This window comes from Candoia aspera, chromosome 3 (genome assembly GCF_035149785.1).
Source record: "Candoia aspera isolate rCanAsp1 chromosome 3, rCanAsp1.hap2, whole genome shotgun sequence".
In the NCBI taxonomy this organism is placed as follows: Eukaryota; Metazoa; Chordata; class Lepidosauria; order Squamata; family Boidae; genus Candoia; species Candoia aspera.
In genome coordinates, this window is record NC_086155.1 from 38,812,278 (window position 1) to 38,956,456 (window position 144,179).

Below are 144,179 nucleotides of genomic sequence, written 5' to 3' on the forward strand. Positions count from 1 at the left end.
CACCTACCAGATCTGCTAATTCTTTTTCTCTCACATATGAGTTCTCCCAAATAAATTATATACACTTACAAAAACTAATCAATGTAAAATCCAGAAAGAGAGGTCATTCTTCAGGCAGGGCTACATTTGTGTAGACAGTCTGGCACACACACACACACTCAAGCAGATACATAATCCAAATTTCTTTCACTATGGCACTCATCCAACAAGACATTTAGGGGCACCTATCTTAAGAATATAAGGCATTTCACTAATACTTGAAAAAAGACTTTCACATTGTGAACTTTTCTGTCCTTAATCAACAGTAAATACAAATTCCACATCAACAAATAATGGCATACAGGTTTTGTCAAAAAAAGATAGCCCTGTATGTTAAATGTTTCCAGTTAGCATTTATAGATCTGTAGTCATAGGTTAGGTCTAAAAAAGGTTCTCTATAGAACAGTGGTCCCTTAATTTGCAGAGTTTTGGTCTACAGCTCCTATGGTCCCTGGCCACTGATCATGGTGACTGGTGCTGAAAGAAGCTGTAGTCCAACAATCTGGGGGCACACATTAAGGAAGACTGCCCTAGAGTCCTGTGTATCTTGAAGTTGTGGATACTGCTCTATAGTTGACTGGATTTTTTGTTTCTCATAACATGGCTGACTGGAGGAGGCTAATATGACTCATAACTGTCCCATTTCTATCTCAGTACTAGTTGGTTAGTAGCTGCATGTAACACTGTATTGCTGTTGATCCAACAGGTATGTTTTGTGATCCCAGCCTGAATATTTTAATGTCACTTAATCAAACCCCAGAACTCCCTGTTAAATCTACCCGAAGTAAATTTACAGATTCCAGACAGCATGAGGTGTCAGAGTTCTGTGGGAACTTATAGCACAACTGCAAAGGGGCAAAGCAATAACCAGCTCCATCTTTGGAGACTGATGGTCAGCAAAATCACACCAATACAGTACTCCAATCTTCCATTCTTTAGATAAGAAGAACGTGATGGTCAGTGATACTGAAAGACACTGAGAGGACAAAGAAAATCAACAGGATTATATGCCTTTTTTGTTTGTTAGTACTTATTCAACATGGAGATATTCCGCAGTGGGATTATGCAAAGGAAAGGAAGTATTTTCATAATTTTTTCTTGGATGTTACCATTTGAATATTAACTCTTTGTCATCTCTAGGTATTCCTACCCAACTTGAATTTGATTAATACCTGACTAACACCTTAAAACAGGGTTTCTCAACCAGAGTTCCATTGAACCCTAGGGTTCCACAAGAGGTGACCGGGGGTTCCCTGGGAGATCACAATTTATTTAAATTTTATTTCAAATTTGTGCAACTTCACATTAAAGAGGTAAGTTTTATTCTTTATTTTTAGTTCAAGAACACTGTTAATGCATATATACAGGTCTACTCATGAAACTTCTGGCCTATATTTGAGCCTGAATGTGCAGGGGTTCCCTAAGGCCTGAAAAATATTTCAAGGGTTCCTCTAGGTCAAAAAGTTGAGAAAGGCTGCCTTAAAGTATCTCCACCTTTGTTAATCTAGAGATTTCCTTATTCTGTACTTGCAAACAGAGGACAAAGATGATATGCTTTTTAGCTGCTGGAATTGGTAGGTACAGAAACAGGGATCTTAAAAAGTCAAATGGTTGTTTATCTTCCTCCTGAAATATTTAGAGGGACCTCCTGCTGTAATTCAAAACCACTGTGTACTATTCTGTGTCAGCTAATATCCAAACTGCATTCCTTGAGGCTTTCACTCACTCCATTTAAAAATGCAACTAGTTTAGAAATTGCTGTTAATATCAGCCACAATCTGACTCCCCCCCCACACACTTTTTTTTATGATTTATTTTGCCCAAGGAAGAGTTAAGAAACTTCAAAGCTAACATGTTTTATTTTAAAAATTATTTAGCCTAATCAAAGTATTAGCTGTGTGGAATTTTAATATCTATTTAGGCTAAATAATTTTTTAAAATAAAAGTTGTAAACTTCAAAGCTTACAAGTTTTATTTTAAAAATTATTTAGCCTAATCAAAGTATTAGCTGCGTGGAATTTTAATATCTATTTTTTTGTGACTAGTGCAGCTATTATATATATATATATTTGACAGACATCACCCCATGGAATGAGTAAGACAATTTCAATTTCAAAATTAGGCCTTAACCCTTGTAAAAATGGATCTTAAAAATAGGAGTATAGACCAGATTGGATGAATCTCAAGCTAAGTGGATGAGAAAGATTTGGGATTCATCCAAGGCAAAGCAAATTTCCCTGGGTTCATTCAAAGTAAATCTGGATTCTCCCCAAAGTCCACAAGTGATTTGAGAATTCAAAAGCAATAGGAGAGGCAACATCTCTCTAAAAATTGATAGGTGGGCCCAAATTTTTTCCAGACTGAACAAGGGAGGAAGAAGAAGAGGTAACATAGCTTTGTGACCAATAAGTTGAGTTCCAATCATAAGGAAAGATTTTACTAGGCCTTTCCAAACATATTACTTTAGGGGAGTACTGTGTATACTCTAATATATTAACTTGCTTTCAATTTCTTCTGTGCTCCTTTTTAATTCTCTTCTGGGCTGTGTGGAATACCTTTGGTGGTTGGGCTTATATTTCTTATTATTAGTGGTAACTCAGTCCTTTCTTATTCCAGATATTATTTACTTAAAATCCCTTGTTTAACAATCTGGTCCTTGTTTTTCTAAGGATTTTTTAAAAGTTAGTTCTGAGGTTTAGTTATATATTGAAACAGTGCCATTTTTCTTATTACCTACATACAGTATATACCCCAAAGTTAGCTCTAGTCTTGTAACTTTGGTTTGAATTTACATCTAGCTTTCTCTGTTCAGTATCTGTATGTGTCCTTTCTCTGTCATTGTCACTGCTGGCAGTACAATGCTTCAGCTCTGAATTTTCCCTGAAGAGATTTGTGCCAACAGAAGCTACACTATTTGCCTCAAGAAAGTGCTTTGAATCACCCTGAGGCTTTCTAGGCAAGTCCTACAGAAATGGGTTCCTCTCAACCTTCTGCCAGAGCAAGACTGAGAGGGGCTGCAGAGCAGAACAACAGAAAGCCATCTGGCCACTTGACTTCACTCTGAGAACTGGGGAGGGCAATGCTTTGCTTGAAGATTTGGTGAAGATTTGCACAGCCCTAACAGATGGATTGTTAAGATTATCAGATCACTGCAAAATAAGACTTCCTGAACTGGAGCACAGCCTCAAACAGCACCCCTTTACCTCTTTTTTCTTTCTACTAACTTGATTCTCTGAACTATGCTATTTTCTAACAAATTATATCCCAGAAAACCAGGGGGGTGGGGAGAGAAATATATTTCTTCTGCTCCACACATAATACTAAGTACTACACTTGTTCTTCTGAAATCCTATTTTTTTTAATCTATGATGTCTATCATTTTCATAGCAATTGCTCCTTTCCACCTCAAAAAGGAAAAGAATAAGAATAAATGCTATTCCTAACAAACAGCAACAACCCTGCATCCACTCATCTGAAATTTGGCAGACTTCACACAACTCAAAAGGAGCTATATGTGTGAGAATCAGTTACAGGGGTCACCAGGAGGCACTTTTTACTGGCTTCATCCTTACTGAGAATTTTCAGATTTGAGCGGCCAGATGTTATTTTCTGGGGTTCAAACCCTCTACTGGAAATTGAACTCATGGACCTTCACACTTTAGATGACAGATGTCAAAATGTACAGTGCTTTGGCTTTAGGAGTTATTTAGGTCCTGACACTCAGCAGTTCCAGGAAGGGATATCTTATAAGTGCTATAAGAATGGCTTATACAGTCTACCTCTCCTTAAGCTCTCAGAGCAGGGAGATACAGATGTTATGTCATGCCCTCATGTACAGGCTTTTACATGACCCCATACATGAGGACATGACATAACATAACACCTGTATCTCTGTTCTGAGAGCTTAAGGAAAGGTGGACTGTATATACCAATGTTTCTCATGGCTGGCTGGAGAATTCTGAGAGCTGAAGTCCACACAACTTCAAGTTGCCAAGGTTGAGAAACACTGGTGGATACCATTCCAACAGAGCATGTATGAGAATCTAATCCACTTTTATTATTACTTTAAAAAATGCTTTTAAAGGTATAGCCATTTGCTGACATTTCAATGATAGCATTATGTGTAATAAGGGAGTGGGAAAAGCTTTGTTTCAATCTGGATTATAACAAGTCGTGTCCAAACAGTTTAAAACAAATCAGCTTGTTTCTAGTCTGCCAAAGCAGAGTTCAGCCCAAATATAGTCACTTCATTTCTCTATTAAGGGAAGAAAATATGTCCCTTGAAATGAAAATAAAACCAAAATACATTTTAAGAAACAATTCTTATACATGCTGGTAAAAAGCCAGACCAGAGACCTTGTGGATTTTGTGTGTGTGTGTTAAGGAAGGGATTTTTAATGTGTGTTAAGGAAAGGATTTGCATACTGTATATTTAAAAATATAGAGGCCTCAGCTCATTCTCAATCAGAATAATTTGAAAGTTTGGGGCTCTGGATGGTATAGTATCCTGAGTAATTGTCAAGACATCATTTTCTTTTGATTTTTTTTCAGCCAGTTTCAAGGAGATTGTCATCATCAACATCATCATTATCATCATCAATTCCATTATGTAATTGTCACTCTTGAATCCTGAATTCTAGATGCAGAAGGAGACATTTGGAGTATCTTATCCAGTGGAAGGGCTACCTTGACTTTGAAAGGTCATGGGAGATGTCCACGCCTCACATGCTGTACTCCAGTTCCATGAGAAATTCTTGCACAAGCCCCATTCCCATGATCTGCCACTGCTCTCAATAGACAATATGCCCCAGGATGAAGATATATTTAATTTCATTAGAAAAAAAATGTCCCCAATGAATGGGATGAAAAGCAGGTGTTACTGCATAACTCAACTGTGAAACAACAAGGCTTTTGGATTACAAATTAATCCAGACTTTCTTAACATAATCCATATGTTCCATATGTTCTTAACATAAATACCTAAAAATAGCCTTGCTGGATCAGACTAAAGATCTATTTCGACATTTCTTTCCTGTCCTTCAAAAGTCTCTTCCCATGGTAGCCATCCAGTTGTTTCTAGGAAGCCCATCAATGCTGATGTTCTCCCACAATATAGTAGTCAAAACCATACTGGCTTTGACACCTGAGGTAAAACTTAGTCATTATAACCAGAAGGCATTGATAGCTTTATTCCCTTTTTAAGCCTTCAGATTGGTGGCCTGTACTGCATTTGAATTCTGTAATTTGATTATGCACCATGTTAAGAAGTGTTATCTTTTATCTGGCCTAAATCTATCATTCACCTCCAATGATGGAGAAGATGCAAGACATTACAGAAAATCAGTGGTCTGTTATGTGCAGATGCTATGGAGGAGTAAGATTTCAAATCATTCTGAAAGTTGGACCCATTCCATGAACTGTCTGATTTGTACTGAGAATTCCTCTAGCTCTGCTGTAGCATCCTGCCTATCCCTCTCATTGTTCTCAGTCCCTGGTAAATCAAGATGCTGAATGAGCTCTGCTAGAGGGAAGGGGAAGAGGATGTTTGGGAGTAGTAGTGTTAACTGCCTGGGCCATATCTGTATTCCACAGATCAACCAGCAGGTTGACAGAATGTGCTTGAGACATTCCTCAAGCACATTCAGAAAACCATTCAAATCCATTAGGAGCCCCACTACCTCCCTCCCTCCCTCATATAAACTTCAGCGACAAATGACTCTAAGTGGCATACCTGATTAATCCTTCACCCCCGAAGAGGTTTATAACACTGCCCATAGAGCAATCTGCCTGTGACAATGGGGTGACAGAAAACCCTTTCAGATCTTCAACACCAGCTAAACAGAATATCATATCATGTATGTGCCCAAGGATATGTGGCCAGATACTAATTGGGACAGATCCAAGGTTGTGACGGTGGACATAAAATCATCAGCCACCCCTGACTGGGTAAACTTATCATGGATGCTGAAATCCCAAAGAGAAAAAGTCTGGGGTAGTCCACTGCCATGCCAGGGATCACCTTAGCTACCTCAGGAAGAATCACTGTTGTATAGCAGAGTGGGCAGTACACTGACTTTATAGCTGAACTAGTATTTTGAAGTTCCTCATAAGAAGACTAAGGATGCAGTGGCACTGCAGGTTAAACCACTGAGCTGCTGAGCTTGCCGATCGGAAGGTCGGTGGTTCGAATCTGCATGATAGGGTGAGCTCCCGTTGCTAGTCCCAGCTCCTGCCAACCTAGCAGTTCGAAAACATGCAAATGTGAGTAGATTAATAGGTACCACTTCGGCGGGCAGGTAATGGCGTTCCATTTAGTCATGCCGGCCACATGACCATGAAAGTGTCTATGGACAAACACCGGCTCTTTGGCTTTGAATCGGAGATGAGCGCTGCCCCCTACTGGACTTAATGTCAAGGGAAACCTTTACCATAAGAGGACTGCATATGTGAAAAATAGCTTGGGAAAACATTTCATCATTAAGATGTCAAAGAGAGAGATTTGAAACATATGCAGTATCTGGTGAAATCTCCAAAGACTGAGAAAGGATCAGTGGGGTAGGTTTTCTTGCTATGCTCTTTGCTCTTGGCCATGACTTCTGATCACACGAAATATGCAGATATATAAATATTACCATTCTGCCTATTTTATAAGTAATTGCATGTATCACTCTTCTTAGAAGTATTTTTTGAAATACATCTTTCCCTTAAGATTCCAATCCTGTACATACTTCACTTTATCACTTCATCAACATATTCATCCAGATAATGTTGGTGTCTGAAGCAACAATTTCAACAGATACTTACAGTTCATTTGGCCTTTCACTATGATTCATAGTAACTTTTTGTGTCCACCTATTGTCAGGTAAACATACAATGTTCCCCGCCCATTTATATTTCAGCTGTAATGACATGTTTATGACATCTTTGAAGTTAGTCCACTGTCAAATTTCCTCATTTCTGATCTGAGTGAGATACACACCTACTTAGGACTAAATTTCATTGAGCTCAAGCTGATTTCCAAAACTGGAAATGAATTACAAAAATCTTGCTGAATTCCAGACAGCAAGCACTTTTGCCTGCCCAGAAGTATAATTAACTTATTTTTGCATTCTGACTTGGACTGAATAATCAGGGAAGGCTGAGATGGCAGTGAAATGAAATACTTTGAAGATCACAAAATATGGCCGATGGTGGGCTGCATTGCCATTCACCGTCCCAAAGGAGGACATTCAGGTTCAAATCAGGATCACATCTGCATCCTTTTCAAATCTTTGCTGCTGCAGCAGATAAAGCAGCTGTAGTTTTTCTTGGTCTTTCCTCATTCTTGGCATCAGGTTCCAGCAACTGAGAGCTGATACTTGAGCACCCCACAGCCATGAAGGAACTCAGCACTGACATCTGCCTTGATCTCCCTTTGAAAAAGTTGTGGAGGCTCTCAGGTGGCTATTTTCTCATACAGCTGTGACAGCATCAAACTCAGAGGATTACAGGCAATTAGATGGCACTCTCCAGCCACCCTACCCTGTTGCAGAACATTGCTAAGGACCAGTAAGCCTAAGTGTGCCAAGATAAGACACCTTCCAGAGGATTCTTTCAAACCTGTTGCTAGTTCTGCAAGCCTGGAAAGCACCCTTGTCTCCACCCTAGCTACTAATCATTTATTGCACTGGTTATACCATCCAACAAATCTGCTGCGTTTATACCAACCAATAAGAACTTGCTGCTTAAAGTAACTAAAACTTGTTTGTTTGTTTGTCAGATTTATCACCGCCCATCTACCCCTCAAGGGGGAGCATATGAATGAATATGCTTTGGTTTTGAATCTGATGACTTGCTTATAGAAGTGGATGATATCTAATCTTCTCTTTAAAAAAAAAAAACACTGATAGCCAGAAAAGATCTCCAAATCTGGGTGATGCATGCTGCTGCTTTTTCCAGGTCAGTCTACCTGCTCTATTTTGCAGTTGACTTTTTGAGCAATCTTTAGAGGTAGCCCCACATACAAGCTGTCTGTAGTCAAGCCTTGACATTAGCTGGACATGATAATGCTAATATTATGCATTTCTAGATAAGGTAATCACTGACACACCAACTGAAGTTGATGGTGCTAAAGGCTACAATCATTACTTAGTGACCATTTGCAAGAATACAGTAGTTCTAAATACACACCATTAACCTGTTCCTGCTGACCGATAGACCTCATCTGGTTAGCAAGTTATCCTGATCTTTACCCCTTGAGCTTTCTTTATTCTTTTGTGCCAATGCAAAGACAGTGGGAGGCAGCAGACTCTGTGTGTTATTCAGAAGCAGCATCATGCCTATTCGACACAGAGTTATGAAGCCACATCATCCATTCCCAGCCTACACTCAAGAGATCAGTATTTATCAATTTTAAATCTCTACGTTTGTTTTTAAATGTTCAGATTCTTATTAAAATAAAAGTAATATTGCTGTTCTAGAATGTTTGAGAATTCAAAAGGATTTTAAAAAGGAAGACTAGAACACAACATACCAGGAAACTAGTATGAAAAATCCATAATTTTCAAGAAAAATGTTATTTAACATTTTTATTAACAAATTTTAAAGATGTTTGGTACAAGAAGATGTTTCATGTCTATTTAAAAATAACAATATTGCACATCCACAGGCAGGTGAGGGTACTTTAGCAAGCAAAGAAGTGATTCAGGGCATACTGTAAGTTGGAAAGAAAAAGCTTTAGCTATTTTTCATGCAGTGAAGCAAACCTGTAATCTGACTACAGAGATTTCCATAATTTATAATAAGAATGTGCTGTTCTTTTTTCTTCAGGGACCCTGGAAACTATCATTTGTTATGTATTTATTTAAAAGATTTTTACATTATCTATAAATAAGAATTTCAAAGCAACTTACAGGTATTACAAAACAGTGCAGAAACAAGTAAAATCCAAATCTGATACACAAAGGAAAATTTAAAAAAATGGTTCTCAGAGCTTCTACAGCAAACTACATTAAGGTAAACAAAGGTCTTACCTTACCCACCCTGAAACATTGGTTTTCATCTCTAATGGGAGGGGACTGCTAAAAGAATTCTCAGCAACACAACAAATGACAACTTCCAAGATTATACTGGGGAAAGCCAGGACAATCAAACAAGTACAGTATAAAGCTTTCTGGTAGCACACTGGATTGGATCCTAGCAACACATGCTTGGTAGAGCTCCAGTTATGTGATATTCCACTGGAGGAACTAAGGAGGCAAAGGCAGTTTCTTCTTCACTTTAAAGCCCCCAACCACTCTGAAAAGGCTGTAGCCTTCAAAAGAGCATGGGACCTAATATCGAAGCTGCCTCCAGGGAAAAGGGGGCAATGGCAGACCTTCAAGAAATCAGTAGAAATCAATAGAAGCATATCTTTTACTTACTTACTTACTTACTTGCTTATTTTCTGTCCTGCCTTTTTATTATTTTTATAAATAACTCAAGGCGGCAAACATACCTAATACTCCTTCCTCCTCCTATTTTCCCCACAACAGCAACCCCGTGACATGAGTTGGGCTGAGAGAGTGACCGGCCCAAGGTCACCCAGCCGGCCTTCAGGCCTAAGGCAGGACTAGAACTCTCAATCTCCTGGTTTCTAGCCTGGTGCCTTAACCACTAGACCAAACTGGTTCTTGTGCAGAACAGTAACTTTGGACCCAGCCAGGTTTATAGCACATTAACCTAGGAACTAAGGAAACTAAGGCAAACAGCAATATATATACCACCTTAATTCCATGGTGGAATATGAACAAAGGCAGAGAAGAATAAAAAGGGGTTAACATTGCATCTAAATATTAATAATAAAAGAGACTGACAGATGGTTTCACTAGGTGACAGCACCTAGCTCACTTTGACTGATCCAGAAAAGGTAAGCAGGTTTGGAGCTGGTTAGTACTTGATGGTAGACCATCTGGAAATACTAGGGCTGTAAGACAGACTTGGCACTAGAAAAAGCCTCCTGGAAGAAGGCAATGGCAACCCACTTTTGGACTGTTGCCAGGAAAAGCACACGGTTGTGTGCATGAAGTCACAGAGTGGCTGAATTTTACTTGAAGGACATTTTACCTTTGGCCCATCAGATTTTACCCTGAGACCAATTCCAAAGCAGTATCACTCCAAAAAGATGATATACCTTTGATGTCACTAGGCTGTAAATCACACAGAGAAGCAACCCAGCCAGAATAGTATTTCGAGAAAAATCATTAAAAAAAACAGGGAGTTTCATATGGTGAAAGATGATCCTATACAGGAGCATCTGCAACAAGTCACTGGCTTCAAAATGATCAGCATGGTGGTGTAACTAAAGCCCCGGCCCCTTGTTTGTTTATTTATTAGTCAAATTTATATAGCCGCCCATCTCACAGGAATCACACGTATTTTCTGCTAACAAGTATATGAAACGCATAATCAGTACACACAAGTTTCAGAAATATTCCGTGTTAGTTTCCTTTTTATAGTCCTGCAGCATTGTGATACAGTGATTAAGAATATACATTACCACACAGTTGAGCTTCATTAGATCTATTTCAGCTGACAGTTCAGGACAGTTTGTGTCTATGCACTGTGCATGCATGTGGATTGTATGTGCATGCCAGAGTGCTGTACCTCTTTTTGAATGGATTTGTTTATATTCTTCAGTTATTTTAGTACTGGCTTCAGTAGGAATTGGCAAGCTATATACAAAAGAATACATTCTCTTCTTTCTTCAAAATACTTGAACCTTGCAGGCTAATAGGTTTTTATTATAACATAAAATTACTTCCTTCATCTAATATCAGCCTTTTTCAGAACTCTCATTGCCTGAATTGTTTTTTTACATTACTTTCAAATGAAACTGATCAGTACTAAAGTACTACATTTTTGTAATACAGAAATAAAACATTATTTTAACCAGGTTTTGTGTGTATGTGCCAGCTCACTTACTAGAAGCGGCAATCCCACAATTAACTCAGTTGACAACAATGAAGAAGCCATTAAGTGCTATTGTTACCTTTGGCCTTGCAGCAGAGCAAATAAGAATAATTCTTAGGGTAATGAAGATGTACATCCAATACAGAGCTGCTACAGATACGCAGCATATCCACTGCTACCCAATCTAATTATGGATCTCTTTAAAGTGGTGCATAGTTTTAATCTGAGAATGTCTGTCTCCTGAATCTCCCCCACCCCTCACCCCATCTTGCTTCAGGAGCAATCTGATCCATTTTGAGCTATTTCACAAAAGCCTTAATTCACCTTGGAAAACTTTAAACTGCTCTGCAATAGACTACTCCTTTGGTTCTGCAGGCACAGTTTGTCTGAAGCCCCCACAATTTGATGAATACTTTCTGCACAGCCACCCACAACCTTGTGCCATCCAAATATATTGAAGTCCAATTTGCATCATCACTGTCAGCATGGCCACTGGCAATTTGGCGGAAGGCTGCTTCCTACATCAATACTTTTGCCTGCTGGTCTTAAGTGCATTCCCTCCCAATTAATCAGAATTCCCACGGCAACAATTTATTCAGCCACCAGTGACATATCTGCCCTTCACAAGAATGTAATTGATTACTTACACATGAGAAAATACAGTTGAAGGCAAATAAAAAGCAGGTTCTTACCAATTGTCCCCGCTGCTTAAACATGTATCTCCTCTAGCTATATTTCAGACTTAACAAAAATATATAATTTTATACATTTTAAATTTAACATACTTTCAGTGTAAAACTACACAAAAATCGGTACATGCATATCTTCAGGCTTAGCACAGCCCCGAACGTTCACTGCTCCATTAACTTACGTTAAACACTACCTTAAAGAGTAATGAAATTAACAGAAGCTTTAACACTTTAGCCAAATTCCCCAGTGGCATTATCATCTTTTTAAAGTGTTTCAGTGAGATGTTGGATTCCCAGCACAGGGAAATTGCCTCAATTTTCCACACATTGAACACAGCCTAAAATCTAGGAATCAGAAGAACCTAGGGGTGAAGAGCTAAATTAATGGGCCTCACTGCAGCTATCAGTCAGAAATGTAATCACTGTTTACATCTTCTTAAGCTTTGGGGGAAAACTCTTGGCAATTTTGGACCAAACAAGATTTGATGGGGTAGCAGCCACTTGTATTTAGAGCTGGGTTGAAATTTTATAAAAAGGGGATTTGGATAAATTCTCAAAGAATATTAATTTTCAGACATTCCTGAATTTTTGCTAACAAGAGCCAAAGCAGTTCCCTAATTTTTCTACCCCCAAATAGGATGCAGAATTCCAGACAAAGCTGAATTCTACTTCATTATACTTTCCAGTCATTTTTTAGTCCACTCCTTTTGTCATCCTGCATTAAATAATTCACTACCAATGGTAAAAGAAAAATCCCTTTTTAAGGGCCTCCCCTGCAACTGTTGGGGAGAACTTGCCTCTCGCAGCATAAAATTCAGCCAAACCTCTTCTCTTATTTTGCTACCGACAAATAGGATGGAAAGCCATTTTTGCTCAGCTCAAGCGTTTTTTCACACAAAGCTGGATTCAGATATTTATAGTCACCCTTTACTTCAGATGGAAGCAGTAAGACCATAGGATAACTAATCTGGTCAGGACCCAATCCACTGGAAACAAAAGGGCTTTATTCCTATATAACTGAGGTGCAAAGAAATGCTAAAACATTAGAGAACAGGAGTGGGAAAGGGTGTAATGCTTTGTCCAACTGCATGCTCGGGTTACATCTTGCCAAAAAGTAGAAATTGGTGTCATATATAGGAAAGATTTTCTTTGTTATATTTTGGAAAACTAAAAGCATAGAATTGTGTCATAATTTGGAACTAGTTATCTTTGTTTTAAACTAAGGCTTTACAGATAACTATACTGATTTTCAGTGTATAAGAAAGGATGTCTCAATAATAAATTATATGCGCTTAGTCATCTATGATGAAATTCATTCTTTATTATTTTATCATAGCTTTAATAATTTAGTTTCTATTCCTTTGCTAGCAATAGAACTAAATTTAAAAACAGAGATGCACACATGCACAAACACATGGTGCTGGAAGATCTGTTGTGCTATATAACATCTTTCTATCCTTGCAAACTATGCTTGCAGTCAATTAGATTGAGTCTTGTAACAGAGAAGTGGGATACAATTATTCAAAATAAATAAAGGAATGTTGGCTGGCAGGGACCGGGAGATGTGCCTTCTTTGCCATGGTACCTGCCCTCTGGAACATCCTCCCTCCTGAGATTAGGATGGCCCCAACGCTTTCGGCTTTTCGAAAGGCCTTGAAGACCTGGCTTTGTGCCTAGGCCTGGGGCCGCAAGTGTGCGAAGGGCCCCATTTCATGGTTGTGCTGACACCGACAGATTTTAATATCTCCTCACTGTATTTATATTTAATTTTCTGTATTGTTTTTAACTGGTTGACTGTTTTTTTATTATTGATAGCTGCCCAGAGTCACTAGTTTGAGATGGGCAGCTACATAAATTAAATATGTAAGTAAGTAAGTGCAGTCTGAAGCCTGGGGAAACGGTCACAATCCTTAGGCTTTTTACATTTTTACAAACCATTGTATGAAGAGGAAAACCAACAGACATGTTACATGACAGCATACCGTTTATTCATTTGGTTTCTACAAACCCCTTTTGTTCAGGGGTTCAAGGTGGCCTCCCATTTTCCCCACCATGTGAAGCAGGACAGATTGAGACTGACTGGCCCAAAGTCAGCCATTCAGTTTCAGTGGCTAAGTGTGGTCGTCACCCTGGGTCTTCCCTGTGCCAGGTCACTTCTTTTTTCTCCTTTCCATATGCATAATGCTCACTTTTTTCACTTCACTATATGTCTACCTTTTCCTCCCACTTTGCCCAAAGGAATCTCATAATGAAAACAAGATAAAGAAAGAATGCAGACCATAACTTTTGAATTCTTTACAACCCCTTTATCAGCAGTAGCCATATGAGGTATCTGTATTTTCTTTCTGTAACTAAGTATTGTGTGTTTGTGTGTGTGTGTGTGTGTGTGTGCACACGCATGCACGCACATACCTGTAAGGCTTAATCAGGATTGATGCATATGTGTTGCCTGTGTAGGTGTGTTTGTGTCTAATCAAGGTAGTGCATGCTAGAGATGGGAAGGGTCTAATCAAGGCAGATGTGTACGTGTTGCCTCTGTGGGTCTTGTGTGTATGTATGCACTGGGAAACATGAGGATGACTGCATATATTCTCCTCTAGGTGATATGATGGGGAAGAGGGAGGGGTGCTTACAATGGAGCAGTTGATAATACTCCAATCCAATGCCCAGCTCTCTATTCCATAGGGATGTGTTGGGAGATATTTTTCTGGGATTTTTTTCCTTCTCAGCCCCCTGCCTGATGAAGCCCATTTTTTAACTTGATCTTTTTCTTGCCAGCTTCTCTCGTGCATCAGATTTGGTCCCATTCTTTTTAGTTTCCTGATGATGGACAGACAGACAGACAGGAAGAATGAATCCAGACCTGCCTTACACAAGTTCTGTCTAATTTTCCATTGGCTTGGAAAGAATAAAAACAAACAACTCGCCTTGCAGAGATTAAAACGAACTTTAATATTTCACAGTCTGATATTTACATAGCATCTGAAGCAAGTAAAACATAGTCTGTTACAAAAACGTTGAGATAACAAAGTCAGCGGGTCATACAGTCACAGCATGGAGGCCAGGCCACTCCAAAACAGGACAGGGCAAGGCAAAGTTTGGAAGGTGCATCTGCTTGCCCATTACATTTTTCCTGGATACTCCAATCCATCTAAATTAGTTGGAATTAGATATTGACTTTGGATATTACTTTGCAATTTATATACTCTCAGCCTCATTCCTAGATTATATCAACAGAACTTAGGAATCAAAGTCATAATAGGATACAGATATGGAATATTTTTACAGATGCTCATAAACTGGGAATGGATTTCAATAGATAACTAGAAAAGATTAACAATGACTTATGTTAAAGGAAACCTGTCTCCATCCTCGTAACTAATGTTTCCGTTCGCACTGAAATGTTATGTAGGCCCTATAGTTTTCCACTGGGACGCCGGATTATCAAAATATGGCATTAATTTTGCCAGAGATAATGTTGTTCTATGTCTGTTGATTTCCTCTAGCAGCCTTAAAAAAAATTTCTCCAAAACTTTGTCTTAACTAACCAAAGTCAAGTGGATGCTCCTTCATCCTACAATACAAATAGGAGTGAAATAATAAACTAGGGAGTTTAGCATTATTTTCATAAAGAATAGATTATTAAAAACAATAATTTGCCCCTGAGAGGGATTTGTACTCATTACAGTTGTCAGTTACAAGTATTTATTTAATACTAAATGGGTAATTAAACTAACTCAAGTCTCCAAATAAAATTTAAACTCAACCAAGCACAACACAGCAAAGCGAAAGACAACACTTTCCTTGTTCTCAGACTTTTAATAGAACTGCCTCAACAAATTATCCTTATAACTTTAAAGGTATCAAAGACTTAAAACTATAATAAGCCTGATTAAAGTAATTGCTGAACTGGATGAGGGAATGACCAGGAAGAATATCTTTTGTGGAAATCAAATAGAAAATACTTTCATCAAGTTTTTGAAACTGCTGTCTCTACTGTAGGTTTTCCCATAACCTAGGCAAAGAATCTGATCTGCTATCTGGATAAATATTGGAACAACTGCACGATCATTTTTGAAAGATCAGAGTTTGGTTTCTTAGACCCAGATTCTCAAAGTCTGTTATCCATGTAACCAACAAAACTGTAAATCATTTGGAAATATCCTAATTTTATGTTGAATCATTATTACATCATCCATTCAACTCCCCAATTCTTTTAGCAATCAACGCAGCCAGCTTAGAGACACAGGCCAGCTAAAAGGCAGGAAAGCTGTTCCCCCCCACCCCCTTTGGGGCCATCAACAGACTCTATGCAGTTAACTATGAGAGAATAATTAAAGAGCAGAAAGGGAAGATTTTTCTTTTTTTGGCCTCACAGGTACATCTCCATGATATGGAATAAAAATTATGGAATAGAAGGGAGTTGTTGTAACTGCATTCAAGACCCAGAATTGTAGAATTGGTAGCAACTGATGGTTAAATATCTTTGAGGCTGCACTTACTTAATCAGTAGCTGATGCAATATTTTATTTTCAAAAACAGGAAAAATTTCTAAGATATCTGTCAAGACAGGGATACCAACCCTGTTGTTTAATCCTTGGTATTGTTCTTGCAAAAGGAAGCAGACTGCAGCACCATTCCTTAGGCAGATGTACTTGAGGAAGATTAATAAAGTGCCCATAAAAAGTAGCCATCAAATGTGTTATATCCTGTACCAAGGAAGTCCATGTATTTCCAACTCTGCAGAGCATACGAGAAGTATCTTGCACCTGAACAAAAGCCATACTGTGCCATTTTTGGAATGCTGGCCACGTCAATGAAGATGATACCTGATAAGAGTGGAGCTTCCAAGATCTATCGTGTGACCTGTGAACAGAACAGAATGTATCAAAGAGACCTCTGCCACCCTAAAATCTTTGTGTGGATTTGTATATCCATATATCTATATTCTTTGGCCATTAAAAGTTACATAATGCTAAGGTTCAGTCTGTTAATGAATTAGGGCTGTGAAGCACTTTGGATTCAAAGGGGAAAGGGTGCTTTGGAACATACATGGGAACACACATAGTATCTGTCAGCAGTTTCTTAAACCAAATACCTCTCTGCCTAAGATTGTGTTGTACCTATACAGTGCAGCTGCACCATCCTGGAGAAAGAGCTACTTCCCATATGGGTGCCCCAGAGTGGTCAGAAGCACGTTTTCTCTGTCCAACTTGAAGAGCCACATCGCTCTATTATGAATCAGTGCTCTGGAAACAAAACTGAAAAAAAGACGACACAATATTCCAGGGCAAGATTAAGATGGAAAAATAGTTTTAAGTCAATAATTACTACAAGTCTGAGACCGAAGGTTGATGTGAATCAGATGAGTAGCCATGTTAATCTGTTCCCTTACTGTGTTTACATAATATACTAAGTGATAATGTAGTTTGTTGCTGATTCAAGGCATTTTTAACTCCAGCCCATTGTAGCTTACTACATGAATAGTGAGTTGTATGAGCCAGCCAATTATGGTTTATTTCTATGTGACTGTTAAGCAAATCCTGGGTTAGCATGTTGTGTGAACCCATCCCTATCATCTCCACTGCAGTTTGCACAAACAGCCTAGTTTAATGGTGGCTGCTGCCTTATGCACACGAGGAATGTCTTTAATTACATGCACAGTCGCAAAGAGAAGCCATGAAAGACAATTCAGCCGGTTTTAAAACTATCCATCACAGTCCCGTGAATCAAGAGCCTCAACCAAAAGAAAAAAAAAAGGAAAGATATATTGCAAAAGAGCACATATGAGATTTATATGGGGGCAGGGGAATCTATTCCAAAATGCTGAAATATTAACATTTCTCATAATTTAATGCCCTCAAGCATTTCCAGGCTTCCAATTTTAAGATTATGTTAAGTGACCTTTTTTAGCAGTTAAAGTGGAAGGCATTTTTTAAAAATTTAAAATTCCTCTAGCATAGGTACATTAACATTTTTCAGTTGGAAAAGAAAACCAGGGGTATGCAAACCTTCAAAGTATTTTAACAGAAATGCATATGCATTTTACAGGAGAAATGAGAAGGAAAAGTTCTGGGAAGAGAAGGTCTGCTTGATATGATGCTAATGAATTAGGGAAATCCAGTGTTTTCATCTCTCTGATTCCACGTGTCCAATCATTACAATAATTAGTCCATATCAATGTGCCTTAATGATAAGCCTGACATGGGTGGAAGCTTCAGAGAGGCCACAGGGCATATGCCCCCCCCCCCAGGCCAAACCCTGCTTCTGGATTGGCAACCAAGCCAGTTGTTATCAGACTTCTGCAACTGAGGAAGCAGTGACTCCAAGAACAGAAAACCTCTCCTAAAACTCAGACTCCTGAGGCTCCAGCAACTCCTGCTTCTTCCCATCTCCCAATACAAAGAAACTGTAGTCAAAACCAGCTATGTTGCCATGGGAAATTAAGGAAGAGAGGGAAGAAGGGAAGTGCTGTCTACTGTTATCCTGTTCTGTCTGCCTCTCTTACTCAGGTGGTTGCCTGATCTAGCTTGGCCAGCCTGGTCAACTTGTATTCAGGAAAAAACTTTTCTATCACTAAGGCAAGGAGTCTGATAAGAAAGCAGAAGAGTAATCCTGGACTGAGTCAACTCCATGAGCTATGACCTCTACTGTTACTGAGAAACAAATGGCTGCCGGTACTTTTAGTGTAGGGGACAACACAGGTTGCTCAACTGGAAATGTGATTAAGGAAGAAGAGTCCTCACCAGTTAGAGCTTTGGATGAGACAGCAAGATAGAAACCAGAAATATGCAGGTATCTTGCTGCCTTGGAGCAAATATATCAGTGACTCCATTATGATTTTAAAATAGGCCAAATTTATTTTAGCATTTGCTGCTCATCCAATCAGATGAGTGCTCCTCTTCCAAATACTTCATGGAATGAGGATGCCATGAAACGGTGCTTCCACTTTCAACTAGACATTAATGCTGGAGAAGTTAAACAGCTACCATATTTTAAGAAGCTATCTACTCTGTACCAGGTAGTAAAGCTGAGGTAAACATTTGTTCCAGTTTTCCAGAAAGCACAGAAGCCAATGCCAAGATGCTAGAATAGCACTGCTGGCCATCTTAGCATCAGGTGTTGGTATCTGTGGACAGCACAGAGACGAGCCAACATATGCATCTAGAAAGCACCAATTCAACAAAGCATATTCAGCGTGGTTGAGCCACCCTAAGTTTCATTCAGCTGCTATGTCCCTAATCTTTCCATACAGCACTAAAAATGACTACAGGTAGTCCTCACTTAACAACACTTTTTGGGACTGGAATTTCCATTGCTATGCAATGTGGTTGTAAAGCATGATGTCATGTGACCATACCACTTAGCAATGGCAATTCCAGCAGTTCCTGGTTACCATCATAAAGCGAGGACCATGTGGGTCCTTAAGCAAGGACCACACATGATCGCGACTTCCCACTTCCTGCTGGCTTCCCCACTGATTTTGCTTATGGGAAGCTGGTAGGAAATGTCACAAGTTGTGATCATGTGACTGCAGGGACGCTGTGACGGTTGGAATGGTTGTACACTCATTCAGTGCTATTGCTGAATGGTTGTTAAACAAGGACCATCAGTAAAGCTCAATTATTTCAGATTTTAACCTACTACACAAAACATTTTTTGGATACCTGTTACTTGACTCCAGTCTCACCCATCCCCTCTGCAGCAATTAACAAGTTTACATCCATGAAGCCTGAGAACTATGTCAGATTATAATATCTGTGGATTGCTGTAGAATCTTCAGATTTTCCATACCCCATTTACTCATTACAAAGTCCTTTCTTACTGATTTCACTGGAGGCCTGGATATTTCTGTCAAGTCAGCCATGAGAACTGTGGTTGCATTTGAAATATTTCTATTTAGATTCTGTCCCCAGCCATAAGTGCATGCCAAACAAGAGATATATTCAGCAGGAATAATTTAGTAAATCTACTGCAAAATGGCAGAGATCAAACTAAGAGCATCAGAGGAAAAAAAAAAATCTGTCCATGTGTACATAGCAGAGACCCATAGTTAACTAGGGATTATATGAATATTATTTAAATATCCAGCTAGTAACAGTGTAGCAGTTTTATCTCACACTTCAAAGACAGAACGAACAGGAGACAACTTGCTTTAATGCAAAAACTGGATGATCAGATAGAGAAAGACAAATTATAAAATCAATATAGCTCTCTGAAAGCTATGAAGGCACATACTGGTGATGTGAGCAAAGGAGAAGGAATGTGTTTTCTAGATGGAAGTGGTGCTCTTGAATATTCTGAGAATTCACCTATGCTCAGCAAAGAAGGGGATGCTTATTTTCCATACTGGTTATACTTCCTAGCTTAAATGTAGTGAACCTGTGGCTGTTTTAAAAATGGGAAACATTTTTACAAGCTCTCCATGAACAGGTGAGGATGCTCAGAGTATCAATTAGTCCAATGAGCAGAGGCGCCCTTGTTTTTTGCATCCAAGCCTAGGCGCATTTTTATCTGTCTTCCTTGAGTTGCTCATTACTTGGCACTTCCTTATCTCCCTAGGGAAGTATCAGGCTCTCTATTATTCCTTCACTTCAGCAATTTCTTTGAAAGCACATGCTCCAAAGCCCAATCATCTCTTCCGGCTATGAATGGGATGCCCCAATTAATAAAGACTGGGCTATGTTCCATTGTTCCAGTGGCTGTAACTAACCCTATGGTCTAGAGGTAGAGTGAATCCTTTGGTGGATAGGATTACACACGTGTAATTTTTTTAGAGAAGATGCAGCCACGCTGGATAAGCTGATGATTTCAGTGTGTACTGTACATGTTATTGGCAGAGCAAAAGATAAGGAAGAAAAAACCCTGCCATTTCACAGAATAATTCTTTAGGGATGTTTGTGTGGAAAAGAGATGGAAGCACGAAGCAGGCAAAGCTTGGAGAATAATTACACTCCACAGTATGAACAATGATTACAAAGTTATGCAACTGATTAACCATGACATACATGTAATTACTAATGAGTTTGATAAAATTTTAATTATACCTTGTTCTTCAGAGTATTCAGCAAGCCATGAAAATAATAATCATGCAGTTCTCTGTCACAGATGATTGCTCCAACAGGAGGAGCTGTGACAGGATGGAAACTGGCTGGATTGAGAGGAAAAGAATAGGAAACCTGCTGCTGGGCAGAAATCTTAAAGATGCAGCATCGATCTAGGAATTTCATTGGAATACTGAGTGAACTTAATATGCTCTAGTCAGAGACGCTCCTCCTAAATAACCATTAGTAACCATTAGAACTGCAAATCAATTTCTATCAACTGGATGATGCTTCTTTTAACTAGACAACTGATATTTTATTATCAGTACTACACTTGTCACTTCTGATTTTGTCACTCTGCTCTTGAATAATAGGAGGATAGATGGGAAATATGTCTGGACCAAATAATTTTCAACAGATAAAAATATTTTCCATGATTAAGGAAAACATATTTAAGATCTCTTGAACTGACCAAACTTGGGAAATGTTTGTTAAGATTTGTTGCTGTTGTTGTTTAAGTGTGCCTTTCTTCCAATTTTGCCAACAACTTTGTTTCCCCCTAATTTTATTGTTGTGCACCTTTTGATGGACGCAGAAACTTTAAATCGGTGCAAATAGCCACAGGATTGTATTAAAATGTACTACTCATACTGCATCAAAATATTCAAGGTTAACCTCTTCATAAAATAGTTGACTATCAAGCTAACTAGCTACAGAAATGATAATATGTGTATGAAAGATGGGTGGCGTGGAAAACAGGAAGTGACTACTGTATTATGTCCCTTCTCCATACAATCATCTCATCAGCTAGGGAGCGTCCTGTGGCTTCTTACATTATTTTCTATTTATACCTCCTGCCACTGCACCAACCACAGCAATCCTCCATAGCCAGGCACAACAGTAGCCGCTTACCAATAAAAAATAAGCTCAAGAACAAGGGTATTTTGGTAGTGCCCATGAGGCAATCAACCCATAAAAAAACCTCATCCTTTGCTTACATTGTCTCCTCATTGTGTTACTTTTCTTTCCCTCAACATGATTTTGGAATCTATTGTTAATAAAATCCATAGGACAGTTGGCCTGGACAATGGCTGAGAGGTATAGTGGAGTCTCTGAGCCATCATACAGCAGTAATGATTGGTATTCTTAGCCCATATGTACTAAGCAATAAACAGATCACTGCAATTCTCATTCAGCAGCCCATCTAGTAGTTAGATTTTTAAACATTACAAAAATGGTGTGCAGTTTGGCCAAAATATGTGAGTCTGACTACTCACTCACGGAGGTTGCATTTCTTTAATTAAGACCTACCTTAGTTGTCTTTACTTTGTTTCCAGTACTGCAACTCCATCCAGACAAATCTGGTAGCACTTTACACTCCTCTCCTTCTAGACATGGCTGCATTTGGCACCACCACTTCTGAAGCACTATTGAAGCTATGAGAAAATGAAAGTCATATTGTTAAAAACATCAACAAATTGGTTGATGTAATTTTTCTTAATTTAAATGTATACTTCCACTGAACTCCAAAGATCCCAAAGTAAAGTAAGGATGCATTCCACAATGCACTGCAAGAAGCACTCAGCACATTCTCAGACTTGATCATTTCAGCTCCAGATTGGCTATGGATGGACATTCAAATCAATGTCCTATTATTAAATGCAAGTGAATATGTGGTGTGTGTAAATCAGAGATAGGCAACCTGATGATTCCATCTATTTTGGACTTCAAACCCAATCAGCCCTAGCTAGCTTGCCAAGGCAAGAGATTATGGAAGTTGTAATCTAAAACCCTTGGAGTAGATCATGTTGCTTAACCTTGGTTCACAGAAACTAAGAGAAATAACACAGAAACTATTAACTCTTTTCTTCCTGCTGTGTCTGCTGGCCAAGCCCTTCTAATGGCCATGGAACAGTATTAACATGTGACTGGAAGCTATTTGACCACATTTCCAAAAGCACAAGGCATAGAGTTGTTGCTTTTTATTGATGCATGTTGCTTTTTATTGTTAAGGCTATATGTATGTATATATATATATGTATGTATGTTGTATTATCATTACAAGTGAGTTAGTGAGTACTGTTCTATCTCCCAAGCCCTTTCACAATTATACTGGTAGGTGGTGACATAGTGTACACAATACTAGGATGATCAGCAGCTTGCTCTAAAACAGGAGATAATTAGAAATCCCCTATTTATCCTGCTTATATTTGCATAATTTATTTATATATCATGGAATCCACTCCAGAAATACATGCACTGATATATCCAGATTTATTCATTCATTTATTTATTTATTTATGAAAAGGGGACTGAGAGAAAAATTCATACCATCCAGAGTTTATCATGAAACAGAACTATGGAAGGAACAAATTATGTTGAAAGTAAGAAAATAATGCAATTACAAGGAACAGCATTCTAATTCTTGAAACATTTTCAGTTACATGAATACACGCACACACACACTTGAACAAAACTGTCTTATGCAAAGTTCAGCCGCTGATCAAACTAATCCAAGATTACTTCCTTCAGCTGCACCAATTATTCAGCAAGCAGAAGCAAGACAGCCATTTTTCATGGCTATTTCAACTTAGCATTCTGCACAGAGAATGGAGTGGACTTGATAGCCATTCTAATTCTGTGAAGATGGTGGGGACCAGCCTGGGACTTCCTGCACCCAGAGTCTGCATTCTTATCACTGAACCTATTCTCCAGTCCTTAAAATTAAAAAGCTATATGGTTACTCTTTATTAGCAGATGAAAAAAAGATTGAGCAATGAAACGAAAGAGCTGAATAGAAACACATGAACACATTTACAAAACAATCACCACTGAAATTAACCACAACTTTCTATTACAAGCACACTGCAAATAATGAAAATAGTCCCCTATATAATACATACTAGGAAAAAAGGAAAGTTTTATCTGATGTCTGAATCCTAAACAAAAAAATTACACTGCAAATGAATAGAACAGTCTCTTGGCAACTTTAATTACAACAACAGTAGCTCTGAAAGGCTGGGAGGTTGAGCAGCCAGAAAAATGGGAGTATGGAACTTAAAAAACTTTTCTCAATCAAAGCCGACCTCCTTACAAACTGTCTTTTCCGCCATAGGGGGAAACCTTAAAATCCCAAGGCATCTTTGCATGCAACTTTTTAAAAAATTCATAGATAGAAAAATATTTACATCTAGAAAGTGTTGAAAAAAGCAAAACCAGCTCCTCCACTGAAGTACTCACATTCCTTGCCAATTATAATTTCTTTTCATTTGTTAGTCCTATATTATTTTAAAAGGAAGTTAACTAGCTTCTCTAGAAAATACAGTATTTCTTCCCACTAATCTTGCCTTGCCACCATCCTTGTCGTAAGTACCGCTCTTTCAATGCCATCCACTAATCCTAGCTTATTTTCTTCCTATCTTTCCAGAAGGCATTTCTCCTTTCACTATTTTCAGTTTTGGTGTAGCACTGAACAAATCTTGGTGACAGCTAACAGATGCATGTTCTTGGGGGCATGTTGCAAGGAAGTAATATCTCATTCAATACCTTTGAAAGTGATAGAGCCAGAATGTTGTGTAGAAACTTGGGAGGCCCAGTTGTAAATTGTCATTTTTTTCATTTTGGACATAAGTCTGCCTTTCCCCTCCCTCATGGAAAAAAAAATTGCCATGCAGAATTATTACTAATTGTGTGCAAGTTTATTTACATAGAACATATATTCAAAATCTTGAGCCAGGTGTAGTATAACTGTGTGAATTTCACCACACGTATGCACAAGGGCATAAATAGACATCTCTGAGCCTCAAGCAAACTTTTCAGAATGGATCCCTGTGGAAAGCTGAATTGCCCTGAAACAGAAAAATGTTATGTGCAGCTGTCAAGGTCAACATTTTTTCTCTGCAGTGGTCTGACTGTCAGGTAGTCAGACCACTGAGTATAGGCATGTAAGCAGCTGCAGATAAAATATCAGAGTGGTTAAACTCCTTAAAATTGAAGCAATGGTGAGCTTTTGAGCTGAATGACCATGGACTAGTTTTCTTTTGTTCTGATGTTTCACCAACAATTGTGGCTGGCATCTTCAGAGGCAGAGCAAGCTGCTTTGTGATATATCTCTTGGCGGCTCACAGGCAATGAAATAGGCTGACTGGGCTCTTGTATTTTTTTGTTGGTTTGTTTTTAGAATTTTTATCCCGCTTTATTATTTGTGTGTTTGGCTTCATTCCTACCCATTGCCACCTGCCAACAGTTCCAATGCTAAGAGAGCTTGGGTGCAAAGCCACCTCCCCACCACCCCCATACACACCCATACACAGACATCTCCATCATTCAAAGTTCCTTAATTTTTACATTTCATTTCCTGGAATTGTTTCATGCATTCATTGCCCAAATATACACTGCTCTGACACTGTGTTGGGTTGCCATCGTCCTTCCATTCAGGTGGAGGAAGCATGTAGAAATTAGGGATAGAAAAGCTAGAATAGCTGGGGATGGCCAAGGAGAAAAAAATTGAGCCCTACCCCAGAAATGATATTGGGAATTCCTGCTCTTTTCCTATGACTAAACTGAGAATCCAGAAATGGAGAACTGCAAATTATAATGGGACAAAACACTTATTTAAGAAATGGAAAACATCTGTAAAACAAAGCTTTTGCATATTGCTTCTGCAGGTCTTTACATAGATGGGTTTAGCACTCTTTTTAAAAGGTTGCTAGACTTGTCTTTAAGAAGCTGGATCAGCACTCTTTCCTTTGCTGCTGATCTGTATCCTGGGCAGAAGGCTGATTTGTATTCTGCAAGATCAGTATAATTATAGGTTTCTCACTGTTTTTGCACTCCTGCAGTTGCCATAGGAATGGGGGAAAGCCAGGAAGTTCCAGCAGCTTCCCTCTTCTCAGCCCCTTCAGAGATATGGGCAGGCCACCTTAGAAAGCAGATCCAACCCAGATCGAAGAGGGGATATGCCAAGCAGGAGCACTTGGAGAACTCTCTTATACTTCACTGCACCCTCCTCAGCTTCTGTGACCCATCAGCCGGCCTATTTTTAGGCAAGACTTAGCATTATTTCAAAAGAACACTGTGTTCAGAAGTATGGTAACTGACCTGCCTTAGGTGCCAAGCACCTTTCTGCCTGCCACCCATTAAGTCAAGCAGCTTAACCCATCATTCAAAGCACCCACCAACATTCATCCAACCCTGCCCCAGCACATGTTAAGGAGAGAAATTTGTGGTTTTCCTACTAGCAGGTGACACTTGGTGGAGGGGAAATGAAGCTACAGCATTCATCACTTTCCTTGACTTGTCCCACATTAATACAATATGAACAGTACCAGTCACTGGCCTCATTACTAACGCAAAATAGGTCTTAATCATTGGGGCAGCAATTTTTATGCCAACATACTATTCTGCCAGCTGAAAGACTAGTGGATTGTACTATAATACAGCTGTCTGACTATGCCCTAAAACTTTAGGAAGGCCCAAGTGAAGGAAAGACAGAGTGGGAAGGGAGCATCATAATTTTAAGGCACATAATTTCCCTTACCCAAAAGATACAACACTGGTTGGAGCAGGAATCCAAGAAGGAAGCCTTAAAATATATCTTTATTAGTTGTGTTTTCTACAGAAAACAATACTATTAATCATATGGTCATACAGGGTAACACTGGAATAATATGAAAGCAGGGCCCATAACCAAGCCTATAGTTACCCAGAGTTCAAAAAAACATGATCACAATTGTAATAATTGCCAGTCATATTCCTCAAAGCCAGGGCCAATGTTCCATTACTAAATGAAGAATAAGGACTGACAGATGTTGGCAGGAAGCACACAGCATAACAGAATTGGTTGGAAGAGATGTATTTTTGCATTTTGCTAGTTTGAAACAGCTTCAAAGGCCCAAGACATGTTAATGACAACAGATCAAGAACAAGCTATCATGAAAGGTTAACTTCAGCTAGGATTTTGGACCTAAGGGTTCCCTATTTTACTCATGGCTTTTGCCTCCATGTGCTTTTAGGCCTGGGAAATTAGACAGGCAAAAAGATCTCAGTCTGCCCTTTGTTGACACACCAGCAGCCCACTGATTTCACTCTGCCTGTTAGATCCCTCCTATATCATGGTAACACAGCTGTAATGCAAAAGCTGAGCATACGGAAAACTGACAAATAAGCAATGTTGCATGGTGTGCTGCCCTCGTGAGCACAAAACAGTGAGTCTCAGGCTGCCTGTTACCCTTCTCTGCCACTGCAGTCAGTTCTACCAGTTAGTTCATTCAAACTAACCAGAATCTCTCATTAGGTCTGAAATGGGAAAATTCTGGTTAGTTTATACTATGGTTTGTTAACAAGTCAGATTTATAAAGCACAATTCATTTTATCCAGCATAGCTTAAGCTAACCAGTGTTCCTTTCAGTTTGGATAAGTTTAAATATTACTCTTCCTTGTAGCTGTATTCAGGAGAGAGGACTGCATGAGCCTAAAAAATCACAATTTCTAATGCAAGGTAGTGCTGCACCACCATTTAATACTAGAATTAAAGAGGAGAGAGAGATCAAAAATGGCAAAGCAATGAATGATGGTCTAAAGTCCCTAGTGAAAAAAAAAAAATCTTAAACACAGATTTTTATTTAGGGTGGGTTTTTTTTAAAATTAAGATGACACCTTTGTTACATAATTGATTTTTGTCCAGAAAGAGCAGCAGAGCCAGAGACTTAGGAGTCTATTAGGAATGCCCCTCCAGAGAGGGGCTAATTATTCATGCATTTGTTCTATCACAAAGTTAAGGATAATTATGTGCTTCTTCCAATGATCAAATTAAACCGCATCCAGAAAATCTGTCCTGCAAATATTCACCTGGCTACTAAATCATCACTAACTCATCTTATTAACATTAACTTATTATTATTATAATTCTTAATTATAATTTATATAATAAAGTATCTGTAATTTTGTCAATCTAGAATATATGCACAAAAAAAAGATCTGGACCAAAAGTGCTATCATCATTAAGGCAAATCACCCGCTCAGTGGATAACAGTAAGGGATACTTTGTATTTTGTATACAAGAACTTGATCGCCCTCAGCCACTGTCGTCGTCCTCCTCCTCCTCTTCTTCTTCTCCCTTCTCCTTTCTCCTAACCAGATTAAATCTGATCAATTAGCCAAGAACTTCTCAATTTTTTTTAATCCTGTAAAATGAAACTATTAATTCCTTTACTTGGCATTATCATGAACGCATATTAAAGACTTTAAACTTTTGTGTACTTTAGTTTTAAACCCTGTAACTCCCCTTGAATTTGGGTACCAATCATCCTTCCCTTTTCTCTGAGTCTCAGCACATTCACATTTTAACTCAGCTCCAACATTCTTTACTAGGGTTGTCTCTGCTCTAATCCTATCCCATTTTACAGCCCCCAAACCTCTAAATTCTTTGTCGGGGAGCTAGCTGTCTCTGAATAACCAAGGACAAGCAAACTCAGTTATAAATAACAATATCCCACCCCCACCCCCATATCCATCACTTCCCCCCTCCCCTATCACCTGATGAAAAAGCCAGCCAGTCCTGATCTCACTAGCTGCTACTCTCAACCATTCACTGCACCTTAATTCTGGAAGCCTTAACAGTCATCTGTTTTTTAGGATTAGAACACAGCTCCAATTGTAACACCTCTTCCTCTTCAGCTGTTTCTGACCCTTGCTCCTCCTCAAAGGTGGCTGAGATTCCTCATCCTCCTGTGAGTTTTGGCCTTGTGGAGACATCATCACCACCACCTCTTCCTCTTTTGAATACCATCTTGTCAGGCTCCTGTCCTCCATTTCTTAACACAAGCATTGGGTTTAGATCTAATTTAGTAACAAATAAGGTGGGAGAACTACTTATTTATTTATCTATCAAATTTATATAGCCACCCATTTCACACCAAGTGACTCTGCTTTCCTCAAGATGCATGCTCTGTTAGGGGAATTCACCAATATTTATTCCAATAAATATTCCAATATTTGGAAGTATTTTAAGATAAATGGTCAATTCATGAAACAAAATGGGTCATGATGGTAGATTTCGTATCTAACTTTGCAGCTAGATATTTCAAACCCCAGTGTGGAATTTAGTTCTTCAGCCTTTCATCTTAACTTTCTCTCCCTCCTTCTGGGGTGTCTGGGATAGCACTGTCTTTCCATCATAAAATAATTATCTTTTTTGCTATCTTCTCCATGCATCACAAAACCATAATTCTTCCTAAATTGTAAATTTGGCATATATAATTCAAAATCATATTCCATCTTTAAATCATATTACTCTTCACAGACTCATATTAACAAATTTATGGATATTTTATCAAGTCAGGACAATAGCGGGACAATCCATATTATATATCTAAGTTTCCCTTCCATCATCTTGCTGCTTTCATCAAAATGATTTTTTATGTGCATATGATATGAAGATGCATATACAAAGGGGTGGAGCTTGTGTTGCAACACTGCTTTTATCGTTCTGTGCCCTTAGTCCCCACCTGTGGACACTGCTACCCTCCATCATTTCAAACTTTCAGCATAATGATGTTGATAAGAAACCCTTTAAAACATTCTGCAAGGTATCCAGTAAGGATGGAAACATGCTTTGTTGAATTTTTCTCACCTTAAGATCATAAGAAACATACTTAATTTAAACTCTTCACCATTGATTTTTTAAATACAGGGAATTCTAACACTTTATTTGAAAGTTCTTGCTGATTTAGAATTGTCCAAAACACATTTCAATGATGTAAGACAAGTGTTTGGAATGCTGCTAAAGCGTCTGGACTGGTTAAGGCACCGAGCTAGAATCCAGGAGATGGTGAGTTCTAGTCCCACCTTAGGCATGAAAGCTGGCTGGGTGACTTTGGACCAGTCACTCTCTCTCAGCCCAACTCACCTCACAGGGTTGTTGTTGTGGGGGAAAATAGGAGGAGGAAGGAGTATTAGGTATGTTCCCCACCTTGAGTTATTTATAAAAATAATAAAGGCGGGCTAAAAAAAAATCTAAAAAATAAAAAATGTTGGCATTCCAGTTTTAGATAATCCAATTCCTCTTGTAATAATTTAGCTGGCTTCAAAAATTATTTTGAAGTATTAATACTCCTATTAGTACAAAAATTCCAAATGAAAGATTTACCTGAAATTGGTCTTGTCAATAAGGGTCAAAATTATACTTCCGTCCCAACATCTTCCAAAAATGCCTTGCAGCCTTTAATGCTGGAAATACAACTGAATTTTGACTACAAAAGGTACCCAGCCACCTTGCAAAGATATTGAAGGGGTTATATAAAATATTTCTAACTGTGCCCACAGTGATTTTTGGACTTGCCCTCTTCAATTCCATAAAGAAATAGAGGTCAAAACATATGCCCACTGTTAAAGCTGAAGGCCAGGAATGGTTTTTAACACCATCAAGTTTTCTCTCCCATCCTCATTTCTTTTTGCTCTTCTTTTTTAGTATGGGCAATCCGATAGATAGATAGATAGATAGATAGATAGATAGATAGATAGATAGATAGATAGATAGATAGATAGATAGATAGATAGAGAGGCAGGCAGGCAGGCAGGCAGGCAGGCAGGCAGGCAGGCAGGCAGGCAGGCAGGCAGGCAGGCAGGCAGGCAGGCAGGCAGGCAGGCAGGCAGACATTTCTCCCTCAATCATTTTTCTTCTCAGATTCCTGTTTCTCTATTAGTGCTCTGATACATACAGTATATGTTACTGTAGGAGGTCACAAGGCAACAGAATAAATACCATGCACGGAGCAGCCATTTAGTTTGCCAGAAGCCCAGCATCTGTCCAGCCATTCTGCAGTCTTCTAATAGCATATACTGCTTATGCCTTGTATATATGCCCAATATAAAGCTACTGCCATCCAAATCCACCTTCAATATAATTTCTAGAACTTCTGTTTTCAATTAGAATGTTTCCAAATTTCCCATGACTTTACAATAGCTCAAACAGTGATTTGATGACTTGAAGACAATGGCTATATCATTTATGATATGATATGATATATGATATTAGAGTTTTGGCATCCACAATTCTTTTCCCTTTTTCCTTTTTTCTTCACACTTTAATTGCTAAGGAATGCCAAAATGATTTTAAGATCTATATGTTTGACTTGAAACTCATGCCTGAATGATGATTTCAATGAAATCTCAAAGGGTAATTTTAGGGAAACACTTTGTTCACATAAACTGAAGCACTTTCTGAAGCTGCTAGGAAATGCTAGTCTTTCAGGGGAATAGTATCCTATGTTTTTTAAGTAGTTTCTTGGCATCAGATATAAATCCATTTGCACCAACCAAGCTGCCAAGCCAATCAATAATGTACCAGCAGAGGCTTTGAGCCACTTCAGATAGATCCTAAATGACACTGTTCAATAAAATATAGATGGGCTGAGGGGTTTTTTTTAGCAGTTTGCACAGGTGATTAGATTGGATGCTTTCATTCATATGTGTTGTGACTACTTTGTAGTAACAACTTTTCCTACTTTTTTTTAAGTAGACTTTCAGAGAGAGGGAATGTTAGATATTATAGCTAAACTGACCTTCCAACAGGAAGAAAAAAAGGAAATGTTGCCATTTAAACAAATCCCTTTCAGTGTTAAAATAAGAAGCAACTGCACATAAAATATCCGAAGTCAAAACTGGGCAATAATTAATTGAACAGCTATTTATTCGAAAGAAATCTTATTAAAATCTATAGTCAATTTTCAGAAGAAGTGGGAGATTTACTGTTTTGCTAACACCAGTTAAATAACTAATGCACAGCTTAAAATCTACAATAGTATACAATTTTGAAATATCACATGCATATACAAACAGCTACTAAAAATTATTTCTACAGTGCATCTCTTCCATATAATATATGTTGGTATTCTATGCCCTAAATAATTTAGCAAAGCTTCTTTGCCCAAGATGGAGGAAAAACATCACTTAAAATTACAAACTGACTACAGTATTTATTGTACCAATTTCAAAATACTAAGCAGTGATAACATACCATTGTATCTATACTATTGAGGAAGGCGATGTGACTGGCCTAGGATTCCTGGCCTGTTTTGTATATTTTTATTCCACATCAGATTTCATTTCCAGTAGTGGCAAGGTGTTGGTGGCCACAAATTTCTAGGAAGAATAGGAAACTAATAAGAGTATGTCTCTTCAACACACAACTCTATTAGATGTGAGCTAGGATATTTATTTTGGCAAGATTCAATTATTTCACATTTTGGATATCTAAGTACTAAATATTACAGACTACCATAGAAGGGCTCTACAATCAGCCTGAAAGATTGCAGATTATAACCAGGTTATTGGTTATAATAGAATTACTCTGTGAAGCTTCTCTAAGAAAGATTGAAAATATGTGCTTGAATGAAAGTTGTTTGCTGTTGCAAAAGAAAGAAAACAGATGGAACCTGTTGAGGAACTTCAGGAACTTTCCCATGTGTGGACAGTGGATGCAGTCTTAGGTCACATCTGAATTGTGGGATGTTTTGAGGATGAATGAGTTTGGAATTCTAACAAAACATAATGTTGGATGTCCATTTAACTGGGCCAGTATGATTATTTTCTCAAGTTTTACTAGTCTATCTTCAAACTGTGTTTCTGCCTGAATGTATAACTGTATTATCATTTTGATTATAAGCTAAAAAAAAAACAGAAGGCAGAAAAGCTTAAAGAAATGAGGCAAATTGTGCAGTAAAAAGCAGCAGATTTTGGAGTACTTGACAACCCATGTTTTCTGTTCCAAAAATATTAATTGAAGAACATTCAGTTATGCCCAGAGTCTTAACTAAGTTACCCTAGCCTCCATTTGGAGAAGAGTCAGACTACTAGCCCATCTAGCTTAGTGTTGCTTCTTCAACCTGGTGTTCTCCAGATTTTTGGGACAATACTTCCCATAATCCGTGTTCAACCTGGTGAATGACACTAAAGTAGAGGTCCACCTTAGCTGCTGCAAGGCTGATCCACACTGAAAAAATGGTTGCAAGGCTTTCTTAATCCTATCTAGAGATCCCAGGGGTTGAGCCAATGACACTTTGAATAAGCATTTGGCTTACCATAGTGCTTTCCAAATCTTGGCCTACCCAGACAGATACTATGATGCTGTACAAATTCAAAACCAGGACTGGGATGTAGAAACATCAGCATTCCTTACTATACAAAATTATTCTAATTGGCTAATCATTGTTGCCATTATTTGCTTTTAATGACCATCAGAGACTCATTAACACTTTGAGCATAACTACATATATATTTGTATTCAAAGTTAAGTACACCATCCAAGATGTCTCCCAATATCATTTTATTAGCTGTTAGTAATAATTTGTACTTCCAGGCATATCCTACTATGAGCAGAAGATCATATAAGTGAAGGCTATGCAGTGCTTTAAATCTGAAAGAAAAAAAATGCTCTGAGCATGCAGAGGCACTCATGTAGCAGCTATCAATAACTCTTTAAAGAAGCTAAGTCATTTCTTGGGATTGTGTGGTTGCATTTGGTTTAAACAGTTGTAGACAGGAAGTTCATGCCTGTTCCCACATGATCTAAAGCATACTTCTGCCTTCAAATCAAAAGCACTGCACAACCTGTTACTTACTACGGTAAATATATAGCTGACATTGCTTAAAGTACAGGATCATATTTGATATAAATCTCTCAGCAAACACAGCGATCTGGACTTAAAGGCTCTAGAGCTATGAATCCATCTCTTGATCTAGGTACATTCATGCCCAAACATTCACACTGCAGACACCTGTACACTTACCATCTACACATGAAGGTGCAGCACGTGTTGTCCCAGCCACCTGACCTGGAAAGCAGGAACATTTCACTGTTTGGGAGCGCTCTTCAATCTTATTCTTATTGCAGCATCTGTGGGCAGCAATGACTTCACACGTGCCAGGTTCTATGTGCACTGCAGGGAAGGAAAGCATATGGTACTCCTGTGTTTTAGGAGTAAAAAGACACATAATATTGTACATGTGGGATAAAAAAATTAAGGAACAACCTGGAAGTAGAACAAAAGCTTAGAAGTTTTTTTAAAAACTTTTGCTAAATGCATTGAATACATACTGAGAAAAAAGTACATTTTTCAGCAGCCAAATATCAGAAAAGGGTACATATATTTGAAAAAATCAAAGGGTACCATTCACAAATTGTCATTGGACAGCTAAGGCTCAGCTGACTCTGAAACACCAGCTGGTATTTAAAACAACAGGTAAGATTAACTGTGTTTATGGATAAATTCAGTGGTATAAAAATTCTAAAGGCATTAGCATTGGCTAATGTTGATTCCATAAAAGGGTTCTTCATCAAACCATTCCAATCTGAAAAAGTTCATTTGTAGCATGTTCTTGTCATAAACTCTGGCAAACTTGCCTGAATAAAATGTGGTACAAACCACAGAAGAGTACTTTTAGATGGAAATATCCAGATGAGCTTGCCCTGTACATCAGCTTTCCCCAACCTGTTGCCTTTCAGATGCATTGATACTGCAACCAGCAGAATTCCTATTCCCAAATAAACTGGAGAAATTCTGTGATAGGAAAGGCTGATATAGCTTTACTCACAACTTCACTCCTTTTAGAATCTTCACTGATCCAAAACTCAGAAAAATTACATCGCATGACAACAGAAGTAATGGAAATCAAACTGAAGACAGTTGAAGTTGATTTCCTAGATCAATTTCAACTTAGTAATTTTGTAAATTCCCATTCCTCTCATTGTTCTACTTGCTTTTTTCTTCTTCTATCCCAGTGTTTAAAATTTATCATTTTTGAACATGATGACCAATTTGGGATCCAGGATTTTATGTAGAAGCACATTTGCCTTCCCTAGAAACCGTAATCTAAAAGATTTATAGATGAGATGCAATTTAATCCAAGAGCCTTATGTCTTTTATATCCTTTTCTGTTATTCCAGCAAGTAACAAAGTGCTCTAAAACTAATAAAGCGATATTTTACAATATTACTTTTCACTTCCTTTCTGTGGCTAGGTTTGAGTCAGCTGATATATTATGAAATACATACATTTCTCAAATGAATTCATTGTTTCTCCTTACTGTCATTTAATTGACATATCCTTATCACTAAAATAAAGAGGCTTGAGAATGGTTTTTGAGAACTCGGGTAAAAGAAACGCTTCATATTTCTTAAGTGTCAATCATTTAATGGCTCACACTTCCTTTTTTGCCATCAGTAATGTAATATGAGAGAATTTGCTTAACCGTAATTGTTATCATCTCAGGAGGCATCGGCAAAACATTTTCCAGGACCTTCAAAAGCAAAGGTAAGAAAACTTTTTGAGGGAGGGAGCATACCTGAACTGTTGAAAGCATGTCATGGGCATTCTTAAAAAACGCCTGCCATGGATACATGGATGATCCCACTTATTAGACATTTATAAGTCAAACTAGTGAGATTGACTCCCCTGACTAGTCAATGGCCCTTGTTACCTCAGCATACTGTTTCCTTTGTGGGGAGAGGCAATAGGCCCATTTCAAAAATGCCTGGGACTTCATTCACTCACTATTTTTATTCTCAGGAATGCCTAAAATTTCCATGCATTTCTTGAAAATACAGGTGACACTACAGGCTGGTTCTCTGAATGACAGGCTTGTGTAGATTGTAGTTGTTTTTTATTCTAGATATTTTGCCTCACCAAAAATATAGCATTATTCCACCTCTGCAAAGTGTCTAGACTGATCTGACTCAACCTTCTTATTCCATAGAAACAGCTTTGCTTCCATGTATGTGCTGCATAGTAGCCCTTTTGAAACAAGAAATGAAGCATCATGGCCACTCAGCTGGTGTAAAATAGGGAGCTGTGGCACTTTTACAGAGGCACTTTAAAGCACTGCTTTGCTTGGATCTTCATAAAATTGTAGACATGATTCCAACTGTAGGCCCATTCACAAGAATGATACAATTAATTAAATGACTAATTTCCCTGGAATTATCTCATTTTTAAAACAGAACTAAATTAACATCCTCCTTGACATTTTCTTAAATATCTTTAAATCTGTAAACAACCTAACAAACAAAGTCAGAGGTACTGAAATAATTTTCTTAAATGTTCCATGTCTTTTTTTTTCAAATCACTACCTATCTACATGAGAAAAAGAGAAGCAAAATGATTTATCTCCACCTTCCAAAACACTATCTGAAGAACTGTGAATTCTAAAACCATAACTGATTGGATTTGCAAGAGTGGTGGTTGAGAAATTATTAATCTCCATCCCTAAAAACAGTATTAGTTGTTTATTACAAAAAGTTAAGTCAAGAACAGCTGAAACTGTTTAATAAGAAATAAGCACAAATAAGTAACTATCTGGAAATGCATGTAAATAAAAATAATCACTATGACATAAAACTAGTTTTTGTGAAACTAATGTCTGAAAAATTAATGAGCAGACTTGGTGTGGTTCCTATCTAAACAAATAATGGAACTGATGTTAACAAGAAAAGATGCTGGAATTATGTATAAAAAAGTTGGAGTAGCTGATGTAAAATGAAAGATGCAGGAAAGGGTGAAAAAGGAGTAAAGAATTCAAAATTGATGTCAAACGAATGTAATAAAGGTATTCAAAGTGTTTAATTTATCAATTAATGATAAAAATTATGTGTGAAACATTTTGAAAGTAGAAATATAACTAGATTATTTCTGTTCTAAAACGCCTACATCTTGATCACATCATCTTTTATATTCTGGCACTTAAAAATATACTTGACTTTAAAAAAAGAATGGGTAATATGTTATATCTGCACAGGCTTATTGGACTAATGTAAATGGTTATGATTTGAAAAAATATATATAAAGCTTATTACAGAAATCACTCTTTTCTACATGCTGACTTCTGATGGAAGACAGTAGTGCTTGTGGATATGTTAACAAACTGGTCTGAAATGCATGGAGTTTAAAGCTCTGTTGCTTCATTAAGGCTAGCTGTTAAAAAGGAATTATTTCCTCATAGGACGTTCTTTTGAAATATTGCTAATATTTTCAATGATCCAATTCTAAGAAATTATTTTATTAGCCTTTATTAGCCCATATTTTGAGGTTATGTTTTACTGAGAGCTTATGAGTTTAAGAAAAACTGGGGAAAAAAGCTAGAATTCCATTTTACCATCTCAAGGCAATATCCATGGAAAATATTTCTAGTCATACCCTTTATTAAAAAGCATTTAAATCTGCTGCAGAGTCACTGACATCCATATACTGAACTATATCTAGATACCTATTATGTCCAAACAATACTATTATGAATTGACAACTGTTTCTTTTTGTCAAATGTGTATTTGTGCTGCTGTTACATTGCCAACACTTGCAACTTCCTCATTTCTCCCCATCTTTTATAGCCTTACACCATGATATCTATGTGAAAAAGTGTCCTCCCTTTGGATTATTCTCAGAGTTTTCTAAAATTTCCAGGACCATACACTCTGTTAAACTTCTTTGCAGCATTTATAATCAATCAAATCCAAGGGGTGATTACTTATTCAGATTATATACTAAATCTCATTAACTAAGGAGAATGGAGAACAGGGATATTTACTCCCTGACAAGTGGCTTCTTTATCTACTTCACCTAAACCCTGTGTTCCTTTTGCATACTGAAAACTTTCATTAAAACTGAATTATGAAAGAATTTAGAGACAGGGAGAGAGAGGTAGCGTGTCACATTTATAGCCAGGAATATTATTACTAAATATTTGTAGGATAAGTAATTGTGTGATTATTAAGGGCAGAAATGAAAGTGATGGTTCATTAGTAGAAAATGTCCATGAAATAACAATAAATATACATAAATGGAAATAATAATGCAGAAATCTACATTCGCTCTGAGCCAAGACTTTTCTTACTATCTGGCCATATAGAGTTTCAATTCTGCCTCAGTCTCAAAAGCATCTTTAGGAGACTGAACTTCAGCATCTTTTCTTAGAAGTAACCTCTATAAAATACAATGGGATTTGCTTCCTGATATATGTGCATATTGCTGTAGTAAAATTGCTGATGCCAAGTCCTGAGCCTCTAGTACAGGAACTGTTCCTGGACTTGGATCCCTGTCATATGAAAATCCAATAAACATTAGACTTGCTAAATATCTAGGACCTCAAATGGAGAGCAAACAAATATCCATGACCCTTTAGGAATGATGTGTATCAAATTAGACCATAGATGCATCTAAATATTGTCTACACATCTGCAACATCTTAAGTTCAAAGAAGCTGCCTTAATTATACAATATGCCAGTGATCATTTTAATTTATTTTTCTTTCAGTGAGCTTGGTAACTGATATATGGTTTATATCATGTGAGATTATTGACAGAAAGCATTTGTTTGCTCCCAGTATCAACAATTGGCATGGGGGGCGGGGCGCGGGGCTTCAAGTCAGACTTGGCAACACATGGACAAGTCCATGCAGTTATCTAGGCAACATTGCCTTCTTCCTAGGGCTGAGAGAGAATACCTGCCTGAGGTTACCCAGCTGGCTTTTGTACCTAAGGCAGGACTAGAATTCAAGTAACCTTGTTCCTAGTCCAGCACATTAATCACTAGACCAAGCTGACTGCCAGTTACTAAAAGCAAAATGTGTATCAGATTATGATAAACCAAATTTTAAAAATCCAATTCTTTTGGATGAAATATGGAACCCCATTTATCAGTGCTCTGACAGTTTTTCAAAGAAAATGCAAATATGAAAAACCATTACACTGTTTTAGCTTAGAAAAAAACTTACACAAAGAATGTTTATAAATAAAATTATGCACACAGTAAAGAAAATATATAGTGAGGATTTTTTCCCTCTCCCAAAATATCAGAATCCAGAATAATTCTGTATGGTAAAAGAATCTGTCCTTAAGATTCTGGGGAAGTAAATTGGTAATCAGTAAATCTGACTTCAGACACATTATGCTTTCTGGAAAGGCTCTAATGCTGGGAAAGGTGGAAGGAAAGCAAAGAAGAGGATGACTTTTCTTTCCTTCCAGGTGGATAGACTCAGTTAAAGTGGCAATGAGGGCACCACTGGAACACCTGAAAGAGCAGGTTAGGGATAGTTCATCAAGGAGAAAATCTAAACTTCATTGCACATAATCAAAAATAAAATCAGTAGTCCATGTGCTTATAAGCTGTACCTGTTAACAAGATATTCACATTCACTAATTGTCCCTCTCCTTATCTTATTTGGGTGACTAAAATAACACGTGCTTCCTTTTAAATCTTCCAGCCTGGATACTAAGATATCTATAAAAGTAGCTAAATGGTATTCAGTGTTTTGAAAAGTAAGAGAAGAAAACATAATATTGTTGTGCTGGGTTGTGTTGTGCACCAGTTGCACCCTTTCCTGGACTGTGAGGCTCTACTCACAGTCACTCATGGTCACCTCCATAATGGATTACTGTAACACACCCTACATAGGGCTGCCCTTGAAGAGCATCCGGAAGGTTCAGCTGGTGCAGAATGCAATTGCATGGACAGTTATGTGTGCCACTAGGAGGGTACACATTACACAAGTTGCATTGGTTGCCAGTTTGCTTCCAGGTGCAATTCGAGGTGCTAATTTTGACCTTTAAAGCCCTACATGGCATGGGACCAAGTTATCTGAGGGACCACCTCTTCCCAATACATCTATTGTCCCACCAGGTCAGGCAGGAGGGGTATGCTGCAGGTCCCCTCCCCAAAGGAGCTCCATCTGGCAGGACCAGGCAGCATGCCTTTTCTGCTATGGCCTCTACCCTCTGGAACATCATTCCCCCTGAAGTGAGGTTAGCCCTATCTCTGTTAGCCTTCCAGAAGGCCCTTAAAAGATGGTTTTTTCACCAGTATTGTGGTTTCCAGGGAGAGCATCTCTGGAATCTCATACTGTGGCTGTATGAGATTAAGTGATGTTTGTTCTCCTGCTTTCTTGGGTTTTATCTGAATATTTTATTTGATTGTTTTTAGATTGTTATGGAGTTTTTAACTGTTGTTGTGTTCTACGCCACCCAGAGTGATGTGTTTGTGAGATAGGCAGCTATATAAATATGCTAAATAAAGTAAAATAAAAATAATATTGGTCCTAAGATTTGAACTCTAGACATTCTAATTTTGAGACAAGTTCTTTTTTTGATTGTGACAAACTTATGTTATGGAAGCTTATATTTTGCATTTATGTTTCTTTGTTTGTTTCTGGTTCTCTGTGTTCTGGTCTACAACCAAAACCAAATACAATCCATCCATCCATCCTTCCAATAGATAATCCAGATGTGATGGAATGTGAGGGTGATCTTGGAGATCAGAGGGAAGAGATGCTGCCTAGGGAACAATCAGGTAAAAGGAAAGGGAGTCTGGGAGAGGGGAACGGCCTCAAGAAGAAACTTAGGAAAGATCCGCCCTGACCACTCAAGCGATATAAATAGGGAGAGAGGGAGATTTGAACTTTGAGACTTCCAGGTAAACCAGACAGGAAACACAATGAGATGAGCTAATTCTACTTTATTGTAAGGCTACATTAACAGAATTTTGCAAGTCTGAAAGCACAAATCTCCCACTCTCCCTATTTATCGCTTGAGTGGTCAGGGCGGGTCTTTCCTAAGTTTCTTCTTTAGACAGTTGCCCTCTCGCGGACTCCCTTTCCTTTTATCGGATCATTCGTAGGCAGCATCTCTTCCTTCTGTTCTCCAGGGTCACCCTCACATTCCAGCACACCAATGAAGCTGAATCATGGGAGCTTCAAGTCAAATTAAAGGAAGTACTAAACATAGAGAACAATTAAACTGGAAGTTGGAAAAAGAAATCCCAGGTTCTCCAAATTTAAGAGCACCAAATTCCCACACTAATTTTAATAATTAACCAAAATATAATAAAAGTTTGTTAAACTCACATGAGATCTTGGAAAATTGCAAGTAAGCTCATGGAAAAGCCCTACTCCTTTTTAATGTGCATCACACATGTTTAAAAATGGCCAGGTCTTTGACTGCTTTGACTGCACAGTCATATCTGTCATCCTGACATTTTTTTACACTCCTACTCCTGTAGTTACCCCTGACAGACAAGATCCAAAAGGACTGAAAAAACCTATGACATTCACTGTTGTAAGACTTAGCAATGTTCACCAAGATAGACATTTTAAAGGGGAACTGGAACTGTGGAGGATAAGATTATCAGTGTCCACTTGTGGTGGGCTTCCATCAGGTATTTGGTGTTGCATTCTAAGAACAGAATGCTGGACTGGATAAGTTTTGATCTGATCTGATATGGGTTTTCTTACGTTTAATTTGTGTTCTCCTTCTCAGCTGGTTATTGACCTAATTCACTTCATAGCTGAGAAGAACGTCACTAAATCAGCAGGATGTTTCCACTGGTTCGCCTAAGAGACTGTATGTACTCATGTGTATTAGTTTTCAATTATATAGTAAGTTAAGAAGGCAAAGAGAAATCAACTAGGAGAGGCTTTTGATAAACTCAGACATTAGAGCCAACTCCTTGAGAACATTCTTAAAAGTTTAAAGGATATAGTAACATGCTATCAGAGCAACCTTGAGAGAAACTGTTAATGAAGGAGATTCTATACTACTGTGAAACTGGTACAAATAAAATAACTTTTATATACCCGGTAGCTTGGTATTAGAGCTAAAACCAGACAATTGCTCAGCCTCTCATCAGGAGTGATTACATGAACCTTCCAACCTCTTTTCTTTCTGTACTTTCTGCTGCCCACTGGCTGATCACAGAGGAAGATAAGTGTGCCAATTTCCCCATCTCATTCAACTGTAGACATCGAAAAAAACCCTTTCAGAGATTCCTTTAGAATATTGGGGACCGTTGTTCAAATGACAGACAAATCTGGCTGACAAGCTCTGTCCTTTTCTCAAAATCCCCTCTATTTTTTGAGCCACTTTGGCTGTTGTTTCCAGAATTCTTCTCTTTGAAAGTTATCTTACACACACTCCCCCTCAGCATGTCATTTCTGCAGTCTTCTCTCACAAGTTCATCTATGTATGCTTCATGATTTGTAACCTCAAGTCAAAAATAGTATACTTATATGTTTACTCAACATTTACCTATCTATTCTCAGGAATAGTCAAAGGGTTGCAAGCTATTAATGAAGATAGCCCAGTGACAGTCTTCATAAAGTTTGCTATTATTAGACTTGGATACAAAAGTCCTAGGTCAAAATTCAAGATATGCTGTATACTGGCAGAGTACCTTTAAATAAGTAAAAATAGCTGTATGACAGTTACCATGTTCTGTATAAAAACACAACAATCTGCCTTACTATTTTTCAATAAGTGTAATAATTCTTGCCCTAGATAAAGTTTCTCACAGTCTTGTAAGCTATCCTGCTCCACTGTGCTCAGAGTTCCCTGGACATAATGCATTCATATTCTGGCATTAAGCCTTCATGCCTAACTGTGGTGCAATCTTTTATTTAAGATTAGAGCAAAATATATGCATTCCTTTATTTGCTCTACAGTAAGGTTTAAACACTCATGACATTTCAAGGAATCCAGTTTGCTGCTCATAAAGTGCTTAATTAATTGTTTGATTTTAAAAAGCCATTGAAAAGCAAGTTTTTAGAATACATGGTATCTGGAAATTAGGATGGTACATAAGGCATCTTTTACTTTATTTTGAATGCTTAGTTTCCAATACATTTTGTTTTCTGACATTATACAATGGTGATTCTAAAATTCAGTGTTAAAGCAAATAATACCTATGGATTACCTGTGTAATTTCCATTTTATGTTGGCTGTATCAAAGGGCACAACAGATTAATAAAACAACCATACTGTGTTTGGAATATGGGACTGCTATACTGAGGTGGAGTCATATGCATTAACTGTTTAATATAGGTTACGTTATCTTGTCTAGGGAAAGGATGTTCATAATAGCAATGTTTCCAGTCAGCTACATCAGTCTGACAGATCCCCAATTTAAATTACCATCTGGGTTATATTATTTGATGCTACTCCATTTCCTCCCCCATGCTAATTATGTATTAATATATCAATAAAAAGTGCTTTCATGATAGGTATACAGTGGTGCTTAAAAGTTTGTGAAACCCCTTTTGAATTTCCAATATTTCTGAATAAATCTGACCTAAAATGTGATCTATTCTCCACACAAGTCCTAACACTAGATAAAGAGAACCCAATGAAACACATGAGTCAAAAACATTTTGCCTCTGCCTCTGGACCAGGACAGCTTGCTATCATTTATCAAACTATGAATTCTGAATTGTACCAGCAGATTCTATAGAAAAATATCAGGGTTATCTGTCCATGAACCAAAGCTCAAGAGAAAGTGGGTCATGCAACAGGACAATGACCCAAAACACACAAGTCGTATGACCAAAGAACGGTAAAAGCAGAAGAAAGTTAATGTTTTGGAATGGCCAAGTCAAAGTCCTGACCTTAATCCTATAGAAATGTTGTGGAAGGACCTGAAGCGAGCAGTTCGTGTGAGGAAGTCCACCAGCATCCCTGAGTTGAAGCTGTTCTGCAAGGAGAATGGGCTAAAATTCCTCCAAATCAATGTGCAGGACTGATCAACAGTTATCAGAAATGTTTCATTACAGATATTGCTGCCCAAGGGGGGCACACCAGTTATTGAAAGCCAAGGTTCATGTCCTGTTCAGACTATGAGATGGCCAGGCAGAATTACTATTAAGTTCTTCATTTATAATAACTATTTACAACAGCAAAAAGTCCTTGTAACAGATTAGGCAATGCAATTCAATCAAGTCCACCCAGTCAGTAAAGTACAACCAGGCAGGGCTGCAGGTTCAGGTTGTGGCAGAACAGCGAGGCAGAACTCAGCTAGTTCTCTTATCAAAGCTGCAAGACTCGACGGAACTAGAGTGCATGGCAAAGAGGAGGCTTGAGGCACGGGTCTGCAAACGGGCACACAGGTTGGACTCAACTAGAACAGAGGCTAGACGAGGCTGGACTGGAGCATCTAGGCAAGGCTTGGATCTGGAGACAAGGCTGGACTGGGCTGGAGTGTCTAGGCAAGGTGTGGATCTGGAGACAAGGCTGGACTTGGCAGCAACGTCATGACAAGACTTGAGACTGGAGGCAGGACTAATCATGCTGGAGCGTCGAGGCAAGGCTTGGAACAGGATGCAAGGCTGTGCTCGGCAGGAATGGCAAGGAGGGACTCAGCTGGAGTGGCGTGTGCAGGAAGCAGGTCTGCAGCGACAGAAAGTGCTGGTTCCACACTGGCTACAGGCAAGGCTTCCGACTGGTGCAAGGACTCTTCCACAGATGCTATGAGCTCAAAGGATCGGTTGTCTCCAGCAGCTTGCTCTTGGGTGCGCCTGCCTTTTAACACGATCCTTTCCGAGCCTTTTCTCACCTGCAGCCAATTGGGCTGCCTTCTGATTCGCGCGCTTCTCTGCTCTTCTCTCTTGAGCACTGATTGGAGGATTTAAACCTCCCTCTGCAGTTTGTCCAATCAGCGTCTCTGGTTTCTCGCACTCTGCTGAGTTACTTCTGGTTTTTATTTCTCCAAATCCTTCCTAATAAGTTTCGTTTACCCCTTCCGACTCAAGATAACTTTTGTTTTCAGAGTTAGAAGCAGGCTCAAACCTCACAGTTCACATACTTTTGCCACAAGCAAATATGTAGCTTTGGGTCATTTTCCTAAATAAATAAATTAACAAGTGTAGAGTTTTTGACTTGTTTGTTTAATTGGGTTCTCTTTCTCCAGTTTTAGGACTTGTGTAGAAACAGATCATGTTTTAGCAGAAATATTGAAAATTCAAAAGGGTTCACAAACTTTTAAGCACCATTGTAGGTCAACACGGAAGCCAAGCAGACAACTAGGACCCCACCATTTCAAAGTGCAAACTTTAAAAAATTTGAAAGTATATTTACACTAAAGGTTCTCTAGATATAAAAAACAAACATTTCTACCATATCTTTTACACTATAGACTGATATGTGACAAAAATATTATTATAGGTCATGATTAAAACACGTCAGAAAATAATCATGAAGGTCATATTAAACAACAACAAAACAAATAACAACACTTAACTAAACTCAAAATGCTCAGTCATCCTTCCAAATAAAAGGCTCCTACTGCTACCAATTCACAAGCAGTAAGCTGCTATCCCATCTCCCCTCCTCCCACCCTGCAGCAAAGATTTTTTTGCATGAAGATAAAAAAGAACAAATATATGAGAGGGTTACAAATAACAGATCACAATATCCAGATCTTCCTATAAACCGCCATGAATGTGGCAAAGCAATACTCCATAAAAGCCTGTTCTGAAAGAGCCCATGGTTAAAAGGATATCTCTAGACCCTAAAGTGTGCAGCTAACAGGTAGGCAGCTAAGGTGGTGATATTCCATAAAGGCCCTGTCATTGGCATTTATTGGCATCAACTCCACAGGGGTTCTGACGTGAAGATTTGTATGAGATGTGGTGTTCCTGAAGACCCCAGGTCTCAAACTATTTAGGGCTTTATCTATCAAAAATAATACTGTGATTTGCAGGTTAACTTCTACCCAGTTAAGCCCATCACAGATAAAAATCTTAAGCTTGTTATCGCTTACTGTTCTTTAAGCGATTACAAGATTTAGGACATTTATTTTCCCTGCCTAAACACCCCAAAGTCCCCTTCCATCAAAAAAGGGTCGAAATTTGGGCTACATGCAATCTAGGGTGCTCCAGAGCCTGCAGAGGGGTTTCCACAGCCACATGTCGTCTAAAGATTGAACCCTCCGGGATTAAAAGCTTATTTAATTAATCAACTAAATGTACTTTTGCAAGTATTATGCACTTATTTTTTTGCACAGAATATGAAACTTATAAATGTTAAATGCATACAGGATATAAAAAGCAGCAGGAAACTATTTTTAAATCAACATGTATCAACTACTAAATGGAGTTTTTCCATTTGTATTATGTGGGAAATGCAAAAACCAATTTAAAACACCACATGTGCAAATGGTCCAGTTCATTAAATGAAAATTTAAAATGTGAATTTGAAAAATGATCTTAATTGGAAATATGCCTTGTAAAAGAGTTTCAACAAAGATCACAACATTTTAAAAGCTATTTTAATAATCAAGGCACTGTTTCAGACTTTCTATAAAACTATATCCAACCTCCCAAATCTTAGCCACAGCTCAATAATCCCAAACCAATTTTCACAGATATCAGTATGATTTGGTGAAAAATGGGGGTGCCATTGAGGGTATTGAGTCTTGTTTGCTGTTAAGAATTTATTAATTAGAAATATACATCTAAAGGATTTTAAATACCTAAAACAAAAGGTTCCCAAGTAAATAAAGACTTCAGTAATATGTCATACTAATATACTGCAAATAGTATTTCAAGTTGCCTTGACATTTATGCAGTAATGGTCCCCAGATTCCCCTTCATCATAAGCATTAGAGTATGTGAAAGTATTACATTCCTTTAGGAGGAAACTTATATGAACTGTACATGAAAAAGAAGAAACGTTCATTATGGAAAATACAGAGAAAAGTCCCGAGATACTTCTTGTGAGCAACTGCTCTAATTTATTTAGCCCCAAGAAATAACAATTTTCTGTTGAAATCTATCTTGTTAGGTTGTTGCACTAATTTTAAAACAAGTTGATCTGTTAACCTGACTACATAATAGGCTGTGCATTCTTTGAAAACGATTTAGAAGAGGTTCTCTGGACCATATGGAAGCGCAGCACCTCTCTAGAGCAGTGGCATCTTTCTTCAGGTACACACAGCCCTACTACATAACCTACAATTGTTTGACATGGTTCATGGTTCAGACCCAAACAGTTTGCTTCCAGAAGAAAGCATTAATGGCCTACTTGCCTGCCATTTTTCATTCCTTTGTAGAAAAGTGATTCCAACTAGAGGTGTTGTTTGAAGACACCTAAAGAGATTTGTCTTTTGTATTACTAATCATTGTAGACTATCATGGGTTCTTCATCAATTTTACTTGTTTGGTATGGCCGAAGCAAAAATAAGGAATCTTGCTTTCAAAGTGGGACTCAAATTATGATAAGTAAATCATAATTAGAGATTCAGCAACTTTGATTTCACAAATAGCAGCATTAATCTATTGGGAATTTTGTACAATAAAAACAAACCCTATTCCATTATCTTTCTGATTGTTTTGTTATTTATTTTAACCCATACTCGTATTAAGAAAAAACAATCAACAGTCTGGTACCATCTTGGGTGTGCAGTATTTCCTAAAGTGAGAAATATGCTTTGGATCTGAAGTAGGCATCCTCACTGTACCTATTGGTATAAGACTGTGTTTTTCAAACTTGGCAACTTTAAGATGTGTGGACTTCAACTCCCAGAATTCCCCAGCCATCTGGCTGGGAAATTCTGGGAGTTGAAATCCACACATCTTAAGGTTGCCAAGTTTGAAAAACACTCGTATAAGAGAACTTACTGAGATTGCAAAAGGAAAGGGACTTTTCAAAACATTACTAACAACAGATGGTTGTTTCAATGCCTGGCTTATCTGGGAAAGGGTCAATTAGTCCTTTAGTTTTGCATCCTGGAAAAAAGAAGGTCAAGCAATTCATAGAGACACTAACTTAATTAATTAACTCATAAATGTTGACATTTTTTCTTATTCAGTTTCTGAGATTTTATAGTCTACCACTTATTTCTTCAGATTATCCTGATTAATGAAATTCCATGAAAACCTTGCTTTCCTGGTCATCCTCTGCTGTTAGAGGCTTGACACCTGGGCTTGTATGGTATAAGTCTTGGGAAGATACATGTTGGAGGTGTTAAAAATCCATATCCTCAGACTGAAATTCAGCCATCCAACCTGTAGAAGCAACTGTTACAATCATCTTATCACATTCTGTTCCTAATGTGGAGTCTAAGTCTCTTCCTCATGCAAGTATGCAATGACCTTACATCACGTGACTTCTGGACCTCTTGGAAAGTGAAATCATTTAACTGCAAGTTGGTCAAATGCAGTCCAGCTCCAGCATAAATGCTATCATTCTGGAACTACAGGGTGGGGCAGGTTCTTATTGGTGATAATTCCTATAGACTTTGGGATTTCCCCTTTCCCCTTCATTGATTTTTGCCTCCGCCCTTCCCTGATGAAGAAAGCAGCTATTCTGCCACTCCTTTGACAATGGCCAACTTGCTAGGTTTTTTGCCTTCCCATATAAAACTTCCAGGAAGAACAGGAATCCTCAGGGGGTGGGGGCCACATGTGTCCTCAGACCACTTTTTTTTCCCCAATTGTAACAGTCCAAATTACAGATTGCGATGTACTCAAGCCTTTGCTAGTGTGCTAAAGGAAAGATTCCACTTCCCACTACTACCACATATACATACAAAAACCAGCTACTAGCAGTAGAATCTTCTGTCACTGTAGATCTCAGCAGAGCAACCATTAGTGGTTCACAATGGGAATACCTTGGAGGTTCAAGAGAAACTGCAACAGAAGTTGCCACAACTGGTCCTACTCATGTTGTCATCAAGGCTACTAGTGAACCACTGAGCCAATCTGACTTCCTTAAGTTCCTAATAGAATCTCATCAGAAAACTAGCTTCACTGCTTAAATGTGACTATTTTTTTCTTAGACAAGCAGTGATAGAGAGTTGTATAACAGGGGTGGAAAGAGAATAGGGCTGGGGAGAGGATTTTAGTCTCCAGGAACTGAAATTTGTGGCATCCATCACAAACAGCATGTTTCTTAAATGACAGAGATATTTCTAAATCAAAGAAAGCTTACACTTGGCTGCTTAGTTCTAATAAAATATTGATTAACTGAAGAGCAACATGCATTTTCACTCCCAAGGGCACAGAGTCACAAAAAAAAAAAACCCTACAAAGTGCTAGCTGCTTCCAAACAAAATAAATAAATAAAAATCAGATTTATTGAGCACTTCTCTGAACTTTATTTGAAAACTATGGTTAGAATGAACTTTTCACTGTTACTCACTAAAGTCCTGTGACATTTACACAGAGAGAGAGAGAGAGACAGAGAGACAGAGAGAAAATACCAAAAGTTCATTTTGTGGTGGTTTGTATGTTTCAGTTGGAATACAGATTCAACAAAAATATGTTAAAATTTTCTTTAGGCATTTAAAAATAAGAACAGAAAGATCTGTTGTTTTTTCAATTCCTATTCAGTTTTAAGCCAGACTTTATTTGGCATCAGTAGTTTGCATCCATGGGGGAAAAAACAGCTACAAATCTGTGGCTTCTTAAAAACTAAGCCATTTATTGTTGAATAACCATAATCAATTAGAACTTTTTCCTTCAGATACATGATATGTCATAATCCTTGTGGAATTCGCTAGGAGTGATACATGGGATGTAAATAAATTTTTTATTTCAAGTAAATTTGGGAGACTTTTTCTTAAATGTACAAGTGCCTAAGTTATTCACACTCCATATCAAAAAATATGGAAAATGTGTTGTACTGACATGTGGGAGACCCAGAATCAAGTTACATAACTTGTCTGCTTACATGAATTCCTTGATCCTGGGCCTAACAACTGCTACCATTTCATCCTCTGAACCCTAATACCAAGTGTGGATTGTTTGCTGGAACCTTGATGCCTGATCTGATTTGAACAATGGTACTGCTTCATCCTTTGCAATTCTGAAAGACTGAAGACTGATTTACAGCTTTATGACCAAGCACAATAGGAAGTGTGCTTGATTTATGATTGTTCCATTTATTCTCTGCCAGAACTGTGAAAAATCCTGGTTTAAATGTCACCTACACCACAACCTTTCAAGCACTCTTTTCAGACTCAATGTGACTAGTCTAGGACACACTGAGGTACCCTACTGGGTTGTAAAATATGAATTTTATATAGACATTAAATATTACTTTGTGTATAATTATCACTGTCCTCATAAAATTGACCAATGGATTATTATAATCCATAATCAGCTTCTGGAACTATCTAAAGAAATGAGGACACCCATTTAAATGAATAAATTTGTGGATGAATTTGTTAGGCTAAAGAATCCTTGAACAGCAGTACATAAATTGATATGTGATAGTTTTATAAGGATGAAAGCATACAAATCAGGAATGGAGTTGGGGACCTCTATTTAGCAGACTATGGCTCACCTTCACCTCAGACCTCAAACCTACTAAGTGCTGCTTTCTTTCAAGTCCTGCCAGCTTCTCATGATTTTTAGCAATGGATTTTTGGCTACCATAGTTCATTTATTCATTAGCTCTGACAACCAGGCTAGGAAGCAGAAAGAACCCAAGCAACACCAGGTACTCAAAGATGTGCAAAACAATCTCAGATGTCTGATGAGCCATAAAGGGTTTCAGGAAGCCATACACTAACTGCAGATGTATCAACACATCTCTGCAGAAGGACAGCCAGAGACTTAAAGAAGGACTGCCCTTCTATGGGAGGTGGCTCATAAACTAGACGAGAAAATTAAAAATGGAAGAGATAAAAAAAAATCCTAGCCCCAAAGAGTCTCATAAGTACAACAGTGAACTGCAATCTAGATACCTGGGCCTTCTTTTGGACTTCTTCTCAGTATTTCATTAAACTGACAAGTCTATAATCTGGCTAAATTTATTCTGAATTATGAACCATTTCGTGGTTGCAATCCTTCTTGCTTTATTGTCTGCAGTTTAACAGGCAAACTCTCCATTCCTTTATCCAATTGTGGACAGAAGATACATCTAACATAGTTTTTAGTTTTACACAAGTAGATGTAATTTTTCTATTTCTTCTTAATTTACTAGTGAGTTTGAATTATAAACAAAAGCAGTGTTAAATGAGGCTACATCTACTATTTGCCTACATCTGTGTGGTCTACCTTGGTTTTATAAAAACTATCATAAAACTATGTTTTATAGTTTTATAGTTATAAAAACTATAAAACTATCATGAGATTAGAATGTGTGCTGGGGGCAAACACACTAGTATCATCTTTGACACAACATACATGACTTACATTAAACAAGAGTTGTTTGGGACAGCCACGTTGGAAAACTGACTTCATGTTCAGTAGCTACTCAAAACAGTAAGGATACTTTCATACTAGCATCATTTTCACTCCCCAATCCTTCAAAAGCAGTTTGATTCCTGACCAATTTCATGTCTACCAACCTTGAAACATAATTAAGGCAATGAATATCATAAGCTTTTAATGCTACCTCCAGCTGACCAACAGTACAAAAACTGCCATTCACTCATTGCCATGCACTACCCTGCCACAGCTCCTGGAATAGCAACAAACTCCTTATCCCCCCTCCATCCAAAAAGAAAAGAAACTGTTAGTGCCCCCCCTCCAAATCTTTTCAGCATACATTGTGTACATTTGTCTGTTTGCAAGTAATAACAAATTAAAATCCTGAACTGTTTTTAATGAATGAAACCTAATCAGCTGAAAGGCACTATGCCTATTATTTTTATTTAAAGGTACTTTCAAAATATGAAGCCAAAGGGATAGCTTGCAGGCACTTTTGCAACCTGTTGGTCACGGTAGTTCTAACCGCTGCTGTTGGTTGCTGTAAGGACAGGATTGATCAGGGCTGTTCTGACTCTTACAACTCTGCCAATGTACACAGCAGCCCAGGCAAAGTGAGGATGGGTGAAATTGACAAGGGTTTTCTTTCCCCATTTCTCCTTGGCAGGGTACCAGTCAACTCCAGGGCTCCAGGGTCTGACTTTGTTTTTTTTTTCCTTAGAAATGGAAATTCCCTGGAGATATGTTTTCAACTAAAGCTTTAAGGGATAGCAGAGAGCTTGCTTGCTTGCTTGCTTGCTTATTTATTTATCAAATTTGTCACCGCCCATCTCCTCCCACTGGAGGCTCACCTTGAGTTCAGGAGCTGAAAGGCAGGGTGAGATAAGAATTCTTGCCAGAGAAAGTGGACTGCTCACAAATTCAGTGTTTTGCTTTATTTCAGAAAAAAAAATCCCAGCTTCATTTCAAATACACTACAGTTGAGCTAGAAATCAACTGGCTCAACTCTCTCCCAGTTGTGGAATCACAGGGGACTGAAGAAGCTTTTGAACTGGGATATAATCTTCTTGCAGTGGTGCCTTAAATCAGCATACCAGATGAGGAAATTAGGAGATGGGAATGGTCACTCCTATCACTTATTCTGTGCTTCATTACCAATGTTTTATGAAACCTGGAAAACCTACTCTTTGCAGTTTATAAAGCACAGGCTGTACATTTAAACAAGAAACCCAAGAAAAACACAATTTATCTGGGCATCTTCTCTAAAATATCACTGTACTTAATATAAAGAAATGCAGGACTATTTTCATTTGCAGCTTTTTACTTTTATTTGTTAGTCTATTGAACAATCAAAGAAGACAATTACCTCCTTTATTATTTCAAATCAGCAGTCTCCAAATAAACAAAGTGGGCTAATATATCATGTCCCATAAGCAACTTGCTCAAGTGTGAGGCACATAATGACTAGTCTGTGGATGGTAAATGATTGCCTCAGGGGTTGCTGGGAGCAGCCACATACTATTTTTTGAAAGGTGAAAGCCTTAGGGTGGTAAGCATAAGCTGATCCTCAAGAGGAAAAAAAGGAGTAGGAAGTTCTGTCTATGCTTGAAATAATTATTTTTGTTCACACCCATTTCTGTCTATGTGGCTGTTTTAAGGACCATTAATGAAAGGGGCTTGCAGAAATCGTAGGGAAGAAAATAATTTGGGAGGCATCTAATATTCAATGAAAAAGGAAGCTGATCACAATCACTGTAATTCACATCACCCCAAAATAAAGATACTCAAAATTACATAGTAAGTGGAAAGTCTAAACTTCCAGTCCTAACTCCTGAAAGAGTGATTCACTTCATATTCCAAAGGAGTTATTCACAGTGCAAGTTTGTTACTATACTGTTTAAAAAAAAACAAAAACTACTTCACTGAGTTAATGAGACTTATTCCAGCTAAGTGGGTACAAGACTGAAGCATCTAAGCATCCATCTACTGGGATGGATTCACATTAAAATGTTTCTTTGAAATTAATAGGTGTTAATGAGATGAACCTGTCTTAATTTCATGAACTGGGATCCCAAAATCATTTCTAAAGCTATGATTTGCTTGTTGTTCACCACAACTTTTGTATTTTTATGCAGATTTTTTTTCATATTGCTTTAGTATAGAAAAGACTCTATTTTAACCACTTGATTAAAAGGATATCAGCAGTAGGAAAAGATAATCCTGAAGTAAAATGTGTCATTAATCTTATCCAAAATAAAGCAACTTCTTTGTGTCTAATTTATAGTTCTGCTATGACAAACCCCATAAATTTACTTTTTTCTTTTGACTGTGTTTTTATAAACATAAATTCTCATACCTTTCTTCCCTCATAAAGACAATGTCTTGTAATACTGATACTAATAATAGACATATGGCAACTGCTGCCTTTTTTTTCCTATAACGTTTTTGAAAAGGATAATATTCTATGTATTCCCAAGGGAATATATAGGCATACTTTAAACAAACATAATGTTAGCCATGCTTTCTAAATATTCCAATATCTATTACTTATTATAAGAAGGGGAGAAATTGAATGCCAGGCTTAGACCATATTATAGAATTATACATAACAGTTATTTCGGAGTTTCCTGTGAACTGAACATGCATTCAGTAATACTGACTGAATTTGGACTGATTTGTTCATTCCTTGAAATGTCTCTTACATCAAGAGACAGGACTGTTCGCATGTATTTAGATTTTAGGTGTGTTCATTTATGTAGACACGAATGGAAGAAGATGGGGGGAAAAGCCACCTTCACTTTATTTCTCTCATTTCTGAAGGAATCCTTAGATTTGTTTTTAATTGCCTGTAAGACATTGATTTTTATCTATTTAAATGTTCATGTTCTTTCCTGTGCTGTTAATTCTTGTATTCCATTAGTTTTATTTTTCTATTGGTTTTATTATTTTATAGATGTTAATGTTTTAAATCATCTTGTTATATACCCAGAGATCTCTGATTATAGGGCAGATTGGAAAAAGTAAGAAGAAAACAGCAAAACGATACTTTTAGGGTTTCCTCAAACTGGCACGATGACACAAGACTTAGATTTGTTTTTTGCCCCACTAAGGGTTGTTTTATTATTCAAAATTAAAATATCTGTAATTGCCCTATTCTTTACTTTTAATCTAATGCTAATTTTATATTTGTGTCCCTTTCTTAATTATTTTCTTACTGCCTAACTTAATTTGGGGTTTTCCTATTGCTATAAGTTTCATTCAGCTTAATCTATAAATTTCTATCTTCATGTTCTATTTCTACATTCTCTTATTCCTATAGTTTTAGCTCAATATTTTCTATCCTGACTGTATCCTTTCTTGTTATCTCTTCATCTCTTGTAGCCTTACATTTGAAAACCTTTTCACTCCTTCTCTTAAGGCTTTTCTATTCACATAAGCACACTTACCGCAGCATTCACAGTCCTTCCTTTCTGGAGCTGGTTTGGGGAACCCTACACCTGGGCTGTTGCACAAATGGGTTTGCTCTACTTGCTTCTGGCAGATGCTGGTTGGGCTCTTGCCCCACCTCTCAGCTCTCCCTTAGTGGGTCCTGCCTGTTGGGCAGCTGCTCCAAGGGCTTGCCATTCCTTGTGTCATCCTGGGACTGCCAATGAGTTTGCTTGTCTTTTGATTGGGCAACTGTCCTGTTTCCCTACAGTATTTCTGGCTCAATTCCATTGTCACCACACCTACACATATAGTAGGTTCTTGACCATTTTATGGACATGCTATACAATGAAGGAGAAGGTGAGACTGTTTTAAACTTCTTTCCAAGGAAGCATTGAAGCTCTTGATCTTAGGAGGGAAGGAGAAACACCCACTAATTGTGTAAACTGGTGAAAAAAGGTGGGGTTGGAATCTACTTTGAATAGTACAGCAGCTTTGGTTCAAATTCCAGGATAGCTGCTGTGAGGTTTCAGCCAGCCTCTGACTCAGAAAATGAAACAGAAACTTACCAGGCAGAAACTGGGAAAGCAAAACCCAGAAGTGACTCAGCAGCGCAGGAGAAGTTACAGACGCTGATTGGCCAGTCTTTGGAGGAGGATTTGAATCCTCCAATCAGCACGTGGGAAAGACGTGCAGAAAAGCGTGTGAAGGAGAAGGCAGCCCAATTGGCTGCAGAAGGGAATAGGCACGCAAGGGATCCGCATAAAAGGCAGATGCGTGAAGAGCAAGCTGCCAGAGACGACCGATCCTTCAAGCTCGCAGCTCCAGCAGAAGAGTCCTGTGTTGGAAACCTCGTCTGTAGCCGGAGGGGAATCAGCGCCTGGGTTTCCTACCAAAGAGGACCTGTAACCTGCACCCACTGCCACAGAGGATCTTCTCCCTGCCAAATCCAGCAACTTGAGCCTCGTGTCCAGCTTCAGACCTCACCACCACCATTCTGCGCATTACAGGCACGCTTCCAGCCTTGTTTCAAGCTTCCAGCCTTGTCCAGGATCTCCAGTCCAGTTTTATCATGCTTCCAGTTCCCAGCCTTGTCCAGAGTCTCCAGTCCAGCTTCATCATGCTCCAAGCCCCCAGCCTTGTCCAGAGTCTCCAGTCCAGTTTCATTGTGCTTCTAACTTCCAGTCTTGCCCAGGATCTCCAGTCCAGTTTAGTTGTGCTTCGGTTGCCCAGCATTGTTCAGGAACTTCAGACTTATCCTGTTATGCTCCGGGTTCTCAACCTTGTCCAGAACCTGCAGTCCAGTCCAGTCGTGTTTCGAGCTCTCTGCCTAGCCAAGAACCTCCAGTCTGGCCTAGTCATGTACCAAGCTTCCAGTCTAGCCCAGAGTCTCCAGCCAAGTCCAGCCTTGTTTCAAGTTATCAGCCTTGTCCTGAGTCTTCAGCCCAGTGTACCCAGTCCAGCCTGGATCAGCCAGTTCAGTCCAGTCCTGCCTCCATAGCCAAGCCTTGCCCAGTGGTTCCAATTCGGTCTCACCCAGCTTCCAGGTGCCTGCCTAGTTCGGGTGGTGTTTCAGGTTGTGGATACTCAACTCCAGTTCCAGTTTTGCCACATGCCCTAGCTTCTTTCAGTTCCACAGCTCCTGTCAGTGAATCCTGCCTAGCTGTTTTACCACAGTCTCCTCCTGCAACCTTGCCGGTTCTCCTGTTGTTGCCCGGGTGGTCTTGATTGGAACCAGCCTACCTCTTGTTCACAAGGACGTATTATTGTAAATAGTTGTATTAATGAAAAGTGGTTTTAATAATAATAAATATTTAATAATAAACCTGTCTGGCCGCCTCATAGTCTGAACAGGACAACTGCCACACTTCTGTTTGTGTTTAAAACGAAGTTTCACTTGGTTACTTCAAAAACTCTGGATGATCTATCTTTGGCTACAATGGGAATCACCAGTTAGCTATAACTTTTATATTAATAGAGCAGGATGAAGTTTGCAAGTACTCTAAAGTGAAAAAGCCTGCCAAAGTCCATAAAACAGATGCTGGAGAGAGTGGGAGGAGTGCCATTAATTTTTGGATGTTATTTAAGGTTGTTTATGGATGCCTGCAGTACCTTCCAAAAATCTGGTCTATAGCAATTATAGCTCTGTATTCTCCAAATATTGATGGGACATTCCACTACATACATACATACATACATACATACATTTTTTAGGAAGGAAGGCTTGCTTCTATTTTGTGCAGATCCAAATGGACAACCCTGAAATACAACATTTTAATTTTTCAAGTGTTGTTGAATCTTAGTAGTAAGTGGTTGGCTTGTCTTTATAATTTCAACAAGTTCAGCCACAATAAAGGTGCTTTTAAGAAAAACAAAGACAATAAAAGCAATTGTGCAGAATATACAAGTAGATAACAGGCATTTTAATTCAAACAACTTGGAGATCTATAGCTCAGTTGCAACAGAATAAACCAATCATAAGCAAAGATAGGAGTCTCATATATAAACATTGATGGCAGGATGAGGTTTTCATAAAAATAAATAAAGCAGCTCCCTGACAGGTATCAGGTATCCTTGCAGGTATTTAGGATGATATCATGTATAACACTAAGACTCCATCATTTTTTCTGGAAGGGTTTCCGACAATATTGACATGGGGAGAATTTGGAAGGGTAATTGAAGTCAAAATTTGCTAGTAATCTATTTTAAGCAAAGTGAATGTGAATCCTTATTTATAAACATTATCTTGGAACTGTTAATACAGTTATAGCAAGCTCTGATGCTATGGTGCAAGGCCAAATGGAGTTTGGGATTCTAATATTAGGTATCATAAAGCACCTGCCTATCTTCTTCCTGCTGTCTGGCCAACTTACCCCATGGAACAACCCCTTTGACTTTGGTGCAATTTAAGTCTATAATACCCCCAAATGCTATCTACCACAAAGAATTATGTTACTTGTGAAATAATCCCCAATAAATGATGCAGAAAAAAAATATTGTGCTATAGAATACAACAGCAGGGACTAACTAGCAACTTTCTCAAAACCCTACTCTAAGAGTTTCTCAAAATGCCAGTAATCTGAATGACTGAAAACTGCAGGTGACAGGAAAAAAAAAGATGTCATAACGGACATTTAATATTGAGATCAGCAAGATTGTTTACTTCCTCACTTGAGAGCTGAAGCTGAAGAGTGTTTTAACCTGAAATCAGCATTAATAGCTTACTATCTGAATCTGAAGTTACTCTTAAAAAGTTTCTGCTGTACTTCAGCATGAGGGAGATTTAACTTTTGGTAAAAATGGAACAAAAAGGTCCTATTCCCTCTCACTGCAGGCTTCTTATCTGCCCAAGGAAAGGACTCTTGAAGCCCTCCCCACATTGCAGTACAAAAGCCAAGAGAATAAAATAATGGGGCAATAAAGATTAGGCTGTAAGAACAGCACTAGAATTAATGAGCAAGGATTACTGTCAAAGGAATCATTGTCAATGCAGATAGATACACATTTTATAACTATGAGAATAACTGCACACAGTAGAATGAAAAATTGGTTCCATGGGTTTATTTATTCCAAGAGGACAAGTGTATATTTCTTGGGTTGATGCTACAGTTTAAAAGTCTTGTGGCATTTTAAAGACTGACAGATTTACTGCATTCATAAGCTTTTTGTAGACTAGAGCTCACTTCGTGCATATAAATCAAGTACAAGAAATGTTAACCTCTGTAGATAATCTCTTTCATCTACATACTTGAGCACTGATGAAAGTAGAGAAAGATTGTGAACTATTTCGCAAAAAGGCCATGAAATGTTACCTTGAAAGTGTTCTGAACAACATTTTAGCCTCGTAAGACTCCTGTGGGGCAGTTTTAAAACACAGAGTAATGCTCAAGGCTTCCTAGAGTGCCACTGATGAAAACAGATTTCAATTTCTCATATCGGTATCCAGCATTCTAGCTACTCTATAGGTACTGCTTAATACACACAGTGAAAACTCTAGGGAGCTAAAAACTAAAATAAACTAAAATGAGCCATGTTTTCCACTCTGGCTTATGCTACTCTGATGTTATTGTGCATTAATCTTATCAATCCAAAAGTTACACTGGTTCTTGAAATGCGTAGCATCATTATGACTACACTGAGAAAGCAACATGCATGATTTTTCTTTCTAAATAATAACACAAAGAACTGCTCAGTTAGTCAATCGAGAGATAAAGCAAGTTTGAATCGCAACAGAGATCACCTCTAGGTGAGATATTTGTCATCATAAATATGTTTCCTTTTAAGTTTATTTGTATCTCACTTAAGCCTGAAATATTGTAAGGAATTTCTGAGGAAGGGGAAACGTTTTGAAATTGTGCTTAGGTGATTATTGATCACTGCAAGCTTTCCAATATCTGTTCCGATAGCAAACTGGACTTGGTTCAGGCAACCTTCTCAGAAAGACACTCAAACCATGCTTCATTTCTAGCTGTAATAACAAGTAGAGAATATGGTGCACCAACGACAGAATCAATAGGTAGCACAAACAGATGACAGAGAAAGGAGATTAGGTGATAAAAATAGGTATGAAAATGCTCTGACCTCAGATGCTGGAGTGGGTGCTATCTGCTAAAACCCATGCAAGTACAGGTAAGTCTTTTTTTTAAAAAAATGCTAGGCTTCTTTTTTATTTTTGCTATGTGCATAGTTAATTTCCTTTTTTCCTTTTATTCTTTCTGCTTTAATACACAAAAAAGAATGGAAACAAAAACATATTATATTGCATGAAAGATATCATTCAGCCTAGTTTTAATTAAACCATTAAAACTTGTCCACATAAAATTATATTCATTAGTCTTTCCATTATATACATAAAAAGCCAGCTCAAAAACATCTCATATTTATAATCCAAGATTGTAAATCTAGAATGATTCTATCTTTCCAACACGGAATAGTAATCATTTTTCTGCTGCTTCCCACACCCAATACTTCTATAATTCTTCATATACTAAGTTCCAAATTTCTGAGATACACACACGAATACCACACAAATACACTCATATACATACATACACTTTTTGCATTCACATTTTTAAACTGTATTGATTTTTGAAATATCCTATCAACAAACCTATGGATATCAATCCAAAATAGGGAAATACTTGGAGAAGCTCATATCATAGGAGTAACTGTGTCTGATCCATTTTTCCACTTTGAACATAATGAAGTTAATTCCTAGACCTCATTAAACATACTTTGGTGTATCCAGTATATGTGAAAAAGAATATTTGGTTGAATTAATCTCATTTTAAGATAGTAAGAGACAATATGTTTTAAGACCCTTAGCCATTTCTTTATTAAAAATGATATTTCAGTTACACTTTAATTGTTTATAAAAATACTATAGACTCATTTAAAGCAATATAGAGAGTAATTCAGGAATTTTAGATGCTGCCAAACATCTTCATCAATTTGTATTTTAGTTGAGTATACAGCTATTTTGCAATTTCCAAATTTCTTTTTATAGTAACTTGAATAATTTAAAATTTTGATTGACAATAACCTAAGCTAAAATATTAATAGCCCTAATTGACAACAACAAAAAGGTTAGCCCAAAGTGTAAGTTTGTCATGTGTCTTGCAGTCTCTAATATACAAAATGCAAACACAAATACAGAATTTCCATGGTTAAAAATACAGCCAAGCATCTTCCATAATGTCAAAGGAGTCACATAACACCTTTTGAATTCTATAATATATATATATATATAAAATCCCTTCTCACCCCTGTGGGTGGTACGTGTCTTCCTCAATGTCGGGTCCTCTACCAGAGGCCTGGGAGTTTGAGGGTCCAGTGCAGTATCTTAGCTGTTCCTAGCACTGCACTCTTCTGGACAGAGAGCTCTGATGTTGTTCCTGGGATCTGCTGTAGCCACTCTAACAGCTTAGGAGTCACAGCCCCAAGTGCTCCTAACACCACTGGGACCACTTTGGCCTTCACTTTCCTCATATATATGAGATTTTTACTGCCCAGAGTCTTTGAGAGTTGGGCAGCATACAAGTTTAATAAATTATTGTTGTTGTTCTTGTAAATTGCTGCAAATCAACTACTATGAGTCATAAGATTGCAGTGGCCTAAAAATTGCAGTGGCCTAAAAATCTAATAAGCAAACAAAAAGTCAATACATTCATCTGGGACAAAAAATAATGATACTTTTTTTTGTTATATTATATTTTGTTATATTACTCCTCTAGTGAGAGGAGATGGGCGGTGACAAATTTGATAAATAAAAATAAAAAATAAAAATATTGTTTCCAATTGTTAATATATCATAAGTAGTATATTCAATTAAGTAAAATAAACACCTTTAAACAAATGGAAACAGATGGAATGTATTCTACTTAGATGCAACTAGATGTGCTCAGTCTGGATAGACTGACAAACATAGGCATCCAGGGAACATGGCAAGTAACATCACATGCACCATGACATCATCTACATTTGATGCCAACTATATTATTCAAGTCATCATTGTGATGACATAACACACAAAGCGTCACCATGGTTTATAACATTTGTCTAGGTCAACCACTTGCTGAATATATTCAATTAAATATAGTTAGCATAATCTTTCACCACCTCACTTTTGTCCAATATGCGGAATTCCATCTCAACCACCCCCAGTTCCAGGTTAGGGGAGACTGGGCTTAGCATTTCCCTTCAAGGCTTTCTGCTGAATGTATGAAGGCTTAGAATAAAGTAAACAGGTTAATGTGCATTTGACATGGGAGCAGGACCTCTTCAGGCAAATGGATCTATTTATTGATCTGCCTCTATTGTTATGAGAGTAGACATCCATCATGCCATGGGATTCCTTTCACTCTCTTCCTGCCCACATTTCATCCCATACAAGCCCTGAATTTACACTATTGGACAAAGCCTTTGTGTTTAAAATGTTATTCTATGTACAGCATTTAAATAACACTATTTTCACCTTTCAAATAATACTATTCAATAATACATAATGGTTAAATAAGTCAAGGCTCATGGCTTAACATGATGTGAAAATACAGACAAAAGGAGTTCACACCCAACTCCAAACACCACATTAAAAACAGGACTTTATATATTTATATGCCCAAAACATACATACACACACATACAATTTTGTTATGGCTGAACACATTTGTTACAGTTTGGAAGAATATACAATAATGGCAATATACAGATTAAGGTTTACAGCTATCTCCATCATGTCAGCTAATGCTAGCTGACAAAGCTCCAAGGATCTGTTTAGGGTTTTCATTTCATATCAAGTATCTGTGCAAAGGGAAAGACCTGCTCTACAGAGGATGTATAATGAGAATGATAGGAGTCTTCCCCTGAAACCTCCTCCCTTTTTCCTTTATTTGCTGAGCTGGAAGAAACTGTTTATCAGTTCTGTCTGAGAAGGCAAATCAGAGCAAGTGTTTAATGCTGAGCAGCAGGAAACTGTGGGAGAGCTGGGGACAATTTCCCGCCCTTTATGCTATGCTTTTCACTCCAGTTTAGCTGCCATTTTCCCTCCTGATTTTCCCTGTCGTTTTTAGTGAAAAATGTTATCTTGCAGAAGCTTGTATGCATTGTAAAAGCACAGAGCACATGAATCCTGGATATACAAATAAAATTAAAACCAAGTCCTAATCCAACTGGCCTTTAAAAATGAGCAGCCAGACACATTTTTTTGCCCTCATCCTCGACAGCATTAGCTGCCTCTCTCTCCAAAGATACAAATGGCTTCTCCAACCACTCAATGAAGGCTGGGGAATTCTGGGAGTTGAAGTCCACACATCTGAAAGTTGCCAAGGTTGAGGAACACTGACTAAGTGACAAAACAGATCAGGAAACACATAGGTTACAAAGTCCTTTAAGAAATGAGAACAAAAAGCCATTTCCATATTATGAAATGAATCTCATGGTGGATATTCTCCTGTGCAATTAAGATGGTCTCTAATGCATAAACCCAAAAGAGAACACTGCAAAGGGTTGACTCTATTCAGGGTAGATGGCCTTTGAGAATGTAGGTGCCAAGCCATATGCGTCTTCATAGGTGATTACCAGTGCTTTGAGTTTTACTTGGAAGCCTACTGGCAACCAGTGCAGCCTCCACAGCACCAGTATTACATATGCCTGGTGAATCTCAACTACCAAAAGGCAGGCTGCTGCACTGTGTACCAATTGTGGCTTCCAAGCAGTCTTCAAAGACAGTCCCACATATAGCACATTGCAATAGTCCGTCCTAAAAGTAATAAGGGCAAAGTTAGGTGTTACTAGTGCTTTATGCTCCAGGTAGAGCCGCAACTGATGCCCCAGTCAAACTGGGCAAAGCTTCCCCATCCATGGCCTCCGCTTGCCTAGCTGGGAATTTAAGACCACCCCATGTTGCTGTGCTGCTCTTTCAAGGGGTGTGCTGCCCTGCCCAAAGTAATAATCAGAGCTAAACAACAGCCAAATGATTTCCGAACAACCAGCACTTCTGTCCTGGTTTGCAGAAACAGAGAAATTGAAATCTAGACTATGACTCAGCAATAACAATCTCAGCTTTAGGGAAATTCTTTTTCAAGCTATTTCATAGATGACATTTTAAATTCCAGCGAGGGACTTGTTCTTTGTCCCTTCTGTGAGACAGAATCCTCTTTAATCTATCTGTTATCTAACTTTAATCTTTATATATAATGTATACCCATATATCCTATTAACATATACAATTACCAAATTAGATTGGTGGCAGAATTCAGATCAGCTGTCTCAGTATTGTGGGTGGGCAACATAGGTAGCTCTTCCCTATTGTTGCAGTCCATGGAAATACATTTTGGTTGGGAATGAAAGTTAGGGAATGAAATAACATAGTTTCTAAAAGCCCCCACTGGGTTTAAAATTCTTATAACTTTTTCAGGTATTTCAAAGTATGTGTCTGTGTATGTGTGACTGCCCGGGCCTCACAGCTACTACTGAATAGGCAGGTAGAATCTGTGGTCAGAGACGCCTTTGCCCAGCCCCAGCTTGCTGCTACATGGAGGGCAAGGATCTCACAATGATAGCTTAATGCTGTTTTCATTACACAGCTTGACCTCTGCAATGTACTCTGCATGAGCTGTCTTTGAAGAATACCTGGAAGCTAATGATGGTGCAAAATGCAACGGCCCATCTCCTGGCATGTGTTTACCACCAGGAATACAGTATATAAAAGTAGCTTAAGGCCCTGCACTGGTTACCAATCATGTTCTCCATAACAGCTCAAACGCTGTGGAACAGACTCCCTTGTGACATCATACTGGCCCCACCATCCAGGCTTCCTTGAAGGGGGCTGAGTATGACCAACCCAGAGGGCCTTTGGTGGTTGACTGTTCTGCCTCTTCTATCTGTACTTGTTCATTCATTCAATCAATCAATTTATATAGCTGCCCATCTCAAACCAGTGATTCTGGGCGCCTAACCATCATAAAAAACAGTCAAACAATTAAAACAATACCAAAAAAATTAAATATAAATAGCAGCCAAGAGATATTAAAATTCATCAGTGTCAGCACAACCATGAAACGGACCCCTTCGCATGCTTGGGACCCCGGCCCGGGCACAAAATCAGGTCTTCAAGGCGTTCTGAAAAGACAGAAGGGTTGGGGCCATCCTAATCTCAGGAGGGAGGATGTTCCAGAGGGCAGGTACCATGGCAGAAAAGACATGTCTCCTGGTCCCCGCCAGCTGACATTCCTTGGCTGATGGGACCCAGAGCATGCCCACCCTGCCAGACCCGATTGGACGGGTACAGACAACTGGGAAAAGACAGTCACTCAGGTAACTTAGAATTGTTATTGCTGTGACTATGATGTACTGAACACTATATATTGTTACTCCGGGTGTTTTATTGTTTACCATGGATACTTTGTTGTTATGTACCATTTAGTCTTTAGTAGATGTTTTAATTATTATTACCATGGATATTTGAATCAGTCATCACTCTGGATGTTTTAACTGTAATTTTTGTGGCTGTTTTATTTTGGATTTTTGTTAGAAATCATGAGTCTGTGTGACTTGGTGGCACATGAATCCAGCAGACAGAGAGAGAGACAGAGAGACAGAGACAGAGACCATAGCATTTCTTCCTTATCCACTATGGCTTTTAAGGAACTATATGAGTGTGTGTATGTTACACATCATGGAGAAAATCTATCTGTATAGTTGCCAAGAGTCACATAATCAAATGTGAACACACACACACACACGCAAACCAGCATGGCACAGTAGTTAAGATGCTGAACCAGGAGTGGGCAGACCCAAGTTCTAGTTCTCCCTTAGGCATTGAAATTGGCTGGGTGACTTTGGCCCAGTCACCCTCTCTTGGCTGGGAAGATCAAAAACATTTAACAACTAAGCTGCATCCTGGTAGATTATGATCCATAACCTCCGGTGAAGAAGCCTTCAGCCTGCAGTGGATTGGTTTGGGCTGACCATCATCACCATATTCTCTCTCTCATACACATATACACTTATTTCACAGTGTAGCTCTTGATCACAAAAAGGCTATCCATTCCTGTTCTGTATCGTCCAGGTCAAACAGAAAAGACTCGAAGGCTGTTTTAGATTGGCAGACAAACCAATAAAGTAAAGGCAATAAAGCTTGAGCCCAGAATAAAAGTTGTTTTCTTGATTAATCAGAGGTTTTAAGATTGAAAGGTGCAACACTATATCAGACCTACTACATACACAGCTGCTTCCTCCTCCTTCTAATATATTTCATATCAGAAACTTTGAGATAGCCTTGCCAGCCAACCTGCATTTAAAGCTAATAAATACGTTGCTTTTCAGGATGAAAGTATTACTGTTGCCCTGCAATAGTATGAATGCGAACAACTGATGTGGGCAGCGAGCAGCTGAAATCAAAGTTAGTGAGACTTTTAAATAATGATGCCATTCAGATTTTTTTTAATTCTAGAGTTAAAGCTCTAAATGAGAATCTTGTACCTCTAAATTCCAGACTTCTATTAGATTGTAAATTCTTAGAGAACTTCTTCTCTATCCATGTACTGAAAAACACCCACAATTGGTGCTGATAATGTAAATTGATTATGAATGATTAATGAAGTAACAGATAGAACACTAATAAACAAAAATACTTTAATCAGTTGAAAATTTTTTGAAGCTGCCTTCAATTAAGAAATATCCTAAATTCCCATGGGGATGGGAGGATGTGCATGTTCATTTCTGCAATGACAGGCATTCTGTGTTCTTATCTCCTTTGTGTCACCTCTGAAATCAATCAAAGTTTCAGCTGAGTTTTGCATACAGACAGCTGCACAGTCAATCCCAGGTGGGTGAGTTTTTTTTTAATTATGCATTTGAAGATTTAACAGGAACCATTTGATCAAGAAATCTTTCTTGAAATAAAAACAGCTCTATACCTGCATAGACATTTTTAAATCCATTACCATATTCCTTTTATCTATTACTATATTTACCTGAAAGGAATACAGTAATACTTTCCCACCTCTGCAAAATAACTTATCCATAAAACAGGAAAGTCAGCAGATTCATTAAGAATATGTAACAAAGAGGGATGCTGTTTTCTGTCTGATCTTCCTTTGGGAATAAAAGTTATCTTAAATTCAGCATCATCTTCCTTTTAGATAAATATGTATATAAACATTTGTCATGTTCTGTCATACCACTCCTTCAAATGTGGTAGCTTTTTTGAGATCAGCTGAAATTGGGCTGCTGTTGAAAGACAAGCAGGATTAGCCTGGATTAGTTCTTGAATGGGGGACTACCTGGAAATTCAAAGATTATTTGCTACATTCCAAAGCGAAAAAACAAACAGAAAGTTCAGGAAGAAGGCAATAACAAACCTCTTCTATTTACTTACCAAGGAAGCTGCATAGATGCACTCACCAGGAGTCAAGCCTGACATGAGGGTTTGTTTACCTTATGATTACGTATTCATTCATTCATTCATTCATTCATTCATTCATTCATACTGTGCATAAGACATAACTTTTATTTTCTAAAATTCCACAAAATCACTAACTAGAACCCAGTACAAGAGAGAAAGGCTCCTGAACACAGGATTTTTCTCAGAACACAACTGCCAAATGCAGATCCCAATCCTTCCACATAAAAATCCATTCCTGGCTCTCCCAAACTTTCCTTAAATCAATAGTATAAATCAACAAAGAAATGGCAGTCTCTCTACTGCTGCTTTGTTACCAACTTGGACTCAGAAATATTTGCACATGTTTAGCAAATGTATGGCAAATGGTGCAGTGGGTTCAAGGATCTTGCAGTGGCTTTGAGTTGATGGAACATGCTTCCCTGGAATCGTTTAGTAGTACATTCCATATTTAACATACTGGGTAAATGTTGAAAAATGAAATAGTTGAATGATTCAGTATTACTGAATTCTAGTCACTACGTTGCAAATGATGTACAAACCAGCGAACTGATTTTTACCCTGTCGTCTTGTGGTAGGAGGAATAGGAGCAGGAGTGAGAAACAGCAAAAAAGGGAGTGATCCATCATACAATCTCTGGAATTGAAATGAAAGCCACACCAAACAAGGAATTATTGGGAGAACAATATAGTGATGAGGTGCTTTTGCGGCAGACAAAAAAACTGAAACAAAACAGTGAGTCAGGGAAAACAAACTAAATTATAACCAAAAATTGACAACAACATTGTGCAATCTACAGCCTGACCATCACATGTAAGTCTCCAATCCCCATTTTGCAGCCCCAGAGATCATACAATACTCCTGAAATATGAAAGCAAAATGAACAACTTTGGACAATGTATGTTTTGCAAAGTAAGAGTGACCATAGGCAAGATAAACATCTGTGAAGTAGAATATGTCCATTTGCAATCTTAATGTTACCAAGCAAAATTACCAAGATGGCAACCGCAGGCAGACGTCGTTTGCTGCTCTGGGGGGGGGGGGTGAGTTTGAGATCGCCCGAACTGCAGCCGCAGCCTCCATTTGCGGTTTGAGGTTTTTATGGGGGTTGAAGACAACAATCCAAGCCCAAATTGGTAGTTGGCGAAATCCCCCCCCCCGGACAGAGTGGTAGGAAGTGGTGGGCCCTGTTGCAACGGCCTCTTATCGGAGCCAGAGCGGGAGTCGTTCATCCTCCTGTCCTTGCCTCCACCGGAGCCCCTGGTTGAAGCAGGCGAAGCAGCAAGCTGCTGGGCGGCTGGCAGCAAGTGGCGGGCAACCGGGTGGCTGGCAGAGAGCAGTGGGCAACTGGGTGACTGGCAGAGAGCAGTGGGCAGCCTGGCAGCTGGCAAGCAGCAAACCTGGGATGCTAGCCCGGCCTTGGCAGGGTGGCAGACCCAGGCAGTGCGGTGGACTCTGTTGGCCGGAAGAATCTGGCAGCGGTAGATCAACCAGCTGGCCAGGGGCGTTAGGACACAAGACAATGGACAATGAACAAGAGGCTGGAATTGAGAATCCGGCAGACTGGGGGTTTGAGGCACCAATGAACTGCAGCACGATAAAGCAAGCCGGGCAGTCTTGAGAACATCGAGATAGAAATTATAGCAAATTAACTGACCATCCCTTCCTAACTGTCCCAGGATATAATCAGGCTATTAGGGATCCCTAAATGGTGAATGGTGGGCCCCTTCAGGTGTGAGAGACATGAGAGGGTGCCCAGGTTTGGATGAGTAGTGTGAGAATACTCACCTTCTTGAGTGAGAGGCAAGAGGTGAGAAGCAGTGGTTGGGTAGCCCCCCTGCTGACTAGTGAGAGAAGCTGAGGGGGGGCACAATATGTGAGTGTGGGCAGTGGTTGGGTTCAACCAGTGCCGAGAGTGTGAGCTGGTGCACTGGGGGGGGCCCACCATTGCCCGTGATTGTGGTGTGGTTGTGTGAACGAATGGAAGGGTCCCTATCCTTAACCAGCGACCTTAGGAGTCCAGGAGTGGGGGCTAATGGACCTCGAGATCCTGGGGGTTGTAGGGCGGGGCAGGTGACTGAGGTAGTGACAGGTAGTGTCATGGTGAGACTGACTTCGTTGGGATAAGGCAATCATTACAGGTAGGGAATGATATGACAGGAGCCAGAGGGCGGGTCATCATAGAGGAAGACGCCCCCGGTGCTTGTTACCTGTGGCGTGTTCCAGCCCTCTGTGCTCAAACCCAGGCCCTGGACAGCAGACTCGTGGTTGTCCTGACTTTCAGCTGCTGCTCTGTAACGCCAGGTCAATAAACAACAAGGCCCCCCTCATATGTGACTTGATCACAGAAAAGGGGGCAGACCTGGCGTGTATTACTGAAACCTGGCTGGGCGTTGAAGGAGGCATTGCTCTTTCGGAGATATGTCCGGCTGGGTTTCGAGTCTGGCATCAGCCGCAACCTCAGGGCAGGGGAGGAGGGGTGGCTGTTGTCATCCAAGAATCCCTAGTGGCCGTCAGGGGTCCTGCTCCACAAGTGGCCGGCTGTGAGACCCTGTTCTTCAAGCTGGGTTCTCAAGAACAGTTGGGAGTTCTGCTACTGTACCAGCCTCCCTGCTGCATAGCGACCTCCCTGCCTGAGCTGCTGGAGGCCGTCTCAGGTTTGGCAGTGGAGTTCCCCAGGCTTATAGTGTTAGGGGACTTCAATCTGCCTTCCTTGGGGCGGGCCTCGGAAGCAGCCCGGGAGTTCATGGCTACCATGGCAGCCATGGGCCTGTTCCAGATTATTCAGGACCCGACTAGAGACAGTGGCCTCACCCCAGACCTAGTTTTCTTGTCGGAGCAGTGGCAAGATGATCTGAGGGGAGAATTACAGCTTTCCCCTTTGTCATGGTCGGATCATGCCCTGGTTCGATTGGTCCACCCCCGGCGACTGATGGACCCAGCTGGGTTTCAGAGGGAGCTGGGGGTTATACCCAAGTCTCTCCTGCACGGTCCAGCGGAGGCCCTGGCTGCTGGCTGGAATAGGGAGGCAGCCAGAGCCTTGGACAGGATCGCACCTATGCAGCCTCTCTTGCCCACTCAAACCCGGCACTCCCCATGGTTTACGGAGGAGCTCAGGGTTTTGAAGAGGATTAAGAGACGCCTAGAGCGCCGCTGGAGGAAGACAAAAGCTGAACCCGACCGAACACAAGCTAGAGCCGCGATTAAGGCCTACCTTGTGGGGGTGAGAGCGGCGAAGCACCAGTACTTCTCCGCTCTTATTGCATCCACAGATTGCCGCCCGGCGGCCCTGTTTAAGATTACCCGATCCCTTTTAAGGAAAGGGGAGTCAGATTTCCATCTACAGGGCCGTGCGGAGGAATTTTCGTGGCACCTGCAGGATAAAATCGCTCGGATCCGGACCGAGTTAGACTCCAAGTGTGAGACAGAGTCGGAGGAGACACCCAGGGAATGTACTTACCAGGTTATCTGGGACCAGTTCGATCCTGTTGAACCCAAGGAAGTGGACAGGATCCTTCGGAATATAAATGCTATCACGTGCCAGTTAGATCCATGCCCCTCCTGGCTGGTGAAAGCAGCACGGGAGGTGACATGTGGCTGGGTCCAGGTGATGGTAAACACATCCTTGAGAGAGGGGGTGTTCCCAGCAGCCTTTAAAGAAGCGCTGGTGTGCCCCCTCCTCAAGAAACCGTCGCTGGACCCTACTATACTGGACAATTTTCGCCCAGTCTCCCACCTCCCTTTTTTGGGGAAGGTGGTTGAGAAAGTGGTGGCTTTGCAGCTCCAGAGGATTCTGGATGAAATGGATTATCTAGACCCCTTTCAGTCAGGTTTCAGGCCCAGTTATGGGATGGAACGGCATTGGTTGCACTTATGGATGACCTCTGGCAGGAGCGAGATGGAGGCAGTGCATCCACCCTTGCTCTTCTTGACCTCTCAACGGCTTTCGATACCATTGACCATGGTATCCTTCTGGACCGACTTAGGGAGTTGGGGGTGGGCGGCGTAGTTCTGCGCTGGTTCACCTCCTTCCTCCAGGGTTGATCCCAGTCAGTGTTGATAGGGAGCGAGAGATCCAGCCTGCAGCCCCTCCTTTGTGGGGTGCTGCAGGGTTCGGTACTTTCTCCACTCCTTTTTAACATCTACATGAAACCACTGGGCGAGATCATCCGTCACTACGGGGTGAGGTATCATCAATATGCAGATGATACCCAATTCTTCATCTCCATCCCGGGTCAAGTAAGTGATGCGGTGGCCACCCTTTCCGAGTGCCTGGGGGCTGTGGGGGCCTGGATGGGGGACAACAGGTTGCGGATGAACCCGGGGAAGATGGAGTGGCTGTGGATTAATGGCTCCTCGATTTCTGGGAAATTGTCATCTTTAATTCTGGATGGGGTTGCACTGCCCCAGACAGACCCGGTGCATAACTTGGGGGTCCTCCTGGACTCATGGCTCCTGCTCAAAGAGCAGGTGGCAGCTGTGGCTAGGAAGGCCTTTGTGCAACTTTGTGTTGTGCACCAGTTACGCCCCTTCCTGGAGTGAGAGGCCCTTCGAACGGTCACTCATGCCCTGGTTATCTCCCATATAGACTACTGCAATGCGCTCTACGTGGGGCTACCCTTGAAGAGTATCCGGAAGCTACAGCTGGTGCAAAATGCAGCTGCACAGGCAATCTTGGGTTTCCCAAGATTGGCACACATCACTCCTTTGCTCCACGAGCTGCATTGGTTGCCAGTATGCTTCTGGGTCCAATTCAAGGTGTTGGTTATCACCTTTAAAGCCCTACATGGCACGGGTCCAGGTTACATAAGGGACCGTCTCCTCCCCATCACATCAGCCCATCCCACCCGGTCGTGTAGACAGGCCATGCTACGGACCCCGTCTGCAAGAGAATTCCATCTGGCGGGATCCAGGAGGCGGGCCTTCTCTGCAATAGCACCTGCGCTTTGGAATATCCTTCCCCTGGAAGTGAGATTTGCTCCCTCCCTCCTGGACTTTAGGAAACAGCTAAAGACCTGGTTCTGTAATTATGCCTGGGGCGGGAGGGAGAGTAGCGATTTCTGGGGATGTTTAGTTTCTTAGAAGGACCCAGTTCTGCCTGCAAATCATAAAGAACTTTTAACCATCAAGGTTTTTATTATATTTATTGTATCTGTATCATAGGGTTTTATAGTTTTATATTTTTATCTATTTTTTATTGTAAACCGCCCAGAGTCCCTTCTGGGAGATGGGCAGTGATAAATTTGATAAATAAATAAATAAATAATAATGTCAGAACCAAGCCTGCCTCTGACTTGGAAAGTGAAACTCTTTCTGAATCAGAGGAGGAATTGGAAACTTACCAGGCTGAAACCAGGAAAATGAAACTCCAGGGTAAGTCAGCAGTGCAGGAAGAACCCAAGATGATGGCTGGCCAGAATTCGGAGGAGGAATCAAATACCCCAATCAGCATGCACCAACAATGAGCTGAAAAGCATGTGCAGAAGAAAGCAGCCCGATTGTCTACAGAAGGGTCCAAGCACGCCAAAGATCGGAATAAAAGGCAGCCGTGTGAAGAGCGAGCTGCCGGAGACAACCGATCCTCTAAGCCTGCAGCTTCCGAAGAAGAGTCCTTACCTACATCAGAGACAGCGTCTGATACCGAAGAGGAATCAGCACCTTTGCTCCATTCCGAGGAAGGATTGAATTTCACTTCTGCTGCCATCAGGGAATCAGCATCAGCCATGCCCAGCAGCCTTCGCCTTGCATCCAGCCTGGAAACTTTGCATTCTCTCCAGCAGAGCAACCACACCCTGAAACTTCAGTGCCACCGTTCGCCCTTGGTCCTGTGCAACCACGTTTCATACATTCAGCAGTGTTTAGGGATATCATACCTATCTTGTTCAGGATCTGGGTGTCAGTCCAGTCCGGGGCTTCCAGCCGAGTCCAGCCTTGCTCCAAGTTCCAAGCCTTGCTCCAATCTCCAGTTCAGAGAATCCAGCCTAGTCCAGGGCTTCCAGCTGAGTCCTGCCTTGTTCTAAGTTCCCAGCCTTGCTTCAATTCTCCAGTTCAGAGGATCCTGCCTAGCCCAAGGCTCCCAGTCAAGTCTAGCTTTGCTGAGGTCTAGTCCTGCTTCCAGTCTTCAGACCAGCCTTGTTCACTGTTCTTAATCCTGCTTGAGGTTGCAAGACCAGTCTCCAGAGAGTCAGTGATCCAGTGCCAGAACAGTTCCAGTACCGTTCCATTTCGAGACCTGCTGCCTCCAGCACTACGTCCCAGTTGTATCCAGCCTACCTTCCCAGTGAGAAGTCCTGTCTTGCTGCCTTGTTGTGGCCCAGTAGGGGTTGTTGTATCAAGTCTTCACATACCAAGGACTCAATTATTGTAAATAGTTATTTTAATAAATAGTATTTTGATAAGACCCTGCCTGGTTGCATAGTCTGAACAGGACACTTAATACCTATGCCTTTCCCCAATCCATAAAAAAGGATTTTTCAGGCCCTCCTACCCAGTTATATCACTGCATTTTTGGACATAACTCTGCATCCCCCAGCTATAGATATCATGGCATCAAGGGATGCATGCATTAAAGTAAGGTGTGTTTTCTAAATCTTAACTGAATTTATAGGCTAAATACATCTCCCAGCATTTGGTATTTGAATAAATATTTCTAAAGTAAGTAGTGGAAATAGCTGTGATACTATAAGGCCCTTAAAACAGAGCTGTTCTTGTTTTTGACCAGAGAAAGTACAGGATAGCTCCTAATTTATTCACCACATGTGTTGCCCAACTGGTAAATGGCAAGAGATGCTTCATGGCGTCCTCAGTGCAGGACTAGGTGCAGAAGCAATGCTATATATATATATATATATATATATATATATATATATATATATACACACACATACATACATACATACATACACACACACACATACACATACACATACACATACATACATACCTAGATTTATTTTATTTTTATAGAGTATTTATATAGTAATTTATGAATTTTAATTTTGATTGTAAACCACCCAGAGTCCCCCTTTTCGGGGGAGATGGGCGGTGATGGAAATTTGAAATATAAATAAATAAATGTGCTAAAGCACGTTAGCATGTCTTCCCAAAAATATGAGTCGAACAAACCTGCAGAAAAGTGCTGAATGCCAGCAACATAGAGAGAAGGCAAAAGCCTTTCCCACAGGCCAAATGAGATGGCTAGAGTCCTCCCTTCCTTCATAGCTAGAGTCCTCCAAATGTGTTAGACTAAATGGAAATCATGAGAACTGTAACACTTTACTTCAACTAGCTGGCTAGAATATGTGTAAATTATAGTCTAACACATCGGAGGATATCAGATTGGGGAAAACTGCTTTCCAGTATTTATCTGTAGACTTTCTCACTATTACATCTCTTTATCTCTCTCAGTTCTACCACGATATTGCTAATCAACCTAACCCTCTCAATATTAGGACTTGATATTTAGCAGAATTTAGTTTCTTAATTACCTGATAATCAATTCTCAAATCAGAGACCTTAATTCTGCTAAATTTCTCCAAGCTGACTGCCAAATGAGAAATCTGTATTCCACGCTTGGCATGGTACCATGCTACTACTGATATTCAATGAATAATTAAAGTTTTAAACTCATTTATGCCTGAACATATATATTATTCAATGGTTACTAGAGGGAACAAGAAATGTTTTTATTGCTTGTCATTACTATACCTTACTAAGTGTGGGGAAAAGGAGGGGGTTATCAACTTTTCATATCAGCTTTGCAGAGCATATTGCAAATCCTTACAAAATGATAATTTTACTCATCTCTTTCACCACAGTTTATATGAGTTTATAACTGAGTGAATGTCTATCATGCTGTTACATAGCCATAAATAAAGCCATGCAGATCTGGATACAAAGAAACACAATTATGTGTAAGAAAAAATGTGCCCATTCTATTTTATTCCATATATTCAAAATTGGAATTAACTTCAAATCAAGATTTTATTACTAGTTCTGCTGCTGAATTCATATGGCCATTGAATGGCACACGCTCTTTTGCACACAAAAGCTAAGCATAAAGCACAGCATGAAAAAAAATTAAGTATACAATATAATAAGGACAAAATGTAATACATATACATACAAACATACCTGTATACCAGACAAAATATTAGACTTCAATAACCAATCATTTCTGTTCAAGAAGGAAGACATTTTTCAACAGAATTCTGTTCCAAGCTTCCAAATTCTAATCAAAATAATCTCTACACATTGGTAAATTTATATCAAAAACTATCCCATATCTTTACTAGAAAATACTGAGGATATCTGGCAGCATACAACTTCACACATACTTCTCAGTTGCTAATCCAGAAAAAATGGCAAGTATGGAGGGGAATAACAGTTATGAAATAGGACTTGGAATAAATGGAATTGTGGTGACCTGCCACCCATTATAATATGGGGTCAAAAAACAAAAAAAAAAACACCTTACAGCAAAACTAGTTGATGTAACAGAATAAAGTATGTCCCATTACCATTCATGTATGTTCTGACAGAGTGAACTAATAAAAACAGAAATACTGGAAGGATATATACACTATTGCTCACCACCATGGAGAGCAGTTGGTATTCTTCTGAAAAATGGCCCATGATTATGTCTTTAGCATCCAAGTTTTTAGCATCCAATATTCTAAACACAGCACTGAAGGGCTGCTTACATGCACTTTGGAAATAGAAACAGAAAAGTATAGGCAATTGCAAGTAGAGAAGGTATTAAGGATTACTAGGCCCACCCAGGTAAGAAATACATTTCATCAACGCGGCTCAGTGGTGATGCTTACTTTATAGCATTCCCCAATTCTTCTCTAAAATTAACATCTACACTCGACAACATTTTATCTCATGTTTTCTTTAAGGCACGTATTTATCCAATCTGGGTACTACCAAACAAACTATGGTTCTTGAAAGAGAAAAGGAGAGATATCCAATGTCTTCATGCTTTTCTTCTCTAGCACACTGGGCATGAAGCAGGGAAGATCTCCACTGTATGTTGTGATATGACTTTCACCAAAGCTCCTGCAATTCTCAGCTTCACTTCCGAGGTCACGCTAGCCTGGAAATAAGATGCTTTTCCCCCAATTTCTTGTATTTGGATTATTTTATAAATCAATCTGTGAGAGCTGGGGAAGAAGGGAATTAGGGGACAGGCACCCCATGAACAGAAAGGCAGGATATATATCAAAATAATTAAATAACAATAAATAAGACATTAATTGTTAATTCCACAGCATTTAGAAGGAACTGGGTTTGATGCATGGGAGTTTAAAAATTGAAGTAATTATCAAATCTGTTGGCTTCTTCAGACATCATCTTTCAGTTAAAGCATTTGTGTTCAAAATCTTTTCTTTTTTTTTCTGGTGGAGTCCTTGGTGCTCTCTGAGCTTGGTTGTTTGCTTGCAGACATTAAATTACCCAATGTCTGCAAGCAAACAACCAAGCTCAGAGAGCACCAAGGACTCCACAGTTCAACCCTGCGCTACAGATATTCTCTTCTATTGGAACATTTTCTTCCTAAAATCTCTTTTCTGAATTTGGATCTATTAGGCAAAACTGAAAGAATGCAGAGAGAAAGCCTGACACTAAACTACTTTTAGCAAACAACCACATTTAAATAATGTTATCAAGAAAATTGAAATAATGGTGGCCCTAGACTTATTAAGGCAACAAATTATTAATTTTAAAGTTGCAAAAGATTGCTTAAATCAGCAACTTCTGCTTGTGATCATTGCCTTCATCACAGTACAATTTTTATTTTTATTTATTATTGTTTAACTAAAAATGGTTTTCTTTAAGCTTGTTGCCCTTTTGTTGCTATTTTGGTCTCTAGGAATATGTTTATTATATGTTCAGAGACACACATACATGCACACACATGCACACGTATCTTTATTCCACTCATACAACATTCAGCAGACACTGCAGTTAAACAACAACAAAAATGAAAACCATAGTGTACAAATCAGTCCCGAAATGCTCAGAAGGTAATATATATGAGAAGTCCATATTTTTAAGGGCTATTTGTGGTGTACTATTAGAATCCAACATATATTAAACTTTGTATTATGTAAATAAATTATCTGTCTAACTCATCTTGAGCAGTCTAGTATATTCCTTATTCTGGAGCAAAAACTGTTGAACTATCACACTGCCATAACACCACAGCTCTGTTCTGCCTTAAAATAAGTTTGGCATATGCATCATATTCCCCAAACTAAAGTCAAATTGCCGCATCTTATTCCAAGGAATTTCTTGACAAACTTCATCCAGGAAATAATTTAGTGAAATTGTATGTCCTAAGCAAGTTATAGTCTCTCTAAAAATAATTCCGGACATCATTATAGAAATTTATCTTCATATGCACCTGACAATAAATTAGGAAGAGAAGAAAGAAAATAGATTCTCGCTGGTTATTTGAAATGGGACTGTATGCTGGTTTTAAGCAATAGATTAGAATTGATTTATCTATGGAAGGGCATGAATGGTAAAAATAGAATAGAAAATGAAAGCAATGTACATGGAATCACATTTCATCTTCTCCCATATATTACTGTTTCCTTATTCTACTGTTATAGAGCATGCTTTAATATATAAACAAACAGTCCAAACCTCTCCCTGAGTATATGGAAAAGTTGGCAATAACTACATGGGGACTGAATTTTGCATAGGATCTAAAAATCAAGAGAGAAGCAGCTTCTGTAGCACTGGGTTTTAGACAAGAAAATGACTGACAACTATCTATCAGAGTGAGGCTACCTGGCATTACAGAGGTAGGCAAAATAACAAGTGCTCCCATAATCCCCATAAACATAATTTAAGGGAGTTTAATACAGTTTAGCTAAGGAACTGGTGACCTTGCTTGAGTGACAAAGTATTACTTTTTATGTCAAGACATCATCAGCGGAAACACAGACCCAGCATGTCAATTCACATGAACTTTTTCATCTGGTTATGGGCTTAATTGTGTAATCATGAAACTGTGTTAAAAAGGGGAAACTATCTATAAACCAAGGATGGGCAATGGGCAACCTATCCTCCACTCCCCTTTTCTGTCCATGGCAACTGAAAACTGAAGGCGCAGTTTTCTGATATTTTATGATTGGGAAAATATGGAAACTGTAGAGTATTTAATAAAATTGGCATATGACAGTTTAAAAAAACCAATGATCCTCCTACAAACTTTTCCTCAAAACACCATTAAGTGTTGGCCCCTTTGTATATAACCTTTCTATAAATAATGTAGGCACCACTACTCAAAACTGGAATCTTCTGTATGCTATATTACTGTCATTTTGGAAAGCCATAGCCACAGAGGTAAATGCACTCACTCAAGGATGCATTGCAGCATTGCACGCCTGGGCTACAATTTTAATTTTATTTGGTCCCCTTCATCTTTGGAAATGCTTAGGAAGGTTGATATGGGTTTCTAGGCAGTACTCCCTTCCACATACTTTATGAAGCTGTTTTTTTTTTTTACTTTTTACAGTGCAACATCATCAGTGCCTTCAGCTTCTCTTGCAACTATTTCCAAATACTCCCACTAGTAATTGAGCATATGCTAATACATTTGAAAGAAAATATAGAACTACTGCACACCTCCTGGAACATCTTTTCAACACCATTGTGTCTTTCATAGAGCACAAGAAGTAGGATTGGCCCTCTGACATTAGGTCCTTAAACACAAAAGCAATTTGGAAGAATACCTTGTGTAAGGAAGCCAAAAAATGCAGCAAAACCAAGAGTTCATAAGCTCTTCCATTGTTGAAAAGTTCTGTTGCATCAAAAGCTTGTTACGGTCAGAAGCAGAATTCCTTTAGAAGTATCAATTTTATGCAGAGAGAAGTATACAACAGACATGCCTGGAATTCAAAACTGAATTTCTTAGCCCAATTTCCATTAGCTCTCTCTCATCAAGAGAGAGGACTTTGCTTTCAAATGAGAATTTGAAAATAACTTGTATATGGAAAAATGACACTACTTTATTTACAACTCAAAAGCCTAAATGCAGTTATATCTCTGATATTCAAGGAACATTTGCTTTTTCTCTCTCTTCAGACAGGTACTTGTTATGCCTTTCCTGATCTCTCTCTCCACCCTCTGCAGTCTCCTGCTCCCTGTACATCCCCCTCCCCATAAGCACACTTTTTATAAATTCCTACCACACTCCAAAATACATGCTAGACCAGTGTTTCTCAACCTCCCCAACTTTAAGATGTGGACTTCAACTCCCAGAATTTCCCAGCCAGCTTCCCAGAATTCTGGGAGTTGAAGTCCACAAATCTTACAGTTGCCAACGTTGAGAAACACTGTGCTAGACAGTAGCAATGGGACTTAAGCACTTGCAGGTAAACCATCTTCCTAACTGCAGAAAGTGGTTATTCACTTTTAATTGCTTCCTATAGCATGAAGCCACAAGGGAAAGCAAGGTTCCCACAGAAATCCTCTGCAGTTGTTATTCCCTGAACCTCCCCTTCCTCAGGTCGCAGTACAGAGTTCAGGGATGGCAGAATGTTTTTAGCGTAAATGATAAATTAATACTATTGTGTATCTAAAAAGGTAAAGGTAAAGGTTTCCCTTGACGTAAAGTCCAGTCGTGTCCGACTCTAGGGGGCGGTGCTCATCTCCGTTTCAAAGCCTTGGAGCCGGCGTTGTCCATAGGACACTTCCGGGTCATGTGGCCAGCATGACTCACGGAACGCCGTTACCTTCCCGCCGAAGCGGTACCAATTAATCTACTCACATTTGCATGTTTTCGAACTGCTTGGTGTGCAGAAGCTGGGACGAGCAACGGGAGCTCACCCCGCCGCGCGGTTTCGAACCGCCGACCTTCCGATCGACAGCTCAGCGGTTTAACCCGCAGCGCCACCGCGTCCCTTGTGTATCTACTTTTTGAAAAATTCAAATTCTACCATACAGCTTTGACATTTATCCCATACACACCTGAAATTCACCCCATCATCAATAGCATACTTATGAACTTCTGGTTTATTCTGATAGTAACAGAAGCAACTATGTATGCCAATATTCCTATTCTTAAGTGAAAACTAAAAATTTACAGCACTGGTTTTTAAATGTTTTATCTATTTGGGGTTTTTTGTTCTATTTTTGTTTTTGTTTGTAAATCCCAGGCTTAAGTAATGACTACTTGACCTTATATGGTTTTATTAGAGAGGGGCTCTTGAAAACCTCTCTTAATTACCAGCATCACAAATTTGGAACCCTGAAGGAAGAAAAAAATTCAGATGAGATGGACTTGAATGACAGAAAAGGACCTGATGGTCAATTTTCAAAGCCCAACTCATATTGAGAGCATATGGTAAGGGAAAGGATGTTGACAGAAATAGTCCTTAGGCAGCATAAATTTGTAAAACAGAGAAAATATGAAAGAGGAAGAGGAACTCAGCTGGAAACTAGACTTCTCCCACCAATGTTTATTCAATTGGTTGCCTAAATAAACCCTGAATCAGGTGTACACAACTCCTAGAAAGAGGTGGGCAGAATAGGGCAAGTAAATTTAATTCATTTCAGCCCTTTGGAACAGCCTCCCACCTGAGATCTGGGGGATCCCTACCCTTTTAGCCTTCTGGAGGGCCATGAAGACCTGGCTCTTACCCCAAATGTTGGGCTAGGAAGGGGGTTGAGCTGTGAGGACGTCTGGCCTGGCACTTGTGGGGAAGGATACTTTTGTTTTTAACCATGTTTTCATGGATTGTTGTGAGCCAATAAGTCCTGTAAACAAATAAACAAATTAATAAAATTTTGACTTGCTTACATTAATTAGGGTTATTCTACTCTCCAGTCATGTGTTAAATGATATTCCATTTTTGTCATATGAAGAATTAAGAGTTTGGTAATTTGGATGTTTCTGGGAACTGTACTCAAGTCTTCTGGGGGTCACATATGGTCCTGGCATCTCAGGTTATACCCCTCTGTCCTAAGTACATACAGTGACTTTTTATAATATCCTTATTTATAGGTGGGCTCACAAGTGATTCATACTCATGTGGAAATTCAGAGGACTACTTTATATGAAATAAGTACCTAATCTATCTAACTCAGTAATATCTGTTAAGGGGTTTCTTCAGGAATTCTGACCAGTGTCTTTGTAACCAATGGAAATTTCCAAGGATTGAGCCTGAAACCTTCTGCTTGAGAAGCAAATGCTCTAACATCAAAGAGAAAAGTAGGCTGTTCCCTTTCTCTGTGACTATCAAAAGCATGCATCATTGGAAGACATGAAAGAACAGGTTAGGGATAGATCATCATGGAAAAAATCTACCTATATGGTTGTTAGGAGTTGAAAATGACTTGATGGCACATAATCTATCAATCAATCAATCAAATCAAATCAAAAGTATGCATGCCTATTTTGCAACTACAAGATGTTCTGAGAGAATGAACTGTGAATAAGAAATGTTAAAATAATGGGTGTATTATGCATATATCTTTTTCTCACAGCAGAGCATACTTCTCAAGAACCATTCGTTTGTACATCTCAACATTATCTTTTCATTCTTTGGGAAAACTCTACCAAGAGTCTCTCAGGACTCTACACACAGAATCTACACACAGCCAGATTAATAAAATACCACACAGATATACCTAGTCAAAAGCTCCAGTGACAAACACAGTAGCCTACCACCTACCACAATCTGTAGATGAATAGGTATTGCGACTTCCAGTCTTCCCAACCCACTCGATTATTAACAAAGCTAATTAACACTTCTGAGAGCTTTAGTTATAATATCTCTGGAAGGCAGCAGGATGAGAAAGAATGAAGCACAGTGTTCTACTAAACATTGCATATTTAAAAGAAGAGAAATAATTTGACTTACCTGAATGGCTTCTGTGATATGATGAGGCCAGTGTCAGCCTTCCCCAAAGCATTATAAGGCAGAGAGAGAGCACCAATACCCCTTTGCTCAAACTTTGGATGTTCCTTTCACTCATTCTGCCATGCCAAACAAAACAAAAATTAAATTAAAATGCCTTCTATTATGGATAGAGAACTTTAGGTCAGAAAGAAAGTGGGGGGAGGGAAAAAGTGCACAATTATCCTAAGATTTTATCAGATTGTTCTTTCTAGAAACAGTGAAACTAATCTTACATTTCAGCATTTCTACATTAAAACCTTCCCTAATAATGAATACAAGTTACATCCTAACTTAACCTTTTGCCCACAAAATAACTTTGAATCAGCAGCAAATCCCACTGGCAGGATGCAGATTTTTAAAAATACCAAGGACTGCAATTAGTTGCTTAAAAAACAGCTTCCGTGCTTTTGCTGGTGAAAAAAATGTAAATCTAAGCAGAACTCTAACAGTAGGAACATGAGGAAGATCCAAGCTCATGTTTTGCTAAGGAAAAGTACTCCCGTTATATGTCTGCACACGCACATTCAAACATAGACATGGAACAGGTCAACGGTCTGGCAGTTTTCAGACATGGCACAACTTCAACCCAACTTCTCTTACTGATTGATTTAACTGATTGACTTAACTGATTGATTAAAGCCAAACTGAATGACAACCATCTCTGAGATGGCACGAATAGTTACCTTCACCATATCATTCTCACAAAGGAAGGTATAATTAAAGAAGGCAGAAATCTGTTTATTAATGTGGAAGCAGCTATGTCATTATCAAAAATATACTAAACACGCTGAAAAGAAATCAGAAAAAGCAAAAGACAAAAGAGGAAAAAAAAGATTAAACGGTGGTTGGAGGTAAAAGGAATGTATGAACCTGACAGGAAAGAGCTGTTCCATGCTGAAGGCAGACTAGAACGTGGGTCTTCTCTAATTTTGTCTAACGCCTTAACCCCTACACCACATTGACCCTTGGTACTACCAGGAGTAATCCATCAGGAAGATGAAGTAAAATTCATGTGGCCAACATGAAGCAGCTGGAATGAGATCACCATATGGCTACTTCTGCAACTGTATCTAATTTAGAAAATGAGATGGTAGATGATCTGGAGTGCTTCTTAACACTAAATGTACAGGGGCATGCGATTTATACATTTCCATCGCAAGCTGTAACTTCATATAGCCCACAAATAACAACGGCTGAAACGATCCCAAGCCTGATGCGACATAATTCAGTTATGAGCATCTTCATAATGGCCTATCCAATAACACTGAAAATGGCATTCTACATATAACTTTCTAAGCATGACTCAGTGAAAGGGACCATATTTATCCTGAGTAATGGTTAGTTCCTTAGCATTCCAATTCCAAATAACAGGGATGTTATTTTTTATCAGAACATTTGTCTTTTCTCCATCTCAAGAGTCAGCCTCGCTGGCGGTGGCACAAGGATAGCAAACTGGCTTTATTTCTTTTATGGAAAATAGGACTGAAGTTCATTAGTTAAACACACAGACACACACAGACACACACACAGAGAGAGAGAGAGAGAGAGAGAGAGAGAGAGAGAGAGAGAGAGAGAGAGAGAGACAGCCCAGAAAAGGTTCAGGGATGAGATTATTGTGGTTGAATATTTCACAGTCCTGTGTCTTCCATAAAATTGTCACTAGTTTCCTTTTTCTTTCTCTGATCAAGATTCATTCAAGTTTCCTATAAGATTTCTTGTCAAGCATTCCTCACCACTACAAATCCCATAACTAGATAAGCATTTAAGCAATTACTATACTTACCTCCTATTGGGGCTTTACAGCTACTGTCTGTGCATTGGCCAATCTCAGGTAGACTTGGTATTTGAAAAGAAAGGGAAACATTAGGGCATCTAAAAATGAAAAAAAAAAGTACCAGTTTACATTTTTCATTGGAGACCGTATCTGAAAAATACAAAGATGAAGCAAATTGCAAATACTGAAAGCCTCAAAGTAACCTGCAAATATTGAAGTTGAACTTTTTCATAAAATATTGCAGGCCAGATTTCTAAACATATTATCAATTTTCACATCATTTTCCTTCTTCTCCTCCCCACCCCAATATTCCATCCATCACCCATTCTTCTATTCAGCCCTGACAAGGATACATCCAATACCAAGTTCATGGCAAAGAGATCCAGGCTTATTTTATGCATATGCTGAAGAGAGTTTACGAATGATATACATTATTTTGCACAACGTGTCTCTATTTTACACTTCCACCTATATGAAACATACGTATTTCAAGTCCACATGCAGAAAAGCAAGATAAGCAACTGCTCTCCAATAAAGTCAGCATAGCTTCCTGATGAACCTATTGCTAGAAAAATCACTTGAGTTGTTCCCAAACATACCAGGGAGAAACTGACTAGGAATTTCAAACCAGATGCAAGGTAGGTTTTATAGGTGTGGCTAGAGAACTCTCTCTCTCTAAAACTAGATCAAGAGAACCTTCAATTACTAACCAGGAAAGGTCAAATCACAAAAGAAGAACAGTGGCGGATGAAAAGCAGCTGGAATCCTTTCCTTTCCTAATAAATGAAGACCTGAAAACAGCAGCTAGGGCACAATATATGAAGATTAACTGCAGCCATTCTTTATATGCAGTTATGCGCAAGAGAATAGACTGAGTGGGTGAGTGGGGAGACAGAATAGTTGGTAAACTTAAAATACCTGGGCATTTTGATACAGTATGATAAAAGCCTGAGGTTTTGCCATTATTTTTAGAAAATCAGAACTTTGGGGAGAATTGAAATACATAAATTTGTATAAAATTTACACAAATAAATAAATGACCACTGCTACTCCATTCTCAGTACTTTGAAACCTAATGGAAGACAAGAATAAATCTACCAACCTCTAGATTAAGAGGACAAATTTCATGAACAAGGAAGGACTGAGTCCCTTCCTTGTTAAAATAAATGTACTGTCACCTGCAGAAAGAAATGCATTCCTTATTTCTGTTGAATTTGTCCTCTGTCTAGAGGAATTACAATGTTCTAATACTATCTGCTGTGGTGAAAGGTCCCCTGTGCAAGCACCGAGTCATGTCTGACCCTCTGGGGGGACACCGCTTTCGCGACATTTTCTTGAGACTATAGTGGGGTGGTTTGCCATTGCCTTTCCCATACTATCTGATACCTTACATAAAAATCAGAAATCAGTTTGGGGAATAAAGGATATATGATCACTTTTTGTAATATGCTGGAGTATTTAATAGATTTTCTTTCATAATCCATTTTAAATGTTTTGGAAACATTTCAAAAATGGCATTTGGAGAGAAAGTTGCCAATTTTATTTCCACATTTTAATACTCTAGGTTGGCAGAACTGAGCTACTGTCTAGAGCACTAGATCCTATGGTGCCTGAGATACAAGCCACACACAGCCTTTATTTCTGTTTTTCAAATTTTGATCTTTAAGTAAGAAATATCTCATTGACCATGAAATGTAAAGAACAGCAAGCAGAGAAACAATCCCATCCAATGCAAACACAATTTGCCAAGGATGAGGAAAATGACAGCTTCACAGCCTTGCATATTACCTGCTGGGATTTAGCAGGGTCTGAAGAACTACAGAAGCTATATGCCCAATTTGAATTTATTAACACTGAGACAGACAGCAATTGCATGTTGCTTGTAGTGATACAGATTCCCAACTGGACACAGAGCCAATTCACAGCTCTTCCTGATCAAAACATGCACTGGATTTCTCTAATAATTTCTTTCTAAGGATTTGTACATAGCAGCAATGCTCAACTTATTTTGTTATGGACCTATTACTCTACTTCATTGGTTTCAGGGAGCTTCCACATCTCATAAGAAACTGCCTGAAAGGTTTCTGAACTACAATGCAACTGTTTTACACACACAAAATGACAACATAGAGAAGGGCTGCCAGGTTTGCAGATGTACACCATGTTATACAGTCATGTTTATCCATTAACTCCTGCATACAGCAGATGAACATAGTTACATCAGGGTACAGATGAAACACTTGTTTTGAAAAGCACCTTTTGCATTTCCCCCATTATTTTCTTCATGGTCATGGAGATCTCCTAATCTCCCAATATGTACTAGAAGTCCATGAATTACAGGCTATGAATCAGCATCCTAAGAAGACATAAGAATAGTGGACAAGAGTAACATAATAAGGGAATTTGTCATAAAGGTGGTTAGTATGGCACTAAAAATGTAGAATAAATTATGCAGTAGAGTAAATTAGAAGTTCAGTCTAGATAAGATCAAGGGCAACATGACACATCATAAAGGTTTATACAATATCTCTGTACAATTAAGAGGAAGCATTGGTGAAACTAATAAGATCTAAGCTTTTTAATGAGATCTGCTGCTACGAAGCACTGTTGGGGTACCTCAGACATCTCAGCATCACCATTTTCTTCTCCACCCTGGAATTTCCTTCATGGCAGGAAATTCTAGCAATAGGAAATTCTTTAGCAATAGGAATTTTTTTAAAACATATTTTTTGGGGGTGGTATATTTTTTTTTAAATCATTAGTCCTAACTTACTAGTCCTTCAATAAAGCCCATTCAAAACACAATCTCTCCTCTCAAACTTCTATTGCTATTGTTATAGACTACAATCAAGGCTATTAATGCATTTAAATAATCTGGCAATGCAGAAGACCAAGCAATTGTCTTTATCAATTGTATATGTTCTTTCTTTATTCTCATGACATGGCAAGTAGTATAACTGGATGATCTGTGCAGCACTACTGTGCTTGATACTAATAAAAACTGCAAAGATGTTGCCATTAGCACTTTAAGATGGTAATATGAAAGAGTTAATATGATTTTGGACAAAAGAAAGCTAGAAAGTGTGGAACAAGGGAAACATAACATTAATATCCATGCCTTAGTGATGAAATCTGGAGAATCCTTGAATGCATGAGGGCGAGATAGGTTCCTCAAAGAAAGGCCATGTGTACAACATATGCATAGAAATTCAGTTTTTGTAATCAACATCTCTCTCCTACTATCCCATCAAAAATAATATCCAGGGAAATTAGCAGGCTTTCACAGTGATGATATCCCAAGCTTCGGAAATCTCTGAGATGATTTCCTAGGCTTGGGGGGAAAATAACTTTTGGCACTGTACTTTTCATTTATGTATGCATATTTAGCAGGTCCTTAATGAGCAACTTTATTGTTGTATTGATGCTGGCACTATTTTCCTGTTTCTACTGCTATTGCAGCTGCTGGTTGTCTGGATTATATTTTTAATGTTGCTTTAATATTTTATTGCTATTTTAATTGAATTTTGGACAGCTGCTTGGACAATGTTAATAAGGTGGCCTATCTATAAAATGCTATAGTTTCTAATTTGATTGCTCTATGCCACTATTGTAACCGCTTTCCCTAATGAAATGTCTTAAGATTTGAAGAACTTCAACTCTGAAGTTGTATGTTGAATTATGGTAAATAAAGTCCAAGGAACCTGGAGTGCACCACACTGGGACAGTCCGTCACAGTTTTAAGATCCTTTTTTCTTCTTTTATTTAGCCTAGATTACCTAATGTCACTTCTGATTGTTCACTTCTTGCTACTTCAAAAATATCTGTTGAAACCACAGCAAACAAGCATATGTGCACTGAAGCACTTAGATCTCTGTTAAAAATGCATTAATACTACTGCGCCTGTGGAGTGCCATCTGGTGACCTTCTTTAAATTAACCTGGACCATTTTAGAGAAGGATGGATCAGAAAATTGTTTGGACAGCTGCTGTAAAATGTTAGTTGAGCAATTCATGGATAATATCATCCAGATCCACTTGGAGTTAGAAGCTGCCTGTACAGAATCTGACGAGGTGGTCAGAGCAACACCTTGTCATCTGGGAAGAGTTTGAGCCTCTTACTCCTGAGGAAATGGCAGAGTTCTGAGCATTGCCACCTGTAGATTGGACCTTCTCCCATCTGGCCTGTACAAGCTATTAAAAATGAGACAGGGAATGTCTTCTGGGGGAGGCATGGTGACCTGAAGACGTCACTATGAAAGCAGAGCCGATGAATACAGCAAAGACCAAAGAACTGATGAGTAGACTGGTTCTTCAGAACCTCTCCAGATAAGGAGAGGATGGGAGATCGCCCACATGTGCTTCAGATGGCTGCTCCTGATGAGGAGACCGCAGGACAGCTGTCTGCCGTGTGTTTGAGCACCAGGAGACAAAGGGATTAGCCATCTTGCTCACAACCATGGCAGAGCCTTTTAAAGGACACTAAGTTTGCAAGCCTCAATTTCTAATCACTTTCAGAAATTGCCTATTAACCGTCTTAAAGTTTTTAAGAGACCTTCAGAATGAGAAGTTTGAAGTTGCTGGGTGTAAGGTTTGAGTCTGACTCTGAGGTTGAGGAGGGGGAAACCGAAACTTATGCTGAGCAAAACGAGGAAACCGAAACTCAGGGTGACTCAGCAGAGCAGGAAAGTTCTGAGCAGCTGATTGGAGGAAAACAGGAGTCCAGTTTACAACCACCAATCAGCACGAGGGAAAGGCGAGCTGAAAAGCATAACGAACAGAAAAAAGCCCAATTGGTTCCAGAAGGGGAACGGTGCAAAAGGAGCCAGTGCGTGGATCGGATCGCCGGAGACAAACGTTCCACTGAGCTAACAGCTTCTTCTAGAGACAAGCCGAAATCATCATCAGAGCCTTGCTCTGTAGCCGCTACAAAACCAGAGCCTTCACAGTTTTCCAAATTCCACCTGGCTGCCTTGCATCGAAGTCCCATCGCGTCTTGCCTTGCTGTCTTGCCCAGAAATCTAGCTAAGTTGAGTCTTGCCACCTCATCCAGGAGCCCAGCCCAGCCGAGTCTTGCCACATTGCCCAGAAGCCCAGCCAAGTCGAGTCTTGCCGCCTTGCCCAGAAGCCCAGCCGAGTCGAGTCTTGCCACCTTGCCCAGAAGCCCAGTCGAGCCGAGTCTTGCTGCCTCATTGCAATCCGTAGCCGAGTTTTGCCTTGCCGTCTTGCCACCATTTCCAGTCAAGTCCTATCCAGTAACCTTGCCACTTTCGTTAGTCAAGTCCTGTGCCGCTGCCTGTCCACGAACTCCAAGTGCATCCATTCCAGTCGCTTTGCCTTCAGCTCTCGCCAAGTCCTGTCCTGTCACCTGGCTGCAGTTTTCAGTTGATCCTAGCAACGTGGTTTTGCCCAGTGCTCCACCATTGCCCACTTGGGTTTGAACTAATATTTAATAAAGGTCATTGCTACTGTAAATAGTTTGCTTGTAAATAAAGATTCTGATTGAACTCTACTGGCTGACTGAGTCTAACCAGAACACCGGGTTATTTTAGCTTCAACTTTGAACAAAAGAAAATATTAATTACAAACTTAAGAACTTAAAGAATTTGAAATAATCAGCAAAAAGTTAAATAAGATTTTGATCTAAGAAAGTTACCAATGGATTAAGGGTCCAGTCCAATCTGGAATATTGATTTTTACTATGAGATTTTGGAATTAATTATAAAAAATAAATAGCTTCTCGTAAGAACCAGAGTTATTTTGGCTATCTTGGCTCATAATAAAGATAAGCGACTTTATGATTTTAGAAACTGGACACTAGCAGGGACTACAGATTCTAAGAAGAAGGGGAAAAAAATACAAGCCAGGTTTTGGTGTCAATTAACTGGCACTTACAAAATGACACAAAACATCATAACATTGGAAATGTTAAAGGAGATCTTTGAAGAATGGGAGGGGAAAGATTATGCCTGTGGCCCCTCAATTGTGGAGTACCCCAGGGCTCAATATTCTCTCCCCCTGTTTAACATCTACATGAAACCATTGGATGAGGTCATCCATGTGATGGAATGTGTCTATGAAGGGGGAGTGATGTGATGGACTACAGTAACACAGCTGGCCCTCAGGAAGGAGGGAGCACCTTCCAAGGAAAGGGGAAAGACAAGAGACAGCACAGCCTGGAGTTGGACCATGGGAAGAAGATTCAGATTAGCCATGCCCTAGAGACTCCCAAACTGAAATACTTTGGCCACATAATGAGAAGACAGGACAACCTGGAGATGATGATGATGTTAGGGAAAGTGGAAGGCAAAAGGAAGAGGGGCCAACCAAGGTCAAGGTGGATGGATTATATTCTAGAGGTGACGGACTCGTCCTTAGGGGAACTGGGGGTGGTGATGACCAACAGGAAGCTCTGGCGTGGGCTGGTCCATGAAGTCACAAAGAGTTGGAAGCGACTGAACGAATAAACAACAGAGACTCCCAAGATACAGTATATCCCTTAGGTTAGAGTACTACAGGTTTAGTCTGGCAAGATTCTGTCTATACGGTGTAAGCAAATAAAAAACTTAACTTGGCTGGATTGATTCTATGTTGTTCTTGGGCTAGGCCTGACATCCATCAGTTCAGGGTTCATCCATCATCAGTATGCTGATGATACCCAGCTCTACATCTAACCCTGGGCTGTGCAAGTGAAGCTGTCAACATGCTAAGCCAGTGTCTGGAGGCTGTTCAGGTCTATATGGGGAGGGACAGATTTTGGGTCAATCCTGACAAGACTGAGTGGCTGTGGCTGTTTGGGCCTTTGGTCAGGGATGTTTTCACCAATGATCTGGGATGCAGGTAGCACTTCCTGATTCAAGACTGGTATGCAACTTGGGGATCCTCTTGGACTCACAGCTACTGCTTGATGAGCAGGTAGCAGCTGTGGCCAGGAGGGCCTTTGCACAGGTTCATCTAGTGTGCCAGTTACTTGTTTTAATTTGTTTTTATTGAACTATGATTAACAAACATCAGGTAACTAAATTAACATAAATCCAAGATGCACAGAGAAAACAAGATACAGAAAATACAAACAAATATATTAAAATGTAAATAGACAGGTACTGTACTTGTACAAAGTTATCATATTTGTAAAATATTACCATAGTATATAGTCTATTGCTGTTGAGGTAAGCCTTAAAATCCATCCAAATTTGATAAAATTGTGGTTCCTGCCTCTGATGTCTCATTATTTTAACTCTGTAATTTTTTCTAATGTAGCAACTGAAGAGGCCTTGTTAATCTACATCTCAGTTGTTATCTAGAGTTTTCCAATGTTGAGCAATTCTTATTTTTGTTGCTAAAATTAGATTATAAGTTCCTTATTTTTAAGCCTGAGGTTTGGTCCTATAAATAAATGCAGTAAGCCTACTTAACTACTTAGAACAACCAAGCTTCTAAGTAAAACTGGGGAGCATTCAATTCTGGGGAGTAGAATTCTTCTTGTGGGACTGAGGAAGCCTGCCTTCTCTGTCGTGGCCCCTGCCCTCTGGAACAGCGTCCTCCCAGAGATATGGATGGTAGAGATTGTCCTGGGATTCTGGACGGCCCTTATGTCCTGTCTGTGTTTCCAGGCCTGGGTTTAGTCTGCCTGTGGAGCCAATGTCATGTTTTTTATTGTTATGGTTGTTTTAGTCTGAGCTGTCACATTTTGTTTTATGTTTTTAACCATTTTAATTGTATATTTAAATACTGTAAGCCACCCAGAGTCTATTGGAGTGGGTGGCTATAATAAATTTAATAAAAAGGTGGTAATAATAATAACTGGAGGGCCATCTAAAAAACCAGTAATATCTAACAAATTAATTATGAAGTTTTTCATAACAAAAACAGAAAAACAAAATTTAAACATGTTTTTGTAAACTATTTTTTGTACTTCTCTCACTGCCTTGCTTTCCAGTATGTAAGGTTCCTATTTTTTTATTTAATTTTTTAAAAGCCAGGTGGCTATGTGCACCAAGTCGCTTACCTTTGTGCAACAAAGTCTACTAAATAGCATATGGATTCATTTCCATTTCAGGTAATCTTGATTACTGGGGAGCATTCAACTGTTATTTATTTTAGGAATGGAGGCAGGTGACTTAATAGATATGCAGTTCCTGCAAACAAGCCCAGGATTTATGCACTTGAAATATCAGATTTTCTAAACATGTGGTGAAAAGTCCATTTGCAAAGGTATCTCTTAGACATGCAACTTCATGTCATAATACCTAAGTGAAAATTGTCCATTTTGGGTCCATAACAATCTGGATTAAATCCAGTCTGAAGGTAGTGGAACTGTTCTTATGATAAAAGCTGTGGCCTGAAGAATGCTCCCTGGAGCTTCAATTATTGCTAGCATTTTAGGGGTCAGGAAAATCTACCCTCGCTTCTTCCACCACCACCAGATGAATATAGGACCATATTGTAGCATGGGACTTCAAATGGACTAAAGGGACAGTTTGTATCATGCTGTCCTCCTGGTGACATCAAGAATGTAATGAATTATTGAATTTGGAAACAAAACAAAAACAATGAAGGCTTTTTCTTTACTTTTTCCAAGGGAGAGGAACACCTTGTATTACCAAGTTCCATTCTGAACGGAGTTAATGGAAATTCCAGCACCAATGTCTGTCTGTCTGTCTGTGAATATGGTACGGTAAAAATAAATTATTCTTACAGAGTCTTATTGTTTAAATGTTCTGAACATTTATATATTTTTATACCTCAGTTTTTGAATTTTTTGACATTATGCATTGTCTTGATAGCTTTTAGCAAAAAAAGGGGGGTATAAAATATTAACAAAAATAAAATTTTGTTCTGATAAAAAGCAAAATTAATAATTAACTAAATAAAAAGGCAAAAAGATTTATTAGCTAATGCAGATTAATTGATCCTCTGGGAAAGAAAAGATCCCAGCATACAGATGATATCTTGATTACACAAAGTCTGCTTTGAACTATCAATTTAAAGAGCCACAGAGCAACTATCAATATCAATTATATTCTTTTATGCAGGTAGACAAGGGAAATGAAATCTTTTTGATACAGACCTTCAACAAAGCAAAGATGTCCTGCAGGAATCCTATTTAGCCTGTAAGTTTTGAACAGGACACTGGTCAGCATCCCTAGGTACCATCACCACTGGAAGATTATTACCACATCCAGGCACTGTTCTAAAGCACCCTAATTTAATAAATGATTCTAGGAAAACTAAGTGATGGTGTAGGAAATTTGCAGAGGTCATGTAATGAACACTGCAAATCACTGTGACCTATCATACATCACATTCTTCCCAGATAACTTTTATTACTGTTTTACCCACACAGGTGTATTTATGAATGAGACACACATTAGTTCTTACATAAAAGTAAAGAGAGAGAGGCGAAGAGACTCAGGATTTGGACCCCAAGAAGCCCTCCAAAATTTACTGTTTTCTCTGAGATCATTACTTCTGTTAGACTATCTGAATATCTTTACCAGCCCCAAGTGATCTTAAATGAAATTATCCCAAGGTTTACAAAAGGAAAGGAGACTGAAGATGAATTTTTAAAAAAGCAGTTATATTGGAATATGAATCTCAGACTTATTTCCTGTAAATTGGCAGGAATATTACAAGTACTTTGAAGGGAAAATGCACTATGTTTCTTAAGAATGATAACATGTAAAATTACAAAATACATGAAATGGTATCTTAATAATTGTAAAACGGCAAGCTAATAAATAACATATGTTATGCAGTTGAGCTTCAATAGCACAAAGACCTTTTGGTATAAAATGCTTATTCTCCCCTAGAAAATGAAACAAAGAAGAAAGGTCTCCTAAGACAGAGAACCAAAAAGACCTCTCCTACTTTTTAGAACATAGAACTCCTCTGATGATCATTTGATTATCTCTACAGAAATGCTAGAGCATTTTCTGGAATATTTATCAACAAGGCCTCTGGTAACAAATTGAGTCCCAAGTGAAGTTCCAAACAGAGAATGCCGAACACTTTCATCGAATGCATTCATGGTTACTTCCCCCTTACATTCAAGCTCCAGGAAAACAAAGATTTATTAATTCAAGCACCTCAGATACTTCAATATCAATCAATCACACATTGTTGTTATGTTGTTACTGTAGTTTTATTATTATCTGTTAAATTATTTGATGGTGGGAGCTGTCTTGGAAATAGGTTGAAAGATTCATGAAAGTATTTAAGCATTCAAATTACTCATACAGTGAAAAGGAGGGATACATTTGTAAGATCTACCTCATTATCTCATTATGCCAGAGACAATTATGCCACTGACTAGCACTTAGTACAGCAGCCATGAAGGCCTTGGAAAAGATACTCAAATGCCATCATGTGTCTATACCTACAAAGATCAGAATCGTGTAAGCCATGGTATTCCCTCTGACACTATGGAAGTGAAAGTTGGATTTTGAAGAAGCAAGATAGGAAGACTATTGACGCTTTTGAATTTTGGTGTTGGAGAAGACTCCTGAGAATATCATGGACAGCCAAGGAAACAGACAGACATTGAACAAATCAACCCAGAATTCCCACTCAAGACACAAATGACCAGGCTCAAATTATTCTACTTCAGACACATTATGCAAAGACATAGCTCTCTGGAGAAGGTTCTAATTTGGGGAAAGGTGGAAGGCAATTGAAGAGGACAACCAGCAGCAAGGTGGATGGACTCAGTTGCGGCAGCAATGAGTGCACCATTGGAAGAGCTGAAGGACCAGGTTAGAGACAGATCATTTTGGATAAAATCTATCTGTGTGGTCGCTAAGAGTCGAAAAAGACTTGATAGCATGTAATCAATCACTCAATCAATCAATCACCTCATTACCCCACCCCACCCCACTTTCATTCTCCATGGGTCAGAGATAGCTGCATCAGGAAGACTTCCTTACATCCTATCAGGAGCTCCCCATGCAATTTAGGATTCCTGTCTTCCTGACTCTTACAATCATGTAGAATGCCAATTTGATTAGTGCAGGCTCCCTGCTACAGGCTGGGAACAGGTGAAGTATAAGAATAAGAGAATAAGAGAATAAGAGAATAAGAATGGAGCAAAACAAAGATGGTACTATGACATTGCACTAATTGTAACTTTAGTCCAGTGTTCTCCAAGGAGGTCAATATTGACCCCCAAGGGACTATCCAAGGGGCTGATAAATGGCTGGGGGTCAATAGGTGGTCAATAAATGATGGAAGGTTGATTGGGGTCAATTAATCTTTTGGTGCCTCTGTAGTCCCTAGTCCTGAAGGTGAGGTGGCTAGCTGTGAGACAGTATTACCCAGAGTTGGATGGTCAGCTGCCAATTAAAGTGGCCTTGAGTTGTTACTACTATTACTATTAGTAGTAGTACTATTAATTAAAGTAGTATTTATTATTTTTTTATATATATAATACATGTTTGGGGTGGATGAACAATCTGAAACTTCACAAAGGGATCGATGAGCTGAAGAGTTTGGGGACCCCTGCTTTAGTTTGATTCAGCAGGGTTGTTCTGATCAGACTTTGAGTTTAAAAGGAATCTTAATTCTAAGGCAAAATTCCTTATGCTGGTAAGCTTATTCTGTATGTTTATTAGATTTCTATTCCACATTTCATTCATGAATTTAAACGGGGTTATATGGGGTTCTCCATTCTGCCCCCCCAAAACAACAAACCTTTGAGGTGAGTTGGGCTGAGGGAGTGTAATTGTCCCAAGTCACCCACTGTGCCTTCATGGTTAAGGGTTTCAACAGTCTAATCCAGCACCTTCACCATTGTTATGCACAGACTACTATATTTGCATTCACAAATTCATGAAAGTAGTCTGGTTGATGCTCTTGAAATATAACCATAAAATCCACTGATTTTTTTGTTTGTGGATGACCTTTAAAGAGAATGCTTAAGAGAAATGATCTAAACTTATTGTTGCTACATCACAAGAAGTGGCATGGTACTTCTTCCTATGATGCTTTTACCATGAAACAAGTATAGAGCCTTCTGGAGTAATTTCAGCAGGTTACATTTGTTTCTTAAGATTGGCAGCTAAATTACCATCATAAGCTCAAAAAATCAAAGACCTTGATCCAATTGAATGGACAATGATATGTCTCATGAGTAATACATTTTGTACAATCAGAGCCATCTGTCTACATAGACAGCTTTAAATATGTACTCTTGTAAATTGTGCTGTTCTGTAAAAGAAACTTGGAGAAGACTTTTACTGTAGCAATCTTAGTTTTAAGTTGGATATGAAACAAGGGAGTATTGCAGCCAAATATTCTCACCTGTAACAATGCAAATGTAATGGCACTCAGCACTGCTAAATATCACATCACTGCATCTAGATTTCAAAATACAGTCTTTGATTAAAATAATCAAAGGAAATTGGTTTCAGCTGAATTCCCTCTTCTGTGCATTATTATCGTAATTGCCCTGCCCTACCCTGGTCTACATAACTTCTCTGGTTGTGCTACATTCTTGCTCTGGGAAAATTAGCATGATGAAACCTAAATACACTTGCTCAGGATTTCAAGTAATAATTAATACACCATCAGAATTTGTACAATGCCTTGAAGTTTTTACATATCTTTGATATGGCTCTAAGAACAGAGCAGATATAAACAAATCAGTGTAATGGATGGCTAGAAAACCAGCGCCAGAAGCAGTTCTGGAATGGATGAAGTGTAAATGGATGTATGCAGCACTTGTAGCTACTTAAAATGAATTAAACAATCATGGCAACATGCCATTTATAATATTGACAACCAAGCTGACAAAGATTATTTTGAATGTGTTCTTGAAAGAGATAATGACAATAGTATTTATAGTAAGTTTTCAAAATGTGTATTTGTGAATCCATGTATAGTAGCAATACACTATACATAAGAAGTACTGCAGCAGAATCAAGTTCATTCAGTTTCATCTCTCTCTTTTATTTCATAATAAAACTGATTTACAATAAAACACTAATCTGTCTAATTATTTTGCCACTGTGCTCACATTTAAGCATCACATGTTTTTGGTTGGTTTTTTATTATTAACTTGTTTTCCTCCCAGGAATTACTTGTTAATCTTATTTAGGGTAGATTTCTGAAATCAATTATTTTACATTAAGTACAAGTCCATCTTGATCCGATGTCATAAATATGATAAAGTTGAAAAATGATAAGTGTACTTGCAGAAATGTTTGGGAAAATTCTGATTAATAGGGTATAAGAGGTATAATGAATAATATCTGAGAAGTGCAGTGTGGCTTTATGCTGGACAGGGCATGAGAAAACCAGATCTTTATTCTTCAGCTAGTCAGTGAGAAATGTAGGTATGCATGAGAAAGAAGGTTTATTGTAAAATAAATAAACTTGAATTATGGAACATTTTCCGCTAATATGAAATTGATGGTTGGGTGCTAAATATAAAAAGAGGAATATAAAATGAAAGTGTTAATATGTGAAAATATATGGAATGCTTAGTGTATGAGTCAACATTGATCAGGGAATAAGACAAGATGTCTTACATTTATTTATCCATAAATGTATTTATGGATAAATGTATAAAGAATGTTTGTGGAGATATCAGAGATATGTTGTGGATATGAAGATACAATTGTAAGTAAAAGTTTAGGTCTTTCAAGTTGTATATTTGAATGAACCCCTAAGTGGGCAGAAGCTGACTTTACATGGTACAAAGTTAAACACAATGTCTTTCTGCACATTTGAATGCACACTTACAATTTCAATGTGTTGTTTAAAATAACAGTAAATACGGCTAGTGCAAAAGTTTAACTATCCTTCTAGCCAGTACTTTGTAACACCTCCTTTGGTAGAAATAAAAGCTTCCAAATGTTTCCTAAATCCAAGTAAGAATTTTCTATTTTTGTTTTGGATTCTTTTTTCCCATTCTTCCTTGAAGATTTTGCTGGCTCAGAAATATTCTTAAGTCTCACAGCATATTTGTGATTCCCCCACATCACAGGTTTTATTTAAGTCTATTTGGGATTGTGAAGGCCACTGCAAAATCTTTATCTTTTTTTTTTAAGTACTTCATGGTCAATTTGGAGGTATATTTCAAATCTCTGTCTTGCTGAAATATCCAAATTCTTTTCAGTTTCAATTTCTTCAGATAGTTGTGTCTGACCAGAAAATGGAGTGAACAATTACCAGTTATATATAAATGGCAAAAAACTAGACCAAGTAGATGGAAGTATGTACCTTCACAGAATGTTTACTAAATAGGTGAAAATTGATGAATACATTTTAAGATGTACAAATGCTGGTAGAAAAGTAGTGGGTGGTATGAGGTCTGTTGTGGGTTATGAATATTTGTAGAAAGAAAAAAAATGCTGTATATAAAAGCAGGTTTCTGCTCATATTGTGATGAGGAAGTGAGTCTGGTATAGCAAGGGAAACATAAAAATAAATTGAATGAAGTGGGAATGGGTAACTTAAGAAGTGCATGTGGTAAAACAAGAAATGGGGTCAAAGATAAATGTGGAATGAATACAAAAGTGAGTGGCAAGAATCTAAGAAGTATATTGATGTGATTTGGTCATACAGAGAGAATGAATGAGTATCAAACTGTGAAAAAAATGTATGAAAGAATGAATAAGTTGAGAGGAAGAGAAAGACTGAGAAAGTTATGATTGGATGGAGATGGTTAGATTTTCAAAAAGGAAGAGGTAAGAACTTTAAAAAACAGGTGATGTATTAAATGATGTATGGATGTGAAGGAGGAAAAGATGTTTGCAAGAATGGGAAGGTATGGAGAGGCATTGATTTAAACTAGATTTAATTGTGTTTCCTTTTCTTGCCTTATACCTTTAATTTTTTTGACTTATTATTTCTTACTCCATTTCTGCACTTTGTATAACACTCTTACCCAAAAATAGAATAGCATGATAAGTACAAATCTATGTATACCTTGATGCAACCAAATAAACTGGAGAACTGAGAAATAAATGGGTTTAAATGTTGCCTTTGTCCATTTAAACACATGTAAGATTGATTGATTGATTGAATTTTTATCCTGATTTTTGTTCCATGGAACTCAGAAGTATAGAAACAACTCCCATAATCTAGATGTAGACGCTGATAATGTTTAGGCTTGCTAGATTTAGTAAACTATTGAATCAAAAGACTTTAGGTTTTTTTCCTCCCTAAATTTGATTAAAATGGGTTATTCATAAAATGCTTCTTTCAATGAATTAAAAATCTCTACATAAAGAAGATAAAGAAGAATAACATTACATTCTACTGAATCATTATTACTGGTATGCAAACTAATAATTTGAAATAAGTCACCAAAATAAAGTATCAAACTTACTGTTATTAAATCTGACAGATGCATTTAGCTCATGACTAAAGTACCTAGCACAGAACACCTTGTGTTCCTCTTATTTCATAAACCCAATTTTCCATGCTTCTTCTTCTACAAACTATTGTAGATAACATGATGTTGTAGAGGTCCAAACAACAGAATCACTGTGTGAATTTCATTGCAAAAACTTCCCCGTGCCAATAAATATTTTCGAAGAAAATATCTGAAATTTTGGAGCAACAGATTCCAGCCTCAGCTGAAGATGCATCTTGCTGACAGAAGATGAAAAAGGCAAGCTAGTTCAGGGGGTTTATCCATATTAAATGTGGACATGTATTTTATTTATCGCACTATGAATAAAATACATCATGAGAGTATCTTTAAGAGACTTGGTATGAGCTGTAGAGAGCAGACTCCTGGGCGGAAACAGCAGGTAAATGCCACATCTCAGGAAGTGCTCATTACATTTTAAAGATAACTCTATATTGCTCTCCATATTAGCAGCTGTAATTAATGGTCTGCAGTACCAGAGAACAGTAAAATGAAGCCAGACTGGAAAAAAAAGTTACCACTATTTTTCCTCTTCCAGCACCACCAGTCCTGTACGCACTGAGCCTGAGCACTTGACTGGGAAAAATACCTGATCTCTTAGGTGTCACAGTGATTCCCAAACCCAGTAAGAAAATTAAGAAAATGGAACAATGGTTGAATCAGAAACTTAAAATCTGTCATTTTAGAGAGAGTAGTTTCATTAAGCTACTACAGGAAAAAAGAGAAAAAACTTTCCCAGTATCCTAAAGATTAAACTAGCATCAACTAGTCCCACAAGAATCATGCCAACATCCAGGATTTTGCAGTACTTTTAGGCTCTCCAATCTTAATTTCTGAAACAGAAACAAAGCCAAGACAGCTGAATCCAACACAGTCTTAGTCCTCATGAAGCTTTTCTTTAAGAATTGGTTTGAGTTAGAACTCACCAAGTTTCAAAGCCATGCTTAGTTCCCATTGCATGTGAAATGGAATAATAATACGTTTGTATTATTTATCACCCTTAAAAGAATCAAGGGTTAAATTAGCTGCTGATAGAACTTTCCCCCAGATATCATTTATGCTTTGTTTATAACCTTCCTCTGATAGAAGGAGGTGAGGCTGAAAATGACCCTAGCTGTAATGAAATGCCTAACAGACCTTGGGAAAACAGACAGGAGGAAACAGGGCCATTAGAAAAGAGAGTCTTGAATCCAGAGGAGGGAAGAAATGGGAGAAAGAGATTCAAAGTAACTCTGCCTTAATTACACTAAGTATAAACTGTACAGGAGAATTACTTTGGTGGATTTTCAAGATTCTATTACATTACCTACTAATAATAAAGACATTTCCAGAAATTCAAGTGGTTCTTGTTTCCTGAGTTTACCAGCCTCACAGGACTTGACACAAGGTTAATTCTACAGCAGATCATGATTTGAATTCAGGTCAGGTCCAGTGCTCTAACCCAGATGCCCTTCAAATATTTTGAATTACATCTCATAAACCCTGGCTGACCTGTAATCAAAAATATTTTGAGGGCACCAGGCACCTACCTCCATCTAATCACTGTTGTAATAATCATGGTGAAGCAATACGCCAATGGCTGTATTCATACAACATGTTTAATCAGGTCAGATAAAGATGCCAAGCTTGTTAATTTTGACTATTTTTAGTTATTTTTCTGCCTTAGTGTGTTATATATGAGCCTAACCTGTTCTTAATTTATAGGTCAATTTATTGTGCAAACCAAGAACATGAGCTAATGCTATAACCACATTAAATGGGTTGTGTCAACATAACCATTAAGAAGCCCTAAATCTTGATACCTCCAATTACTCAGTTTCAAGCAGGATTCACACTTTGTCCAGAGATAAGTAATGGAAGTTAGAAGACCCCATTCATTCCACATCACCAAAACAGCAAGGTGAAAGCTCTCAAGTTATATCCAATTTAAATATTATCAGTATGTATTCCAGAGCTCAGAATATACTATGCATTGTCTCTACCAGAGACTGATTCAGAACCTGAAAAGCTAAAAGAACTATGTAATGCATGTTGACTCCTATTCTGTTTCATGACCTAATGCTGGACTATAGAATCTGATGCTAACTGATCTTTCCATTACTGAAGTGCACATTCACCACATGTAGAATACAAGAATTAGTTCTGTCCTTGGTGACAAGTAGACAGATTTAATCCTAACACAAAATTCAAAACTGTAACATTCAAATTCCTTCCCATCTTTCCCAATAACAACTGTTATATTGCCAACCAAAAAAGGTTATTTCATTATATTTTTATCTGCCTTTCCTTCAGAAAGGTTAACAGATTACAGAAATGACCTCTTCTAAATTATCCTAGCCTAGAGAGTAAGAGCTGTTCCACATGCAGGTAAGCCCTGTGGATCACTAGATCTTTTAACATATACCTGTCATGGTCATGGGAGGTTTCAACTACCTCTTATCTGGGGGAAAGCATACTCAGCTAAAAAGGATAGTCTAATAAATTTCTGACCTCTTTTGCAAAAAAAATCATTTTTTCAAAATGTAGAAGAAGGAACAATAGGGTCAGCTCTCTTGGACCTAATCCTGATCAACAAAGAGAAATTGGTCAATGGAGTCAGGTACCATGAGGGAAAGTGATCATGTCACACTGGTATTTATGACAACTAGGAAGAGCTGAGAAAAGTCAGTCCTAGTCCTTGGACTTCACAAAGCCAGATTTTAATGAAACACAGCAAATGGTGGGGACTGTACCATGGTTTGAAATCGAAAGTATAAAATAAACCAAAAATTGTGATACTGAAAGCACAGGAAGAAATTATCTCCATGAAAAGAAAAAAATGGAAGAAGCTTTAATAAAACTTGCATGGCTAAGTAACAAGCTCACTGATAGGTTGAGAAGCAAAAAGATGTTTAGAAAATGGAAACAGGATAATGACTAAGGAGTACAACTCAAAACCACTGGGATGGACCAGGAAAGCTAAAGTTCAGAATGAGATAAAGCTGGTGAGGAATGCAAAATAATAAGAGGAGATGTGTGCTATGTCTAAAACAAAAGAAGAGACAACAAATTTATTGGCCAATGCTTGGGGAAGAAATCAGAGGGAACAGAGAGCAGGTGAAAATGTTTAACACATTATTTGCATCTATCTTCCCTCAGAAGGAGAGAGCCCTTCCTAATAAGACTGACAAAAGTGGCAGGGGGGAGAATGCAGGACACATAGCTCAGGTTTCATAATGGTAAAGCCTTGATACATTATACAAATTCAAGTCTTCAGGCCCAGGACAAGTTATATCCCAAAGGGTTGTAGAAGCTGGCAGAAGTGAGATCAGAACTGCTGTCTGTAATCCTTGAAAACTCTTGGAGAACTGGTAAGCAGGCAGAACACTGGTGGACAGCAAACACATTCAAAGAGGGAAAGAAACTAGGAAACTACACACCAATTAATTAATGTTTGTACTGAGCAATACTGGAATAGACTATTAAGCTGCATTATCTGCAAGCATCTAGAAAATAATGTAATAATGAGCTATGTGTCCTGCATTCTCCCCCCACCCATCCCCGCCACTTTCCTCAGGAGCTAGCCCAGGTTTGTCAAAAACAAGTCTTTCTATGATAGAATGACTATTTTGGTAGATCAGTGACATGGGTGGATGTACTGTGTCTTGATTTGAGTGAAGGGCTTACAAGGTTTCTCATGCTATCCTAGTGAGCGAGATATAAATGTTGGGAAATCAAGCCATGTGAAGAATGGTTAAGGATGCTGGGCATGTTCAACTTTAAAAAGAGAAGATAAAAGGGACCTGTGATGAAGGTATACAAATATATCTTCAATTTCTACATTACAGACTCTCAAATGAGGGAAGGACAAGAATTCCTGTGTTGGACAGGGAGTTGGCCTAAATAACCTTTAACATCCCTTTCAATCCATACAGCCTATGAATTTAAGTCCAATACCACTATACCATAATACACCATCTTTGCTTTTCTGCTGTGTTATAGCTAGGGACATCTAACTGGAAACACTTTTGCATAATAAAATCAGTAGATAGTTCTGTATTCTGGCTGGGCTGAATGAGAATACATAACTCTGTTGTATTCAGAACTGGATTGTCTTTAGGTGAACCTTGGTAATACTATATCAATGTTGGGGAGAAGTCCTTACGTTCTCTGACAGTATGAGGTCATATATGAGCAGATAGAGCATGACTGGAAACTTCCTTTGCCTCCCAGTGCGATATGGATGCTGGGGCTTCAATGACAGTTTCAATGTAACAAAAGAGTGGTTATATTATCCAGGACCAACTAATATTTGAAAAAAATTGCATAAAGCAAAACCTCAACTGCCTGGCCATGATTGTGGCAAGCAAAGAAGTATAAAATAGATATAATCTAGTAGTTTATTTTAGAGTTTTTTTCTTAATCCCCCTCCCCAATTCATTTACTATTCCCAATCCCTATTTCCTTTGTTCAGCTTTTTACATATGACCAATTATTACTAGAGAAAATGCAGTTATATAAAAATTACAAGCAGCTATAAGAAAAGCTTTGTGAATGAGGTCTCTTTTGTTGTGTGCGTGCACGTGCGCACGCACACACACACACACACACACAGATCTCACACACAGAGAAGATGCACACATTCAAAGACATGAATACACACACACACACACAAACTTCAAAACTGGCCCCAAAAGGGAGTTATTGAAAAAAAGAGTTCTGAAGAAACAAAAATTAATTACATCCCTTTCTGATTACCTGTAGGTAAACGGCGAAGAACCAACCCATTCTACTTCCATTTGCCTCAGAAACAAACAGGACTGATGAACTATGAACAATTATTGAGAATTTAAGCCTGCACATAAGCACCACTGCATCTAGTGGATAAGGAAGTCATTTTTAATTCTGTGATTGCAAGAAAACGCAGTTAGACCACAGAAGCAAGGTGAGGTAGGTAGACTACTTCAAGGTATCTCCGTTATTTTTCTTTTTTTAGGCAACACCTTATGACCTCTGCAAGTGACTTTATCTACTGAGACAGGAGAACCAAGTGTTTCAATAATTTCTTCTCCTCTCCATAGCACTATTTCTGCAAGATTAAACACCTTGTCAGCTGCAAGTGTCAATCTGCCATCAGATGTCTGTCTCTGTCAAGGTCATAGACAGTTCAGTACTGCAGAAGGAAACTTGGAGCTGACTTATTACCTTCCCATCAAGAATCCAGTATGCCTGCAGGCCACTGGAAATTCTGCAGCTTCTCTATAATCTGTTTCTACCCAGGCATTCTTGCAACAAGCCTTGCAGGAAAATAATATGAAATGGGAAAGACCATCCTACCCTCTGAAACAAGGGCTGGCACATTTATTTCATCAAGAGAAATCTTGAAGGAGATGAAGCAAGAATGAGGTGAGATGGGTAGATGGAGCAGAAAAAAGTAGGTGGAACATCCCCCACCCCCTCATACTATCTTCATTGTCACATAACCAACAGGCTGCAAGAAAGTGACAGCTGTTATCAGAGATCTAAACTGATCTCCTGAAAAAGTCTTTGAAGATCACATGAAATGAGCCCAAAGGCCACATGCAACTGTAGGTCAGAGTTTGCCTACCATATTTTCAAAGACTAAAAACTAAAGGCAAGTTTACAATTAGTTGCAAGATGGTCCAATACCCAATCATGGATGAGATCACTAGATCAGAGATAAAAAAACTTGGACTCTAACAAAGACTGTTGTACTCCAGATCCCATCAAGCCCATGTAAACATTGGCCAGTTGTAATCCAGGAATTACAGTCTATTTCCCCATGTCTGCATTAAATACTATTTCTTGCAGCATGAAACTTATCTCTCCATGCATAAAAAAAATCTTTAAAGACTATGTTCTTCCTTTGTCAGGCTAGAGTGCTATTAGAACAAGGGTAATTGTAACTGTATGGGATAAGTTACACTCAACAGTCTGATAAGGTTAAGCAAAATAAATTACACACATCAGACCATCCTACATGCATTTAAGCGGTTGAAACTACAGAGCTGTCTTCCGTAGCTTTATCATTTGTGATTCTGAAAGCAAATTGAATTGATGTCAGCAACAAAAGGAGCACAGAAAATTATACTATGTGTAGTTTTGGTTTCTACACATAGGTGGATATTGAAGTAGAGCTGAAAAAGGTACAGAAAAAGGCAACACAAATGAATCAAAGGGCCAGAGCAATTCTTCCATGCAAAAATATTACAATGCCTGGGGCATTTAGATAGAAGAAATATGAAGGGTGCAGAACACAGTACATGGTGCAGAAGATAGGTAGGGAATTTTCCTCTTCTCTCATAATATTAAAATTCATGGTCACCTTATGAAACTGCATTTCTGAAGATACAGAACAGATAAGGGCACAGTACAGAGTTGAATTGTAATGACGGTCACCAAGGATCATCTTCCAAATTCATGTAGAATAAGACTATCAATGGCTACTTGTTCAGAAGGCTTTATGTTATATCCAGTAATCAAAACAATATGCCCTTCATTTGCCATTTGTTGCTATGCTCATGTTCTGCTCATGAACTTCCTATAGACATCTGTATGGCACCTGTGGGAAGAGGTAAGTCTGTAGTCTGATCCATCATAGCTGAATAACTGATAGGTCATAACAATGATGCTAACTCCATCAGATCATCCTTGTTTTATCACAAAAAAGAGATTTACATTTTCACATCCTCATTATAGTCAAGACCTGTAACCTGCTACGGTAATTTTTTCTTCCCTTCCAGGAATAGATGTGACTAGGTTGTAAAAATAGCATGGAATATAGACAAAATATGTTGGATGCCCATAAATACAGCAGCTATACATACACAGACACATATATGCCATATATTACATCATATATATAATACAAGCATGCATAAACACACGCATTTGCACTAATTACTTTGTAAAAAAAAAAACCAGCTCTTTGCAAAAAAGGAGCTTCAATCATTTACCATTTCTCTCATAATGTATCTACACCACTGGGCAGTAGCAACAAGGCATATTTTCCATAAGCCTCATCAATAAGGAACACTGCTGAATCCCAAGAACCAAAACAGCAGAGACAATGAAAAACTCTCCCCCCACCCCCAACCTTTCCCTGTTTGGGTGCCTCATCCATCTGCTGAAGGTCAGTCAATACAGCCAGATGTTCTCAGATCCTCCAGGCATTTGAAATGTGATTCTCCGTCCTTGAGCAAGTCAGAGAAATGCTTATCACATGAATGAATTACGTGGGCATTATCATCTGCATATAGAGTAGCCAATTCACAGCTCTCACAGGGACATCCACGCTGCAGAAATACAGGCTACAAGACAGCACACACTTGCTATCCTGCAACCCACGTGGGTCCTGCCAAATCACATCAATTATGTCATTACGGCCTCTGGCCCTATTTCCACCCTCCCTTCTTCCATGCTTTTGAAAATGTGGAAATCTCTCCATAAACCTAGTTCCCCATTTTAAATGAATGCTCTCCCTCATTGTCTAGCATGGGAATCATGGTCAGAAATTCAGAACTAGCTTAGCTTAAACATAAAGCAGGAAGGAGCTACTGTATACAACAGTTAACCACATGGCAACACTATGAAGACAGTCCAGTTCTATTCTATAATGGAAGGGGCAGGCATTACATTACAGTCTAACTGCAGTTGTTCTCTCTGCCCTCACTTACAATAGTCCTTGTTCATCAGTGCTCAACACACTTACAGTTGTGCACTATTTTAGCCTTTGCTACTTAAGATACTGGCTGAGTGAGATAAAGCCAGAAGACTGTAGATAAGTTTCCAGTAGAAACTATTTTCCTCAGCTTCCCTTTCCTGGCCTTCAAGAGTATTCATCTGTGTCTTGTGTCATCTCCATCTGCCCCTAACTATTTTGGGTCATTGGCTGTATTTGAATGCTCTGTCATGAATTCAGTGGCTGGGTTCACACATCAAGCTACTGCATACGGTACAATGGTTCACTGAACAAGCTGCGATACGTTCGAGCATCGTATTAAGCTATAAATCATGGCCTGTATAACTTCCACTGTATATCTGGAAGATTGTCTATTTACTTCCTTATATATGTAAGGCCTGAATTGCTCCACTTTGTATGCATTTGGGTTTCTAAAATGAATTTACTCTTCAACTCGAGTCTCAACTACATTATTCTTCATCTACAAAACAGATATTTTCTACGATGCCTTCATTATATCTTTCCTTAGATCCACTTAATTAAATATATAACACAATTGTTTGTGGTTTCCTTAGTGTGATGTCATAAACCTGGCAGAATCTTTGGGAGTCAAGCAGCATATAAATTTAATCATCATCATCATCATCTACCCATCATTATAACTTGGTTGGAAAGAAAAAAAATCCAGACTTAGTAGTACATGTGAATATAGCCAGGGTACTTTTATCTATACATGCATTATATATGTGACTAAACCACTTACTTAAGCTGACTGCTCTATGCTGAGTTTTAGCTCTTATGTGAGTCTTAATGCTGATTTAGCTGATTGATCAGTTATAGGCAGATCTCATTAATGGACGGTTATTTCCTGAGGGACAGAAGACTTTTAAGCACATGCAACAGCTGTATATTTTATGTTGAGATTGTTTCCTACAACTCTAGCCTTTAGTCCAAACTCCATCCTCAAACCCAGCATTCTGTGACTGTCTCCATCCACTGAATACTAAGACATCTGAATTCAAGTAAAAAAATCCTCTCCTGGGAAGTAGATCCATATGGTAAGGGTCCGCATTATAGCCTGATTACCCATTTATATTTTTGTAACTTTGTACAAATACATTACCAAAGATAGTCCTGTGGATGCTCCACTGTCAAAACAGATTACCTGCAACATCCTTTGAACTCCATGTGCTCTTGGAAATAACAGAGAAGGAAAAAAAATTCAAATCCTGCTCTACCATCCTTTTTATTACTGTAGGTTGCTATCCTGGTATGAACCAGATTCACATGTAATACAAAGACAGCTCAGAACACCTGAAGGGCCTGGGACAGAAAACAGGACCACTTGTTCTGCATATACATCCTTGCTAATGGCATTGGTTCATTTAGCTTGTGTTGATAACGTCTGCTGAGATGACTTCAAAACAACAATCCCCAACTTTCTGCCTTCTAGAAACATTAGGACTACTATTCCAAGAACTCCTAGGTAGCTAGGAATTCCAGAAATTGCAGCACCCTATCAGCCAAAAAAAGGGAAGGCTATTTTAGTTATAGCAACATTCATTTACCTGGATAGAGGACATAACTTACTAAGTCCATCTATCAGAAAACACATTAAAACCAGAACCTATGGTCTCAAACTCTTTCCAAGTTTGAGGTTCAAACATTTCGTTAAGTCAAAAATGTGTTTTGTTGGTTTGGGTTTACCATGTTGTATAAATCCAGATGCTGTACTTTATTAAATATGGCTTATGGTTTATTTACTATGTTGTGTAAATCCAGTATACCAAGATTAAAGAAACCATGGCTTAGTGCTATATATATGCATCTGGCCAAAAGGAAAAAGATGAGTCTATCTAGCTTTGGGTCACTCAATAATACCAACCTTGGTTCTGTGCTTCATTCCCCCTCAAAGAAATGTGAACAAAAAGGAAACATTCCTTTCCCTTGTACTTGTTCCCTGTTCCTTTCCCTTGTAGGACTCAACAACGGAAGGCAAAATGTGCATGGAGCCACTCACATTGCACCTGTCTGCAACTCTTTAAAGCAGCCATGCCTTCTCCAGGGATCATGTAGCTGCCCTCCACAGCTGCCATGCAGTTCTGGGAAAAGATGCACTTGGTTTAAGGAGCAGCACACAGGTAATATGTTTGCAGCGTAACACAGGCCAAAGCACATTTTCCCCTTCAAATCCAAAGCAATACATAGCATAATGTGGATGGGCTCCTCTGGAATCCTTCTGGGGGAACTCTATCTTTTCTACATCTCTTCTCCAAAGAAAAAACAGAATAAGACACAATATGACAGGTCCCTTTCCTTCCTTGTGCCTTGGAGCATAAAGACAGCAAGACCACCATTGAAATGCTGTATATAGTCAGCAAATGAGGTCAGCAAGGCATGGAATCATGCCTGCAAGCAAGACAATACAGTTTTTATTCATCAAATTTTGCCACCACCCATCATGAAAGTGCCAGTTCAGGGACCAAAAGGGGCTCTGATGGACTGCTAAAAAGAGAAGTGCAACATTTCTTGCGCACTTGCTATCCTTTACAGCTTTACAACTGACTGTTCTTTCCTACGGTTTCGGTGTGTTTGTCCCTCAACAATGTAGCAAGAGCAAGAACACTGCTAGCATGGCTGTCAGGCACTGATGAGATTACATGATCAAAATAAAAGGAGAAGCTACAGCCTATGGCCTCATGGTAACAAAGGCTAATTGTGACAAAGCAACAAAATAATTTAAGCCACTGTGCACACATACACATACACAGTTGCATCTCTGGTTCACTCAACTCCTATTGAGTACTGTCATCAAACCATTTGATCTGATTTTTACATTCATTTTTCTTTTTTTTCCAAGAGTCACAGCACTGAACTGAAAGAAACAGATTTGCTGCAGGTATTTAGTAGAAGCTAATCACAGGAGTTCATAATTGCAGTATGAATGGGATTTCATTTTTGAAAGATTTCATGGTCTGGAATAAGGAAGCTTTTTATTTTATTTACACCCCTGCCCCCACCCCCAGAAGCATTTGTAAAAAATAAACCCTCCACTTACTGCCAGGCCTTACACAACTCTACTTGGTGGGCAATACAAAATGCTAATGAAGGCCTTTCTATCATCCTAAATTGCCTAGAGTCACTCATGCCTTGGTCATCTCTCTGGACTACAGCAATGCACTGTACCTTGGTCTGCCCTTGAAGACCACCCAGAAGCTACAGCTGGTCCAGTATGCAGTGGATCAAGTCTTTAGGGGGGTCTCTCATTTTGCCCAGGTATCACTACTACTGCAAGAACTCCACTGGTTGTCAGTAAATACAAGGTGCTGGTGGTTGTTTTTAAAACCCTGTTGGCTTGGGATCTAGGTATCTGCAGGACTATCTTCTCTGGGTAGTTTCTGCCCACTCAGGGAGGTTATTTTTCAAGCCCTATCTTTGAAGGACTGTCACCATCAGGGACAATGAGCACATGTGTGTTCTTTTGCTGCCCCTCTTCTTTGGAACAGTACTCCCCCCCAAGGTCAAATCAGCACCAATCCTGCTGGCATTTAGGAAGGCTGCTAAGATCAGCTCTTTGGGAAAGCCTTTGGAGACTAGTAGCATAATAGGTGCCTATCCAGCAGATGATTACTGTTTTGGGTTTCCTTGGTGTGATGATGAATAGGAATACTATTATTGTTGTTGTTGTTTGGTTTGTGTCAGAATGTTTATATTATTGTTTTCATTCTATTTTTGTGCTATTTGCAGGCTGCTTGGAGTGTTTTGGGGATTGAGCAGCATATAAACTGCAGTAAATAAAAATAAACTACTGTTGCTCAAAAATGTGATGACAAAACCCTGTAACAGGAAGTGGGGGGGAATCAGCCTAGAATGGACAGAGCAAGCTCAGCAGCCATCAAATGCTGACTGATTGTTAGAGGGCAAAATCAAGTTCATGAAGGAGAACTGGAAAGGAGTATCAGGGAGGAGGTCATATCTGGTTGACTGGCTGAGATTCTTAAAACAAAAACACCCTAGCCTGTAAAACTTTGTACTGTGGGAAATGTGATATTCAAAGTAGAACTAAGTAGCAGTTTTTTCACATAAATTAATGGCATACAACATGATGGAAAGTTTTCCCATGCAAGGAAATCCCACAGAGAGTGCATAATAGTCTGCACAGGGGCACACCTGGGTCCTTACACAGCTCCCACTCATGTATTTGTGCCTCCCATTACTCATACTGGCCACAAGACTCGGCCACCTTTCACTTCAGAGCATTTTCACAATCTGATCCATTACCTAACTGACCATGAAGCTGAATCCTCTGGAAATTCTGAAATAAACTAGTAATTAGATTGGTTTATATATTACATAACATGGTTTTGTAGGTTTGGGCTCAGTGTGTTGTATAAACAAGCCACTGTGGCTTGTAAACCATGGTAAATAGCATATGCTCTCTCCTTGAGCTCAGTTATATGGCTTTCAAGCTGGAATTTTAAGACTATTACCCCATTCTCTCCAAAAGAAAAGAAGCATTGCATATAACCAAATATCCTGAAATGAACCGTGCATATCAAAAGTTATTTTTATTTATATATGTCAGACAGAGTTTTAAAAAGAAATCAGATTCTCCATGATTTTGGCCATCACAGAGCTTGAATATTCTGCATGATTTATTTGCAGCTGAATGTAATCCAGGTATTTTTCTTCCAGTTCAACATCAAGGTATACAATAGAAATTACTGAACTTCTCTTCAGTTTCATGGTTTACACAGTCCAGGTTCTCTCCTCAGTATTTCTGGGTTTCTAAAACAGCAATAACATTTGGCAGAAATGGATTTAAGATGAACAACTGGAAAAGTATTTACATAAATGGATTAGGAGCATATAACTGTGAAGAAGAGATTTAACACTACTCCACACATGGCATGAGATCGGCACTAGATTTATAACACTTAGAAAAACCTCTCCGATGAAACTTTAAAAATTAATCACTTCCTGTGATTTTTAACAAATGCTCTTCCTAGCAAATGCAGCAAACCTGGTTTTATCATTGTTTGGTCAAAAGGAAAGAGGCTAATTCTCTGTCATATCTTCAGTGAGTGTGCTCATATTTTCCTATTTTTGTATTTGTACTTCCATCTAATACTGCAGTTTTCAACCATTAGTCCTCAAAACTGGTAAGAAAAAGATATGAACGATGAAGCTAAATACAGTACTATGTCCTTCCATATTACACCTGGATTTCTGAAACACTTCATACATTTCCTTGTAAGTTGGTCTTCTGTGCAAAGCCAGTAACTTCAGTAAGTGACAAAACAAGTGTCACCAGATATATAATGACCACAGGTTGAAATCAAGTGCTGAAAGCAAATTCCTGGGCTTTTATCTCAAATTGTCTATCTATCAGCTTGAAAAATATTTCTTCCTTACAACCAAAAGGTCCAGAACAGCTTAATTTAAAAAAAAATGTGGGTCCTGGCCCCCTACAAGAGAGGGGAGGGGGAGAGAAATTCAGTTGATGTAAGAATGCTAGTTTAAAGGGGAAGAGTAACCTAAACATAGTATAAAAGTCTTCCAAAGAGGTAGTTTTATTAGGCTATTACAATAAACAAAACAAAGTCTGAAGATTTGTGATTTAATTTCAGTCACAGCAATCCTGCTCATTTCTCAAGATGTGTAAAATGAAATGCTGCAGCTTTGAAGTATTAATTCTTAGTTGTTAATTTTAGTTAAAACATTTTTTTTACTAAAATGCTTAAATAAAATATTTACCTGAAAATGAAGAACACAATTAAGTAACAAAAATAATCTAAAATTAAATCCAGTCAGGAAAACATTGCCAGTAAGATGACAAGCCTGATCATCCTCTAAAATCTTTATAGAATAAAAGACTCTGAGAGTTGTAAAATGATTTTTTTATTATTATTATTTATTTTAACTAAAGTATAATGAAATCCAATCTTAGCATTCTTTTCCTAGTAATTAGGCTGTTGTGTTCTGGACAAGTTGAATTTAGAATGTGTCTCATTTATTTCTCCGTCCCCTCCCTGCCCAAAATCCAGTTTTAGATAATAAATCTGTTTGAAAAGGAGAAAAAGGGAAATGATACTGACATTTCTGAGGTTACTTAAAACAAAATAACAGAGAAGGTTGTAACTGATAAACAGTACCTAATGTAACTGGCTGAGAAATAATAATATTAAGCATCATTCACAAACGTCAATGAAGAGAATCAATTCAAATTAATCCTTTCTTTTAAAAGCAAGACCCCCTGACTTATAAGAATCCACAGAAGGCAAATGTAGATTTGCCAAGAAGGTTAATTTTGGGGGGATTATTTAATCCTATACATAGGACACAGGCATGTAAGAGAAGACAAAAAGAGAAAGTACAACTGTCTGTGAGGAAGATTAGCCTCAGGGTAGCCCTGAGATTCTCTTACGCCACCCCCCTCCGCAGGGAGGCAGGACCCATTCAATTGGTCCACCCCCAGCGACTGATGGACCCGGTAGGGTTTCAGAGGGAACTGGGGGTTATACCCGGTGATCTGCTGCACAGTCTAGCGGAGGCCCTAGCCGCAGCCTGGAATAGGGTGGTGGCTGGGACCTTGGACAGGATCGTGCCTGTGCAGCTTCTCTTGTCCCATAGAACCTGGCACTCCCCATGGTTTACGGAGGAGTTGAGGGTTCTAAAGAGGATTAAGAGATGCCTAGAGCACCGCTGGAGGAAGACAAAGACTGAATTCGACCAAACACAGGTTAGAGCTGCTATTAAGGCCTACCTTGTGGCAATAAAAGCGGCGAAGCGCCAATACTTCTCTGCTCTTATTGCGTCCGCAGAATGCCGCCTGACGGCCCTGTTTAAAATCACTTGATCCCTTTTGGGGAAGGTGGGCTCAGTGACCCACCTACAGGGCCATGCAGAGGAATTTGCTGAGCATCTGCAGGACAAAATCGCCCGGATCTGCTCCAAGTTAGACTCCAGGCATGAGACTTGGTCTGGAAAGATACCAGGAGAATGGGCTTACCCAGTTATCTGGGAGCAGTTTGATCCTGTTGGACCTGAGAAAGTGGACAGGATCCTATGGACACTAAATGCCACCACATGCCATCTAGACCCATGCCCCTCCTGGCTAGTAAAAGCAGGCTGGGAGGTGACATGTGGTTGGGTCCATGCGATGGTTAATACATCCTTGGGAGAGGGGGTGTTCCTGGCTACCTTTAAAGAGGCTTTGGTGCACCCCCTCCTCAAGAAGCCATTGCTGGACCCTACTGTTCTGGACCAGTCTCCCACCTTCCCTTTCTGGGGAAGGTGGTTGAGAAAGTGGTGGCTTTGCAGCTCCAGAGGGTCCTGGAGGAAACGGATTATCTAGACCCCTTTCAGTCAGGTTTCAGGCCCGGTTATGGGACAGAAACGGCATTGGTCACATTTATGGATGATCTCTGGCGGGAGTGGGATGCTGGCAGTGCATCCATCCTCGCTCTCCTTGATCTCTCAGCGGCTTTCGATACCATCGACCATGGTATCCTTTTGGGGCGGCTCAGGGAGTTGGGGGTGGGTGGCGTAGTCTTACACTGGTTCACCTCCTTCCTCCAAGGCCCGTCCCAATCAGTGTTGATAGGGAGGAGAGAATGGCCCCACGGCCCCTTCTTTGTGGGGTGCCACAGGGATCAGTACTCTCCCCTCTCCTTTTTAACGTCTACATGAAACCGCTGGGCAAGATCATCCGTCACCATGGGTTGAGGTATCATCAGTATGCTGATGATACTCAGTTGTATATCTCCATCCCGGGTGAAGTAAGTGATGCAGTAACCACCCTCCCCGAGTGTCTGGGGGCTGTGGGGGCCTGGATGGGGAACAATAGGCTTCAACTGAACCCTGGTAAGACCGAGTGGCTATGGGTTAATGGTTCTTCTGTATCCGGGACATTAACATCTCTGGTTCTGGATGGGGTTGCACTGCCACAGACAGAAACAGTGCGTAACTTGGGGGTCCTCCTGGACTCACGGTTCCTGCTCAAAGAGCAGGTGGCAGCCATGGCCAGGAGAGCCTTTGTGCAGCTACCTGCTATGCATCAGTTATGCCCCTTCCTGGATCGGGAGGCCCTTCGAACAGTCACTCATACCCTTATCTCTCATATAGACTATTGCAATGCACTCTACATGGGGCTACCCTTGAAAAGTATCCAGAAGCTTCAGCTGGTCCAGAATGCAGCCACATGAGCTGTTTTTGGTGCCCCTAGAAGGGCACATATAACACCGCTGCTGCACGAGCTGCATTGGGTACCAGCTTGCTTCTGGGTCCAATTCAAGGTGTTGGTTATCACCTATAAAGCCCTACATGGCATGGGACCAGGTTACCTGAGGGACCGCCTCTTCCCCATTACATCAGCCCGTCCCACCCGATTGTGCAGAGAGGGCATGCTGTGGACCCCGTCTCTAAGACAACTTCACTTGGCAGGGTCCAGGAGGTGGGCCTTCTCTGCAGTATCTCCCGCCCTGTGGAACATGCTGCCCCCGGAGGTCCCTGAAAGGCCCCATCGCTCCTGGCCTTTCGGAGGAGTCTGAAGACCTGGTTCTGCCACCTCGCTTGGGGTGGAGAAGGGAATAGATCTACATGGGGATGGCTGCTATAGACCACTCCTCCCACACTTGGACTGTTTTAGATTTTTTCCCCACTTGGACTTTTTATCTTTACTCTTATTGATATTATTTATTATTGTAATTTTATACTGTATATTTTATGATCGTTGTTTTAATTGATTATTGTAAACCGCCCAGAGTCCCCTGATGGGAGGAGATGGGTGGGGACAAATCGGATAAATAAATAAATATTAGCATCCTTCCTTGCCATTCTTATCCAGCATTTTCTTTTCTATAATGGCCAGCCAACTGTGGATAGAAAGCCATAAGCAAAGCATGCATGATAGAACAGGATGCCATCTTGCTTGGCTTCCCATCAACTAGTATTCAGAGCCATTGAGAAACACTGACCTACAGTATTCAGAGCCATACTGTAGGTCAGTGTTTCTCAACCTTGGCAATTTTAAGATGTGTGGACCAACTCCCAGAATTCCCCAGCCAAACATGCCCCCTCTAAGACTATATATTGATAACTTTTATCCTTCAGGAATTTGTGAACTAGTTGTGTATTAGTTGATGGGAAACCCTTTAAAAATCAGCCATCATAATGTCCTCCATCATTACATCATGAAGTAACAAATTCCACTTTTTAACTATGACCTACTTATTTTCATCTGTCCTGAACCTCACTATTCAGCTTCACTGGACCATCCTGGGTTCTATACTATAAGAGATGGAGAAAAAAATGCCTTATCCCTGTTCTTAGCATGAATATTACCTGCACCTTTGTCATGTTCCCACTTCATCCTTCTTAAATTTTAAAACCACGCTAAACATCATAGTGTTCCCACACAGGGAAATTGCCTCAAAGCAATTATATATGCCTTATTCAGGACAAAGTAAATACTGCATTGCTGTCCATAAGGAAAATCATCATTATATTTGAAATGCAGTTTTCTATGCTCATTGCCTATCATATGACCAATAGAGCTCTTGCCAAATTTGAATCCTTAATGTCATTCAATGGCAGCAAGTAGACATGAGTGGCACATATCCAAAGTTCTCTACTTGCTTAAACTCAATGATATACCCACAACTTTTATGCATCTAAAAAAGTAAAGATGTCCTTGAGTCAAATTTCATTCTTGGTGATTACATGGACACAAACATGAATTTATCTTGACAACTGAGCAGAAATGGTTTTCCCCTGCCTTATTCCATGACATTTTTTGACTTCTCAACCTTGCATTCTTTCTTGGTATTCCCTGGTAGTCTTACAAATGCTAACCAGAGCTTACTCTGCTGAGCTTCTAAGACCAGACGAGTTCAGCTAGGTTCTGCCACCTATTGAAACTTGCACCAGAACTATTCAATTGCTTAAGAAGATGCAAAAGGCATCTTTGTCAACATTTGAATTAGCCGTCTTTTAAAAAAAAAGCCAAAGAGATCACTTCTGATTAATCTGGTAAAACTTTCTGGATTATTTCATTCATGACACAAAATTGCCAGATTTTAATTTTCACTTAAAAAATTCTTTAAATATTACATCACATCATAACTGTTACAAAAATTTGATGTCACTTAATAAAGGCATATTTAAAAATAAAACAGGCTCTTCCAACCCTAAGTTAGGCCACTGAATCAAAGAATGCTTGGAGGAAAACCAGAAGTAGCTCTGTGAGTAAAACAAGCAACAGGCTCAATTCTGGTACTGAAAGGAAATTCCTGGGCTTAATGTGAGTTCAAGAGTATTTTATTCTCTAATCCTAAAAGCACAGTTTGACCCTAAACAACTGTTCCTTATTGGGATACAGTTGTTAAATTATGTTTGAGGGGAGGCAGGGAGGGAAATCATATCTTTCCCTGTCTTAAGGAACTTAGTCCTGTGGAAAAATAGAGGTGGTAGGGAGAAAGATATAAGACCTTCAGCATTAGTATTACGATAAAGAAACCATTTCCGAATTTCAAATTTCTATTGTGTACTACGAAAATCATTCAGCTTTCTAGTTCTTTACCTTGCACTCTAAAAGTCAACCTAAAAATATTAATCATTAGATTTGGAGAAATTATCAAGCCCACTATTCACTCTTACTTTATACTTCCATGGGTACCTTTGTTATACAGCAAGGAACTTAAAAGTTTTATATCACATTAGCCAGCACTGAAGTATTTCCTTTGAAACCAGGTCATGAAGTTGCATTCATCTGATTTAATAATGCATCCATTTTTGGCAAATGATTATGTATACAAATTAAAGCAGATTCCTGGATGTCAAATTTTCTCTAACAAAAAGTGGTGAACATTCCATGATGTTCTCCATTTGCTAAAAAGAAAAAAAAAGTCAGCATTAATTATTCAGTAAAAAGGTCAGCATTATTTACCCTAGCATGTAATATCAAAAACTCTACTTCAAATTGAAAACTAAAGCATAAAAACACTTCCCATTTCTACACAGAAGGATGGATGCAAAATTCCAAATCACACACAGGAAGCCTTTGTACCTTGTCCAGTATCCTTTCAGCACAGACCCCAGTATCATTCTGTGCTTACTTTACCAATCTAGCTGCCTTTGTTAATCCTGAAGGATGCCAATTTCAGACAAGCCTTGTATGTCTTGTATGAGTCAGCTTGCTAGCTCAGGGATTCTCTCATACATTGACCCAATTAGATAGAGAAAGAGTGGGAACAGCCCTTTGCAGTTTCAAGGACAGAAGAAAATTCTACGAGGTAATAATTGTATTGCCAGCAGTCTCAAGGAGACACTGGTCAGCACAAGAGTTCTTCTGCCAGCTGACATTTTTTTGGTTTTTACTGCAAGAGCATCTATTTCCTTGCAGCTAAAAAGACTAGTAAGAGGAAATGAAAATAATTGGCTCTGAAAGATTTCACGCTTTAGACATGCATGATTGGGGCCCATCATCCCGTGCGATAAAATTGGACCATCCCAAATGTACGTTCCAGTGACAATGTAAGCACGCTGCGCTGCTTTCATAGGACCATCCAATGGAATTATGTGCAGCAGTGCACCTTCCACTGAAAGCTATAGGATGTGACAAAGACTCTTGTGGCTCTTTAAAGTCTAACAAATATAAACAATCATAGCATTAGGATGCAGATTTGGACTCAGATCCTTTTGTGCATCAATCAGTGTCTTCATGATTGTCATTTTACTTATATCCTTCAGAAAGCTTAGAATGGTTTCCACAGGGTTCACAGGATCTCCCATAGAAACTCTTAATGGTCCATGATGTTGTTGGATCAACTCTTCCCAGAGCAATAAATACAGAACTACATAAGAATGAAGTATGAGGTATAATTTACAAAATGTCAGACAACAGGCCCAAACAAAACAGTGATTTATCCAACAAGAAACTAGGTCTCCACATCTTAACTAGCAGAAGCATGCTAGACTGTGCCTTCACCCTGGGAAGAAACAGCTATCAGTACAAATGGCAGGCCTCATCTAAGGGAACGTTTCATGCCACTGTGCTGTGCCCCCCATCCCAAAAACAATTGCCTGCTCCCTCAAAGCTGTGACATCATAGTTCCTGCCACAGTGCCTGTGATGTGACAAGATCCTACTGCAAGAGCAACAGAGCTAATTCAAAGCATATATAAACACTCATCGAAAAATTGTGTCAAGAGTCCTAGGTCAAAAGAGAGAGGAATGAATGTCTCTTCCACTGGTCCCCTAACAGGCACTGCCCTACATTTTCAGACAGTATCCATCCTTATGATTAACTCCATTTTACAGCATCACTCAGCTATCAAAGTGATGATATAAAGCTTGTCTTTATTATGATATCTCAGTACAATGCTGACCATTTCTCCAACCTAAAGCATCTTAAAGCATCTTCGCAGCATCCTCCAGCCATTGCTGAAAGAATGCCATAAAGCCTGTTTCTCAATGCTATTTTGCCACAACAGTGGTTGGATGACGCTAGAAGGTACTGTAAGTCACTAGTATGGAAATTACTGAAGTGGTATCAGTTCACTGGGCTGGACCTGGCATCCATCAGCTGGAAAGGCTTCTGTCTGCCCTACTCCACCCTTTGGGAAGAACCCCAAAGGGTAAGGGCCAGCCAGACCTCACAGCCTCACTGCCAGACTTCAAGGGAGCTGCCAGCCACCCAAGTCTGGCGCCTGAGGGAGGGCAGGAATATTCTGCTCTGCCTTTCCTAAGGAGCCAAGGGACCCGAAGGCTGCAAGGAGCATCCCGCCCTCCCCGCTTAATTGAGCCTGTCCCTCTGCCCTCTGATTCCTCTTATCCTTCTCTTTATCTCCTGAGAGAGGATTAGGGCTGAGAGAAAAGAACACCCTAGACTCATCGCTATGTGGGTGATTGCTTTTTTGTCAGGTGTCTGGTGAAATTTAGTTTGAGGGGAGTTTGTTTTGACTTTGCGCCTCCGCCATTTTTATCGAGGTCCCTCTGCTCCCCCCCCCCCCGCCATTCTCGGACCCCAAGGAACACCCGTTGTCGCAGCCAAAATGGAGTTTGCCTGTCACTCCCACGCAGACCTGGCTACTGCCCTGCCCTGCCCTGCCGAACGCAGAGCCCGAACTCTAACGGGAGCGCCAGGATACAAGGAAGCCTTGCTGTCCCTTTCAGCAAAGGGGGAAACGCTCGGCTTCTAAAACCGACGCCGGTGTTGAATCTCGAAGTGGACAACTAGTTCGCTCTGGCTACGGCGACCCGCAGCTTCAAGTCCAAAAGCGAAAAGTAACGCCGCCGCTCCGCCAGGCTCCTGCAAGCCGGGTCACGAAGTCTCTCCTGAAGAGGACAGGCTGGGCAGCTGGCTTGGACTCCCAAGTCCAGGGGACGGCTAAAGGTCCGCCAGAAGCCCCAACGCTAGCGGCGGGGACCAAGGGCAAACTTTGCTAGCTCCGACTCGGCGCCTCCGCTCCTCGCAGCGCCTCCGGGCCCCCGACTCCACCCCATCGCGCCCCAGCCCCTTACCTTTAGGCGCGCCTTCACAGCGGCTCCGCCGGCGCGTCCTCGCGGCGGGGGACGCCGCTCCCCATGTTCTTCTCCCCAGCGCGCTGCGTCCCGGGCGCGCGGGCCGTCCGTCCGGATTCGTCCGCCGCGGCTGAGTCTCAGCAGCGCAGCCACGTGCCCGGGCCCCTTCGGCTCTGGCGCCGGGATCCGGCTGGCATTGCCTCGCCTCGTCCCTCTGGCGGGGCTGCCCGGCTGTGCCACTCCGCCGCTCGGCACACACGCGCAGCTTTTGGAGGAGGCGCCGCGCGGCACGGCATTAGGCTGCCTTTGCGCTGCCCGCCGCCAAGCTGAGCTTCAGCCTCCTCTGGGGGCTGCTGGGCAGGGAGAACAGAGCTCAAGGAAGGGCTGCAGCGACCCCCAGAGTCCGAGGAAAGGACTTCGTCACATTTTTGCCCGCTTCGCGCTGGTGTCGACCTTTTTTTGCTGTCGAGAGATCAAAACGCGAGTTAGAACGAGGTCGTCTCCAGGAATTCTGGTAACCGAGTGCTTTTCTATCTGAAGCTAAGGTATTTCCCAGGGATTCTTTGTGTATTTCTACAGCAAATAGTTTTCTTGTGCTTACCATTGCATAGGTAGGTGGCAGACAGAAATTCAACAGAAGAATGCGTGCAGAGGTAAGGGAAGCTTCCACCTTCTTGAATTTATCTGAGCTCAGCGATCAAAGCCTCTTAAGAGATTTGTAACGACAGGCGTGCAATATCGTTTCTTTCCATGCATACAAGGAAAGGGACCGATTTCTTCCTAAACTTGTCTGTTATGTATGGCACAACTAATGGGAAAATCACATTTGGGTTCCCAGCGGAGCTTAATGTCAGCGTCTAGCGTTAAATTTATTACCGTCAATAATACCAGATCCATGTGTTTTTTAACTTATCTATAAATGGGGAAAGACTGGATATGAAAGATGAGTGTAATTCAAGGAAAAGAAGGAGTGGGCTACTCTTCCCCCCTCCCCCAGCCCAGCCAAAGATTACATTCCCCCATATTCAATTTTCCTTCGAATATATGCCACGGTGGCTAGGACCAAAATTCCAAGTAAACAATGCCAAAAGTAGAATGTGGGCAAAACCACAATACACGCACATGAGTTTTGTTCACATATACTTCTAAGCCAAGATTTTTTAAAAGCATATTTTGCTGAGCAAGCTACAATGGACTGCATTGCAGGCATTACTAAACTAGAGCTGAATGAAGCATACAGAGAAGTGTCTTGCAAAGCACATTGGCATGAGCAAAGCACCCTTGTCAAAGTATTGAGGCCACCATATCACCCAGAAGGCTTGGCTGATTTAAAGACTTTCACAAGTTTGTACATTTCAGTCTTGTGCATGCACACACAAGACTCCCACTAGGACTGCTGGCAAGTAAAGCACCTATGCCTACATGTGGAGACTATCTGGGAAGGCCCCTGAAGCAACTATAGGGAGCCTTTTGGAGAATGTGACTTTAAGGAGGACCACTTTGCAAAACACATGCACCCTTTCCCATGCTTTGCACAGCCCTACTCTAAATCTTAATGAGTTCAGATTCATGCTAAATCAAAACAAACTATATTAGTAAACAAATTCATTCAGAGATCTATCCATACAACCCTCCCTTTCACATTCATCCATTCATAAATATATACACTCTCCATAATCCACATATTCATACGTCCACAGACACAAGGTCAATTTACTTTACTTTTACCTTTTCTCTCACGTTCCTTCTCATCTTTCTTCTTTTAGATTGTCCCTGTGTCCTTGGTGATTAGAGCCCATGCACTATAAGTATGCAAAGGCTTAGCCCACTCAGATCCATTTTAGACCTTGGGAGCTCCAGGAAGTCCAAGTTTAAACCAAACTGGGCTTGCCCATATTTCTCTTGCCTGATCATGTCAGTTTTTTATGCAGGCAAAATTAGCAGTTTACCTGACTATCTAATGCATTTAGAGACATAGGTAAAGATGTCCAAGACAGAGAGGACTCTAAAGAGATTGGCTTGAGAATTATTGCAGAGTTGCTAGGATTCAGGGGCCTGTATACAAACAACAGTCCAGCAATAGGCTCTTAGTGTAGTTGCTATAGGTCTAGTGAAAGGTGAAAGGTCCCCTGTGCAAGCACCAAGTCATGTCTGACCCTTTGGGGGGATGCTGCTTCCGTGACCTTTTCTTGGCAGACTATAGCGGGGTGGTTTGCCATTGCCTTCCCCAGTTGTCACCTTCCCCAGCAAGCTGGGTACTCATTTTACCGACTTCAGAAGGCTGAGTCGACCTGAGCCGGCTACCTGAGAATCCAGCTTCCGCTGGGATCAAATTCGGGTCACAGGGGGAGTTTCGGGTGCAATACTGCCGCCTACCACTCTGCGCCACACGAGGTCTAGTACTGAGTGGCATTTATCATTTCTTAAGAAAGAGTCAAATTTACCTCTGTGAATTTAGAATTCTGTTTCTGTACCAACCTCTTCTTAGTTTTTTTTTTTTTTTACATCTTAGGGCTTCCAATTTATCAGCAGCAGCATCACCATTTTCATCTGATAGGTAGCTGCCTGAGATTTGCTTTGGAGTCCTTTCTGAAACCCAAGTTTGCACACCATCTCTATGATGCAGCCTGCAACATGTGTGATTAAATCTTCCCTGTCACGTGTTTTTAAAAAAGGCTATTTTCCCTGATAAAATTAGCTGTTTGGAGAGCCTTCAAAGGTCTGGACATATTCAGATGATATTCTTTTGTACAGGATGGCCCTTCTGTTAGGTGGCTTTGAGTAATTTCTTGTTTCCTTGAATCTATGACTTTGCAATTCCTCAGCTTCATTCCTATCTTCCCCAGAATCCCATTGCCATGCTGATTAGGGGCAAAGCATGAACTGGTTCCTTTTTCTCCCCCCTACCCTCATCCCTTTCAAAAGTCAGCTTAAAATATCAAGCCAGATTCCAAAGACTATACACACTCAGCCCTCTTTCTACCCAAACAAGTTCTTCTGCTTACAAAGAACTTGTATGGTTTTTATAGTAGGTGAACAGATGGACCGTGGGAATATAGGGGTGGGAGGAGCCCACTAACTTTTGTTTTCTTTCTGTGGAGGAGGATTGACTGTGCAGACACATATATTATCCTTGTTCATTTCCCAAGCCTTTTTCAAAGGGTTTTCTTTCTCCAAAAGGCTATCTGCATAGGCACACAATCTAGGTTGCTCAGATAGCAGGATAGCAACCTGCAGGAGGAAGGCAAGGAATTTTATTTTTGGACAAATGAAGATTAAGCTTCACTGGAATACATCCACTAGTTCAAACAAAACAGAGCAAGACCTAGCTCATTATGTTAAGAGTCATTGATATAAATAATTTTCAAATTCAAATGTTCGTTTTATTTTGGAACTGTCAGGTTGTAATTGGAAATGTTTGTGTGGAAAAGTTCTATGTCACCATGGCAGATAATTATTCTTGTATCCTTTGCCATTCTTTCTCTTGATTCCAATAGAAATGCTACTATTTCACCCAGAATGTAGTCATCATCCATGCCTTTTGTCTCTATTGATTCCTTCACTTAGTGCAATGCCAATAATTATTCTGCAAATTTTTTACAACTCTTCAATTTTATGGGAAAAATTATTTTCATGTTGTGGAAAAAGTGTGAAATGCTCAAGGAAATGATGCAGGATGCTCATAGTTAAATTTAATTTTTCCTTATATAATCATCTCACTTGCAGTGTCTCATGAGAAATTGGTGTTTTAGAATAACTCTTATTTTAAAAATGGTAGGGAACCCCCCCTTTTTTTAAATAGATGAATGGAAAATAGGATAACTCTTAATCAGTTGATTATATAAAAAGAATATAACTTACCAAAAAAGAAAAAGAAATTTGGTATTGAGAATCAGAATACCTATATTACAAAACCAAGAGTTTCAGGTTTATAAAAAAGGTAAGTATATTTCTTGGAAGGGCACCTTCCTTAAGCCTTCGCTTAATGAAATTTGTCAACTGTCAACCTTTGAACTGGCTATTTATAAACAGAAAGGAAAGGTTGGACAGTGTAATTCTTGTGGTCAAAATTAAATTTGTTTTTTTTTAATTTGAGCTGTTGTGATTTGCATAAGGATTATTGCTGTTATTTATGCATTGTCAATAACTAGACAAATTTTCATTGTTTCCTTTCCTTTTCCCAATGTAATGTTTTTGTTTTTCACATGAGTTTCTTAGTTTGTATTACTTACTTTTATTTTAAAGTTATAGTCTTTAATTGTATTCATGCGATTGTATCTTTTTCTCTATTCTCTTTCTTACTTTTAAGAAAATTATTGAATGCTAAGTTCCCCAGTAGTCTGACTTTGCCTACTTCTTACATTTCAATGAAATTCCAAGGGAGGACATTATGCAGGAGTTCCTCCTCCCAGATCCAGAAGAATGGGCTTCCAGGGAGACAACAGGGAGTGAGAGATACAGATATTTAAAAGTAACAATAATATCAGAACCATTATACAAAGGAAGGAATTCAGAAGAGCGCCAGAGGCAGAAAAGCTAAATATTCTTTCTCAGGAAAATAAACTTTTGGAAAATTAGGCAGTAGATTTCAGGATAGTATTGCTACCATCTGCTTATCTTCTCCCCTGTGTCAACACTGCCAGCTTGTTTGTTTGTTTGTTTGTTTGTTTGGAGATTTCTTCTTCTTGAGCCCAATTTGTTACAACTATCCTTCTTTTCTGAATTCCACCAATACTGGACAGGGGTGTCTGCAGGGGGGGATGGGGAAAGGGAGCAGGGGGTAAGAAAGTTAATTGTCAGCCTTGTGAGGTAGACCAGACAGGAAACACAGCCAGATGAGCTAATTCTACTTTATTGTAAGGTTCCATTTAGAGAATCTTGCAATTCTGAAATTATATCTCTCCCTGTCCCCTTTCCAGCCCAAGAACCTAGGGAGAGTCTCTTCTGAGCCTCTTGCCCTGCCCACATTCCTGCTGTGAGCTAAGATGCCTTTTATCTGCCCGTTCCCTTGGCTGCATCTCTTTGCCTGTCTCCCAAGGTCATTCCCACATACCATTAAATCAAGATGGCAACCATGTCTTTGCAATATTGGTCACCATCTTGTATATTTTTTTACTGGCCCCCCACCCCCACACTCTCAGAGACATCCTTGCCAAATCATCCATATCCTACTCTCCCTCAATGTTTGCATTACTTTCTGGTATCTCTAATCCATGCTGATGTTCTTGTTTTAGGTTCCTGTTTTCTTTTTAGGTTCTTTTAGGTCCCCCCCGCCCCACCCACAGCTGCAGCCCCAACTTCAGTTTTCATGTCAGATTTTTTTTTTAAAAAGGACTTTATTATTTTTCAAAGCATAGTTAAAATACAAAATAGAGTATAGAAAAGACAGTATAGACTTAAAGAAAAAAGAGAAACTATAAAAGTACAAAGTTAGAGAAATATAGAAAAGGAAAGTGACTTCCAACTTTCTCCAATACAGATATAAGTGCAATTACAAATATAATCTCTTACCAATAGTTAAAGCTTAGTAACATTATTTCTATAAAATCAGACCTTTTAATCATCAAAACCCAAGATTAAAGCTTCATTTTTTTCTGACATGAGCAAATAGTCTAAAAGTGGTTGCCAGGTAGAAACAAATCTTAATCTAAACTTGTTTTAAGTTTAGGTTCACCCTCTTCAAACTTTAAGAAATCTTTATAATTTAACCAAGTTAAATTATAAGAGCCAATTTGGTCTAGTGGTTAAGGTGCTGGACTAGAAACCAGGAGGCTGTGAGTTCTAGTTCTGCCTTGGGCATGAAAGCCAGCCGGGTGACCTTGGGCCAGTCACTCTCTTTCAGCCCAACTCACGTCACAGGGTTGTTGTTGTGGGGAAAATAGGAGGAGGAAGGAGTATTAGGTATGTTCGCCCCCTTGAATTATTTATAAAAATAATAAAGGCGGGATAAAAATAAAAAAAAGTTGTTTTCCCCACATTTTATTTTCTAACCAATGCTTCTTGAGGTGACAGCCACAATGGTACATTAGGAAACAACCTTGCTTTATATTTATTCCAAACCCTCAGTATAGTACTCCTAACAAAATGATTTTTAAAATCTTTATTAACTTTAACTTTGTCATACCACAAAGAGGCATGCCACCCAAATCTTAACTCATGTCCTTTCAGTTGCAATAACTTCCTGTTCTTCAAAGTTATCCATTCCTTCATCCAAAGTAAACAACAAGCATCAAAATACAATTTTAAGTCAGGTAAACCCAAATCTCGTTCTTTGGCATCTTGTAACAATTTGTATTTCATTCTTGGTTTCTTGCCTTGCCAAATGAACTTGGAAATATCCTTTTGCCATTGTTTAAATGGTAAATCCATTGTCAAAATTTCATGTCAGATATTGATATGTGACGTCTATCTTCTCTCAAACATAGCATCCCTGGATATAATTTCCCTGGTTTGTCTCCCAAATCTTTTTCTCTTTTCTCTTCTGTTCCCATCTTTGGTATTGAGAATAAGGAAGATGACCTTGACCCAAGATATGCCAGGTCTGTTGCCACGGCAACAAGTGGTGAAACATACTATAAGTACATAATAGCCAGATAAGATTCAGAAGTGGCTCAGACAGACACCTCCCTAATTCACTGAACTCTGAATAGAAGGAGGTAAAACAATCAAATTTGCAAGACTCTGTTGTTATAGCCAATCTCAATAAAAGTAATTTTAGCTTTCTGTGGAATTGTTTTCTTAGTCTGGTCTGCCTAGTGGGTCTAGCAATTTGGAGAAAATCCTACTGCTTTGACATATATTTATCTATACATCTAAATATCTATAAAGCTCATCATCATCGTTTTATCCATACTGTACTATAACAACCATCTGAGGTAAGTTAGGCTGTGAGATTGTGACTACTCAAAATCATCCAGTGAGCTCCATAATTAAATGGGAGTTCAGCCTGTGTCTCCCTGGTCCCAGTCCAATATCTTAAGCCATTATATCATATTGATTCTTTCATGATCATCTTTAACTATTTTCAGGAATAAAGGCTCAAAATAGATACCCATCCCAGGAGGCATTAAAACACTGAGAGGAGCCCTACCATTCCCTGTACACATGGAGTTTGTAGTTACCCTGTACACATGGAGATCATGGTGAGGTTGACATGTAATGAATGTTCAATGCCTGTAAATGAAGATACAATCTTTATATTGAATCAAGGCATGGATCACTCTTTCCCAGCTCTTTAGGCAGCATTCTTTCTCAGTTCTAATATAGGAGATCTTTTAGCTGAACATCTCAGGGTTAATCCTAAAACCTCCTTTATTTTTATTTATATTTCAATGTATATGGGTGCCAATCTCAAACTCATGACTGAGCTAACAGCAGTTAAAACATAATATAACAAGAACAATAAAAATAATACATACATATGTAGTGGCAATGCAGAAGCTTCAGCAAAGGATCGTTACCTTGTCGTGGTGCTGGAGCTTGAGCACCTCAATGATGCCATGAGCTAAACTGTGAAGGGCCACCCAAGACGGGAAGGTCATGACAGAGAGGTCAGACTAAATGCGATCTCTGGGAAAGGTAATGGCAACCAACCCGAGTATTCTTGCTGTGAAAACTCAATGGATCAGTACAACCAGAGATATGTCGGTATACAATCGGAAGATGAGACCCCCAGGTCGGAAGATGGTCAAAATGCTACTGGGGAGGAACAGAGGATGAGTTCAACTAGCCCCAGACATGATGACGCAGCTAGCTCAAAGCCGAAAGGACGGCTAGCGGCCAACGGTGCTGGTGGTGAACGGCGAATCCGATGTTCTAAGGATCAACACACCATTGGAACCTGGAATGTAAGATCTATGAACCAGGGCAAACTGGATGTGGTTATTGGTGAGATGTCAAGATTAAAGATAGACATTCTGGGCGTGAGTGAACTGAAATGGACTGGAATGGGCCACTTCACATCAAATGACCACCAGATCTACTACTGTGGACCAGAAGACCACAGAAGAAATGGAGTAGCCTTCATAATTAATAGTAAAGTGGCTAAAGCAGTGCTTGGATACAATCCAAAAAACGACAGAATGACCTCAATTCGAATTCAGGGCAAGCCATCTAACATCACAGTGATCCAAATATACGCCCCAACCACAGATGCTGAAGAAGCTGAAGTAGAGCAGTTCTATGAGGAACTGCAGCACCTACTGGACAACACGCCTAAAAGAGATGTTATTTTCATCACGGGAGACTGGAATGCTAAGGTGGGCAGTCAAATGACACCTGGAATTACAGGTAGGCATGGCCTGGGAGAACAAAACGAAGCAGGACACAGGCTGATAGAATTTTGCCAAGACAAGTCAATGTGCATAACAAACATCCTCTTCCAGCAACCCAAGAGACGGCTTTATACATGGACTTCACCAGATGGACAACACCAAAATCAGATTGACTACATCCTTTGCAGCCAAAGGTGGCGGACATCTATACAGTCGGTAAAAACAAGACATGGAGCTGACTGTAGTTCCGATCGTGAACTTCTTCTTGCACAATTTAGGATCAGACTAAAGAGCTTAGGGAAGACCCACAGATCAGCTAGATATGAGCTCACTAATATTCCTAAGGAATATGCAGTGGAGGTGAAGAATAGATTTAAGGGACTGGACTTAGTAGATAGGTCCCGGAAGAACTATGGACAGAAGTCCGCAACATTGTTCAGGAGGCAGCAACAAAATACATCCCAAAGAAAGAGAAAACCAAGAAGGCAAAATGGCTGTCTGCTGAGACACTAGAAGTAGCCCAAGAAAGAAGGAAAGCAAAAGGCAACAGTGATAGGGGGAGATATGCCCAATTAAATGCAAAATTCCAGAGGTTAGCCAGAAGAGGTAAGGAATTATTTTTAACAAGCAATGCGTGGAAGTTGAAGAAGACAATAGAATAGGAAGGACAAGAGACCTCTTCCAGAAAATTAGAAACATTGAAGGTAAATTCCAGGCCAAAATGGGTACGATCAAAAACAAAGATGGCAAGGACCTAACGGAAGAAGAAGAGATCAAGAAAAGGTGGCAAGAATATACGGAAGACCTGTATAGGAAGGATAACAATATCGGGGATAGCTTTGACGGTGTGGTCAGTGAGCTAGAGCCAGACATCCTGAAGAGTGAGGTTGAATGGGCCTTAAGAAGCATTTCTAATAACAAGGCAGCAGGAGACGACGGCATCCCAGCTGAACTGTTCAAAATCTTGCGAGATGATGGAGTCAAGGTAATGCATGCTATATGCCAGCAAATTTGGAAAACACAAGAATGGCCATCAGATTGGAAAAAATCAATTTATATCCCCATATCACAAAAGGGAAACACTAAAGAATGGTCAAACTATCGAACAATGGCACTCATTTCACATGCCAGTAAGGTAATGCTCAAGATCCTGCAAGGTAGACTTCAGCAATTCATGGAGCGAGAATTGCCAGATGTACAAGCTGGGTTTAGAAAAGGCAGAGGAACTAGGGACCAAATTGCCAATATCCGATGGATAATGGAAAAGGCCAGGGAGTTTCAGAAAAACATCTATTTCTGTTTTATTGACTATTCTAAAGCCTTTGTGTGGACCATAATAAATTGTGGCAAGTTCTTAGTGGTATGGGGATACCAAGTCATCTTGTCTGCCTCCTGAAGAATCTGTATAACGACCAAGCAGCAACAATAAGAACAGACCACGGAACAACGGACTGGTTTAAGATTGGGAAAGGAGTACGGCACGGCTGTATACTCTCACCCTACCTATTCAACTTGTATACAGAACACATCATGCGACATGCTGGGCTTGAGGAATCCAAGGCTGGAGTTAAAATGGCTGGAAGAAACATTAACAATCTCAGATATGCAGATGATACCACTTTGATGGCTGAAAGCGAAGAGGAACTGAGGAGCCTTATGATGAAGGTGAAAGAAGAAAGTGCAAAAGCTGGCTTGCAGCTAAACCTCAAAAAAAAAAACCAAGATTATGGCAACCAGCTTGATTGATAACTGGCAAATAGAGGGAGAAAATGTAGAAGCAGTGAAAGACTTTGTATTTCTAGGTGCGAAGATTACTGCAGATGCTGACTGCAGTCAGGAAATCAGAAGACGCTTAATCCTTGGGAGAAGAGCAATGACCAATCTCGATAAAATAGGTAAGAGCAGAGACATCACACTGACAACAAAGGTCTGCATAGTTAAAGCAATGGTGTTCCCCGGAGTAACATATGGCTGCGAGAGCTGGACCATAAGGAAGGCTGAGAGAAGGAAGATCGATGCTTTGGAACTGTGGTGTTGGAGGAAAATGCTGAGAGTGCCTTGGACTGCAAGAAGATCAAACCAGTCCATCCTCCAGGAAATAAAGCCAGACTGCTCACTTGAGGGAATGATATTAAAGGCAAAACTGAAATACTTTGGCCATGTAATGAGAAGACAGGACACCCTGGAGAAGATGCTGATGCTAGGGAGAGTGGAGGGCAAAAGGAAGAGGGGCCGACCAAGGGCAAGGTGGATGGATGATATTCTAGAGGTGACGGACCCGTCCCTGGGGGAGCTGGGGGTGTTGACGACCGACAGGAAGCTCTGGCGTGGGCTGGTCCATGAAGTCACAAAGAGTCGGAAGCGACTACACGAATAAACAACAACAACAACAATGCAGAAGACCATTGTTATTTCAAGGAGTTAAGTGACATATGTTGATTTTCTCCCTCACACAAAGAAGATTAGCGTTTATTATGAGTTATGCTAATGTTTAATTGGCTTGTTTTTATTTCTGTTTGGCATGGAGGGGGGGATACGAGTCCCTCCTTGAGGGGAAGATGGGCAGTGATAAAAATTTGATAAATACATAAAATAAAACCGCAAGATTGAAAGTTTGTAAGTCCACTCCTCCAACGGCCCTCCAGAACATAACTTCATTTGGAGTGGGGGGAGAGATAAGAGAAAACCCCCAGATTGTTTTGTTAAGATCTGTAAGACTTCCCAAGTCTTGGATGATATCATAGACAGGTGTTTTTGGGCCTTGGGAAGCTTTGTAGTCAAGGTCAGGTTTCGTAGCCTGCCACCATGGGAACATGGTCACGAGGTTTGAGGGCCAGACTTTGATAAAAACTCCTGGGCTCACTTTTGGGGTTTGGGAGCTTCTGTGCAGACTCTTAAGCGCTGGGGTGCTGCAGAACAAAGAAAGCCAGCTTTTTGGGGATCCCTGTTGCCTTGGTCAGGAGGCTCCTGGCAACATAAAAGGGAATAAAGGCATCATTTTGTTTAGGTATGTTATGATTTCTTTCTTTATGCTATACTTTTTATGCTTTTGTTTAATCTACCTAAACTGTGTTTCTGGTTTAAACTGTGTTTCTGTTTAACTCTGTTTGCTTAAGTTTATAATAAAGCTTAAAGTTTCTTTATCCACTGGCGTGCTTATTGTCTCTGGATCTAAAAGAACCAATTGCCTGAGCACCTGATCACTGCTTGGACACTTGGCAGAACAACATAATCAGAAAGGTTAAAAAAAAAAACAGGCAACTGACAAATCAGCATAACCATGGCATGGGCTGTGTCACACACCTGGATCCCCAAGCTTAATGACACATCTATGTCTTTAAGGCCTTGTGAAAGGCCACCGAGGTCTTTATGTATGGCATGGTTTCATTATTTAGTTACGGTCATGTTCTTAGGCCAGAGTTTCCAAAAAAACACTGCTGAGGAACTGTAAATGATGGGAATCATTAATATTACTGCAATAGTTGCATATTTTTCACTGTTATATCAACAATTATACTATGGTGACATAGTAAAAAGATTACAGAGCCATTACAAGACTCTTAAATCCTATAAAACAGAACTGGTTGGATGGAGGGAAACAGAACGGAAAGGAAGTTTTCATCCATTCATAAAAAAGGAAGGGGAAAGAGAACATCCAACTCTAAAGAACTCTTGAAGATTTTGAAGCTGACCAGGCCAATGCCAAACTAAGTTGTTGAAGTCAAAGGCCAAGTAAACTAACAGTCTGTAAAAAACTGCAGATGAGATTATTGAAGATGCATTTGCGTCATTCAGGTTTGAAGCAGCCTCCTCTAAGCAGGACGGCAGCAGCAGGGACAGGCATAAGATGAAGATCTGTGGTTATAATCCAATTGCCCCATAAAAGGAATCACAATAAATCCTGCCTTTTCCGATTGCAGGGGACAGACAAACCTTTGAACTCTTTAAGTGCTCTTCTTTCCCTTGATGAATTATCCACACTGCATTGAGCTATTTGCTGAGCTGTACTGTACTACACAAAATATAAATTAATATATTGCTCATTACACACTGAAGTTAGGTAGTTCACCTAATGCACTGCACTGTGCAAGCTATTTTAAAGCATTCTCTGGTGTTTTCAATGATCTAAAGGTTTTATTTATTTATGCATTTGTTTAAAGGCTACCAAAGGACTGTTCCTTATTTTACCCCACATAATGGCTGTACAAAAGTACATTTCTCTTCCAAAAGTAACTTTCTGTAAGAAAACTATTTTTTTCTGAAGCTTTGGCAGTACATCGCAGCTGTGCCACTGTAAAAGAAACGTTTTGTGCTGATACATAAAAAGAAGTGTTCTTAAACATTCTTTATTCCATGATTTGACTGACTTGCAGACTGATATAAACTACATTAAAGGCAAACACTAGAATCCACTCATGATAGTTACATTTCTAATGAAGGAATGCATCTCTTATTAGTTGCCAGTTAAAATTTAACTCATCTGGAATAAACTATCCTCAGCCTAATTTTAAAATGTTGGAAACACTTTACTGGAGCAGATTAAGATTTACTAGTTCAGAATTGTACTACGTAACCCCACAAAATGAAGGCACTATCTTGTGGCAGTATCTACTAATGCCAACCCAGTGCTCCCCAGATGTGTAGGGACTTTGTAAGCCTCCTCAGTGCTGTGCATTAATCGTTCAACTTGAATGTGCAATATGCCCATGCCAACTATCCCAGCATAACTGGTAGACTAGTTTATGGGAAGCTAGTTTCTTTGTGCCTTTGTACATTTAGCAAACTTAAAGATGCCATAGCTCTCCAGATCTCTTTTACCCAAAGGAATTAGTCTTAGGAACACTGCCCTGGAACATTTTCACTGCTCAGGAAGTGGGAATATGCAACACAAGTTTCCCAGAAACAAGTATTAAGGTAGCATTTGGGAAACCATGGACTTTGGAATACAGGAATGTATTTATGTATTATAACATACATAAATACATATTTGACCATTGCCATTTCAATCAGAACAACTCTAAGAGGCTTACAGAGTCTCATAATACAAATAAAAAATGTCAATACACCACTGTACAATAAACCAATACATAAATCATAATACACCTATATTATACAAAATACTCTTCTCTCATCCCCAGGACAGACAGACAAATTGAGAAACAACTGCTTCTTTACCCCAGATAAACTGACAGAATGGCTTCAAGATGCTAATACTTTTAATAATCCCTTATCTTCTGGAAACTAGTATTGGTAGGTGTCTTCTGAACACAAGTGCCTTGTGGAAAAACATGCACTCATTGGAGGATATGTGAGGAAAGCTGTATAGGCAGGTCTAACTTGGCAAAAATATACCTCCATCATATGTTCATTCTAGTGGCATGTGAAAGGGTTGTCTCCATATATTATGATGTCCTAGCAAAGAAACCTTGTGTGTTGAAGATAAATATGGCTCGGTCTCAATATAGGAAATTCATCTTGTCAAGGAGCTCCACACATGTGTCAGGATGCACAGGAGGAACCTTTTTATCGCATTGACTGAAGAAACATTCCCTATAGCATTTTGACTAGCAAGTTTCTTAAGTGTAAGCTGGCTGGCATGCCTGTTAGATAGATCTTGTTGTTTATTCGTATAGTTGCTTCCGACTCTTTGTGACTTCATGGACCAGCCCACGCCAGAGCTTCCTGTCAGTCGTCAACACCCCCAGCTCCCCCAGGGACGAGTCCGTCACCTCTAGAATATCATCCATCCACCTTGCCCTTGGTCGGCCCCTCTTCCTTTTGCCCTCCACTCTCCCTAGCATCAGCATCTTCTCCAGGGTGTCCTGTCTTCTCATTATGTGGCCAAAGTATTTCAGTTTTGCCTTTAATATCATTCCCTCAAGTGAGCAGTCTGGCTTTATTTCCTGGAGGATGGACTGGTTTGATCTTCTTGCAGTCCAAGGCACTCTCAGCATTTTCCTCCAACACCACAGTTCCAAAGCATCGATCTTCCTTCTCTCAGCCTTCCTTATGGTCCAGCTCTCGCAGCCATATGTTACTCCGGGGAACACCATTGCTTTAACTATGCAGACCTTTGTTGTCAGTGTGATGTCTCTGCTCTTACCTATTTTATCGAGATTGGTCATTGCTCTTCTCCCAAGGATTAAGCGTCTTCTGATTTCCTGACTGCAGTCAGCATCTGCAGTAATCTTCGCACCTAGAAATACAAAGTCTTTCACTGCTTCTACATTTTCTCCCTCTATTTGCCAGTTATCAATCAAGCTGGTTGCCATAACCTTGGTTTTTTGTTTGAGGTTTAGCTGCAAGCCAGCTTTTGCACTTTCTTCTTTCACCTTCATCATAAGGCTCCTCAGTTCCTCTTCGCTTTCAGCCATCGAAGTGGTATCATCTGCATATCTGAGATTGTTAGTGTTTCTTCCAGCCATTTTAACTCCAGCCTTGGATTCCTCAAGCCCAGCATGTAGCATGATGTGTTCTGCGTACAAGTTGAATAGGTAGGGTGAGAGTATACAGCCCTGCCGTACTCCTTTCCCAATCTTAAACCAGTCCGTTGTTCCGTGGTCTGTTCTTACTGTTGCTGCTTGGTCGTTATACAGATTCTTCAGGAGGCAGACAAGATGACTTGGTATCCCCATACCACTAAGAACCTGCCACAATTTGTTATGGTCCACACAGTCAAAGGCTTTAGAATAGTCAATAAAACAGAAATAGATGTTTTTCTGAAACTCCCTGGCTTTTTCCATTATCCAGTGGATATTGGCAATTTGGTCCCTAGTTCCTCTGCCTTTTCTAAACCCAGCGTGTACATCTGGCAATTCTCGCTCCATGAGTTGCTGAAGTCTACCTTGCAGGATCTTGAGCATTATCTTACTGGCATGTGAAATGAGTGCCACTGTTCGATAGTTTGAACATTCTTTAGTGTTTCCCTTTTTTGGTATGGGGATATAAGTTGATTTTTTCCAGTCTGATGGCCATTCTTGTGTTTTCCAAATTTGCTGGCATATAGCATGCATTACCTTGACCGCATCATCTCGCAAGATTTTGAACAGTTCAGCTGGGATGCCGTCGTCTCCTGCTGCCTTGTTATTAGAAATGCTTCTTAAGGCCAATTCAACCTCACTCTTCAGGATGTCTGGCTCTAGCTCACTGACCACACCATCAAAGCTATCCCCAATATTGTTATCCTTCCTATACAGGTCTTCCATATATTCTTGCCACCTTTTCTTGATCTCTTCTTCTTCCCTTAGGTCCTTGCCATCTTTGTTTTTGATCATACCCATTTTTGCCTGAAATTTACCCCCAATGTTTCTAATTTTCTGGAAGAGGTCTCTTGTCCTTCCTATTCTATTGTCTTCTTCCACCTCCGCACATTCCTTGTTTAAAAATAATTCCTTATCTCTTCTGGCTAACCTCTGGACTTTTGCATTTAATTGGGCATATCTCCCCCTATCACTGTTGCCTTTTGCTTTCCTTCTTTCTTGGGCTACTTCTAGTGTCTCAGCAGACAGCCATTTTGCCTTCTTGGTTTTCTCTTTCTTTGGGATGTATTTTGTTGCCGCCTCTTGAACAATGTTGCGGACTTCTGTCCATAGTTCTTCTGGGACCCTATCTACTAAGTCCAGTCCCTTCAATCTGTTCTTCACCTCCACTGCATATTCCTTAGGAATATGAGTGAGCTCATATCTAGCTGATCTGTGGGTCTTCCCTAATCTCTTTAGTCTGATCCTAAATTGTGCAATAAGAAGTTCGTGATCGGAACTACAGTCAGCTCCAGGTCTTGTTTTTACCGACTGTATAGATGTGCGCCACCTTTGGCTGCAAAGGATGTAGTCAATCTGGTTTCGGTGTTGTCCATCTCGGGAAGTCCATGTATAAAGCCGTCTCTTAGGTTGCTGAAAGAGAGTGTTTGTTGCACATTGAGTTGTCTTGGCAAAATTCTATCAGCCTATGTCCTGCTTCGTTTTGTTCTCCCAGGCCATGCTTACCTGTAATTCCAGGTGTCATTTGACTGCCCACCTTAGCATTCCAGTCTCCTGTGATGAAAATAACGTCTCTTTTAGGCGTGTTGTCCAGTAGGTGCTGCAGATCCTCATAGAACTGCTCTACTTCAGCTTCTTCAGCATCTGTGGTTGGGGCGTATATTTGGATCACTGTGATGTTAGATGGCTTGCCCTGAATTCTAATTGAGATCATTCTCTCGTTTTTTGGATTGTATCCAAGCACTGCTTTAGCCACTTTACTATTAATTATGAAGGCTACTCCATTTCTTCTGTGGTCCTCTTGTCCACAGTAGTAGATCTGGTGGTCATTTGATGTGAAGTGGCCCATTTCAGTTCACTGACGCCCAAAATGTCTATCTTTAATCTTGACATCTCACCAATAATCACATCCAGTTTGCCCTGGCTCATAGATCTTACATTCCAGGTTCCAATGGTGTGTTGATCCTTAGAACATCGGATTCGCCGTTCACCACCAGCACCGTCGGCCGCTAGCCGTCCTTTCGGCTTTGAGCTAGCTGCGTCATCACGTCTGGGGCTAGTTGAACTCATCCTCTGTTCCTCCTCAGTAGCATTTTGACCATCTTCCGACCTGGGGGTCTCATATTCCGATGGTATACTGACATATCTCTGGATGTACTGATCCATTGAGTTTTCACGGCAAGAATACTGGGGTGGGTTGCCATTACCTTCCCCAGGAATCGCATTTAGTCTGACCTCTCTGTCATGACCTTCCCGTCTTGGGTGGCCCTTCATGGTTTAGCTCATGGCATCATTGAGGTGCTCAAGCTCCAGCACCACAACAAGGTAATGATCCTTTGCTGAAGTAGATAGATCTACAGCTGACTTAAAAGTTACTTAGGAAAAAGAAATTGAATGCACAGGTACAAAATGGGGAATTCCTGGTTTGGTAACAGTACATGTGAAAAGGATCTTGAAACTATAGTTGATCACAAGATGTGATTCAGTGGTGATTCAAATTATGATTCAGCAGTGTGACATGGGTGCTTAAAAGGCAGATAGAAGTTGAGGTTGCATCAGTAGTTTCCAAATCATAGAAAATAGTAAGCCCTTTTCTGGCACTGATCTGAGCCTGCAAAGGGTCAGAATGGAGAAAGAAGGGGGTGATGCATGTAACTCTGCCCGCTGCTTTCCACTTTCCATGCATTCAGGTGGGAAGCCCGAAGAGGAGATGTATTGATCCTGGCTTGACACAGCAAGATCCAACACCCAACTCAAGCAATCTGGATCATGCTGACAGCTGTATTCTTGCCTGACCACACATTGGATGGAGGCAGACAGGGCGTAGGTGTGTGTCTGTGTGTGTGTCCATCCACCTTCTCTCACCACTTTGAGCTCTGTATGCATTCAGGAAAATATGCAAAGGGGACTATAGTTCCACAATGTTTTACAATAGCAATACCCCACTTCAGTACTATGTCTAATTTGGAACATTGCATTTTAAGAAAGATTAATATAGAAACTGAAAGAAGAGCAAGGGGAATTATCGAAGGACTAGAAAGTAAGTTTTAGGAAGCAAGATAAGGGAACTGGGCATGTTTAAAATCGAGAATAGATTACTGAGGAGGGCCAGGATAGTGGTTTTCAAGTTTCTGATTTCATAAGAAAAAAGGTCAGCATCTATTCTCTATTATTCCAGAGTACAGAAACAGAAACACAAGTAGATTCTGGCTAAAGGTTAGAAGAAGAAAAAAAGCTTCTCAACAGTAAGAACAGCTTGATGGTGAAATTAATTCATTTCAGTTCTCTTCGTTGGATGTGTTCAAATAAAAGCAAGGCGATCTTTGCTGGGGATGCTTTAACTTGGATTCCATATTGTAAGCGGTGCCTACTGAAACCTGGTTGACCTGGAAAAGCTGATTTGAGCCTGGCTGGTACTTGCGTAGATGACCACCAGAAATACTAAGGTGATAGGCTAGACTAAAAAACATACCATAAGTAGGCAATGGCAAACCACTACCAATTCTTTACTAAAATCCTGTCTGGATATATCTGTGAAATCACCAAAAGTTAACTTTGACTCAAACATAGATTAAATGGACCTTTCCAGCTTTATGACCACTTTATATCTGCTCCTTCAGGGAATGCTTTCATGTAAGAAGAGGCAGGATCATCACCTAGCATCAAAAAACATTTCATTCAGGACAAAACATGGTGTGATCACTACCCATCTCACCCTGCATGAAGAAGACCTTCAGATGAAGAACAGGTCAGGTGTCACAGTAAATGAGGAGTCTCTTCCATAGGTCAGACTTTCTTTCCCTGCACTACAATAGTCATATATTTCCTAACACAAACATCAATGTCTGCATCCAAGAATCAGATTCAGCACATCTCACTAGACTGTTGTCACAGTTAAATGTGATATAGAATTAGATTATCTTTTGGAATAGTGCTTTCAAAAAAGCTATGAGAGTGAGAAAGATGCCAGGCCACCAGTAGTGCCACCACCACCCTTTAAAGCTTGCATATAATTTTGGAGGTTTCTTTTTCTTCTTCCTCAAAGGCGATTGCACCTTGATTAAAGGCTTGAGCAAATGTTGGAATAAATAAATAATGTAAGAGCTCTGGCAGTCATCTCTGCATGACCCTAGGATGTAAATAAATTAACAAATGATACCAAGAAGTGACAGAAAGAAAAGCTCTATGCATGATATCACATTGGTATTTTTGAGTGTACATTTTCAAAATGCTCCTCTTCTTATGAAAGTTACAGAAAACTTGATCAGCAGGAATGGATAATGGAAGAGAAGCAAGTTTTAAATATACAACATGTAGAACACTGAGCTTCAGCAAAGGATCCTTACCTTGTGGTGCTGGAGCTTGAGCACCTCAATGATGCCATGAGCTAAACCGTGAAGGGCCACCCAAGACAAGAAGGTCATGACAGGGAGGTCAGTCTAAATGGGATCCCTGGGGAAGGTAATGGCAACCCACCCCAGTATTCTTGCCGTGAAAACTCAATGGATCAGTACAACCAGAGATATGTCGGTATACCATCGGAAGATGAGACCCCCAGGTCAGAAGATGGTCAAAATGCTACTGGGGAGGAACAGAGGATGAGTTCAACTAGCCCCAGACATGATGACGCAGCTAGCTCAAAGCCGAAAGGACGGCTAGCGGCCGACGATGCTGGCGGTGAACGGCGAATCCGATGTTCTAAGGATCAACACACCATTGGAACCTGGAATGTAAGATCTATGAGCCAGGGCAAACTGGATGTGATTATTGGTGAGATGTCAAGATTAAAGATAGACATTTTGGGTGTCAGTGAACTGAAATGGACTGGAATAGGCCACTTCACATCAAATGACCACCAGATCTACTACTGTGGACAAGAGGACCACAGAAGAAATGGAGTAGCCTTCATAATTAATAGTAAAGTGGCTAAAGCAGTGCTTGGATACAATCCAAAAAACAATAGAATGATCTCACTTCGAATTCCGGGCAAGCCATCTAACATCACAGTGATCCAAATATACGCCCCAACCACAGATGCTGAAGAAGCTGAAGTAGAGCAGTTCTACGGGGATCTGCAGCACCTACTGGACAATACGCCCAAAAGAGACGTTATTTTCATCACGGGAGACTGGAATGCTAAGGTGGGCAGTCAAATGACACCTGGAATTACAGGTAAGCATGGCCTGGGAGAACAAAACAAAGCAGGACATAGGCTAATAGAATTTTGCCAAGACAACTCAATGTGCATAACAAACACTCTCTTCCAACAACCTGGCTTTATACGTGGACTTCACCAGATGGACAACACCGAAATCAGATTGACTACATCCTTTGCAACCAAAGTGGCGGACATCTGTACAGTCGGTAAAAACAAGACCTGGAGCTGACTGTAGTTCAGATCATGAACTTCTTCTTGCACAATTTAGGATCAGACTCAAGAGATTAGGGAAGACCCACAGATCAGCTAGATATGAGCTCACTAATATTCCTAAGGAATATGCAGTGGAGGTGAAGAATAGATTTAAGGGACTGGACTTAGTAGATAGGTCCCGGAAGAACTATGGACAGAAGTCCGCAACATTGTTCAGGAGGCAGCAACAAAATACATCCCAAAGAAAGAGAAAACCAAGAAGGCAAAATGTCTGTCTGCTGAGACACTAGAAGTAGCCCAAGAAAGAAGGAAAGCAAAAGGCAACAGTGATAGGGGGAGATATGCCCAATTAAATGCAAAATTCCAGAGGTTAGCCAGAAGAGGTAAGGAATTATTTTTAACAAGCAATGCGTGGAAGTTGAAGAAGACAATAGAATAGGAAGGACAAGAGACCTCTTCCAGAAAATTAGAAACATTGGAGGTAAATTCCAGGCAAAAATGGGTATGATCAAAAACAAAGATGGCAAGGACCTAACGGAAGAAGAAGAGATCAAGAAAAGGTGGCAAGAATATACGGAAGACCTGTATAGGAAGGATAACAATATCGGGGATAGCTTTGACGGTGTGGTCAGTGAGCTAGAGCCAGACATCCTGAAGAGTGAGGTTGAATTGGCCTTAAGAAGCATTTCTAATAACAAGGCAGCAGGAGACGACGGCATCCCAGCTGAACTGTTCAAAATCTTGCGAGATGATGCTGTCAAGGTAATGCATGCTATATGCCAGCAAATTTGGAAAACACAAGAATGGCCATCAGATTGGAAAAAATCAATTTATATCCCCATACCAAAAAATGGGAACACTAAAGAATATTCAAACTATTGAACAGTGGCACTTATTTCACATGCCAGTAAGGTACTGCTCAAGATCCTGCAAGGTAGACTTCAGCAATTCATGGAGTGAGAATTGCCAGATGTACAAGCTGTGTTTAGAAGAGGCAGAGGAACTAGGGACCAAATTGCCAATATCCACTGGATAATGGAAAAAGCCAGGGAGTTTCAGAAAAAGATCTATTTCTGTTTTATTGACTATTCTAAAGCCTTTGACTGTGTGGACCATAAAAAATTGTGGCAAGTTCTTAGCGGTATGGGGATACCAGGTCATCTTGTCTGCCTCCTGAGGAATCTGTATAATGATCAAGTAGCAACAGTAAGAACAGACCATGGAACAACGGACTGATTTAGGATTGGGAAAGGAGTACGGCAGGGCTGTATACTCTCACCCTACCTATTCAACTTGTATGCAGAACACATCATGCAACATGCTGGGCTTGAGGAATCCAAGACTGGAGTTAAAATGGCTGGAGGAAACATAAACAATCTCAGATATGCAGATGATACCACTTTGATGGCTGAAAGTGAAGAGGAACTGAGGAGCCTTATGATGAAGGTGAAAGAAGAAAGTGCAAAAGCTGGCTTGCAGCTAAACCTCAAAAAAAAAAACCAAGGTTATGGCAACCAGCTTGATTGATAACTGGCAAATAGAGGGAGAAAATGTAGAAGCAGTGAAAGACTTTGTATTTCTAGGTGCGAAGATTACTGCAGATGCTGACTGCAGTCAGGAAATCAGAAGATGCTTAATCCTTGGGAGAAGAGCAATGACCAATCTCGATAAAATAGTTAAAAGCAGAGACATCACACTGACAACAAAGGTCCGCATAGTTAAAGCAATGGTGTTCTCCGTAGTAACATATGGCTGCGAGAGCTGGACCATAAGGAAGGCTGAGAGAAGGAAGATCAATGCTTTTGAACTGTGGTGTTGGAGGAAAATGCTGAGAGTGCCTTGGACTGCAAGAAGATCAAACCAGTCCATCCTCCAGGAAATTAAGCCAGACTGCTCACTTGAGGGAATGATATTAAAGGCAAAACTGAAATACTTGGGCCACATAATGAGAAGACAGGACACCCTGGAGAAGATGCTGATGCTGGGGAGAGTGGAGGGCAAAAGGAAGAGGGGCCAACCAAGGGCAAGGTGTATGGATGATATTCTAGAGGTGACGGCTTCGTCCCTGGGGGAGCTGGGGGTGTTGACAATCGACAGGAAGCTCTGGCGTGGGCTGGTCCATGAAGTCAGGAAGAGTCAGAAGCGACTGAACGAATAAACAACAACAGAACACTAACAGACTTTATTATTATTTTTGCTTCCATACATTTCACTATAAAGCTTCTCATAGGGAAATAGATTTTGAAGGTCAATGATAAGCAGCCAATCACAGTAAAACATAACTAGTCTGCTTATCATTGACCTTCAAGGTCTATTTCGCTAAGAGAAGCTTTATATTGAAATGTATGGAAGCAAAAATAATAATAATGTCTGTCAGTGGGCACTAAGCAGAAAAGAAAAGTAATATAGGAACCCACCAGAGAGCTCAAATTGCATAGTACCTATGACACAAAGCTGTCTTTAATAATGGCATTTCTGTATTCTCTCTTTCCTCACTCCCCTATAATATGTAGTGGCAATTTAATTATTGCAATCTATTGTCCCAAATCTTCGATTTATCAACATTAATAATTAATTGATATTTAGAACAATAAATAGCAAAACCATGCAAAAATGAGGTCTATTCCTTCTACTGCACCTCTGTATGCTCAGGGGATTGCAGATGCTGCATCTTTTACTTTGCTGTCCTTTTAAATATAGGTGTAAGGTTGAATAAGAATGTAAAAACTTCTTTGAGCTAAGGGAATGTCAAATTTCAGTCAATAATAAATAACAGATTGATGATAAAGAGCTGCAGTGCATATGTGGAGCTAAAGGGACGTTGAATTTTAATCAATAATGGACAACTAATGATGAAGGGCTTTAGTGCACATATGTTGCTTCTTAGCTACGACTATTAATAATTAGATAAAAGGAGCAAAAATTAGGGATCCTCAAAAGGATACAACTGTTCTTCCCTTCCCATATTTCCCATCCCAGTCAACAAGTGGCTGGATTTACACATTTTGGAAACTATGATGAGATTTGCCAGTTTCTGTATTGTGCAAAACCTGTGGTTTGTGATTTAGTAGGTTGGGCAAATCTTGGTTTATTCAATAACCAAATATGACTTAGGACAATGTGTGACTCAGCCAGTGTCTTGTGGAAAGGAAAAGGACTGAGCTCAATTGTCTGTTGTTTAGCACTTTCTATATAGACCTGCAAGAGAACTGAATGAGAACATTGTGCTTGCTAATTGTTATGGACCATGACCAAATAGTTATTGTTGCATACCTAACACAGTTCCTCCTTTGATGCTGTACATTTTTGCTTGTGGTTTTATAATGTCAGTGGCATCACTCTTTGGCACCTCTACCTCCATTTTCAACAAACCTTTTTCCCCTTGTTTTATTTATGCCTAGGCTGTAAATAAGGGAAACTATGAACGTGCATTCTCAGTTCCCCTTAAATGGCTATTTAACCATGAACAGAGAATGTGAGTTCCTTTGATATATTTATCCTGAGCCAAGTTGCATGAAAATGAGCCCAGCCTCTTGAATAAAAATTAATCCCCCAAACAACAGTGTGCCAGTACAGAAAGACAATGGTGCTAACATGGGCTGCAGAAGACCTGCATGGAATGCATTTCTATACTAAAGGAGGTACATTTCAAACATGGATTGAAGCCATTGGGCTGAAACGCACAAATCTCTGTGCTGGATTGAAATCAAGGAGTCAAAAGGAATCACAAGCATTATCATCTCAGGGAATGTGTTGCAATAGAAGAACTTTGGAATATTTATGTGCGTTTTAAACCATATATTTAGTAACCTCAAAATATAGGCTTTAAAGCACAAAAGGGCATCCCAAGTTACCAGTTTCTGTCTTTAATATTCCTGTCTTTTATTTACCACACTGGGAATAACCTTATACCAGTTCTTTTGGAACCACTATTTTATGCACCCATATATATACTTTATCTTTTTTTTTTCTTCAATAATCTGGGCATAGAGTGGATTCATCATTAACTAACTTCTGCCAGTATCAAACTAAGTGTGTTATCTTCCTTTGTTCTAACTTAGCCCAGATCCTCCAGATGGAATACTTACTCCATTTTAGCTTTGCCTGCTGTAAGGCTCAAATGCTGCCCTGCTCCTCCTTTGCGTATTGTGCCATGTGGTGTGTGATGCGGTGGTGCAGCACCACTTCACTTTAAGAGAATGTGCTACACAGGAGGCTCTTGTAGCACCTCCACAGCCAGGCTTTCTCATTTTTCCATTTTCTTGAAAGGCTTGTATAATATATGAACCGAGCTATTGAATTGTTTTATAGGGGTCTGCAGTGCATCTTGATTTTGGGATGAGAAGGGTTAAACTGGTTTTTAATCTATATTGTTACTACTTCATATGCAACATGTCCTGGAGACATGGGACATATGACATAAAGAGAGGCAAGTGCATTTTTTTGTTTGCTTGAAATAAATAAAAATAGCCATTCTTTTGCATGGACATTGTGCATCTGTGTTGCTGTGAATTCTTTTGCTGTGAATTATATGTTTGAAAAGCCAAGTGATCTGCAATAAATAGCAGTCCCCACAGCTGATCCCCAGACCCACAACACTTCTTTGATGCCAGGCTTGCGTCATTCCAGGTCCAACTGCCAGTCATATTAGAGAATGTAACCTACTGATTCCCGAATTAATTAGTTCCCATTAACAGCAGCCGTTCCAGTTCACAAGCTGGCACGCCCCCATCCACTCAGCAGGCTTTTACAGCTGCCCTCTTTCCAAACCTACAGGAGATAGGTCTCAAGACAAAT

The 144,179-nt window shown here is 39.5% G+C and overlaps 1 protein-coding gene across 2 annotated transcripts; it reads right to left on the reverse strand.

Annotated features, from left to right (window-relative positions):
* Positions 1 to 16,054: 16,054 nt before the first annotated feature.
* Positions 16,055 to 119,584, reverse strand: TAFA3 (TAFA chemokine like family member 3). 2 transcript variants are annotated; one of them, XM_063300077.1, is made up of 6 exons: positions 119,260 to 119,584; positions 82,692 to 82,744; positions 80,870 to 80,985; positions 33,490 to 33,639; positions 22,013 to 22,137; positions 16,055 to 16,523 (listed from the first exon to the last, which is right to left on the reverse strand). In XM_063300077.1, exons 3-6 carry the CDS (start codon positions 80,982 to 80,984, stop codon positions 16,512 to 16,514), a joined length of 402 nt encoding a protein of 133 aa, XP_063156147.1. In that variant the 5' UTR covers position 80,985; positions 82,692 to 82,744; positions 119,260 to 119,584; the 3' UTR covers positions 16,055 to 16,511. The 2 variants fall into 2 exon arrangements, with proteins under 2 accessions (XP_063156147.1, XP_063156146.1); XM_063300076.1 differs by having other exon boundaries at positions 82,692 to 82,780.
* Positions 119,585 to 144,179: the final 24,595 nt, after the last annotated feature.

What these genes read in the sequence shown, in the direction of transcription:
- TAFA3 (XM_063300077.1), bottom strand. Translation starts at nt 80,984, where the DNA reads ATGAGTGAAAGGAACATCCAAAGTTTGAGCAAAGGGGTATTGGTGCTC. An exon ending in ATATCACAGAAGCCATTCAG is followed by an intron (nt 33,640 to 80,869) that starts GTAAGTCAAATT and finishes CCTTCCCTGCAG; the next exon opens with TGCACATAGAACCTGGCACG. An exon ending in TGCACCTTCATGTGTAGATG is followed by an intron (nt 22,138 to 33,489) that starts GTAAGTGTACAG and finishes ATTTTCTCATAG; the next exon opens with CTTCAATAGTGCTTCAGAAG.